General features: G+C 39.8%; 2 protein-coding genes, 1 long non-coding RNA gene and 1 other non-coding gene across 5 annotated transcripts; 1 reads left to right on the top strand and 3 right to left on the bottom strand.

Annotated features, from left to right (window-relative positions):
- Nucleotides 1-4,274: 4,274 nt before the first annotated feature.
- On the bottom strand, nt 4,275-23,602 carry stard5 (StAR-related lipid transfer (START) domain containing 5). The gene is made up of 6 exons (XM_059348739.1): nt 23,112-23,602; nt 20,386-20,435; nt 14,291-14,423; nt 13,143-13,260; nt 11,322-11,415; nt 4,275-11,064 (listed from the first exon to the last, which is right to left on the bottom strand). The coding sequence occupies exons 1-6, from the start codon at nt 23,199-23,201 to the stop codon at nt 10,914-10,916; spliced, it is 636 nt and encodes a 211-aa protein (XP_059204722.1). The 5' UTR covers nt 23,202-23,602; the 3' UTR covers nt 4,275-10,913.
- Nucleotides 23,603-23,654: 52 nt separating this feature from the next.
- On the bottom strand, nt 23,655-96,460 carry LOC131992957 (transmembrane channel-like protein 3). Its single transcript, XM_059358672.1, has 22 exons — nt 96,339-96,460; nt 88,515-88,661; nt 84,000-84,075; nt 81,990-82,071; nt 81,149-81,255; nt 78,354-78,452; nt 76,941-77,083; nt 75,071-75,218; nt 73,894-73,937; nt 73,523-73,670; nt 71,069-71,178; nt 70,675-70,753; nt 66,541-66,804; nt 64,780-64,908; nt 43,436-43,503; nt 42,911-43,039; nt 37,699-37,809; nt 36,026-36,151; nt 31,538-31,616; nt 29,332-29,374; nt 28,972-29,245; nt 23,655-25,279 (listed from the first exon to the last, which is right to left on the bottom strand). Exons 1-22 carry the CDS (start codon nt 96,458-96,460, stop codon nt 24,277-24,279), a joined length of 3,531 nt encoding a protein of 1,176 aa, XP_059214655.1. The 3' UTR covers nt 23,655-24,276.
- Nucleotides 46,091-46,275, bottom strand: LOC131961061 (U2 spliceosomal RNA). Its single transcript, XR_009389826.1, has one exon. It is a non-coding gene; the product is annotated as a U2 spliceosomal RNA (small nuclear RNA).
- Nucleotides 96,461-105,578: 9,118 nt separating the features above from the next.
- On the top strand, nt 105,579-108,858 carry LOC131993138 (uncharacterized). Of its 2 annotated transcripts, XR_009396283.1 has the most exons (4): nt 105,579-105,764; nt 107,228-107,254; nt 108,126-108,209; nt 108,663-108,858. It is a non-coding gene; the product is annotated as an uncharacterized LOC131993138 (long non-coding RNA). The 2 variants fall into 2 exon arrangements; XR_009396282.1 differs by lacking the exon at nt 105,579-105,764 and having other exon boundaries at nt 107,209-107,254.
- The last annotated feature ends 35,321 nt before the right edge of the window (nt 108,859-144,179 follow it).

A 144,179-nucleotide genomic window follows, 5' to 3' on the forward strand; every position in this document is an offset into this window, starting at 1 on the left:
AGTCGACCGAAAAACAACACAGAAGAATAACAATAAGCCCGGTGCATAACATATAGTGTGCTTTCTTAAGCACACTCAATAATAACAACTTAAACTGTGGCTATACTTGACCCGAAAGCAATGCAGGGACGCCAGTAGGGGAGTGATCCTCCTGGTACCATGTTTAAAATGAAGTGTCAATATATATCTCCATCAAAATGACACACAAAACCGCATGAAATCCAAGCTTCTCAGAAGGTTCAGAAGGTCCATGGTCAGTGGTGGAAGAAGTATTCAGATCCTTTACTTCAGTAAAAGTACTAATACCACACTGTGAAATGACTCCACTACAAGTAAAAGTCCTGCATTCAAAACTTACTGAAGTAAAAGTACAAAAATATCAGCATCAAAATGTACCTAAAGTATCAAAAGTAAAAGTACTTGTCATGCAGAATTGACCCACTCAGGTTGTTATTATTCAAAATATGTTATTGGATTATTATTTTTGATGCATTTATGTGAGCAATATTTGAATTTTCTCAAGGTAGGGCTCATTTTAACTACTTAATATACTCTTATGATGCTTCATTTTAAAAAAATGTCTAATTTTAAATTGATCATATTTTTATGTTAAATCTTTACCTGAAAAGTAACTAAAGCTGTCAGCTAAATGTAGTGGAGTGAAAAGTACAATATTTGCCTCAAAATGAAGTGAAGTAGAAGTATACTTTTTTTTAATTTAACCTTTAAATATCCCATTGAGATTAAGAACCTCTTTTTCAAGGGAGCCCTGGCCAAGAGGCAGCAAACAATAATAACTCTCAACTAAATAACTCTCAGTTTGGATTTAAAAGTGCTCAAAGAAATGAAATCAGTTAGTTTCCAGTCTTTCTGGAGCATATTCCAGCATAATGTGCAGAGCAAACAAATGCCCTTTACCCAACTCTGTATGAGCAGAAGGGACAGAAAGCAACAACTGATCTTGTGAATGAAGAGAATAAGATCCAGCATTTCTCACAGAAATTAAACCCTTAATAGGGCACTCATTGAAATTTCCAAATTTCAACCCTAGAGAATATTGGAGGATATTACATACAGCCAGAATGTGTAAAAAAAAACATACGGACCAGAGGGAGGGGAGTAATATTTTGAGAAAAAAGTTTACGAGATTAAAGTGGCAAATCTACGAAAAAAAAAAATGTGCAGATTTATGAGATTTAAAGTGGTGAATCTGCGAGAAAAAAGTTTTTTCCCACTTTTTTCTCGTAAATATGCGACTTTTTTCACACAGATTCACCACTTTAAATCTCTTAAATCTGCAACTTTTTTTTCTTGTAGATTTGCTACTGTAATCTAGTAAATTTGCAATTTTTTCTCAAAATATTACCCTCCCAGGTTTGTATTTTTATTTTTTTTCATACTTGGTCCTAATATGCCGTCATAGTCAAGTTCTCCTGGTACAAGTCATTGAAGAATAACTGTTTGTACGACTGTTTCTTGCAGATTTTTTTCTAATTTTTTTCATTTTTACATTGGAGGTCAAGGTCAATAAAGTTAATATTATTAAACTATGATCATAGTGATTGGTCAGATGTCATGGTGTCACTGTCTGTGACGTAGCCTGATCTTTGCTGATTAGCTGGAAGAAATCCATGTGGTTCTACGACCAAACAGAGAGACATGGGGACCCAGTTTAATATCCACTTAAGTTACCAAATATAGTTCTTCACCCGATAAAGGGTTAAGGTGCAAATGTATGAAGGCAGCAGTCCCAATATTGCCTTATAAATGAAAGTATACCAATGACTAGCCCTTGGAGTGGCCAGAGCAGGCCATCCTACCCCAGAGTATCATTCACAATGGTGAGTGGACATCTTACAGTTAGTAATGAAGCTCAAAGAAGTAAAATAAAGTTAGATAAAATGGAAATACTCAAGTAAAGTACAATAACCTCAAAATTGTACTTAAGTACATTAGTTGAGTAAATGTACTTAGTTACATTCCACCACTGTCCATGGTCTTCATACTGCCAATGTTCATTTTGCCTGTTTCAGGCTGCAAAGACTTCTATGTGCAGTTTACTGTCTGCAACACATGCTGGCCAGAAATACTGAAACAAAATCTAATCCAACTAAGTATGAAGTTGTACACACTGTATCTATTCTGCTTCAGTAACTTGCCACTGAGTGTTATTTGCAGATGAGATTGTCAGACAGATAATATGTGGATCTACTTCTTGACATGCCCTCAATATAAAGCTGAAATATAACAGGTTTACTGCCATGTGCAAGTTGTGCACACAAATGTCCTTTTAGAGAATGAAACAGTCATTTGTGTATTTTTATGAATTTTTGATTCAATGGTTTTCTTTTTTGCATGACACGGGCCACCTCAGTTGGCTTCTCAGGTCTCATTGGAAAACTGTTCTTTGCTTGTGTTCAAAATCTCTACAATAAAGTTAGGAATATACTATTTTCCTGAAATGATTTCCTTTTAATTTTGTATTAGCCAAAACTGTTTCTGAGAAAGAGGCAGGAAAACAGTTGTATTCGCACTATACATGTATACAATATACATGTGAGTCAGATAATGAAAAACTGCCATTCTAATGAGTGCTGAAGTCTGGACCCACAGATTACAATTGTGATGTTTGATGAGCATGTGTGCATCCTGGATGTTTAATAATGGAAGTCTATAATGGTATGAAAAACAAACAAACAAATGCAGTCACATGTAAAAGAAGAGAAGTATATATATATTATTGTCTATTTTTTTCAGAAGTTCTATATGTTTGTGGGATCAGACGATCAGTGTTCACACTTTACAGTTTTTCTCAGTGGCTTTGGTGCATTTCTCACATCACTATTAACATTTGCACAACAGTTAAAACATTTCTCAAAACAATTAGTACAAACTGCAAAACCTAGTTAATAACCTGTAAAAGCGTGTCACTTGCTCTAAATGGATCATAGCTCATTCCTCAAAAACAAGTATTCATGTCAATGAAAGTGTGATCAAGATGAAAAGTGCTGACACCATGTTTATGAACAAGATAGTCAAATGTCTCTGTCATGTTTTCATTATGACACTTTACTCTGGAAATGTTTTCAATGTAAAAAGGTCAGATCTTGGTGACGCTACCTGAAAATGCTCCAGACACTATATACTATTTACACAGCCATTTGAGAACTACAGTAAAGTTACACATTACTGTATTTAGTGAGGTAACTGAGTACAACACACTGAATATGTGTGTTTCATAGTTTTACTGCATATGCTCTTTGCGATTCTATTTTGTTTACAGCATTGTGCAAAAGGAAAAAACACCTTATTAACAACAAACATGGCGTCCCTTTGGGTCGAGCTGTGACAGTCCAGAGTCACAGTGTTTAGAAATGGTCCTCACTATGTCCTGCTGGTTCATATATGTTGTAAAGTGTTTCTGGGTTTATGGATTCAGCTCTGAGTGATTGTAGAGAAGTGGCTTATCACTGGTTCAACTAATGCTTCACACAGCCTTCTCATCAGTGAAAGCTGAGCTTCACCTGAGAGAAATTATTCAATTTAGGAGACATTTTCAGGAAAAAAAAGATTTAAAAAAAAATGTATTAAATTTGCTTGACAGATTTTGACAACTAGTTCAACATTTTTGTATATAATGACTCAAGCAATGAAATGAGGACTATTAGTTTTATATGGAATGACTATTCAGCATTCACAAGTATAGTTAATTTTGACTGACATGACATAAGTAAATGATAATGTTATAAAACAGCAGAGAGTTGTATGAAAGCACTTGATGACTGTCCAAAATCATTTGTAATGTGTTGTAAGGAGAAACTGCTACTATGATGAGCACAAATGACTCAATGTTGTGGAGGTTGAACTAACTGTTGTGCAAATGTTAATAGTGATGTGAGAAATGCACCAAAGACACTGAGAAAAACTGTAAATTACTCAAGGGCTGACCCGTCATCCATTGCAGATTTGGTCATTTTTCTTTGAGATTTATGCCTCTATCATAAGCATAAAAATGTTTTTTGGGACAGCCCTAGTTGGCTCAGTAGTTTTGAATTTGACACATTTTAGTTCTTTATCAAACCAAACTCAACTCAAATATACTAATTTACAAATGAAATGTTTATAGAGTTACTTACATATGCTGTAGGAGTTCTAAATAATGTGTATAAAACTGTCCAAAACTGAGCCACTGACTATGTGACGTTTCATTCTCCAAGTTTGTGAGTTTTGAAGTGTTATTTACTGCTAAAGGAAAAAAAGAGGACAACGAGATGTTCTTATTAATCATTTTAATGCTGGTGAAATACAAAACTAACAGGGTGCAGACCAGTACATGATAAACAGTTTCATGTGATTTGACTAGACATGTAAACTCATGTAAAAATATCAAGAGTAGCAGCAGTCGCTGTCAGTAAAAGGAATAAATTATAAACATCATTTTACATATATTCTGTTCTGACATTAAATTAACCAATACGGTGCATTCTCAGGACAACCTGCAACTAGTGTAACACAGGAGACGATGTCTGAACTGAAACAAAACCATGCACGATAGGAGACTTTGGATTGGTACCTGGATCTTAATCACAGAACACAAAATTTACTCTGGGTATTTGGTCTCATTAGTGATCAAAAAAGACCATCACAGTCACAATCTACAACTATCTAGAGTTTAACTGGGACTGGTTCTGTCATAGTATACATGCTCTTTGACCACCTCGTTGTTCTGGACACAGTGTGCTACTTGTTGGTTCACTGAGGTCAGAAAAATCAATGCTGAATCGCATGTTGCTGCACCAGTTAACAAATCACAAGCATGTTTAATGTTCACTGCTTCCAGTGTAACTGATTAGACACTTTATTTTGTAAAAATAAGTTGAAACTAGGGCCGGGACTTTAACGCGTTAATTAAGATGAATTGATTACATAAAAATTAACGTGTTAAAAAAATTGAGGCATTTTAAATGCACTTATTTTTGCACCGTGGAACGTTTCTCACTGGATGAGTTTCAGGCGGACCGATTATACTGGAGCACCAACTAGCGTTCATGAGTTCAGACAACAACAAACCACAGTGAACATGAAGGAAGAAGCTGATGAGAGCGCTTTGGTTGGCCCCGTGGATGATGGGACATTTTGTTACAAAAAACCAACGGATGGAAGCGTCGATAAGAGCATGGTTGTGTTGCTATGCAACAAGGAATTCACATATCACCGCAGCACATCCAGCCTCAAGTATCACCTCAATGCAAAACATATAGCAGCTAGCGGCTAGTGTGGTAGCTAGCATGGATTGTGTTTTACTTCAAAAACCAAAGCATTCTAGTTTACAGAAGGTCTACCTACCTACTAAGCCTCTAATTAATTCGATTATTTTTTTTAATCGAGTCCCGGCCAAGTTAAAATACAAGCAATAAACATTGAACATGCTTCCAATATACATATATATACAGTGGGTATAGACAGTATTCAGACCCCCTTCAATTTTCCACTCTTTGTTTCATTGCAGCCATTTGATAAAATCACTTAAGTTCATTTTTTTCTCAATAATGTACACTCAGCACCCCATATTGACAGAAAAAAACAGAAATTTAGAAATTTTTGCACATGTATTAAAAAAGAAAAAATGAAATATCACATGGTTATAAGTATTCAGACTGGAGCTGCAACAATTAATCGAACAATAATCGACTATTAAATTAATCGTCAACTATTTTGATAATCGAATAATTGGTTTGAGCAGTTTTTTAAAGACAATAAGTCCAAATTCTCTGATTTCAGCTTCTTCAATGTGAATATTTCTGGTTTCTTTGTGCCTTTATGACAATAAACTGAATATCTCTTTGGTTTGTGGACAAAACAAGAGATTTGAGGACGTCATCTTGTGGTTTGGGAAACACTCATTGATATGTTTCAACATTTTATTGACCAAACAGCTAATCGATTAATCGTTTAAATAATCGTTAGTTGCAGCCATTATTCAGACCCTTTGCTGTGACACTCGTATATTTAACTCTCATGCTGTCCATTTCTTCTGATACTCCTTGAGATGCTTCTACTCCTTCATTGGAGTCCAGCTGTGTTTAATTAAACTGATTGGACTTGATTAGGAAAGGCACACACCTGTCTATATAAGACCTTACAGCTCACAGTGCATGTCAGAGCAAAAGAGGCCACATTTATACATAGCAGGGTATTTAGAGAAACAAATATTTCCCCCCTCCGTTCTCAAAAAAGTTGTAATTTACATCAACCTGCATAAATACGCCTTAGAGCGCCATTATAACTATGCCAAACCTATGGGCGGCAGTGTAGGGAGAAGGATAAAGCCATGCAAGCCAATCAGAATCCTCAGAATCAACAACAACGAATAACACGAGCAACTTCCTGTTCCTTTCAAAACAACTATTTAGAATGAGCGTGAGATCCTAAAACCCCGTTTCTCCCAGTTGACACGACAACACATAACCGGAGTTTTCAAAATTCTCCACTTTGCCCGGAGTTTTTAGAAATAACCGTTTTCCGTGTTAAAACGGGGTTTTCGTGTAAATGAGAGGCCAAACCGCATGGAAATATCTGCGTGTTCCCTTCGTGTAAACGGGGCTTCAGACTCATGAGGTCGAAGGAACTGCCTGAAGAGCTCAGAGACAGAATTGTGGCAAGGTTACAGAATAATTTCTTCAGCACTCAATGTTCCTAAGAGCACAGTGGCCTCCATAATCCTTAAATGGAAGAAGTTTGGGGCGACCAGAATTATTTTGAAATTTAATTTTGTTTTTTTCTTTCTTTCTTTTTACTTTTGTCAATTCTTTATTTTATATAAAAAAAATCTACATTTGTTTTTTTCTGTCAAGATGGGGTGCTAAGTGTACATTAATGAGAAAAAAAAATGAACTTAAATGATTTTAGCAAATGGCTACAATGAAACAAAGAGTGAACAATTTAAGGGGGTCTGAATACTTTCTGTACCCACTGTATATATTTAGCCAACTTTTGAAGCAAAACATTTTCCCAATGATGATAAAAAGTTGTTACAAACTTAACATTCAGGTTCAGTTAACAGTAAACATGACTTGAGAATGGCTTAAAATGTGTTTCAAAGTTCAAAGTAATTTATTGTCAAATGCACAGTCAATCCCTATACAATTAAAATATTCCATTGCTGTCCACAATGAATGCCAAACAATAAGAGTATAGAATAGATAAAATAACAAACGTTTAGAAAGGGATAGAAATCTAATGAAAAAACTGTTGGTGATTCGGCAGCTTTTTGGTTGCGGTCCAACACATGTTCCCATGAAAAAAATGTTATCAGGTGGCTTTGATAACATTCCTACAGTATAAAAGATGTTTGCTCATTAGGTACGTGACCTGCAGATGCCTTTAGCTGTCTCAGTGTGTCACGTGAGCCTCGCCACTGGGGGAGCAGCAGTAACAAGTTGTAACAAAGACATGTGATCACCCCTGAGTAACTCCATACCAACTCACTAGACTTCACACTTTGAAAAAAATAAGTGAAAACTTCTATTTTTCTCTTTTGTTTGAAATTTTCATAATTTTTGTAAATGCAGAGGCCTGTCATTGGACGTCTCAGATACATGTTAATAGCTGGCAGAGACAGGGTCAAGACGTCAAAAAGGTTCTTCAGTGTTTATTTACTTTGAATACCAGAAATCTGCACTTTTCTGGTTTTCATTCACTTTGTATTCCTTGTTTCTTCTACTTTAGCAGCTACCTGTTTGTACATTGAGAAAAAAATCACATAAAAAAAGAAGTGCAGGCTCCATTTAAACAACACACACATGGAAATGCCTCCAGATGCACATGGAAGCAATAACATCATACAGCATGGTGCAGTTAAGAGGTCTTTCATTGAGATTACTGGCGACACTGTGAGGTAAAACGATGTTACAGGTAAAGCAACAAACCTGTTAAAAGGATTCTTGATACTCTTAAACAAAGACTAGTAAAACAATTTACCCTATTCAGCCAACCAACCTGATTCTCAGTCTATGAGCATTAAAATTAGTACAGTACTTTTGAGGAGTCTATTTTTAAAATACCTGAATAATAATGCTAATGCTAAATAACTTATATTTTGTATAATATCTATGTAAATATAATGCAGTAGCAACTTTTATACTGTCAAGTGTTTCTTCATTGCTGTAAGCTTTGACTTTAGTATGCAGGTTCAGAGAAGTGTCGGTGTGTCTAACCTGAAAATGACTCTTTACATGGAATAACAGGAAAACTTAGAAATAAATAAATGGACTTTTGTCCAGGTATTACATGTGTCTTAAAGGTCTAAATAGCGATTCAAAACTGCCCAGATTTGGAAAAGTGGAAATAGTGTCATTATGTACAATCCCACTACAGTTTCCACAAATACATTTCCCATTTCTTTTCCCAATACAGAACTACCATTGGCTACAATGTATAGACAGCAAGTGGGCCTTACCACAAACTGGACTTCACCTACATGTAAAGCAAAAGAAAAAAAGACAGTGTGACACATTTAAGCCTTTGATGCCCAACATGGGTCTTAAGTGAGTTTTTATGTTCTATATCTTTGCAATAAATTATTTTCATCATTCAGTATTCCAGGTTTACCTCAAATAGTTTGTTTTTGATCACCATACATCCTAATTTTATGTTTTCCTTGATTAATCTTTTAATTAAATCCCTTTTTGTGTCACTACTCTTCTAATGCACAACGTGGGGGAAAAATTACCCATATCCATTTTTTAGCTAAGCTAACTACTTAGCAAACTTCTTGTCTAAGTATTTAGCTAAGTAGCTTGCTAAGCTAAATACTTAGCTTACTTTTTGGCTAAGTAGCTTGCTAAGCTAACTACTTAGCTAACTTCTTGGCTAAATAGTTAGCTTAGCAAGCTACTTAGCTAAGTAGTTAGCTATGTAATAATACAAAAACTTTTTTCTTCATAAAGTATGAGAAGCAAAATGGAAATAATGATCTGTTGTTGTCAAAAACAAGATATTTAAAGAATAATTGGAATATTCAATCATAAATAAGTTAATATTAAAAGATAGAGCACAGAAACACACAGCCAGCATTAAATAACATGGGGAATGAATGCGGGTCATGTTTGATCCATGTTGTGCATTAGAAGGCGTGTCAATATGTTGTGCATCAAAGGGTTAACTGCCTTAACTGTACAGTCTTGTGCCTTTTCAAGTAGTTGACTTTCTTTCTGAAATTATTAAGAGAAACATTTAATGTGAAGCAACATTTTACCACTGTAGTCTGTTGAGGTGGAGCTAATTTTTGATCATTTTAAAAATGATACTCGTAGATTTATCTGCTTATTATTTTCACAATTGTTTGTTTTGTTTGTAAAAATCCAAACAAATTCTGAGAATCAAAATTACAGAAGCCAAAGTGAAACCTTCACAATGATTGTTTTTTTTTAACACACAAAAATGGATCAATTATTCGATATTCGATTAATAATTTCACCTCTGCTTGTATATATTATTGGTAGTTAATTTAAAACATAATCATTTAATAAGCTCTTCATATATTTCATATGCAGACATCTTAATTTGTAAAGTAACTAGCAACTTAAGTCATCAAATAAATTATTTCTGAACTGAGACAGAGCAACTCGTCCTCAAGTTATTGAAAATGTTTAAGGTTGAATTGAATGTATTATGCATATAATGCATTTTTGTTGACTATGGTGTGTATGGTGTGTATCCACACTTTGACTTTGTTTATGGCAGTCCATGTTGGACACAGGTTGCGGATGTCTGTAGTGACATTAGTTGGAGTTTAACATATCTATATTCATCTAGCATATCTATATATCATATTTAACATATATAGCTTACCCAGACTATTTTCTAGTCTTGATTCCTTGCATTGGATATATTTATGCATTCCCACAATTCATCATCTTCGTGATAGTAAATTACGTCATTCTAGTACTTAGTATTACAGTACATCAGTTACGGTATAAGCTACTGAAAATAACTGAACTGGAAAAGTGGCAGTGTGAGCCCAGTTGGTCACAAAAATCATTGAGAATCTAGCTTTTAAATTGCAGGCAGCTACTTTGAATGTAGACTTAAACCTGCATTAGGAATTCCAGGGACTATATATTAAGTAAAAGGAAGGGAAATGTACTTCAGAAACTGATACCATTAGAAAAAGGGGCAAAAAGACACATTTCTGCTCAATAGAGCAGCACAAAACATGTCCTATTCAAAAGGCATTCGTTCAGAAAGAAAAAAACTGCTTTTGTTTGAAAAGGCCACCTATGCAACCCCACCTGTGCTTCAGTGTAGCTGATTAAAGAGGCATATATTCATGTTCATGGTTTACAGGTGAGTTGGAGATAATCAAATAGCAGTACAAGTAGAACACAATCAACTAAATATGAGGTATGAGTCAGTTTTCCAAACCAACCTGATACCAGCAGGGTAAATAAGGTCCATGCAACATGCATGTTTACTATACACACTGAAGTATGAAATGTCTAGTGTCTCATCATAGTGGTAAAAAGTAAAGATGTTCTGTAGCACGGGTACAAATATAGATTCTACATCTACTACTAATTATTTAGACTGGAGAAAACTTATTGATCCCAAAGATGGGAATGGGTGAAGTTTGAGATGTAGGTTTTGTCAAATGCAAGCCCTCATTCTTATTTTAGAACTTCTCAATGGGTAAACTGCTTCAGATAAGTGGCTTGACTGTTGAACATTTACTGGATCCCTCCTGCAGTACCACAACAGTATAGGAATGTACATTAAGCATAAATTCATTTGGATGTATTTGAAATAAGCAATTGATAATCTCAGTGTGTTAACTGCTGTTAAATTTGGACTTATTAAAATGGAATGAACAATAGGCCTGACCAGTCAGTAGGCAGGTTTTTCAATTCTTGGTGTCAAAGGTCCTTAAGAGATTTGACAGCCTTGGCCAGGTTGCTGTAAAACTCAGCCATGCTGGAGGGGAAGAACGAGTCGACCACGGAGCGAGGGAGGAAGCCACCCAGGTCTGTCTGGAAGAAGCTGAAAACCTGGGTTTTGTTGGGCTCTCTGAAAGAAACACACAAGCGAAAATGTAATGCAAAAAAAGAGAAGTACAGTGAAAATGAAATTGAACTCTGGGCAGAATACCCTCAACAAACACACACTGAACTTGTTGAGTGTGTCTCTGTTGAACAACTTTATTGAGAAAAGAGACATGTTTCTAAAACATTAGTCTAGAATTACAAAAAAACATAGCAGACAGACCAAAGGGTATAAGAAAAAAAGAAAATGAAACTTAAATAAATGTGTGTTACTATACTCACCCTGAGATGGGAACACAGATGCAACCACACGGATGGTTGAATCCTCTCACATAGCCGGACTGGGGAGGACAGCTCGGGTGACTCATATTGGTGGCTGTTTGACAGAAAACACATGCTTGTTTGTCTACATTTTGGTCATGTGAGGGGTTGGCTCACAACCATGTTAAGAGTGTAGGTTTTCATTTCAATTAAAGGAATCATTTCTTTGCTTTGTTGCGGAGAATAAGATGAGAAGATCGATATCACTCTGATAGTCCAGTGGGAAAAGGCACATGAACAGTAAGAGGATTAATCACATTGTGAACAGGCCAGCAATGTATCCAGACTACTTAAACCACTGTCCTACCAGGGCAGGTAGTGTGATGGATGTTTACAAAAGGTTTGGTTCACCCTCCTCTCTCATCAGTGTAAAATTTATAAATGTATCCAATGAATACAGCTCAACAGGCGTGTACTGGAGATTCAGTCGACAGAGCAGAAAATATGACTCAGTATTAATAATTATCAACCTTTATGGGAAACCGTATGGGTGGACATTTGATATCACCTGATTTGCAGTAAGAACTATGTGAATTAGTTTGCAAGTGTCAAGTGTGGTTTTTTCTAGTTTTTTTTGCATTTATCTGTATATTTCCTTTATTTTTGTCCTTTGTACGTTCTGCATTACTGTGTTTACATTAAACAGAAAATGTTATTATAACATAGCACTTATGACCGAGCCAAATTGTAATATACTGAAATCATCCTTTAAGCTACATGAACAGGTTTGGCCAATAAAACCACACCAACAGCAAACAGTGGCAACCAGTTCTACACTGTCTGGCACTGAGGACACACCACATCTCTGTGCTTGGCCAGTTACAGCCATGATTTTACCAAAATCATTTTGGAGTAGCCCAAAAAGGCTCACCACACAATGTAACTAAACACTAGCGGCACTACCAACAAAGTGGACATGCACTGAACAGAGACTGACATCAAAAAGTTCCTGATCAGGAAATAAAGTACTAGGGTTTGTCATATTTAGTTATTTTGTAATGTTCGTTATTCTTTTCTCATATAAATATATATATTTCAGAAAAAGATTTTATTTCATAGGCCATTTTTATTGAAGATATTTTTTATTTAAATGTGCACTTTATGGAGCTTTGATTTAAAAAAAAAAAAAAAAAAAAAAAAAAAAGGTACTCCAGTTGTTACAGTATTTACGTTCACTTAAATAAACAGTTTTAATAAACTACTTGTGACATGTCATATTTGACTTTGACTGAACAGTTGCTCTCATTTTGGGATAAAAATATCAGGATATATATCGTATATCGATATTCAGCGTAAATATATCGGGATATGACTTTTGGTCCACATCGCCCAGCCCTAATATTTACAACCTCAATTATCAAAAACGGGCCTGACAAAGTGACAGCATTTGACAACTTGAGTCTAAGCACAGGCTGCACACTTTGCGTGCAGTTATTGGCCGGGGGTTACAGACCCGTGTCGGCCCAAAGGCTCTTTACTGAAACCCAGAAATGTTTCAAACATAACAACATAAGAAAAGAAAAGAAAAATAAGTTATTATTGAGAGGGATTGCTTTTGTATAAGTCTATAATTTGTTTTTTAGGAATATAATGCATATTATACCTTTAATGTGTGACATATTTTTTTTTGTCTGTAGGCAATCTGAAGCATCTCAGACAGCCTTGCATCCAAATCATTAAAAATAAACAGTCCAGGCGCCACTGGATGGCAGGATGAATCTTAGAATGTAAAAAAGAAACAAGCACAGGAAGTAGAGGAAACAAGAATGAATGGTTACGCACCATTTGATGAAATGGTGCCATCTTCGTATTGCTTAACTAAAATAACATCTACAAAGTCTCGTGGAGCTATGATACCCATAGCTGCTGACGGCGTGACTGTTCGGCAGACAGAGATGTCCTGTGCAAGAGTGGGAGACAAGGGAATGTACTCAAAGACTGGAGTCAAATAAAGTCAAAGCAAAAAGAAATATCACCTCTGGTATCACATGTATGCATTTAAAGCTGCAACAAGCAAGATTTTCTTTCTTTCTTTCTTTCTTTCTTTCAAGAAGGTGTGTTTTTGCTGACTGATCAAATTTAGTGGCTGGCAAAGCAAACTCAATAAGAGATAAATGAGAGAGACAGAGAGATAAGTCTATAAGATAAGTATAATAGTTTTGGATTGTTCATTAGTTTTAGTTTTAATTTAGTTGTCAATTTTTGTTTTCAAATTCAGTTCGTTTTAATGAGTTTTTAGAGTGAGTTTGATAGTTTTAGCTTAGTATTTATTTATTTTTAAATGCTTTAGTTTTTGTTTAGTTTTTATTAGTTATGGTTTCTTGTAATGGGGTATTTGTTGGGTGCCAGATTCAATAAGGTCGCAATAAATGTTGCCTTTATTTTCTTTTGTCTGATCCATCTCAGCTCCAATAAATTTATTAAGTCATAAAACCAGATAGATGAAATAGATTTCATATCAACCAAAAAGGTTTACGTATGAAAAAAGTTGACAAAGACGAAAATTAAAGACATTTTCACTATAATTTTAGTTAGTTTTAGTTAGTTTTGTAACCACAAAATACAGTTTCAGTTAGTTATTGTTTTTTTTTTATTTCAGTTAACATAAATGTTTTTTCAATTCTAGTTTTCCTTGTTTCGTTAGTTTTTGTTTACTATAATAACCTTGTGTGGTATAATGCTTAATGACCAGTTGGGATATTAAACCATGAGTCAGTTTACTGGTATGACCTAACTAGCATTTCACAGTTACAGATCCTAAACAGTTTTATTGCCATTTGAAGCCACTAATATGTTAAGTACCTGGTGCAGCTTTAAAATAAGTCAGGCTCTTTGATGGACATTGAAAGAAATGTGTTAACTGTATAGGGTGAACATTAATGACCATAACAAAACATCATTTACTATGAAGAGAAAAATTAGTCCCAAACCTCTGTGATTTGTTCCAAAAGCTCAAACTTTTTGACATTGTTGTCCCACTTGACTCGGAGCCCATTGGGTACTGGTTTCAGACACTCCCACACTTTCTCCGGGCTGCCACTGACAATCCCCTCCCCCTTATAACTGCAGAGGAAGTCAGATGACAGAATACATTCAGGAGAGCAGATTATTAAGGCATGACTCTGCTGGAAATGAGATTCATGCATTGGACAGGCAAATGATTTAACCCCTGTACACAGATAAAAAGGCAGTTTCTTCTTCTCTGCACATACTTGTGTTTCAAGCCTTGGAAAACCATAAAAAAAATGTAGACAATACCTTCCTTAAACATTACACACAACTTATTTCTAAAAAAAGATATTTAGATATAATGGGCCAGGAAATTAAAGTCTAAAAGTCCAGTTCTACTGTCATGGATTTATCTGTCCCTACTTGTCAGAAACTTGTTCTAAAACCATGTTAAGTACTTTGCATGGTTTCTGAAATTAACAAGTAATAACAATATTAAACATCATCATCATCATCATCATCCTTCGACTGTCGTCGAGATCCTAGATGACACGTCTTTCCATCGGGTCCTGTCGGCCATTGCTGCTCCCAGTTCCTGGATTGTAAGTCCGGTGTCCCTGGAGATTGTGTCAGGATATGTATGAGGCTTGGTACCTCTGGACGATTGGGGGAGCCGCCATAGCAGGATGTCGGATATTACTTGATCCTTGGCACGATAGCAGTGACCAGCAAAGATCACTCTTCGACGTGCTACAGTTGTTGTTATAGGCGGCAGTTCACCATAGATTTGCTCTTTGGTTGGATGAGTTTTCCAGGAGATGTTTCTGACACACACGAGGAGTCTTGTATATGTGCCATCAAGCCGGTCTTGTAGTTCCTTCTTCATAGTCCAGGTCTCAGCACCATATAGCAGGATGCTTTCAACACAGGCCCTGAAGAAAAAGACCTTGATCGAGGTTGAAATGCCGGACTGCCAGACTCCGGGGAGTTTGTAGCAGGCATTCCAGGCTTGTCCCTTTCTGGCTAGAAAGTCCTTTCTGCTGTCAGCCACATATGAACCAAGATATTTAAAGTCCTTGTCTTCCTTGATGTGTGATCCATCCTTTGATGTGATAGGGTGGATAGGGTCCTCATTCATCAGCATGCATTCTGTTTTCTTGGAATTTAGCTTGAGTCCTACTTTGGCAGCGACCTCTTCAAATGAGATGAGCAGAGTCTGGGCAGATGATGCGTGTTCTGCGGTCAGGGCGACATCATCCGCATAGTCGAGGTCGGTCAGACATTTCTCGCTCTGGCGACCAGATCTTCTTCCAACCATGAGGCCGTGGTCTTTGATGTTGTCCACTGATTGCCGCAGAGCATAGTCCACCACGATGACGAACAAGAAAGGTGCAAGCGTGTCACCTTGGAGAATTCCCGCTGTAGTTGGGAATTCTGTTGTTGGGCCATCGTGGCTCTGAACGAAGCTGGTGGGGTTTTCATACATTATGGCTATGGCTTTAACGATCCGCTCAGGGATTCCATAATTATGGAGGATGTGCATCATGGCTGCTCTGTTCACACTGCCAAAAGCCTTTGAGAAGTCTACAAAGATGATGGTGCCTCTCCTCTTTGAGACCTTTAGTTCCTCAATGATTCGCCTTATTGCTAGAATCTGTGGGAGGGTGGATCTTTTCTTCCGGAACCTGTTTTGGTTCCTTCGAAGAATCGGGTCAAGGTGAGGAGTTATCCTGTTCAGAAGAAGAGAGTTGTAGACTTTCGAGGCAATGGCAGATAAAGTGATGCCCCTGTAGTTGTTCGGTTGTTGGAGATCACCAGTCTTTGGTAGTGGTAAACATCATGATCGCCATGAATAGAAATGCATGGAAGCTTTAACATTATTCTGGAGGATAAGGGAAAACATTTGCTGGAGGGAGGAGGTCACCTTAACCCTTTGATGCACAACATGGGTCTTAAGTGAGTTTTTATGCTATATAGCCTATCTTTGCAAAAAATTATTTTCATCATTCAGTATTCCAGGTTTTCCTCAATTAGTTTGTTTTTGATCATCATACATCCTAATTTTATGTTTTCCTTTATTCATGTTTTAATAAAATCCCTTTTTGTGTCACTACTAACTTCTTGGCTAAGTTTTTAGCATAGCTTGCTAAGCTAACTTCTTGGCCAAGTACTTAGCTTAGCAAGCTACTTAGCCAAGAAGTTAGCAATGTAGTAATACAAAAACTTATTTTCTTCATAAAAGTATGAGAGGCAAAATGGAAATAATTATCTGTTGTTATCAAAAACAGTATATTTAAACAATACTTGGAATATTCAATCATAAAATAAGTTGATATCAAAAGATAGAGCACAGAAACATCATTTTTGCCCCATGTTGTGCATGAGAAGGGGTGTATGTTGTGCAGGGTTAAACAAAAAAAACATTGATCTGTTAAAGAGATCAAGGCTTATTGTTTCATTAATTGTTGATGCCTCAGAGAAAATATGGCTGGTTGCTTTTGCTTTTGCTTTTTCTGGTCGCTTACACGAAGCCAGCCAATAAACCAAATTTTAATCAACTAAAGATTGCATTGTTGTTGTGTTTGTATCAGTTGGACTCAGATTCAGCCAGATTAAACCCCAGTGCCAGGGGTCACGTAGGGTTTTTCAACCGTGAGCCGGAGCCTGGCCAGTGCTTGTGTGGTTAGAAGTTAGTTCAACTTGCGAACCTGCTCCGAACCTGTTTGCTTTTCCACAGGCTCTAGAGCCCTGTCATTGCGTCACTGCTAACGTCTGTATATGTCTCCGCCCTCTGGGCAACTATAATACCAATGGCAGACTACATGTCTCTACAACACATCTGTGCTGCTCATTTTGATCACTATGGAAAAATTTTACTGTAAAAAAATTTACAGTAAAATACTGGCAGCTGTGGTTGCCAGAATTTCACCGTAAAAGTTACAGTGAGTGGGTTTTTTCCACTGTAAATTTAAATGTAAATATTATCAAAAATTATAATTTTGACTGAATAATCCCTTTATTTTTAGGGTAATTGTGTCCAAGTGAAAATATGGCATTTCTCCTTTAATTTTACATGAAAGAAACTTTGTGTTTTCTAACAGTTTAAAAGTTTTCTACTATTCCTTGATTTATGGTTAATAAAAGCATCTACTACGGTGATATAAAATTTTTAATTTTATGTCTACGCTGTAAAAAAAAAATCTGTTTAATTTACGGTAAAACACCGGCAGCTGTGGTTGCCAGAACTTCACAGTAAAAATTACAGAGTGGGTTTTCTACTGTAAATGTATATGTGAATATCAGCAAAAACTGTAATTTAGACTGAGTAGTCCCTTTATTTTTAGGGTAAATGTGTCCTTGTGACAATATGGGATTTCTCCATTAATTTCACATAAAAAAAAATTATATTTTTACAGTAAAAGTGTGTTTTCAAAAGTTTTTTAAAAGTTTTGTACTATTCCTTGATTTACGGTAATTAAAAGTGTCTCTTATGGTGATATGCAATATTTTATTTTACACCCTATTTCTCATGCAATTTGATAGTGTTTTACTGTAATTTCTACAAATATTTTTTACAGTGTACATTCATATTAAGACTGAACGTAACATGTTAATGTTGGACTTTATTGTAAGCTATCGCTAGCGGGCTAGTGCTTGCCCGTTAGCTCCAGCGTTAGCTTGGTAGCCTGTATCAAGGACATTGCAGTTACACAAATCAAATAAATTAATGATACACGTTTTAGTTGGTCTCTTTCAACGGCACTGAGTTGGTCTTGTTGGTCAGATAGCCCCCAGCCCCTGAGGTGGCGGTCAAAATTTAAAAACAAAACCTTCAAAATAAAAGCAATGTTCCGGTTCACTTTACAAACTCCTTAAAAAAGGGCGTGTCATTTATGAAAACATGAATAAAGGCACACATGTATGTCCAAGAAAACAAGTAAAACGAAATTAATAATAAAGGGGGGGGGGGGGAATCAAGCTTTGAGACTCTTCTTGACACTAGTATTTCAACTGTGAATAGCCTAGTCAGAGTACATTTACAAAGGTCAATTTAAAAGTGAGTACACTTCCTCAGATTGTCAATTAAATTATTTTTAACTCTTATTAAAAGGACACATCTCTTTGCCAAATTCAGATTATAATTATATGCAAACCGTCCACAGTAAGATACTCATTCTACTTTAGGTGGACAGTGACTGGACATCTTCAGGGTGTCCCTCAGCTGATTGACATTCTGATGTATAATTTAAAAATTAAAGCATTCTGAAATCTCATATAATCCCTGAGATTCCTATTAATTTCAGATTACAATTATAGGCATGGTAATCATATATATATATATATATAACTTAATTATTTATTTTTACTTATTTATGCATTTTTATATACAAAACCCTCAACTCCAATTAAGTTGTGACATTGCGTAAAACATGAATAAAAACAGAATGCAATCATCTGCAAATCTCATAAACCCATATTTTATTCCTAATAGAACATAAACAACATATCAGAAGTTGAAGCGGACATTTTACCATTTCATGGAAAATATTATCTCACCTTGGTGGCAGAGGGCAAAAAGTTGGGACAGGGGCTTTAAAAGGCTGGAAAAGTAATTGGCACAAACCAAAAACAACTAGAGGAGCATTTGACAACTAATTATGTTAACTGACAGCAGGTCAGCACCATGACTGGGTATAACAGGAGCATTTCAGAGAGGCAGAGCCTTTCAGATGTAAAGATAAGCAAAGTTTCACCAATCTGCGACAAATTGCACCTAAAAATTGTGGAACAATTTCAGAAAAATGTTCCTCAACGTAAAACTGCAAAGACTTTGAAGATGCCACCATCTACAGTGTATAATATTATCAAAAGATTCTGCTCTGTGCGCAAGGGAGATGCTGGTGATCTTCCGGCCCCCTGGCAGCACTGCATTAAAAACAACCAGGATTCTCCACTGGAAATCCCTGCTAGGCTCAGGAACACTTCAGAGATCACGGTCTGTGATCTGCAGACACAAATGCAAGTTAAAGCTGGGTCATGCAAAGAAGAAGCCTAATTCATTTGCTCTTCCATGAAATGGTAAAATGACTAAATTTCAACATCTGATACATTGTTTATGTTCTATTGGGAATTGGGTTTATTAGATTTGCAAATCACTGTATTCTGTTTTTATTTACATTCATAATTCATTGTAGCCCCTTCACAGTGCCGTCCCGCAAATGTCCTATATTGCCGGAAAGATCTGTGCCGGCTTTTCACCTTAGGGTGTTCATAGTGATCCCGCAAAGGCGTGATATTCGTACCGTTTCATAATGCAGTCCGGCGTTGCGGAACAAGGTGGAGGATTGTAGGAGGAGACGAGAGTGGCATGCAAAAGAGCAGCAGCAGTACTAACAGGCTAACAGTTACCTCTGTAGCAGTACAGTATGTATGTGCTGCAGCAGGAGGTGTTCACTTAGCGATCTCTGTTTGTTTACAACAAGAACCGGACACTCTGTGCACAGTTAGCCATGCTGATTTGTTTACAATAAGCAGCAGGCGCTGTGCACAGTTAGCCATGCTGGTTTGTTTACAATAAGCGGCAGGTGCTGTGCACAGTTAGCATGCTGGTTTGTTTACAATAAGCGGCAGGCGCTGTGCACAGTTAGCATGCTGGTTTGTTTACAATAAGCGGCAGGCCCTGTGCACAGTTAGCATGCTGGTTTGTTTACAATAAGCAGCAGGCGCTGTGCCAAGTTAGCGACGGCGACCGCATTGAGCAGTGATTTGATGACTGTCGGACCAAGTGGGAGGTGTGTTATACATCACGCACAACGTCAAATATCCCGGGAATTGCCGGGATGGCCCATTCATAGTGGTCCCACTTCCAACAGCCAATTTTCGACCTCTGTGACTACCTCTGGAGGCAGAAAATTTGTGGTATCGCTTCATCTATTTCAACTCAGTGATGTAGTTGTACACCAGCCCTCGTGCCCTTAAACCAGGCTGACCCATCAGCAATTTTCCAAGTTCTCCCAATTAGCCACTCCAGGCCTGATCAAAACTATATGAGAAAGATAAGAAGATGATCTCTCACACATTCCCAGGGAACTCAGATGAGGGACGCCAAGACACAATCACGTCATTCTGTCAAAGAAAACAGGAAATTTACAGTCAGTAACATTTGCCTTAGTGCTAAGAATGGCCCTGTAACATGCTGTTCTATCTGACACACAGCATATTTCAAAACAACAAAATAAGTCATAACTTATGTCTTTGTGCACTCTTCCTAAAGTAACAAAGAGGTCACTATCAGTTGATACACCAGGCTGAGAGCCATTACTGAGCACCAGTGGCTGACCATTGTCCATAGCTTTTACAGTGTGTTCAGTATCGCTGGCACTACTTAGCCCTTAACTAGGACAACTAAAAATTCATGTTGCCACGCAGGTAATGTTTTTGAGTGACACAACACGCTGTTTGGCCATGGGTCCAGCCAATCAGTGTCCTGTTTGGAGCTACTGGCAGCTCCACATGTGTGACGACACAGAGACGACACAGAGAGGTGAATGTAACATATCAGTAATGAAGAGTATTTCTTCATTAAAAGAAAAGCAGAGAACAGCATTGTAGGCTTTTACTTTTCTCCAGAATGGTTTCAGCACAGAAGGTGTTTGACGTTGACAGACGGATGGTTCATCCAATCAACTAACAGGTATTATTTTTAAGTTTCTGGCTGCTCTTTTCAAAAAAGTTTCCAATCAGCTTCTCAGATGGTTCTGTGTGATAAAACCATCTGGCAGTGTGATGCTAGGTAAAAGTTAGCAGTGCATTCAAATTAAAATGGTTTTAAAGCTGTAAAAAAAAAAAAAAAAAAAACACCTCCCAATAATATTAATCTTTAATAACAATAAGGGTAAAATACACATGTGCATACTGTTTGCACAAATGTCTGTACCACGCATATTATATCAGCTCTCAAGGAAAAAAACATTTTTTATTACATATAACATGTTACACAAATTATCTAAACAAATCTAAAATTAGGCTACCTACTAGGGCTGGGCGATATGAACCAAAAGTTGCATCCCAATATGTTTAGGCTGAAGATCGATAAACGATATATATCCCGATATTTTTATCGGAAAGTGAGAGCAAATGTTCAGTCAAAGTCAAATATGACATGTCACAAGTAGTTTTATTGAAACCCTTTATTTAAGTGAACATAAATACTGTATAACAACAGGAGTGCCTTTTTTAAAAATCAAACCTCCATAAAGTGCACATTTAAATAAAAAAAATATCTTAAATAAAAATAGCCTATGAAATAAAATAGGGCAATCTTTTTCTGAAATAAATATATTTATATGAGAAAAGAAAAATGAACATTGCAAAATAATTAAATATGGCAAACCCTAGTAAGGGCAACATTTATATATAAAGAAAGACATTTTTTTTAACTTTATCGATATATTCGATATGGTCTGGATTTGAATCTGACTCGGAGCCCTTTCCCGCATGTCTTCCCCTCTGTCTCCCCCTTCACTCTGTCCTATCAATAAAGCCCAAAATATGTATATATATATATACACTATAACCTATATTGGCAATATGTCTTGTTTCTTCAAACTTCAATCATCCAATCTAAAAAACGCCAAACAAGAGTCAATGGCAAAGTAGCATTCTTTTATTGGCAGAGAAGATTTGGCACATTTTTCTTTGGTGCAACCTACACACTCAGCTCTGCTGCTAATCCCACAAATGGATGTTCCTTACACATGTGGTACCTTTTCAAAGGGGAGGCTTCAGGCTTTCCAACGGTATAAGATTTATTGCCAAAAAGCATTGTTACAACAACAAAATAATCTACCAAACACAAATTGCCTTACTTTTAGTGCGTAGTTATATATCTATATACATATATATATATATATATATCTATATACATATATATATATATATATATATATATATATATATACATATATATATATATATATATATATATATATATATATACACAATTTATTTATATTCATAGTTACTACATACTTTTTTTAAATTAACTTGTGAATTTTTAATATAGGTAGAGGCCCTATATAAGCCCTTTTGGGTTTCTTGTCGCTACCTTGCACCTTCCTTTTGTTGTTATTTCTTTATTTTTTTATTTTTGTCTTATTATTGTGCAAAATAAAAAACTTCATCATCAACTATTTCAGGATAAGATTGTGCCATTTTATTTCATCGGCTATTTCGATATTTTTTTACTTAAATGTACCCTTTACGGAGCTTTGATTTGAAAAAAAGTACTCCTGTTGGTGTACAGTATTTATGTTCACCTGTGACATGTCATATGTCATATTTGACTTTTACTGAACATTTGCTCTCACTTTGCGATAAAAATATCGGGATATATTTCGTATATCGATATTCAGCCTAAATATATCGAGCTATGACTTTTGGTCCATATCGCCCAGCCCCAGATGCAACGGTGCAAAAAGTGTGTATAATTGAATTAAAGTGGCAAATTTCAGTCAGTTGAGATCAACAACAACTGAAGAGTAATATAATTGTGCTCTTCTTCTGCATTTGCTTGGTGCATGGGCTGGAAAACAAAAAGGTGAAGTTGTGTAAAAGTTGCTCAGCCTGTCCTGCTGCCCTCACAGGTGAGCTAACATTACCTGCAAGGCCACATAAAGTCATATTTATCAATGAAGCTACCCGTCGGCTCATCATAATCATACCGGAGAACAGCATGTACCAGGGCCAAGTGGATAGATTGGTACAGTGTAATATCAGACAATAATAACAGCAAACATTTACCGATTTCTTGCAGACTTTCCAGCCGGACTCATCCCTCTTGTAGCTCAGCAGACAGTCACCTACTTCCTTCGCTTTATCTTTATAATCCATAATAGGTAGTCAAAGTTAACGCTAGGTTACCTTCCTACACTCGCGTATTTCACTTAGTAGACAAACAGAAGCTACACTAGCTAAATGGTTGACACACTGTAATGTTATCTCTCTACTGTAGCTGAGTTACTTAACGTTAGCAATCAGGACCACTGCTGCACAGCTAGCGTTAGCCAAAATGAATGAAACGTGCTATGTAATGCCAGCATCATTTACCAAACAGCCTCCAGCTGGCGAGTCAGAGGTTTGTGACAACTCTGCCAGTTATTGTTCACCGTCAGACCTCTACGGCCGTGCGACAGCCCACATCTGTCTTTGGCAGTGGGGTTAAATCTAATTTGTAAGAATTTGAATGGATAGCCTGAAATACACGGAGAACCGTAACCAGAGATGTCAAACCAGCCAGAAGAAATGTACATCCGGTTATAGCTTTCAAAGTAAAACCACTTTTCACAAATGTAAGCGTTTATTAACATGTAACAATGCGTTTAGTATATTTTCAATAACATTCAGTGTTTAGATTTCAATAATTCACCATTAGTTTGTACAAAGCAAGACATTTATAAAAGCGACATGTTCCATTTATCTTATTTTGAAGGGAATAGCGCCTGAATCTTTCTTGCAATCACTTGTCATCACGCACCTGCAGCTGGAGTCCTCGCTGGTTGCAGCGGAGCACGCTGGGAATTGTAGTCACTTAATTCCGTCTGAATTATTGCTCATTCAGTGTGTAGGATGGATCAATGCGAGGAGATTAACTATTTTATTGTAATTGTATGGGAAGCAATTATGTAAACTGTATTTGTGTTCATAGTCACTCATAGCTTCAATGTAATATGGAATGGTTACTATAAACATTGCTACAAAATAACCAATTTAATTGGTTACATAGCTTTTTCAAAATGATATAAGACCATACACATTGGAAAAAGAAATTACATTTATAATAATATACTTATTATGTGCTTTCAATGCAATGCAATGTATTAACCCCTAGGCCTATTAGTAGTTGCATACAGCTATCTATAGTATTTTGACAAACATTTTACCATGATACATAATTTTAGCAATGATGTCATACATTGGAGCAGACCAGGTCATTAGACTCAGTGACATTTGGATCAAAGCTGGTTTTGGACTTCTTTAAGGCCAGCTTTCCTTGCCTGGCATCAGATTTGAGATAGTGCTCCTTATTGTGGATGACCTGAATGTACTGGTCCGTGCTGCTGTTCTGCTGGTCACTGCTGGAGGCCAGGGAGGCCGAGTCTGACTCGGTCAGAGGAGTCTCCAGCTTTGGTCTCGTCTTGGGTTTCACATAAGACTCCATGTGCCTGGTCCTGGCTGGGGACTGACAGTGTCTCCCTGGGGATTGGATGTGGCGCCTGGTTCGCACAAGAACAGAGTCTGCTCCTCTCACATTGGCCTGGGACCTGGATTGTGACTCTAAATCTCCCCAGTCCATTTCTCCTTCACCATCCTCCTCATCATGCTCTTCTTGTGCTGTATATCCCCCTCGAGCAGTATGGTCATCTTTAGCCACGGACACGCGGCTCTTTACATGCTCACCGATGTAGAAGTGTGCTGGCTGGTGGAGGTCAGAGAGGGAACGGGGTCGATGAGCTTTCCCCAACAACATCCTTCTCCTGCCTTTTCCCTCTTCCTCTTCCTCCTCCTCTTCACTGAGATGCTGCTGTGATGGGTGGGACCGGTGAGGGTGTGGTTGGTGGTGTGCCGTGCGGGGTGTGTAGCGTTTGATGTTCCGTGGGTACAGCTCCAGGATCTCTGCAGGCTCCTCCATGAGGTAATGGCGTGGGATCCGAGTGGCTGAGCGCAGCAACTTCTTCCTGGGCTCGTGCTCATTGACAATCACATAGCGAGTGGTGTGACCGCGACGTCCTCCATAACTCTGTGCAGTGATGATCCCTGTGGCCTCGACTGGGTGTAAAGAGCGTATGGTCTTCCTGTACAGGGGGTCAGAGTGGATGTTGTCAGAATAGCGAGCTTGGGGATTGTACGCCATGTGGTGGTAGGACTTGGACCTGCAGGTACCACTAGGGCCACCAAGAAAGGGTGGGGGCCTGTTATGAGAAAAGACAAAACAGGAATGAGCTTATTTCATTATGTAATATTATTATTATTATCGTAATATTATTAATAAATGATATTGTTGGTATGTTATCATTGCAAAATGCTATTTAACCCTCTGAAGTCCATCTATTTATTGAAAATACATGTTTTATTTATAGTAATAACTTTATTTATGTATGATATGTAGACAAGCTGAGAAAGCCAGTTGAAAGTTCAATCATAGGAGCTTTCACAGTGTGCCATTTATGTTTCTAGACCATTTTTAAAATGTGAATTTTCTTTCTACAATGAAAACTATTACTATTTTTAATTTACATGCAAATAGACTGTTTTGTAGTTTTATTATTTATTATTTTTTCTGCTGTTTTTGTGTGTATAAATGGTAAAAAATAAATAAATAAATAAAAATTAAACGGTACATTTGTACACCTGTGTCTTTTGTCTGTATTTTGGGTTCCTGGCAGCTTTATACTTTAATTAAAATAAAATGACAAATCTGACTGATAGCCAAGTGAGAAAAAGGAGCCATGCATGTGATGTAAGGACAGACTGAAAGATGCTAAACAGAGACAGAAATTAATGCATAGGAAGTTGACAAATTTTAAACAAAATTTACTGGACTTCAGAGGTTTAAAAGCTGGATTTATATGAAATGTTTGCAGTGCATTGCCACATAGCAATCCCAAAATTTAAACAAAGCTAAAGAAGACATGACATTCACTGTAATGGATAATTAAACATGGTTCAAAGTAGTTGAAGTTTAAAAATAATTAAAACCAATGGCTGCATGGAAGGTTCAAAAAGGACAAATTAAAAAACAATAAAACTTTGGTATGATTTGTAAATTGGTCAGCAGTGATGTAGTGTATATGCTTTCTGTAAAAAAAAATTAAAAAAAGGTCGTAACATGCAAAATTACTGCACACTTTTTAAAGCCAATATTCAGCAAGAATCAATTTGACCGTGCCAAAAAACAGTCCCATAACTTACAATTCAGTGATGCCCACAGAATATTATTCTTCAGAATGGAAAAGAAACTAAGACAGCATTTAGAAAAGCTAGGTTAATACTAAAGAACAAATTCTGGCTGAACAATGGGTCTCTTTTTTATAGAAATCACAATTTGAAAGAATACTTTTTTTTTTTAAAGATTATTTTTGGATTATTTTTATTGGATAGTACAGCCGAAGATATAGACGTGAAAAGAGGAGATAAAATGGGGACAACATGTAGCAAAGGACCATGGGTCAGAGGGGTCAAGGACTCAGCCTTACTACATGGGGCACATGCTCCAACATCTGAGCTACTGGGGCGCCCTTAAAGACTGCAACTTTCGGAAAACTGGAGTCACGATTTCAATTATACCTTGGATTAACATTAAAAAGAATCTTAACAAGCTGAGAGAGTGAAAGTTTAAGTTTCAGTTTTTCAGTTATCTCCTTCTTGCCACAGCTTGTCTTGTTTTCGCCCTTTTGGATTCCTCGCAAGAGTGATTTTTCTTTGTAATTTATTAGTTAAGCGCAGTTCTTAATTTCATAGCTTTTTGAGTCAGCCGTTTTTTTTTCCTCCTTTGGAGTGACTTTTCTTTGTTAAATTTCTACTCAGAGTCAGGAGTTTCATAGCCCTTTTCTTTTACTCTGTGAGGTTTTCCTTGCTGCTTTTTTGAAAAAAGAGATTTTAAGTTCACCTGCTCTGCATCTGAGTCCTGACTTGAGCCCGGCCTGACATCGTTAGTATGTTTGTGTTACTATGTGACTTATGGTTCCACACATGGTATCCACAGCAGTATATTCTGTACTGTGACTGCACTTTCTTTTAGGCATTATCATTAACTCAGGTAGTGTGAGCACTCACAGCTTACTGAGGTAACCTTGATCAGGCTCAGTGAGCGTTTCCATTTTAAGTTTTCAGTGTTCATGAATTCAAGAAATGTATTGTTTAATCATTAAATGTATTTCATCACTGCTTTAATTTAGGTTTAACTCTTAATAGGGCACTCATTGAAATACTTGCAAATTCCAAATTTGAACCCTAGAGAATACTGGAAGATATTACATACTGCCAGAATGTGCAATGTGTAATGTGTAAAATAAACATATGGACCCGGGGAGGGGGGTAATATTTTGAGAAAAAGGTTTACAAGATTAATGTGGCAAATCTACAAGAAAAAAATGTGCAGATTTATGAGATTTAAAGTGGTGAATCTGCGAGAAAAAAGTTGCTTTTTCCCACTTTTTTCCTCTTAAATCTGCAACTTTTTTTCTTGTAGATTTGCCACTTTAATCTAGTAAATTTGCACATTTTTTCTCAAATAGAGTACGACTGTTTCTTGCAGATTTTTTTCCCAAATTTTTCATTTTTACATTGGAGGTCAAGGTCGATAATATTATTATATTATTATCATAGTGATTGGTCAGATGTCATGGTGTCACTGTCTGTGACGTAGCCTGATCTTTGCTGATTAGCTGGAAGAAATCCATGTGGTTCTACGACCAAACAGAGAGACATGGGGACCCAGTTTGATATCCACTGAAGTTACCAAATATAGTTCTTCGCCTGATAAAGGGTTAATATGAGCTAAAGAGTAAAACCCATCTCTAGCAGCAGCTAAATCAATTAAAGGGTTATGTTTCGGGTTAGTTCACCTTCTTTAACTGACTTCCACACAGGTACATAAATTCTAAAGTGCAGCAAGCTGAAAGCTGTTAGAGCTTTGATACAGAACAATTAAATAAATATAAAAAATGATTTTTGTTGTTTTAAAACAGCTTTGGGAAACATGCACATATTAAAAATATAACTTCTAAGATCAGTTGGTAAATAGTGCTGTACTCTTGTGTAAAACTTGTGTAGTTTAAGAAATCTCCATTGGCTCCGTTTATCATTTGTAAAAATACAATTGTAATTATTAAAATATTGCATATATCCATCATTTAAGAGGCTGTCTGTTGTCTTAGGTCAACCTGATTGGCTAAACCAGGGATTCCCAAAGTGTGGTGCGCGCACCCCCAGGGGTGCATGGGCTGCCAATAGGGGGTGCGCGAGATGAAAAATATAATGGTGGTCCCCCCCCACACACACACACACAATAAAGACGTGTAAATAAACTATCCTTTGTAAAATGTAAAATGAAAAACTGTAATATTGATTAATTGATAAATGCAGGCTATTCAAAATGCACTTCATCATAAAATGAAGCATAGAATAAGTTATCTTCTTCCATTTTTCCAACCTGTGTTATGATGAAGGGTTGTTTAGCTCCATGGTCATTTAAACTTGCTGCAATTTTTGTTCAACGCGGCTCAAAATATTATAACATTTTCCCCAACTTATGTGCTTTCTGCCTCTGATCCTGAGCCTGTCATCATCCTCTTTGCTCTTAAACGTGGAAGCTTGAGTATAACTTTGTTGCATTATATTAAAACTGTGTTTCAGATTAATTCAAATGCGAGAGCATATTGTTGTGATGGTGATTATTTTATTATATGTTTGTTCTGGTCATTTGAGCATGACTAAACATGCTGCTTTTAAAATGACAAATAAAAAGCTTATTGCATTTTTTTATTCAAGGTGTGGGGGATTTGGGGTGAACCGTCAACCAGGTTGGGACATAGAAGGGGGTGCACAGCTAAAAAAGTTTGGGAACCATTGGGCTAAACCAATACACCAATGTGTGTCAGACCTGTTCGGTATGTGCTCCACCCTGTGTTTGGGCAGTATGGTCACTGTTGGACTTCTGACAGATCCAGCCACACTTCCTCTGACCAGGTCCGCTCTAGATGCTGATTGCGTGATGGTCCGGATGCTGTTTCCACGATGAACAGGAGGATTACAGTTTTTGATGCTGCCGTTTCGTCGGGGAGATGGAGTGTGAGTAGAGGCCTCCTGGCTGGTGATGTCACTCTCCTGCTGATCCGGCTTTTTGTCTGCTGCAGCCTCTGGAGCCTGCAGTCTTGCTAAGGTTGGATTAAATGTTACAAAGTGAGAGTCACAACTCTACCAGAAATAATGGAACACACACAGTGGGTCTGAAAAAAGATACCTGCAGCCATCTGGAAGACTTTCTTCTTGTCGTCAGTTCGCTCCTAAAGAGATTAAAGGGACATTTTAAAAATAGTGAAATTTCTTATATTCACTTCTCAAAATTGTTGCCATTTAGTTAATTGACTCATCAAATAAATAAGTCTGTTTTGTCACCATTAGATAATTTGCCCAACTGAAAGCACTGGTTTATTTTTAAACTCTAAAATATCCTCCTAATGCAAATCAGTGATTTAGGGGCCAATGTCAAGGTATCCATCACAAAATATTTTCATCAAAAAAATATCTGTGGCTCTAAACCACATATACCTGTATCAGCATTAAAGAGCCACTACCGGGCAATACCTGGAATGAGGCGGGTCTCACTTGCCGAAACGCCCCTAATCTGAATACGAGCAGTCCGGAGCAGACTTTTGTCAGGACTTTTTTCGTCCCTGTGGAAGAGCAGAGTCTTTTTTCTCCCCTGAAAACAGCCTGGTTATTGATTGGATAGATCGCTAAGCGGGATGTGACATAGTACTCTACACGACAACAACACACGCCATTTGTAAAAGCCGACGAAGCAGTGTTCCCAACTTAGCAACTTTGTTGCTAAATTTAGCGACTTTTCAGACCCCCTTAGCGACTATTTTTCAAGAAAGCGACTGGAGACAAATCCAGCGACTCCTTCTTACTCTTCTTAAGGAACCGGAGGCCGGCTCCTTAAGAAGAGCCGCCGTTAGTGGCAGTTAGCTACAGTTAGCTCTGTAGCAGTACAGTGTGTATGTGCTGCTGCTGCAGGAGGTGTTCACTTAGCGATCTCTGTTTGTTTACAACAAGCACCGGACACTCTGTGCACAGTTAGAGATGCCGTTAATTCACAATCACTATGTTTATGATCAGCAGAGACTCTGTGCATAATTAGCCATGCTGCTTTCAGCTGCTGACGTTGTGCACAGTTAGCGACGGTGAAAACCATACGTCACCTCCAGAGTCTCTAAATCCCTCTGGGGGCTAACTTGTAATGGAGACACGCAGAGTGAGAGGACTTTTGAGAGGGTGTGGCCTGAGACTTTCCCGGTGGACACTTTTCCCCCCAGTCAAAACACGGCTTATATAGGCCACTGTATTGTAGTGTTTTGTACTCACAAAGATCTTGTCATTTTTGCATAGTTGTGAAGATGGTTCCCAGATTAATCACCTAACTGGACAAACTTTTCTGCTTACTTCCATACCATATTCCTCCTGTCACAAACCATGTTTCCATTCGATGTTGAATCCAATTTTGAAGCAACATTTTGAATGTCGCCTTTAACCCCTTAACGCCTGAATTTATATAGCTGTATATAAAAAATGTTTTATGTGTGTTTTTGCCTTTAAGTAGATGGTAAATAATGTTGAGATTATTAATTTAACTTTTGCACAAAAAATAAATAGAAATTTTGGTATGTTGCAAATTTGCGACAACAGGCATAATGGTCAATTTGGGGTCAATTTGGTATGTTGCAAATTTGCTACAGCAGGCATAATGGTCAATAATAGGATAACAATAACACAGTAATATAACAGTGAAAAAACAATGTTTTATTTATTCACCCTCGTTTATTTATATAAACCTGCAACAGCAGGTATTCAACCAGGCATTGGGGGAATGCAGACGCTATCTCGGCTGGTTGACTGAGTCAAACGGTTTGTCGCATATTTGCGACAGCAGGCGTTAAGGGGTTAAGAAAATGCAAATTAGGGAAGTTTTCATCAACTGCTTTAGAGCGAATAAACAAAGCTGCATAAATGTACTTTAGTCAGAAGTTGGCAGTGTAATGTATTGCTGTAGGCTAATCCACCAGTAAACAGTAGTAGAAGAAGATATTGTGCAGAGAGAAAACAGTACAAGAGATTGTGCAAACTTATAATTGTTCTTTCACCTCAGCTTATCTTGACCAGTCAGAACATATTTGCAATAAGGGTTTACATCTCCCATTTAGCACACTAACTGTTTTTCTAAAAAGACAAAAACCACCTCAAGTGAGCGTAAAAACTTTAATGCGTGTTTCCATCAAGCTTTTCTCATGAGAATCTTCAAAATGCGCATGGAAATGTATTGATGAAAACACGACTATAATGGCCAAAGCTGCTAAATACAAATGTGCAATGATTGAGTGGGATGTCGACATATTCTTATTCAGTCCAACAATATAAACTGTATGTGTTGACAATCAGAAACTCACAGTCTGGAGCTGCATCCTCAGCTGGTTGTTGGTGAATTTGAGGGATCTGGCAATGGCCTGGAGATAGTATATCAGCATACTGAAACACACAGAGACAGAAGTTAAGATGCGTGTGTGTGTGTGTGTGTGTGTGTGTGTGTGTGTGTGTCTGTATGTCTGTGTTCTTGTACTTCCTACATAGTGAGGACCAGAACATGTTTTTAACCAACAGAGTGAGGACATTTTTGCAAAGTGAGGACATTTCGGCCGGTCCTCACTTCTTTAAAGGCTTTTTTGAGATTTCAGACTTTGTTTTAAGGGTTAAAGGTTACATGATAATGATAATTAACTGAAACTGTATTGTGCGGTTACGAAACTAACTAAAACAAGCAGTACTGAATGGGCCCTCGCAGAGTGGAGCTGTCGGGGGAGGGCACGTCGGATGCAGCACTGTGGGCTCAGTCCCTATGCATACCAAATTGCGTGTCTCCTACCACTGTGCTTGTGGTAGGTGTAAAACTTACTTGCTGTTGCCAGCAGGGGGCGCTATGACTGTGTGTCAATATTGACATGTGGGTGTGTTTCGGGCTGGACCCTAATCACGTGTGTGAAATTTGGGACAGATTAGACAATGTATGGTCAAGTTATCCCGTCTGGTGTTAAGATGGCGAGACGCCATATTTTGCCGCGATGCCACGCCCACATAGTGTGACCGTCGGTAAAGGTTTATACAACTTTTGATTCCAAAGCCCTTGTGATGGTACTGACCAAGTTTGAAGTCCATGGGGTGAAATCTGTCGGAGGAGTTATGTAAAGTATGCAACGTGGTCATTTTATGAAAGGGGGCGTGGATAAAGCATAAGGGGCGGGGCTTTATGAAATATTGTTATTTAGAAGTGTTAAGGGCTGGACTCTGATGAAGCATGAGAAGTTTGGACCAGATCAGACAAAGAATGGAGTAGTTATAAGGATCTGATGTTTTATGGCGAGACGCCATATTTTGCCGCGATGCCACGCCCACATAGTGTGACCGTCGGTAAAGATTTATACAGCTTTTGATCCCAAAGGCCTTCTGATGCTACTGACCAAGTTTGAAGTTGATCGGGTAAAATCTGTAGGAGGAGTTCGTTAAAGTATGCGACGTGGAAAATGGGCCAAAACAGCAGGAAACGCTATTTTTGATCCAAGATGGCTGACTTCCTGTACGTTTTAGGGTATGGGTTCTTGAGACTTTTTGGTGCGTCTTCCCATGATCCATGTATCTACCAAATTTCGTGTCTCTACGACATTCCTGTGCGAGGGGCTGAATTTTCTTGACTTTCAAGGGGGCGCTGTTGAGTCATTTTGCCACGCCCATTCCCGGGACCATTAGAATACGTAAATTTCACCAGAGATTTATGTATATTCCAAAAATGGTGAGTTTTTGAATATGATAAAGCCCCCAAAAAGGCGATTTTAATTCCAGAAAAATAATAACTAGGACTGCGCGCAGTACTGAACGGGCCCTCGCAGAGTGGAGCCGTCGGGAAAGGGCACGTCGGACGCGGCGCTGTTGGCTCAGTCCCTATGTGTACCAAATTGCATGTCTCCTACCACTGTGCTCGGGGTTGGTGTATAACATGTTACTTCCTGTAGCCAGCAGGGGGCGCTATGACTGTGTGTCCCATTGCGTCCAATCAATATTGACACGTGGGTGTGTTCAGGGCTGGACCCTAATCACGTGTGTCAAATTTGGGACAGATTGGACAATGTATGGTCAAGTTATACAGTCTGATGTGTTATGTAGAAGTGTTAAGGGCTGGACTCTGATGAAGCATGAGAAGTTTGGACCAGATGGGACAAAGAATGGAGAAGTTATAACAATCTCGTGTTTTATGGCGAGACGCCATATTTTGCCGCCATGCCACGCCCACATAGTGTGACCGTCGGTAAAGCTTTATACAACTTTGATCCCAAAGTCGTTGTGATGGTACTGAGCAAGTCTGAAGTCAATTGGATAAAATCTGTAGGAGGAGTTCGTAAAAGTATGCGACCTGGAAATGGCGAAAAACGATGACAAGTGCAATATTCAATCCAAGATGGCCGACTTCCTGTACGTTTTCGGGTATGGGTTCTTGAGGCTTTTTGGTGCGTCTTCCCATGATACACATATGTACCAACTTTCGTGTGTCTACGTGAAAAAAACCTATATTGTGAGGATGTTTTTGAAAATTTTGAGGGGGCGCTAGTGAGTCATTTTGCAAGGTCCATTCCCGCGAATACCAGAATACATAAATTTCAAATCTTATTAATGTATATTCCAAATATGGCGAGTTTTTGAATATGATAAAGGCCTCAAATAAGCGATTTATTCCCCCTAAAAATAATAATAACTAGGACTGCGCGCAGTACTGAACGGGCCCTCGCAGAGTGGAGCCGTCGGGGGAGGCGCCGTCAGGGGAAGGCACATCGGACGCGGCGCTGTTGGCTCAGTCCCTGTGCGTACCAAATTGCGTGTCTCCTACCACTGTGCTTGTAGTAGGTGTAAAACATGTTACTTCCTGTAGCCAGCAGGGGGCGCTATGACTGTGTGTCACTATTGACCCGGGGGTGTGTTCCGGGCTGGACCCTAATCACGTGGTTGAAATTTGGGACAGATTGGACAATGTATGGTCAAGTTATACAGTCTCGTGTGTTATGGCGAGATGCCATATTTTGCCGCCATGCCACGCCCACATAGTGTGACAAGCGATAAAGATTTATACAACTTTTGATCCCAAAGGCCTTGTGATGCTACTGACCAAGTTTGAAGTCAATTGGATGAAATCTGTAGGAGGAGTTCGTTAAAGTATGCGACCTGGAAATGGCCAAAAATGATGACAAGTGCGATATTCAAACCAAGATGGCGGACTTCCTGTTGGGTTTGAGGTATGGGTCCAAGAGGCTTTTTGGTGCGTCTCCACATGATTCATGTGTGTACCAAATTTTGTGTCTCTATGTGAAACCTACTGCAAGGGCTAAGTATAAAACAAGTTACTTGCTGTTGCCAGCAGGGGGCGCTATGACTGTGTGTCAATATTGACACGTGGGTGTGTTCCGGGCTGGACCCTAATCATGTGTGTGAAATTTGGGACAGATTGGACAATGTATGGTGAAGTTATACAGTCTCGTGTGTTATGGCGAGACGCCATATTTTGCCGCCATGCCACGCCCACATAGTGTGACAGGCGGTAAAGCTTTCAATAACTTTTGATCCCAAAGCCCTTGTGATGGTACTGACCAAGTTTGAAGTCCATGGGGTGAAATCTGTCGGAGGAGTTTGTCAAAGTATGCAACGTGGCCATTTTATGAAAGGGGGCGTGGATAAAGCATAAGGGGCGGGGCTTTATGAAATATTGTTCTTTGGAAGTGTTAAGGGCTGGACTCTGATGAAGCATGAGAAGTTTGGATCAGATCAGACAAAGTATTGGAAAGTTATAACAATCTTGTGTTTTGTGGCGAGACGCCATATTTTGCCGCCATGCCACGCCCACATAGTGTGACCGTCGGTAAAGGTTTATACAACTTTTGATCCCAAAGGCCTTGTGATGCTACTGACCAAGTTTGAAGTTGATCGGGTCAAATCTGTAGGAGAAGTTCGTTAAAGTATGCAACGTGGAAATGGCGAAAATTCTATATAAAATCCAAGATGGCAGACTTCCTGTACATTTTAGGGTATGGCTTCTTGAGACTTTTTGGTGCGTCTTCCCAAGATACATGTATCTACCAAATTTCGTGTCTCTACAACAAACCTGTGTGAGGGGCTGAATTCTAGGGGGCGCTAGTAGGTCATTTTGCCACGCCCATTTCTGAAAGCAATGAAATATGTAAATTTTCGCCACAATTGAATTTTGTGCCAAGTTTGGGGAGTTTTTGAATATGATAAAGGCCTCCAAAAGGCGATTCATTTGTCGAAATAATAATAATAGACGGACCAATTACAATAGGGTCCTCGCACCGTTAGTGCTCGGTCCCTAATAAACGGACCAATTTCAATAGGGTCCTCGCACCGTTAGTGCTCGGTCCCTAATAATAGACGGACCAATTACAATAGGGTCCTCGCACCGTTAGTGCTCGGTCCCTAATTATAATGAAAATGTCCTTCATTTTCATCTTTTTCAACTTTTTTCATACATAATAAAGATGGATAAAGCAAAGGAAATAAAGGCAAAATTTACTGTGACGTCTTTTAATCTCCCACCCGACAAATACCACATTACAAAAAACTAAAACTAATAAAAACTAAACTAAAACTAAAGCATTTCAAAAAAATAAACACTAAACTAAAACTAGCAAACTCACTCTAAAAACTAATTAAAACTAACTAAATTTGAAAAGAAAAATTCACAACAAAATTAAAACTAAAACTGATGAAAAATCCAAAACTATTACAACTTTGGCAGGGAATTAGCTATTCCAATATGAGGGCCCTCATAAAGATAGAAATACAAGAATATGTGTGTGTGTGTGTGTGTGTGTGTGCAGGCTTACAACAGCAGCAGCAGTGCTGGCAGTACCACAACGGGGCTAGTGACGTAACTCATCACTTTATTGAACCACAGTGGGAAGTCATTGGCCACTGTCTCAGAGATGATGTCATAAATCTTCTCTTGACCACTGAAACACATATTTAGTTAACATTTAAAAACAATACAAACACAACCACACCTAAGGATGCAGGTAGCAGCTTGTCTATCACATGCAACTGTCTGAAACTGATAATTTCACATGCACAGCAGAATCTAGCGAGTACTTTTTGCCCCCCTTGGCATCCCTGTCATCTGCAGCACTCTTACCTACAAATTGTGGACATAACCCAATGCCAAGTTCAAACAGACTGCATTCACATTGTTAAAATAATTTGTTACTCTGCGTCTCTGTTGTCTGTCTCTGTTGTCTGTCTCTGTGCGTGACGCAGGTCACTATCAAAGGTCACTATGTATGCGTTATCCACTAAACCTTGGTTGTATTATCTCTCTCTCTAAGCATTTATATATTAATCATGCAATATGATTTTGATACAATGATTATGTTTGTGTGCTAATATTGTTTTAAAAACTATGATTACTTTTAATACATATATTCCATTTCCTTAAACTGATTAAGATTCTATAATCACAAAGAATATTGTGTTTCATATTTTAGACTTTAGAATGCATGTAGACATTGAAAAATAAGTGGCTCCTATTATATCTCTGTAAGACATAACAAGACAGAATGTTTGTCCTAACAAGTTTGTTAGCAGGTCAGGACACGGACTTGTTGTACTGGGCAGTGAAGATCGTTGTGACATGACGGTGACATGACGGTGACATGACGGTGACATGACGTGTCCCTGTCTTGATTAAAACTGACGAATCGGCGGATCAAGGAGGCGGCACTTCCTGGAAGAAATCAACCTTCATGATTAGTAAACCATTGTTAGTATTTAATGGGTTCAGGGAAATTAGACGGGGTTCAGACTTCACGAACTGAAACCTGTCTGTGTGTATCAGGGACATGTAGAGTGAACCCAGGGATCTCTGTATTGTACATTTCTTGACGTATTGTAATAAAATTATGTTAAACTGAGAACTGGGACGTTTCCTGCTCATCATTCCCCATCAAACGATCGGCGCAGAGAAATAGGTGAGGATTTTGGTGTTGGAGTCAGATAATTTAATTTTAAGGTTTCCTCAAGCTATTTTTCTAACAACATCCAAGTTGAGAGAGCATCATCCATAGGACAACGTTTTGCTCTAATATTGGGTTAAACTCTGAAAGCAATTTCTTTATTGCTTTAGCTGTTAAAAGTTTGCACTCAATCCACGGCCACCTACAGTGGCAGAGTGGAAACAGAAGTTGAGGGAGGTGCTGCTTGTTACAGCCATAGACATATATATACACCTTTTTTCAGCAGCCTTTTAGATTGACAAAGTGTTCTCCTCCACTGTACCTAGACAGTGTATTCTATTGTCTGATAATAAAGAAAACTAAAAGGAACATCCACGTGCTCTTTGATTCATTTTCTCACTCAAGAGAGGTAGTAATTCCACTACAGCAGCCTTTACAGGAAGAGCTTCCCAGTGTGGAACATCCCTACATCAATATGGAATATACAATAAGTCACAACAGTTTCAATAAACAGCACACATCTATTGATACTATAGAAACTTTGTTTTTACCTGAAGGGTCCACAGTGCTGTGATGGTCTGTATCTCACTATGGCAAAGATAGTAGGCAGCATACAGAGAAACAACATGAAAAGCAGCATAGCCAGATAGAAGTTGTTAGATCTGGAAAAAGAAAATACAGAGAGCATATTAAAAAATATGTTACACTCCGGTAGACCTTTGCTCTAATGATACTTTTACAGTAACCTGAGCAATTTAACTAAAATGAAAGGAGTCTCTTTCTGTCAGGCCTTTGATTTTTTATTTTTATTTCAAGCATCAGCAATGTTTTATGAATTTTTGAAATATCTTTGAAATAGCCTGCTCTCAAATAGCTGTTAGACATGATGTGACATGTATAATCTACTGCAAGTGAATTCAGCTCTTTCGCAGCTGGTATATTGCTCAGGACCTATGAAAGCAAAGTGTTGAGTGTGTTTGGATCAAGCAGCAACCTCCGGGTCTGAGCAGTGAAGCAAACCAGGAAGTGCAAGCTGCATTCTACCGAAAATTCCAGCAGGGGGCACTGACAGCAGCTGCAAAAGCGTTTGGGTCGATTCTAGGGTTGGGCTAGCCTGGATATACCCATACTGCCTTGCGAACTCGATTTCATTTCGAACCTCCAGACAGTCTGGAATCTATGGCCATTTCTTAGCCCTGTTTTAGGGATCCAATCACAGAACGGGGAGGAACGGCAAGACGATGACGTGTACTACTCGACAGATGGAAGCTTGTAGTTTTGTAGTTTTCTTACGGATCCAACTTGGCTGCAGCAGACGCGAAACTCTATTCAGCTGTAGACGGTGTTTTAAATAGTTTAGAGCGAAAGTTGATTTTAAAAGAAAAACAACGTTTGACTTTACACTCCTGTTTCACCACCAAAAAGGATGTTTTAGCCTTGTGGCCTACAGTGTGGGGGGCTAGATGCCAAGCTGTAGATGAAGAAACAAACAGAGGGGAGGGTGTTTTCCACAACAGGACAAGTTAGCTCCCAGAGGGATTTAGAGACTCTGGAGGTGACATATGGTTTTTACCGTCGCTAACTATGCACAACGTCAGCAGCTGAAAGCAGCATGGTTAATTATGCACAGAGTCTCCGCTGATCTTAAACATAGTAATTGTGAATTAACCTGCATTGCTTATTGTGCACAGAGTGTCCGGTGCTTGTTGTAAACAAACAGAGATTGCTAAGTGAACACATACACACTGTACTGCTACAGAGCTAACTGTAGCTAACTGCCGCTAACGAGCCGGCCTTCGGTTCGTTAAGAATGGCTCTAAGAATGGTGTTATTATCGAATATTCGAATATTAGTCGATTTGTATCCCACGATTATCGAATAGTACTTTTGCCTGAAATGCACATCCCTAGTCCATTCATTTTAATCCAAAATGAGAATTTTTTTTTACTATGATCTCAATCGCGAGTAAAAATCTTCTTCAAGACAATTTCATGGTAATAGTTGTAATAATGGCCCCATTTAGAAGTAAATAGAAGATAAAGAATCATATGATTTGTGGCGTGGCTACCTTTGATTGACAATTAGTTATTATTGATTAGTAACGAGGTGAGCCATCACCAGAAGTAAAAGCAGAACAATGCGTATCCACGGCAACATGTCAATAATTCTCTCAGTCAGGTTGAGGTGTAGAGAGGCTGTAGTCAGTGATTAGATCCCTCTCCTCCTCCACAGTCCAGATATTGTCTGCTCCCCGTATTGGAAACAAGATGGCGACGCAAGATGGCGACGAGTGTAACGCTGAACTCGATGCTTCCAACGGGCCACAAACCAATGGGTGACGTCACGGAGACTACATCCATTATTTATATACAGTCTATGGTTTGGATAAACAGTTCTCATGAAAGCTGCAAGCAGCAATACTTGACTTTGAATCAGCAAAATGCAGCATAAATTGAGGTAAATGTGGGAATGTAGCCTAAGCTACTGCATTCTGTTATTGAATGACTGTAATAGTTCTTCCCTCAACAGCAAGTGAGTGTGATCTGCTGACAGCATTATTATGAGAACAGCGGCTGAAGCCAGGAAAGGGCACAGTATACTTGTATTTGCACTAGGGTTACATTTTACTTTAATTATCTTTTGATAATATATCTGAGATTGTATGTCATGGCAAGACATCTCACCATGGTGTCTTGTGTTTTTTTTTTTTTATATTTCACTGATTATCTTTTTTATCTCAACAATGGGTCAAATGAAAGACATTACTTTAGTGTTGAAACCCCACACAAAGTATTGGATGGAGCCAGGTTAGCTGCCTCCAATCGTAACAATAATCATGTCGTGTTTGTGGCTCCATGTTCAACACACAAATGTTTTTGGGAAAAACACATGTTTTGCTGTGCATGTTAAACATTTTTAAATGAATGCATCCCTTTTTTAGCCAGCTGTCAGTTACTCACAAAGCAATGCACATGAATTAAGCTCCAGCTCTTTTCATAGCGCTTTTCTATTTTCACTTAGATGGGGACAATTCATTTATTTCATTTCCACAGTAATATAAACACTGTCATGTTTGGTTTGGTGCACTATATGTTATGAACATTTAAAAGAGGATTCAACTTGGAAAATACAATATCACCTATAAGGGCCGACTGGCAAACAATTCTGTCATTGTAGTTGCTGCATTTCTTGTTCGAGGCCAGAAACAATTGGCTAAGACAAAATCCATATTATGACCAACAGCTATACTGTATTACACACTTACACATAAGCCTTTTCTGCTATCAGTAATGTGTCAGGATCAATCTCTCTTTTCTCCAACACAACTGCATTTATTGGCTCCCATTAAATGTTCTATCCTGTGTACGGTGGACTGCTTCTGTGTGTGTGTGTGTGTGTGTGTGTGTGTGTGTGCGTGTGTGTGTGTGTGTGTGTGTGTGTGTGTGTGTGTGTGTGTGTGTGTGTGGATTTTCCACCACATCTGAAAGTGACTGATAAGGACTGAAAGAGGCAATGACATCCTTGTTACATAAATCAGAGTGGGCTGTGCGCCTTAGGCCTGTCTATGTGTGTGTGTGTGTGTGTGTGTGTGTGTGTGTGTGTGTGTGTGTGTGTGTGTGTGTGTGTGTGTAGGATACATATAATGCATACACTGTGCTGTAGGACTACACAGTGATTTGTCACCACCACAGCAGACCAGAAAAAGGGAAAGGGACGAGAAAAAAATGAATATACCCAAATTTGCAATATTTTGCCCATTGGTTTAAACATATTGTTTTAGGTCATCTACATCCCTAATATGGTGTCCCTGATCCTTGATAAGCTGACAAACAGCTCTCTAATGTTTTAGTACCATTATAACCAGATGTTCTGTCCAGATCCATTACTTCATGTAAAAATTTGCCATAAAAGCATTCTGATTCATTCATCATGACTATAAACCTGCCTAAAACATTGCTGATCAAGGAATGACATATAATCTGGTAAACGTGTCTAGAAATGATGCCATGATGCATGCAGGACACAGCAATACTCAACACAGCCATTATCCTTAGGTTTCTTTTGTTCAGACAAAAACATGTCAGGTAAAAAACATCTCCTACTTTCCTTTGTCTGAACAAAAGAAACCTAAGGATAATATTCAGAAGTAGACAAAATGAACTTGCTAGAAGTGTCAACACAGCCATATTTCAAATAATATTACCAAAATAGACTTCCACAAGTCCCAAAAGATATGTTATGCATCGTTGTTATCATGCTTCAAATCAGCTATATTTCAGTTAAATGTTTGTCTAATTAAATGCATGTAGCAAAGTCAATCAAGCTTCAAAGTCACTAATGATTTGTTATCCTAGCTAAAAGGCTTCTTACTGTAACTGAGTTCATATTACTTAGATTGAAATGATTGTTCTTTTTAGGGATTCCCCAAAATTTAGACTTATACTGTTTTTACTGCTTTATTTATCTGCAAAGCTGCTATCTGCTATGCCAGTGGTTCCCAGCTCTGTCTGCAGGTTAATAAATGTTATTAATAAATTTTCAAGCATGCTGGCTCCCTTCTATAGGTCCCATCCCCCATTTTGGGAACTACTGTGCCATGCCATCTGCTATACAGGACATGCAGTTTTGGACAAATGTTCCGTAATTTGGATAATCTTGTTGCTCTTCATGATTGTATGTCAGGGTCACATTAACCCTTTGATGCACAACATGGATCCAAAGTGACCCGGCTAAGTTTTATATTCTATATATTTGCAATAAATTAATTTAATCATTCAGTATTGCAGGTTTTCCTCAAATAACTTGCTTTTGATCATCATACATCCTAATTTAATTTCTTCCTTTTTTTTTAATACATTTTTTTTTTTATCACTACGCTTCTAATGCACAAAGTCATTTTCGACCCATGTTGTGCATTAGAAGGTGTTTATATGTTCTGCATCAAAGGTTCACCAATTCACCAATCACCAATTTAAAACCTGACAAAGACGACAAAAATATTAAATGGTAAATGGACCTGCACTTATATGGCACTTTTCTAGTTGCTTCGCTTTGCACTTTACACTACAGACTGCGCTCATTCACCTGTTCACACACACATTCATACTGGTGGCAGCGGCTACCCTAAACGGTGCCACCTGCCACCATTGGGAATTCATTCTCACACCGATGAACGCAGCATCGGGAGCAATGTGGGGTTCAGTATCTTGCTCAAGGATACTTCGACATGTAGGCTGCCATGGTCAGGGATTGAACCACCAACCCTCCGATCAGTGGACAACCTGCTCTACCAACCGAGCCACAGCCACCCCCGATTTTTTTTTTTTTATTAACTATCCCATTTTGTTAAATTGCTGTTTTTCCAATGGAAATTATTATTTGGTGGCTCAAATGTTAAAATATGTGATTTTCCAATGTAATCTGGTGCGTCTTACAACTCTTTTAAAGATAAACCTTAAAAATAAGACAAACAAAGTTACACATATACTCAAATTGTTAATTCAGTGTATCACTTTTTGTATCACTTTTTGTATCACTACGCTTCTAATGCACAAGGTCATTTTTGACCCATGTGTGTAAACTTGATGTAATAATACAAAAACTATTTTTCTTCATAAAGTATGAAAGTAAAAATGGATATAATGATCTGTTGTAATTAAAAAAAGATAATCAAACACACAGCCAGCATGAAATAACATGGAAAATGAATGCGGGCCATTATGTTGTGCATCAAAGGGTTAACAACAACCCATGTATAACCACCTGGAGGCTCGGAACACCTGCTGATGTGGAACATTACAGGTGAGGACTGCCCAGCTCCTTAGATACATCAGACCAATCAGCTTTAATACGTTGAAGGCAGGAAGGCAGGGAGAGAAAAATGCTCCCATCCTGGAGGAGCGGAAGAGAAAAGTCAGACAGACACACACACACACACACACACACACACACGTATAGACAGTGGGGTCACACCCCATATAAAAGACATTACATCCATTGGCTCATGGTTTCACTTCATTATGTTCATTGCTGCAAGGCGACGTTTCTGAAATGAGCTGAGGAAATACAGTCAAGCCAGCCACAGAGGTGTAATAGAGTAATCATAGAGGGCCACAGTCCTTTAAACAGGGTCACTGAAACCGGTGAGCACCGGACAGACTCTTAAACTGTGAATTACATCTTCTATTACACACAGAGTGGTGAGGCCAAGGTGATACAGTGGGATTACCAATATATCTTCCATATTGTATTTATTGTCAATTAGTTTGGATACATTTTCAGACTTACCAGATCATCCCCTGGTTGTAGATCAGATGCAAAACATTCTCTGCTATTTTGAATTCTCCATATTCAGGCTGAGAAAAGACAGAAAAAAACATTAATCTGGTCTCATATTGTGTTCGGTTTTGTTTCTCTATTACTTTATAGCACTGGATGGTGCACATATTCTTTTTACTACCATTTATTGACCAATTACACACCAATTTCATCTGAATTTCTCTCCACTGTCTTGAGTCATCTGACTGCTTTTATAATACATTTCAAGGCATTGGACTAGTCATCAACAGTTCCTAATGCAAAAGAAAATCCAATCCACAATCACATGGGAGAAATGTGGTAAAAATGGCAACATATGATGCTATGGACTCCAGACTTGTGCAGCATTATAAGCCACAAGCTGCCTTGAAAACGACTTGTCTACCACTGACTATTTTATTCTTCCTGTAAGTCACTTTGGATAAAAGAGTCTGCTAAATTACTAAATGTAAATGTAAATGACTAAATAACTTATTTGAACTTCAAATGGTCTCACATTCACACATGTTTTGTGAATATGAGAGGTAAAATTGTTTATGTGAGAGGTAAAATTGTAAAATTGTGAGTGTGAGAGGTATTTTTTGTGTATGTGAGAGGGAAGTATATGTATTTTACAAATACATGCGTCTTGCCTTTACAAAAACTTAAAGGATATTAAAGATTAAATAAAGTTAAATAAGTTAAATAAAGTTTTGTCTATTTTCTAATGCAGTGAGCTCCACAAATTGAAATTAATTCAACTTTGAGTCCTGGGTGAGAAGCAAAATCTCATAAGCTCTGCAAAACCAAACACATAGTGAATTGATTCTTTACATTAGCCATGATAAACCACCCACATAATAAAAGTACCCTGTAGAGGTTTTTACTTGTAGCAATGCTTCGAAGAAGGCAGGGGTTTTATGAGTGAGTCTCAATTGTTGTAAATGTATTTTTCTCTCAAGGATAACAATGTGTTTAGTGAGTAACACTGGAGTGCTTACAAGAAAAGTCCACAAGGTACCTATAAAGGACTTAGTTTGATATTTTGGGGAAATATGCTTGTTCATTTCCAGATGTAGAGGGTGAGAAGATCACCTCCCTTTTATCTGATTATTTTAACATAAGGCTGCATTTCAAATAGCAATTAGCTAACTCGGTCCACCTATTTAAGAAAGTTTACGGTGTATAAGGGCTTAAAACATTATGATATGAGTATATGGAGGCTACATGTCTCATCCATTCTTACACCAATTTTTGGGTTGATACCATTTGTTACACTATTTTGTGCTTACTTTTTTAAATTTATTTTTCTTTTTTTTACCATTTTTGACCACTAAAGAAGATAAAAATGGTCAAAACCCTTCAAAGTAAAGCCCAAGGCTAAAGACCTTTAGGAACACAGTAGAAAACCCATACTCCAATCATCCATCCATTTTCCTCCACTTACTCAGGGCCAGGTCACAGAACCCATACTATGATTTTTAAATAAAAACTGTGGACATTAACAGAACTTTTAAGAGAACTATAATTTTTTTCACCAACCTTCAGTTGCACACCAGTTCGCCTCCAGAGAATGTTCCCTAATAACATCTCCAACCTTTGTTATGAATGTTATATACACAAAGGTATATTTATCCACTTGTTTTGGTCATGTGACTGTATCCAGACTTTGTGGAAGGGGGTCACTCTGTAATCCAGGAGGTCACTAGTAAACAGTTTTTGTTGACTCCTTCTGTCTATCTACTTAATCATGCTTCAGACAATTTCTCGGGCTCGGACACCATCTCAATCTCTGTTGATAAATCTTTTGTTTTTGGCTAGAAAATGTATGTTGCTGTGGTGGTCAACTCCCCAGATCCCTCCAGTCGACATGTGGATATGACAGATTTCCGCACTGTGTCATAGGCTGTGTCCCAATGTCAAGGAAGGATGCTCAAACGGCTGGATTTGAAGGATGCCACATCATCGACATCCGCCGAAGGACTGTCCCAATGTCGAGGATGCTCCGGAGGACAGAGTCCTTCTTCTGCCCAAATTCCAAGGGTGCATGTGTGTATCCTCCGTGCGCTCCCATTACCCATAAAGCATTGCGCACACCGGTCTACCGGGAGATTTAAAAATGGCGAGCGTAGAAACAGCGACGCTAGCGGCGCAGTATGCATTTAAATAAGTAGGCTATTTACAGTTTACACTGAATGTTGTCACATAACTTACAAAACGTGTGTTCAAAGTCAAGCAAAAACATAAACATAAACAAATGCCAGAATATTTGTCTTAAGATAATAAACGTCATCTTGATACATTGCCGGTTAAGTTAATTAATGCCGTCTCAGTCGCTAAAGTTATTGTTAATTAATTTATATGCGTCCGATGATGATGTACTATGTGCAACTATGCCATTCAGAAAGTTATACATCTCTTTATTGTGTTTACAGGGACCGAAAGTCCGCTATTATCCGTTATTGTTATTTATAAATAACTGTTATTGTACTGTACTGTAAAATAAAAAATAAAAAATCACAGAAAATATTTCCATGATGAATTATGCGCCGCTGCATTCATGACACTAAGTAGCGGCCGAATTCAGCCAGGATCAGTTAAATATTCAGGTTTAATCCACTTTATGGTTTTTACTTGATAAATCGTGGAGATTCAACCTTAAAGCATCTTCTTCCATTTTCACAAATATGTGTCAGAGTGCTGATGCCAGAGACACATTCATGTCGTGAACTGATTTTGAAATTGCGGCGCTGAATTTATTTATTTATTTTTTATTAAACTGATAAGAACAGATACTACACTTGATCTTAGCCAAAGGTCGCGAGAGCGGCGCTGAAGTTAAGCAGGACGTCCAATTACGCAATGACGCACAGCTGCACACTCCGAAGGCTGTCCCATTTGTGCATTACACCAGTCAAAGGAAGGACTCTTGCCTTGCCTTCGGAGGACCCGACTCTGAAGGAAGGATCCTACCAAGGAAGGATCCTTGACATTGGGACACAGCTATAGTCTGCTCCAGCCTTTCCCCATGGACTCAGTAATTTTCCACTGCTCTACTCTCACCACACCCATTGACTGATCACACACCTGCTCACACTCACTAATCACACACCTGCCCTCACTCACCAATCAGCCCCTCCTGCCTGCTCAGTATATATTCTCCAGCCTCACACTCACTCATTGCCAGATTGTTCTTTGCCATGCGAGACTTTCCAGCGTTCATCTGCCTGTCTTCCCGGTTCCGACCCTGCCTGACTTCGACCTGCCTGTTCTGCCTGCCGCCTGGTAAATTACCTCTACCCTTTGTTCCTGACTACGAGCTCTGCCTGCCCCCCTTCGGATTGTTCGCCTGGACTGCCTGCCTTCTGGTTTACGAACTTTTGCCTGTCCTGACCAAGCCACCTGCCAAGCCATTGAACTGTGTTTGCCAGATTACAGTTAATAAAACCATTAACTGACCTTCATTTCTGGGCCTTGTTTGTACTGCGTTTGGGTTCGCACAATACCCATTACACACTGATTCCTCTGGAGAAGTTGACTCATGACCTTAATCACAAATCGGACAAGTTCTGGAGGATCTGGGAACCATTGCAGTCCTTTTTGCAGAAGCTAGAACTCTTCATATCTTATGCATGTCTCCTGTCGTCTTTTTATTTACTTATTTATTTTATGTATAAACAGAAATATATAGCGAATCGCTCACTGTTACTTTGCGGGATGGGACTTGTTTTGTTTTGTGCCTTGTCTGAATTGTTTTTGGTTTTTCTAAAGTTTGTGCTTATAAAAATGAAAAACCAATGAAAAGAGTATTTTTTTTTTTTAAACTGTGGACATTTTGGAGAGCTCTACAAGAAATGCCTTTGGCAATTGGATTGAGCACTAGTTGAGAAACTGCAGAGAAAGCCCCTTTGTCTATATACCTAGAAAAGCTCTACATGAATGGTCACAAAAGTTAATTTTATAGTGAGGTCAAGTTTAAAAAAAAAAAAAAAAAAAAAAAAAAGCTCTCACTGCAGTGAAAGGGTTATTATGGGGACTAACATCATCACACAATAAAGTTGGGCTAATTTAATTCACCAGTTATACCAATTTATGCAATTCCAAGACTGTTTAGGGACCCCAGTTTGCAAATGTAATACTCTGATAAATATTTCATTATTTTTTTGGTGAAGTTTAAAATTTCCATAAATAACTGTTTCATATAAATAAGGTATTAAAATGTATAAATACTGTTTGTTTAAAATTAATAACTTTAAAAATATCATCTAATGGGGTGTGAATGTTTAAAAAGAAGTTAAAAGTAATTCTTAAGGTTACATTATGTACGTGAGTTCATGCGTAAGTTCATGACCTGAATGTTTAGACTTCCGGGGGAGGATCCGAGGGAAAAAGAGAAGAAGGAGCAACGTGTTAATGCCGAACCGCAGATACTCAGGGACTGTGTGCGGTGTCAATGTGAATTTTATCCGTGAGTGACAGAGACTTTGAACTGTAGTTGAGCGACGTGCTCAGAGTTTGTGAGTCGGACTCTCCATCGCCGCTTGTGTGTTGGTGAACGAGTCCAGGTGGTTAGCTAGCAGGAGCTAGGCTAACACCACCGTCCTCGCTGAGGGGAACCGCCGCCTGCACGGACGGTGCGGAGCGTTGTTGAGTCGTCTCGGGAGAGAGTCGCCGACGGAGGTCGCTTCGCCGTTGCTGAGGGGGACGGAGGTCGCTTCGCCGTTGCTGAGGGGGACGGAGGTCGCTTCGCCGTTGCTGAGGGGGACGGAGGTCGCTTCGCCGTTGCCGAGGGAAAACGGAGGGCTGCCGCTGCGAGCTGCTGCGGGCGGAGACGGTCGTTACCGCAACGAGCGAGTGATTCATCAGCTACGGCTACAGTTACACTAACACACGGGAGTACAGGTATCAAAGGTTTCCTTCATGAGCTCCAACAAAGCGCGCCAACGAAAGTAGAAAAAGAGTGCACTCAAAATAAAATAAGACAGTTTAACATAAGGCAAACACTTTATACCCCGGGGTTCTATTTTCTTATTTTCTATATCTCTCTTTCAATGCAAAATGTTTGGATGTGTGTTCTCCTAAACTTTAATACATTTCCTGAAACTGCGATCATTGTGTGGGTTTATTGATTTGTGTTTATTATTTAAGTATTAAGGTATATACAAGTAAGCATTCCCTACAGTCTCCATCATTTACAAGTGAGAATTATACAGGACCCTAGACTGAAATGTATTATTCGAGATGTGCCTTTTGCCATAAATCATTTGCATAAGAGTTAAAGCTTCATCTTTATAATATAAAGTGGGTTTTACTACACGAGCCGGTGGTAAAAGGGGTTACATTTTTGGGGGCTCGTCCGGGATGTATTTTTGTCAAAACTGACCTGTTTTTCTTTATTCAAAAAAAAAAAAAAAAGAGAGAAATTTTTTTTTCTGAGACTGCTCAATGTAATTATCTTCATTGCTTATAACGGGGAATTATCAAGTGTGTTTACATTTGTTGTAAAGTGTTTTGCTGTCTTGAGAAAAAAATGGAAGCAATTGAAATTGAAGCTTGGTGCAAAAGGCAGCAGTTAGCTTATGAAAATGCAGTTGTTTTGAGTGATGTTGACCCAGATGTCACAGATGAAGTTCTGCTAACAGCTTTAAGTCAAGTTAAAGTGTTTGGGAAGTCTGAGATAGCTGATCGTTGTTTTGATGTAGCTTCTAAAACACATCTTGTACTGATTAAGACTTCCACTGACTTGATTAATGGAACCCTACCTGACGTTGTTGGAATTCCTGGTGAGGCTGGTCCATGGCCTACTCATGTGCTCACTGCTCCTGCAGAAAATGAAGAGTTTCAAGCTAAACTAATGTCGTTTCTGAAGACTGAAGGTAAAACTCTCACTGATGTTAGTGGCTTACTCCAACCTTCATCCCTTGACATGAACACTGCCCTGATACACGCCATCAGCTCCCTAGTGGATAAATGTAACACCACATCTGCTGATTCTCAGAGTTATCGCAAGCTGCGCATGTTCTCTGGTGTGAACCCTACACCCAGTGGGGAGGAAGAGTATGATGCCTGGGCAGAGCAGACAACACATTTGCTAGAAGAGTGGCAGTGCAGTGACAATACAAAGAAGCAGAGGATAGTGGAAAGCTTGAATGGTCCAGCTGCTGACATCGTGAGGTTCCTGAGAGTGCAGAAGCCCACTGCAACTTCATATGACTACATGCAAGCTTTGGAGACAGCTTTTGGAACAACTGAGAGTACATCTGATCTCCTGGTGAAATTCAGACACACATACCAAAATGTTGGTGAAAAACTGTCCACTTACCTGTTGAGGCTGGATAAACTGCTGCACTGTATTTACAGGAAAGGAGGTGTGATGCTGTCTGACATGAATCTATTACGGATGGAGCAGGTTGTGAGAGGAGCACTGCAACAAGACATGATTGCTCTTCGTCTCCGCATGACCCACAAGCTGCGAGAACCTCCTTCTTTCAGTGAGTTGCTAAAAGAGGTAAGGGAGGAAGAGGATATGCTCCAAAGCAGAAACAATGTCGAGAATCCAGTAATGTCACAGTCTGTGACTCCTGTTTCCAAGCCTGCACCTGAGCCGGAAGCTGATCCTGAAGTTGTAAAGCTGAAAAAAGAGATCAGTGTCATGAAAGCTGAAATGATTAGTCTTAAAGCTGCTACAGTTTCATCACATCCAGACACACAGAGTCCACAACGTGAAATCCCTGCCAAGACAACATACAAAAAAAATGCTACCCCACAAAGGTCTGGCTATCAAGAGGATAAACCTGGGATATTTTGCTATAGATGTGGGGAGGATGGACATTTCATGAGAGAATGTGAAGGTGAAGAAAACCTACTCAAAGTCAACAAGCGCCTCATTAAACTGACAAAGAAATCGGGAAACTACCGCGGGGTCCAGTAAAGGAACGGCCTGGCATCCCGGTGGTTGCAACACGTTCCACAAAGTGTAAAAACTCAGAGAGAAAAGTGAATGACACTGTACCTGAAGGCTTAGTGGGCCCTAGCTCTGTTGTGACAGTACAGATTGAAGGCATCTACTCTAAAGCCATACTCGATTCTGGTTCTCAAGTAACTCTGTTGTACAGATCCTTCTACGACAGATATCTGACACACCTGCCATTGACGTCTATCAGCACTTTGCAGATATGGGGTCTTAGTTCTGCTGAGTACCCTTATGATGGCTATTTGTCACTTAGGCTGGAGTTTTTGGAAGCGGACGTCGGAGTGAGTGAAACCATTGATGCACTTGTGTTGGTATGTCCCGACCCAGTTGTGAGAGGTGAAGCTTCCATGCTTGTAGGCACCAACACACCCACTGTGAGACGACTGTTTAGCCACTGTAAAGAAAAGGGAGGAGAAAACTTTGTGAGAACCATGCACATTCACCCAAGTTTCAGAAAAGTTTTCAATGAGATTTCACTTCTGCCACCTGACACTGACAACAACAAAAGAGGAACTGTGTGGTTCACTCAAACCAACCCTGTCACCTTAGGGCCTGGGGGAGTCGCCAGACTGACTGGTGCAGCAAAGTTTCAGGGAGCGCCAAGCACTCAGACCATCCTCGTGGACTCACCTGATGACCCTGCGAATGAGTCACGGTTTCCAGATCAACTCCTGGTGAGACCAGAGTTACAGACATCCACTGGTGTGATGGCTAAGAAAATCACTGTTCTAGTCAGAAACATGTCAGCACGAGAAATTACCTTGACCAGAGGAATGCCGATAGCTCATCTGTTTCCAGTCGACGTCATGTCATCTCCACCTGAAAAGAGAGAGTCTAATGTTGAGTCACCTGGAAAGTTGACGCCCTCTTCTTTCAACTTTGGAGACTCACCAGTTCCTAAGGAGTGGAAAGAAAGATTGGTGACAAAAATGATGGAACGGAGCGAGGCTTTCTCTCTGCACGAGTTTGATGTAGGATGCAGTAAAAGCACTCAGCACATTATCAAAACCACAGACGACAAACCATTTCGTGAGAGGTCTCGTCGGCTGCCGCCTGCAGAAGTGGAGGCATTGAGGGAGCATCTGTCGCAGCTAAAAAACGCTGGTGTTATTACAGAGTCACGTAGTCCTTATGCCTCGCCCATTGTGGTCGTGAGGAAGAAGAACGGGAAAATAAGGATGTGTGTGGATTTCAGGACTCTAAACCGTCGCACTGTCCCAGACCAATACACAGTGCCAAGAATTGAAGATGCTTTGGCCTGTCTCAGTGGAAGTAAGTGGTTTAGTGTGCTCGACCTTCGGAGTGGATACTATCAAGTACCTATGGCAGACTCTGACAAAGACAAGACAGCTTTCATCTGCCCGGCTGGATTCTTCCAATTTGAAAGAATGCCACAGGGAGTGACAGGGGCTCCCGCTACGTTTCAGCGGATAATGGAACAGACTGTCGGGGACATGAATCTGCTTGAGGTATTGGTTTATCTCGATGATCTCATTGTGTTTGGAGCAACGCTCGAGGAGCATGAGACCAGATTACTGAAGGTGCTTGACCGTTTGAGAGATGAGGGACTGAAGTTGTCACTGGATAAATGCCAATTCTGTCAACCATCGGTAACCTACGTTGGACACATTATATCTCAAGATGGGGTCTCTACTGATCCAAAGAAGACCGAAGCTGTAACCACATGGCCGAGACCCAACACTGTGACTGCTTTACGGTCGTTTCTTGGATTCTGTGGGTACTACAGGCGCTTCGTGAAGGATTATTCCAAAGTAGCTCACCCGTTGAACCAACTGTTGTCCGGTTACCCACCAGCTGCAAAGAAATTCAAAGGTAAACAGGACAGTACATACCTTAACCCCTTGGAGCCTTTTGATCATCGGTGGGATGGAAAATGTGAAGCAGCCTTCGAGGAGTTGAAGCGACGGCTCACTCAAGCTCCTGTGTTAGCCTTTGCAAATTCTCAGCTACCTTATGTGCTGCATGTCGACGCTAGCCGAGAAGGGCTAGGAGGAGTGTTGTACCAGGATCAGGGTGAAGGATTGAGACCCGTGGCTTTCGTCAGTCGAAGCTTGACTCCTTCAGAAAAGAATTACCCAGCCCATAAATTGGAATTTTTGGCGCTGAAGTGGGCGGTAGTGGACAAGCTGCATGACTATCTGTACGGGACTAAGTTTGAGGTGAGGACAGACAACAACCCTCTGACATACGTGTTAACGTCTGCCAAGCTGGACGCGACAGGTCACCGTTGGCTTGCTGCCCTATCTACGTATGACTTCAGTCTCAAGTACAGATCTGGTGTCCAAAACATTGATGCCGACGCTCTCTCTCGTCGCCCACATCCCAGTTCAATACAAAAAACAGAGTGGGAAAACATTCCTGCAGCAGGTGTGAGAGCCATGTGCCAGATGTCTGCGGTGACAGCACACAGAAACACACAGTCTGAAAGAGCCATTGACCTTTTGGGGATTTCTCCACAAGCTATCCCACACGTTTATTGTAATGTGGCTTCTTTGAGTGTCAAAAATATGCCTGTCGTGAGTCTCACCGAGTTGTCAACAGCTCAGCAGGAAGATCCTGGCATAGGACAAGTGTGGTCGGCTCTGAATAATGGCAATATCAACCAAGTTGACAAGACAAAACATCGAGCTTGCTCTTTGCTGTTGAGAGAGTGGGACAGGTTAAAGATGAAGAAAGGAGCAATGTATCGCATTGTAACTCCACCAGGAAAACCACGCTGTTCTCAGTTGGTGCTACCAGAAAAGTACAGAAACACAGTAATGAAATCACTGCATGATGACTCAGGTCATTTGGGCCTCGACAAGACCTATGGCCTGATTAAAGATCGGTTCTACTGGCCTCGGATGAAGTCAGAGATCGAAGAGTATTGCAAGTCTTGTGTGAGGTGCATAAAAAGAAAGACTTTACCCAAGAGAGTTGCACCTTTGTCTCATCTGCAAAGTGATGGACCATTTGACCTCGTTTGTATGGACTTTCTGTCCATTGAGCCCGATTCGAGCAACACAGAAAACGTCTTAGTCATTACTGATCACTACACTCGCTACGCCCAAGCCTTTCCGACAAAGGACCAAAAGGCCTCCACAGTGGCAAAAGTGTTACTGGAGAAATATTTTGTCCATTACGGATTGCCCAAAAGGGTGCACAGTGATCAGGGTAGAGATTTCGAAAGTCGCCTTGTCCACGAAGTGTTGAGTTCACTCGGAGTTGAAAAATCAAGAACAACGCCCTATCATCCTCAAGGAGACCCCCAACCCGAGAGGTTTAATAGGACATTGTTGGACATGTTAGGGACTCTGGAACCAAACATGAAGAGAAAATGGAGTCAGCACGTTGTACATTTGGTTCATGCTTATAATTGTACTCCGAATGAAGCCACAGGGTTTTCTCCCTATTTTCTTATGTTTGGGCGGGAAGCCAGATTACCTGTGGATCTATGTTTTGAGACCTCCAGTGACGGCACCAAACAGAAAACTTACCTCAAGTACGTCTCTGACATGAGGAAGGAGTTGAAGGCTGCTTATGAACTAGCAGAGTCCATCGCTGCCAAGCAGAATGATAACAATAAACAGAGGTATGACAAGAGAATCAGATTTTCACAGTTGTTACCTGGAGACAGAGTCTTGCTACGGAACCTTGGATTACAAGGGAAGCATAAACTGGCAGATCGCTGGGCATCAAAACCATATGTCGTGGAAAGCAAGATGCCGAACTTACCAGTGTTCCGGTTGAAACCTGAAGATGGTGATGGACCAATCAAAATCCTCCATCGAAATCACCTCCTGCCTCTCGGGAAGAGGATATGTCCAGATCCTGTATCTAATACAGATGTTACACCTACAAGGAGAGTTCTTCGACGGAGAAAACAGAAAGAACACATAGACAAGCCTGAAAAGGAAAAGACACAATCACAGAAAATGCTAGATAAAGACTCTGACAAAAGAGAGGACAGACCCAGTGATCCTGTTGGAAAAGAGTACACAGACTCAGAGGATGAGGACTATGGACTGTGGTATGATTCCACTATTGAACCTCTCATGAACAACATGGATGAGGATACTCTGGAACCATTCAGTCTGGATTCAGATATCTCCTTGAGTGACTTGCCTGGACAATCAAAAGCAGTTGAGCCAGCAGAAACACAGGAATGTGTGGAGGAAACTGGAATGGACAGTGGAAATGAACTCGAGTCAACTGAGACAACAGAACCTGAACTACAAGAAGAAGACATTGAACTTGACTCTGAGACTGATACTGACTTTGACATCAAGACCAGACCTCAGAGACTAAAGAGGGCTCCTTTAAGGTTAACTTATGACACCCCAGGTCATCCTAGTGTCATAGCAGCCCCTACAGTGAAGTTTGTTTCTTGTATTTACAAGTGGATAGGTACACCTATCATTGCTTAATTGTGTGTTCTACTCACCAGATGTGCCATGATTGTTTTATGTTCTCAAGGTACAAAGTCATGAGGGCATGCCTTTATTTTGGTGGGGGGAGAGTGTAATACTCTGATAAATATTTCATTATTTTTTTGGTGAAGTTTAAAATTTCCATAAATAACTGTTTCATATAAATAAGGTATTAAAATGTATAAATACTGTTTGTTTAAAATTAATAACTTTAAAAATATCATCTAATGGGGTGTGAATGTTTAAAAAGAAGTTAAAAGTAATTCTTAAGGTTACATTATGTACGTGAGTTCATGCGTAAGTTCATGACCTGAATGTTTAGACTTCCGGGGGAGGATCCGAGGGAAAAAGAGAAGAAGGAGCAACGTGTTAATGCCGAACCGCAGATACTCAGGGACTGTGTGCGGTGTCAATGTGAATTTTATCCGTGAGTGACAGAGACTTTGAACTGTAGTTGAGCGACGTGCTCAGAGTTTGTGAGTCGGACTCTCCATCGCCGCTTGTGTGTTGGTGAACGAGTCCAGGTGGTTAGCTAGCAGGAGCTAGGCTAACACCACCGTCCTCGCTGAGGGGAACCGCCGCCTGCACGGACGGTGCGGAGCGTTGTTGAGTCGTCTCGGGAGAGAGTCGCCGACGGAGGTCGCTTCGCCGTTGCTGAGGGGGACGGAGGTCGCTTCGCCGTTGCTGAGGGGGACGGAGGTCGCTTCGCCGTTGCTGAGGGGGACGGAGGTCGCTTCGCCGTTGCCGAGGGAAAACGGAGGGCTGCCGCTGCGAGCTGCTGCGGGCGGAGACGGTCGTTACCGCAACGAGCGAGTGATTCATCAGCTACGGCTACAGTTACACTAACACACGGGAGTACAGGTATCAAAGGTTTCCTTCATGAGCTCCAACAAAGCGCGCCAACGAAAGTAGAAAAAGAGTGCACTCAAAATAAAATAAGACAGTTTAACATAAGGCAAACACTTTATACCCCGGGGTTCTATTTTCTTATTTTCTATATCTCTCTTTCAATGCAAAATGTTTGGATGTGTGTTCTCCTAAACTTTAATACATTTCCTGAAACTGCGATCATTGTGTGGGTTTATTGATTTGTGTTTATTATTTAAGTATTAAGGTATATACAAGTAAGCATTCCCTACAGTCTCCATCATTTACAAGTGAGAATTATACAGGACCCTAGACTGAAATGTATTATTCGAGATGTGCCTTTTGCCATAAATCATTTGCATAAGAGTTAAAGCTTCATCTTTATAATATAAAGTGGGTTTTACTACACGAGCCGGTGGTAAAAGGGGTTACATTTTTGGGGGCTCGTCCGGGATGTATTTTTGTCAAAACTGACCTGTTTTTCTTTATTCAAAAAAAAAAAAAAAAGAGAGAAATTTTTTTTTCTGAGACTGCTCAATGTAATTATCTTCATTGCTTATAACGGGGAATTATCAAGTGTGTTTACATTTGTTGTAAAGTGTTTTGCTGTCTTGAGAAAAAAATGGAAGCAATTGAAATTGAAGCTTGGTGCAAAAGGCAGCAGTTAGCTTATGAAAATGCAGTTGTTTTGAGTGATGTTGACCCAGATGTCACAGATGAAGTTCTGCTAACAGCTTTAAGTCAAGTTAAAGTGTTTGGGAAGTCTGAGATAGCTGATCGTTGTTTTGATGTAGCTTCTAAAACACATCTTGTACTGATTAAGACTTCCACTGACTTGATTAATGGAACCCTACCTGACGTTGTTGGAATTCCTGGTGAGGCTGGTCCATGGCCTACTCATGTGCTCACTGCTCCTGCAGAAAATGAAGAGTTTCAAGCTAAACTAATGTCGTTTCTGAAGACTGAAGGTAAAACTCTCACTGATGTTAGTGGCTTACTCCAACCTTCATCCCTTGACATGAACACTGCCCTGATACACGCCATCAGCTCCCTAGTGGATAAATGTAACACCACATCTGCTGATTCTCAGAGTTATCGCAAGCTGCGCATGTTCTCTGGTGTGAACCCTACACCCAGTGGGGAGGAAGAGTATGATGCCTGGGCAGAGCAGACAACACATTTGCTAGAAGAGTGGCAGTGCAGTGACAATACAAAGAAGCAGAGGATAGTGGAAAGCTTGAATGGTCCAGCTGCTGACATCGTGAGGTTCCTGAGAGTGCAGAAGCCCACTGCAACTTCATATGACTACATGCAAGCTTTGGAGACAGCTTTTGGAACAACTGAGAGTACATCTGATCTCCTGGTGAAATTCAGACACACATACCAAAATGTTGGTGAAAAACTGTCCACTTACCTGTTGAGGCTGGATAAACTGCTGCACTGTATTTACAGGAAAGGAGGTGTGATGCTGTCTGACATGAATCTATTACGGATGGAGCAGGTTGTGAGAGGAGCACTGCAACAAGACATGATTGCTCTTCGTCTCCGCATGACCCACAAGCTGCGAGAACCTCCTTCTTTCAGTGAGTTGCTAAAAGAGGTAAGGGAGGAAGAGGATATGCTCCAAAGCAGAAACAATGTCGAGAATCCAGTAATGTCACAGTCTGTGACTCCTGTTTCCAAGCCTGCACCTGAGCCGGAAGCTGATCCTGAAGTTGTAAAGCTGAAAAAAGAGATCAGTGTCATGAAAGCTGAAATGATTAGTCTTAAAGCTGCTACAGTTTCATCACATCCAGACACACAGAGTCCACAACGTGAAATCCCTGCCAAGACAACATACAAAAAAAATGCTACCCCACAAAGGTCTGGCTATCAAGAGGATAAACCTGGGATATTTTGCTATAGATGTGGGGAGGATGGACATTTCATGAGAGAATGTGAAGGTGAAGAAAACCTACTCAAAGTCAACAAGCGCCTCATTAAACTGACAAAGAAATCGGGAAACTACCGCGGGGTCCAGTAAAGGAACGGCCTGGCATCCCGGTGGTTGCAACACGTTCCACAAAGTGTAAAAACTCAGAGAGAAAAGTGAATGACACTGTACCTGAAGGCTTAGTGGGCCCTAGCTCTGTTGTGACAGTACAGATTGAAGGCATCTACTCTAAAGCCATACTCGATTCTGGTTCTCAAGTAACTCTGTTGTACAGATCCTTCTACGACAGATATCTGACACACCTGCCATTGACGTCTATCAGCACTTTGCAGATATGGGGTCTTAGTTCTGCTGAGTACCCTTATGATGGCTATTTGTCACTTAGGCTGGAGTTTTTGGAAGCGGACGTCGGAGTGAGTGAAACCATTGATGCACTTGTGTTGGTATGTCCCGACCCAGTTGTGAGAGGTGAAGCTTCCATGCTTGTAGGCACCAACACACCCACTGTGAGACGACTGTTTAGCCACTGTAAAGAAAAGGGAGGAGAAAACTTTGTGAGAACCATGCACATTCACCCAAGTTTCAGAAAAGTTTTCAATGAGATTTCACTTCTGCCACCTGACACTGACAACAACAAAAGAGGAACTGTGTGGTTCACTCAAACCAACCCTGTCACCTTAGGGCCTGGGGGAGTCGCCAGACTGACTGGTGCAGCAAAGTTTCAGGGAGCGCCAAGCACTCAGACCATCCTCGTGGACTCACCTGATGACCCTGCGAATGAGTCACGGTTTCCAGATCAACTCCTGGTGAGACCAGAGTTACAGACATCCACTGGTGTGATGGCTAAGAAAATCACTGTTCTAGTCAGAAACATGTCAGCACGAGAAATTACCTTGACCAGAGGAATGCCGATAGCTCATCTGTTTCCAGTCGACGTCATGTCATCTCCACCTGAAAAGAGAGAGTCTAATGTTGAGTCACCTGGAAAGTTGACGCCCTCTTCTTTCAACTTTGGAGACTCACCAGTTCCTAAGGAGTGGAAAGAAAGATTGGTGACAAAAATGATGGAACGGAGCGAGGCTTTCTCTCTGCACGAGTTTGATGTAGGATGCAGTAAAAGCACTCAGCACATTATCAAAACCACAGACGACAAACCATTTCGTGAGAGGTCTCGTCGGCTGCCGCCTGCAGAAGTGGAGGCATTGAGGGAGCATCTGTCGCAGCTAAAAAACGCTGGTGTTATTACAGAGTCACGTAGTCCTTATGCCTCGCCCATTGTGGTCGTGAGGAAGAAGAACGGGAAAATAAGGATGTGTGTGGATTTCAGGACTCTAAACCGTCGCACTGTCCCAGACCAATACACAGTGCCAAGAATTGAAGATGCTTTGGCCTGTCTCAGTGGAAGTAAGTGGTTTAGTGTGCTCGACCTTCGGAGTGGATACTATCAAGTACCTATGGCAGACTCTGACAAAGACAAGACAGCTTTCATCTGCCCGGCTGGATTCTTCCAATTTGAAAGAATGCCACAGGGAGTGACAGGGGCTCCCGCTACGTTTCAGCGGATAATGGAACAGACTGTCGGGGACATGAATCTGCTTGAGGTATTGGTTTATCTCGATGATCTCATTGTGTTTGGAGCAACGCTCGAGGAGCATGAGACCAGATTACTGAAGGTGCTTGACCGTTTGAGAGATGAGGGACTGAAGTTGTCACTGGATAAATGCCAATTCTGTCAACCATCGGTAACCTACGTTGGACACATTATATCTCAAGATGGGGTCTCTACTGATCCAAAGAAGACCGAAGCTGTAACCACATGGCCGAGACCCAACACTGTGACTGCTTTACGGTCGTTTCTTGGATTCTGTGGGTACTACAGGCGCTTCGTGAAGGATTATTCCAAAGTAGCTCACCCGTTGAACCAACTGTTGTCCGGTTACCCACCAGCTGCAAAGAAATTCAAAGGTAAACAGGACAGTACATACCTTAACCCCTTGGAGCCTTTTGATCATCGGTGGGATGGAAAATGTGAAGCAGCCTTCGAGGAGTTGAAGCGACGGCTCACTCAAGCTCCTGTGTTAGCCTTTGCAAATTCTCAGCTACCTTATGTGCTGCATGTCGACGCTAGCCGAGAAGGGCTAGGAGGAGTGTTGTACCAGGATCAGGGTGAAGGATTGAGACCCGTGGCTTTCGTCAGTCGAAGCTTGACTCCTTCAGAAAAGAATTACCCAGCCCATAAATTGGAATTTTTGGCGCTGAAGTGGGCGGTAGTGGACAAGCTGCATGACTATCTGTACGGGACTAAGTTTGAGGTGAGGACAGACAACAACCCTCTGACATACGTGTTAACGTCTGCCAAGCTGGACGCGACAGGTCACCGTTGGCTTGCTGCCCTATCTACGTATGACTTCAGTCTCAAGTACAGATCTGGTGTCCAAAACATTGATGCCGACGCTCTCTCTCGTCGCCCACATCCCAGTTCAATACAAAAAACAGAGTGGGAAAACATTCCTGCAGCAGGTGTGAGAGCCATGTGCCAGATGTCTGCGGTGACAGCACACAGAAACACACAGTCTGAAAGAGCCATTGACCTTTTGGGGATTTCTCCACAAGCTATCCCACACGTTTATTGTAATGTGGCTTCTTTGAGTGTCAAAAATATGCCTGTCGTGAGTCTCACCGAGTTGTCAACAGCTCAGCAGGAAGATCCTGGCATAGGACAAGTGTGGTCGGCTCTGAATAATGGCAATATCAACCAAGTTGACAAGACAAAACATCGAGCTTGCTCTTTGCTGTTGAGAGAGTGGGACAGGTTAAAGATGAAGAAAGGAGCAATGTATCGCATTGTAACTCCACCAGGAAAACCACGCTGTTCTCAGTTGGTGCTACCAGAAAAGTACAGAAACACAGTAATGAAATCACTGCATGATGACTCAGGTCATTTGGGCCTCGACAAGACCTATGGCCTGATTAAAGATCGGTTCTACTGGCCTCGGATGAAGTCAGAGATCGAAGAGTATTGCAAGTCTTGTGTGAGGTGCATAAAAAGAAAGACTTTACCCAAGAGAGTTGCACCTTTGTCTCATCTGCAAAGTGATGGACCATTTGACCTCGTTTGTATGGACTTTCTGTCCATTGAGCCCGATTCGAGCAACACAGAAAACGTCTTAGTCATTACTGATCACTACACTCGCTACGCCCAAGCCTTTCCGACAAAGGACCAAAAGGCCTCCACAGTGGCAAAAGTGTTACTGGAGAAATATTTTGTCCATTACGGATTGCCCAAAAGGGTGCACAGTGATCAGGGTAGAGATTTCGAAAGTCGCCTTGTCCACGAAGTGTTGAGTTCACTCGGAGTTGAAAAATCAAGAACAACGCCCTATCATCCTCAAGGAGACCCCCAACCCGAGAGGTTTAATAGGACATTGTTGGACATGTTAGGGACTCTGGAACCAAACATGAAGAGAAAATGGAGTCAGCACGTTGTACATTTGGTTCATGCTTATAATTGTACTCCGAATGAAGCCACAGGGTTTTCTCCCTATTTTCTTATGTTTGGGCGGGAAGCCAGATTACCTGTGGATCTATGTTTTGAGACCTCCAGTGACGGCACCCAACAGAAAACTTACCTCAAGTACGTCTCTGACATGAGGAAGGAGTTGAAGGCTGCTTATGAACTAGCAGAGTCCATCGCTGCCAAGCAGAATGATAACAATAAACAGAGGTATGACAAGAGAATCAGATTTTCACAGTTGTTACCTGGAGACAGAGTCTTGCTACGGAACCTTGGATTACAAGGGAAGCATAAACTGGCAGATCGCTGGGCATCAAAACCATATGTCGTGGAAAGCAAGATGCCGAACTTACCAGTGTTCCGGTTGAAACCTGAAGATGGTGATGGACCAATCAAAATCCTCCATCGAAATCACCTCCTGCCTCTCGGGAAGAGGATATGTCCAGATCCTGTATCTAATACAGATGTTACACCTACAAGGAGAGTTCTTCGACGGAGAAAACAGAAAGAACACATAGACAAGCCTGAAAAGGAAAAGACACAATCACAGAAAATGCTAGATAAAGACTCTGACAAAAGAGAGGACAGACCCAGTGATCCTGTTGGAAAAGAGTACACAGACTCAGAGGATGAGGACTATGGACTGTGGTATGATTCCACTATTGAACCTCTCATGAACAACATGGATGAGGATACTCTGGAACCATTCAGTCTGGATTCAGATATCTCCTTGAGTGACTTGCCTGGACAATCAAAAGCAGTTGAGCCAGCAGAAACACAGGAATGTGTGGAGGAAACTGGAATGGACAGTGGAAATGAACTCGAGTCAACTGAGACAACAGAACCTGAACTACAAGAAGAAGACATTGAACTTGACTCTGAGACTGATACTGACTTTGACATCAAGACCAGACCTCAGAGACTAAAGAGGGCTCCTTTAAGGTTAACTTATGACACCCCAGGTCATCCTAGTGTCATAGCAGCCCCTACAGTGAAGTTTGTTTCTTGTATTTACAAGTGGATAGGTACACCTATCATTGCTTAATTGTGTGTTCTACTCACCAGATGTGCCATGATTGTTTTATGTTCTCAAGGTACAAAGTCATGAGGGCATGCCTTTATTTTGGTGGGGGGAGAGTGTAATACTCTGATAAATATTTCATTATTTTTTTGGTGAAGTTTAAAATTTCCATAAATAACTGTTTCATATAAATAAGGTATTAAAATGTATAAATACTGTTTGTTTAAAATTAATAACTTTAAAAATATCATCTAATGGGGTGTGAATGTTTAAAAAGAAGTTAAAAGTAATTCTTAAGGTTACATTATGTACGTGAGTTCATGCGTAAGTTCATGACCTGAATGTTTAGACTTCCGGGGGAGGATCCGAGGGAAAAAGAGAAGAAGGAGCAACGTGTTAATGCCGAACCGCAGATACTCAGGGACTGTGTGCGGTGTCAATGTGAATTTTATCCGTGAGTGACAGAGACTTTGAACTGTAGTTGAGCGACGTGCTCAGAGTTTGTGAGTCGGACTCTCCATCGCCGCTTGTGTGTTGGTGAACGAGTCCAGGTGGTTAGCTAGCAGGAGCTAGGCTAACACCACCGTCCTCGCTGAGGGGAACCGCCGCCTGCACGGACGGTGCGGAGCGTTGTTGAGTCGTCTCGGGAGAGAGTCGCCGACGGAGGTCGCTTCGCCGTTGCTGAGGGGGACGGAGGTCGCTTCGCCGTTGCTGAGGGGGACGGAGGTCGCTTCGCCGTTGCTGAGGGGGACGGAGGTCGCTTCGCCGTTGCCGAGGGAAAACGGAGGGCTGCCGCTGCGAGCTGCTGCGGGCGGAGACGGTCGTTACCGCAACGAGCGAGTGATTCATCAGCTACGGCTACAGTTACACTAACACACGGGAGTACAGGTATCAAAGGTTTCCTTCATGAGCTCCAACAAAGCGCGCCAACGAAAGTAGAAAAAGAGTGCACTCAAAATAAAATAAGACAGTTTAACATAAGGCAAACACTTTATACCCCGGGGTTCTATTTTCTTATTTTCTATATCTCTCTTTCAATGCAAAATGTTTGGATGTGTGTTCTCCTAAACTTTAATACATTTCCTGAAACTGCGATCATTGTGTGGGTTTATTGATTTGTGTTTATTATTTAAGTATTAAGGTATATACAAGTAAGCATTCCCTACAGTCTCCATCATTTACAAGTGAGAATTATACAGGACCCTAGACTGAAATGTATTATTCGAGATGTGCCTTTTGCCATAAATCATTTGCATAAGAGTTAAAGCTTCATCTTTATAATATAAAGTGGGTTTTACTACACGAGCCGGTGGTAAAAGGGGTTACACAAAAATATTGAAATACAGTAGGGAATAATTATACGTTTTATTTTGTATGAGAAAAACACATGGTATTTGCCCCAAGCTGGATGGGATTATCATAAGGTTGGTTTTTCTGTAAAGAGGATATATAGAAAAAATATTTATTTTATTTATATCTTGAAGTCAGAGCCCCTTTGAAAATGACCATGTCTATTTTTCCTTGCCATTATAGAACCTAAATTTGGAGCATCTTTAGCCTCTTTCCTGGCAAGATATCATGATGGTCTGTACCGATGATTCCTTAGGTCTTTTTAGTTTCATATAATATAGTATTTTCATAGTAACATAAAAAACACCTTTCAACAGGGGGCAAGAGCGAGCCTGTCCCTGTCTAAATTACCTGCCTATCTGCACCTCTAGAGCTCATCAATCATTATGTTGTACTGTCTTGTTTTCTTGATCAATACAATTTGCTGTTTGACAGGATGAATTGTGATGAGTTGGACTTTTTCTTGGCTGTGGACAGTAGCCTTCTTGAGTGTTTGCTGGATGCATGGCAAATAATACTCCTATTTATTATAAATCTGTCACACCGTGGTGAGGTGGAGTTTTATTTTGTGTTCTGGTCTTGTTATTTCCTGTTTTATTTTGAAATAGTAACTCTCCTCTCGTTTCAGGTCACTTGCCCTTCCCCGTGTGTCATCTGTCTGATTGTCTCCCCTAATTACTGATTGTGTTCACCTGGTGCTCCCTTCCCTCCATGTGCTCCAATAATCTGTGTTCACCTGGTTTTTCTTTGTAATTCATTAGTTAAGCGCAGTTCTTAGTTTCATAGAGTCAGCCGTTTTGTTTTTCCTCCTTTTGGAGTGATTTTGTGTTCTTTATTATTTTTCCCCCTTTTGTCCTGATCCAGTTTTTCATAGTATTTTTGTAGTATCTTTTATCAGGTTTTGTACCTCCCTTTTGGAGCGCTTTTAGTTTGTAGGACTTTTAATTTTATTGTTTTATGAGTTTTCCCATTATCTTAGATTCCAATATTTATTTAGTTATTTAGTGTATATAGCTTTCTGTGTTTTTCCTCCTTTGGAGCGACTTTTCTTTGTTAGATTTCTACTCAGAGTCAGGAGTTTCATGGCCCTTTTCTTTCACTCTGTGAGGACTTACCCTGCTGCTTTTTTTTGAATAAAGAGATTTTAAGTTCACCTGCTCTGCATCTGAGTCCTGACTTGAGCCGAGACAAAATCCAAATGCTGTTAAGTTTGTATTACACAAAAGCTCAACATGTGTGCAACTTACAAACTTGCTCTCTAAATCCCAGCAGCAGCAATCACTCAGGTAGCGAACCACCAAACCTCTGATGAAGTCAATGAGCAGGATGCTGGCCACTGTGAAGATCATGTCAATGATGGACAACTTCAGCATCTCCTGGAGACACAGTATACACATACACAAACATATGCAGGTTATTTAGTCATTCATCACTCAACCCAGCCCCTTAAACCTTCTCATTAGCCACTAATGAATGAATGCTTAATGGTGTGTACAACAACAGCCATCATGTGCTGTATTTTAACTGGTCAGTTAATTGGCCATTTTAGCCTGGCCTGAAATGTCTCAACGAATAACCAATGGATTGGCAAGACATATTATGTTTACTGCAAATTAGCAAATGTATGTGTCTTTTATACTGTTTAACCCTTTATCGGGCGAAGAACCGTATTTGGTAACTTCAGCGGATATCTAAATGAGGTCTCTCTGTGAGGTCATAGAACCACATGGATTTCTTCCAGCTAATCAGCAAAGATCAGGCTACGTCACATACAGTGACACCATGACATCTGACCAATCAGTATGATAAAAATATAATAACTTTATTGACCTTGACCTCCAATGTAAAAATTAAAAATAAAATAAAAATCAGCAAGAAACAGTCATGTTATTCTTCAATGACTTGACTATGACGGCATATTAGGGCCAAGTAGGGCTAATATTTTGAGAAAAAAGTTGCAAATTTACTAGATTAAAGTGGCAAATCTACGAGAAAAAAAGTTGCAGATTTAAATGAATTAAAGTGGCAAATCTGTGCGAAAAAAGTTGCAGATTTATGAGAAAAAAGTGGGGGAAAAAACAACTTTTTTTCTCGCAGATTCACCACTTTAAATCTCATAAATCCCCCCCCCCCCCCCCCCCCCCCCCATAGAATGACATCTACAGCATATATTGTGCTGGTATTTTATATTTACCGTATTTCCTCAAATAGTAGCCGGGGCTTCTATGAATAAAAAATCAGTTTGTGACCCGGCTAATAATAGGGGCAGGCTATTATTTGAAGGAGGCTTTTATTAAAAAAAGAAAATCAGAGCAGCTCTGACCGGCACTTTTTAGAGTGTTTTACACAGCGCATTGTAGCCAGTTACCCGGATGTCGACCATATTGGAAGTACTTGGATGTAAACAAACAATGAACAGCACGCTGAATGTTCATTTTAAGCAGGATTTAAAATGTCTAAACTACTAAAAAGCCCAGAAGAACGTGCGTAAACGGCTGGACTTTACAGAGAATGACTAGGACAGCGGGAGAAACAACCATATTTACCTACAGTACTAACTCGTGTGGCCAAACTTCAAAATACAGGTGTTGTGATGAAATCTGTTGCCGTCAAATGATGTTTCCTGAATGGTTTTCTCCATAGCATCACCTCCGTGGTTGGAGTTAGGATTTAAGTTTAAGGTTAGGCCTTGTAGAGAGAACTGTTTGGGGTTAAGGTAAACTTGGGCTCATGTTAACAACTTAAAGGAGGACTGGTTGGGGTCAGGGGTCAGGTTGGTGCAGGTTAAGGTAAGGGGGACACATATCGACGGGGGAACAGACTTTGACATACATAACACCGGTAAGACACCCGGCTTATAAAAGAGGCCGGCTTTTATTTACTAAAAATTGTTTTTACACCCGGTTACTAAATGAGGCCGGTCATTAATAGGGGCCCGGCTTTAAATAGAGGAAATACGGTATGAGAAATACGCCATAAGTGTAGTGTACAGAAATCAGAGGAGAGACCTGTCCAACGTAGGTCTCCCAGCACTGGTCCTGCTGAGAGCGAGTGTTCTTCTCAAACAGGGCTGTCTGGTTGGAGATGCTTCCTGAGCTGCTTGTGCTGGTGTTTGTAGCGTCTATCACAGTAGCAATGGTTGCTATGGTGCTGTTGCGCTGCTCAGTGACAGAGATCTGAGAAACCAGGGTGGCGAGGCCTTCAACTTCAGGCTGAGAGATAGTGGCCATGAAAGAGCTAGGGTCAGACCAGTTACCTGGACTCACTGGGACCTGAAAGACACATGGTAGAATCCATCACCAGTTAGATGCTAAGCCATTCCTATACTGGCAACTAATGGTGTAATAGTTACTTTGGGTTGTGAAAGGGATAGTTAAACAAGATTACTGCCCTACAAAGTCTAACTGCATTAACTACATGTTTGGTCAAAATTGAGTTATAACTAAAAATGAACTCCTTGATGTCTGTTTTATCTTGTGACAAAGTTTTAGATTTCAATTTTGCTTCATTTCAGAGAAATAATTATATAGAAACCACATAATCCAAATCAAAACCAAGCAGTAATTGCACTTACCACTTGCCACTTACTTATTTGATAGGGAAATCAATATCTAGATAGTGATGAAGTAAAAAAGTGACATAAAATTATATGAAGACTAAAATATAACATTTCTTTCACATCTTTGAATAGAGTTGTTTAACACTTTTAATACACTGATAGCAATATATTTGTCTTCACTGAAAACAAAATATAAATGCTAAAATAAATCAACAACATTGTAGTTACTGCACTCTTTTTTTGCTTTACTATTAGTTACTGCACTCAGCAAAACCAGAGTGCAGTAACTATGTTTTGGGGGTCAAAGGTCAAATAAATCATCATTATTTTTTAGCATAAAAAATTTTAAAGCAGTTTTTCTCAGTTTTACCTTTTGTGTAGTTACTGACTTTGTAGGGTAAATTAACCTGTCGAAGTGTCTGGCTCACACTATCGCATTAACCAATATATCAAATGTGTGTAGTTTTAGGGGGTCTAACATGCTGGAATTATTTCTTGGAAAACAACAGGGCACAGACTTGATAAGATAAGACCAGTGGCTCTGTGCTTCCAGTCTTTATGCTAAGCTAAGCGAACACAAACTGGTTCTAGTTCTGTACTAAACCCACTGATATGACATCGATATTGATCTTCTTCTCATTTTTCTCTCAGAAAAAGGTCAATAAGCATATTCTGCTAATTGTGCTATTCTATTTGTTTACATGGAAAATAGCGAAATACCTTACCTTTTTTTCATTTATCCTTTATTTATTTCTCGAGGAATCATTGATCATTTACAATGATGTCGAGAGTACAGAGAACACACGATGAAGAACAAACAGCACAGACAAAACACATAAAAACATTTAAAACAGTTACAGTGAAAGGCAGAGTTATTGGTTATCATAGTTGTAAACTGGCCCATAGTTATAACTGTGTTGAGTTTGAGTGAATGTTGTAAGATGTTCCAGGCAGATTCAGTATTAGTCCGGGGAACATTGAGCTTTAACTCTATGTAGTCTTGGGCTATTTTGTCCATTTCTGAATCCTTTTCATCCTGCCTGTATACACCACTTAAAATGTTAAATGCCATGTTGGTATTTATTTCAGCATAACCTCACCTATATGACCTAATAATAATCGATTTTTTATTCTGACTTACTGGATCGACATTTTGAACCAAAAAGAAACAAAGAAAAACCAATAAATGTGATCTTGTGATTGTGTGTGATCCTGTCATCCATTTTTTTCTTGTAGTGTAACTGTATTTTTTTTGTGTCTTGTGTGTTTAGCGTAACAATTTTGGTCATTTTATGTCTTTTTAGTGTCTTTTTTGGTCATATTGTGTCTTTTCTTGTGTCTTTTTTAGTTATTTTGAGTCTTTTTTGTCAATTCTGTGTCTTTTGTTGTGTCTTTTTTTGTTATTTTGAGTCTTTTTTAGTTATTTTGTGTCTTTTTTTTGGTCATTTTGTGTCTTCTGTGACTTTTTTGGTCATTTTGTCTTCTCATTTTGTGTCTTTTTTGGTCATTTTGTGTCTTTTGTTGTGTCTTTTTTAATTATTTTGAGTCTTTTTTTGGTCATTTTGTGTCTTTTGTTGTGTCTTTTTTAGTTATTTTGAGTCTTTTTTAGTTATTTTGTGTCTTTTTTTGGTCATTTTGTGTCTTCTGTGACTTTTTGGGTAATTTTGTCTTCTCATTTTGTCTTTTTTGGTCATTTTGTGTCTTTTTTGGTCATTTTGTTTCTTTTTTGGTTATTTTGTGTCTTATTGTGTCTTTTTTTTTGGCCATTTTGAGTCTTTTTTAGTCGTTTAGTCCAACATAAAATGTTATTTTGAATCTTTTTTTTTACTTTCAAAACACTATCATACTCAATAAAGAATTGTAAATGTTTGAGCTTGTCTCCAGTTTTACTTGGTATATCATCATCAAACTGAAACTGGCCTCATGGAGTTTACAGCCAGAACTTTAGAGGTAAATTTACAGTAGGGCTCCACGCTGCTTTGTTTTCTAGTCTGGATGATGAAGAAGTCATGATTTGGTGCTTTTGGAGACTCCAGAGGGTTAAGCAATTCTAGAGTGTGTTGGATAATTACTGTAACTGTCACCAGCGATGAATGGGAATGCAGAGTGATAAACAGAGTCCAGTGAGGTGAGAGTGGAGGCAGAAGCATGTCTATAGATAACATCAGAATAATCCAGAACTGATAAAAAGACAGCCTGAATGATCCGTTTCCTACAGTACAGGGGGAAGTTTGCTTTGTTTCTCTATAAGTATCCCATTTTTTGTTTTAATTTACTTGTAAGTAAGTCAATATGAAATTTGAATGTGAGTTTTTGATCTGACCAGACACCCAGATATTTGTATTGTGAAACCCTTTCAATGCTGTGACCTGTTAAAGTGGTGATATGTAGACCATCTTCAGCAATATGTCTGGCTCTTGAGAATATCATGTATTTGGTTTTGTCTGAATTGAGAACTAATTTTAGATTGAGGGGACAATGTTGTAGTTTGTCGAAGGCTTGCTGGATAGTTTCAATGGCTGAACGTGCAGTGTTAGACACAGAACAAACACTTCTGTAAACTACCACGCTATTCCGTGGTGAGGACAGCATTACAACTTTCTCTCATGAGTGAAGAAGACTTTCCTTCCCATCAAGTAAGATAAATGTGAAATTGGTGGTACTGATATTGCTGTTACGCTGTCTAATGCTCCCTATACATCAAATGACTTTGAGAAAATTTGGAAAAGACTCCTGAGAACTATCAGCTCACATCTAAAGACAAGTGTTTAGAGTTTTTAGTCTCACACTGAGATTTTAGACAGGCTGTGAATCTTTCAGGGTCACTATTTACAAGACTACAACTAGATTCTTTTAGCAGTTTTTTCCTACCATGCAATTATTTCCCATCATGCTCTTAGTAAAAACTTAGGTAACACTTAGGTAAGCACAGGAGATCAGATGTCATTATCAATCTAATAATATGGTCATATTTCTGAAGACAGCTTCCCCTAAGCAGTGCAAAAGTAGGTAACACTTTACAATAACCAACTAAGTGATGTTTATAGATGGTTTATAAACCAGTAATTAACCATTTACAAAGTGCTATACATGTTTAATCTTTAAATATTTTCAACCAATTTCTTAAAGGTATATAAATAATTTCAAAATCATCAAAGAACTTTACTTTACTTATTACTTGAGATAATATCAAACACGTTTGATATGATCCAAACCCAAGACTAGGAAAAGACTGATATGAAACAGAGCAGATTACTACCTTAAACGTAACCATGGAGATGACGGGAGCGCCGTGACTCCAGTAAAACTCCTAGATTTACTAAAGACTTTCACTTTTTACTCTGGGACTGTAGAAGCCATTTGGTGTAAACCCAGCATAATGTGCTAATTAACGCCTGCTCATACAAAGCTTAACAGTTGGTCCAGAACAACACTATTCAAATCGCTAGTACGAGACTTAAAATGGATTATGTCTGTAGGGATGTGAGCGATGTCTGCTTTTTGTGTTGTAATATGTGCTTTTTATTTATAAAAGTGACTGAAAAAACAGAAGCTTTTATTTTGCTATAGTTTCTATACTCACAGCAGAGCTCATACTGTTGACCTTATCAAGGAGGGCAATAATGAGGCTGTAGAGATTCCCCAGGTATAAAACAAGGACTCTGTAAACACACAAACACATGACTAATGTATTCTATGTTGAGTAATTATCCAATCCAATCCAATCCACTTTATTTATATAGCACAATTTTAGCAAACACAAGGTTTCCAAAGTGCTGCACAAACAATAAATACATAACACAATACAAAGAGATGTAGTAAACAATAGATCAGTAAGATGCAATAAATTAAAAATGGGATAAAAATAAATAAAATAAAATATAAAATGTACTGCCCGCACAAAATAAAATATGCATGAATACAATAAAAAACAATTAGTGCTGCATTAGGCAAAAGTTGTTTGAGTGAAGGAGTACCTAGCCAGCTGGAATCGCAGCGAGGTCCGTGGGTGATACATCTCAAGCTGAGCCACCAGCTCAAAGGCAGACGGAGCAATCATAGTGATGAGAGAAACCACCACACTCACCTGGAGAGAGGAGGAACATACAATAACATTACAATTACACAAGACATCTTCAATATTTTCATTTGGTGGATTCACGTACCCATAAAAAATAATCTTGTTTGCTGATGATACTAGTCTGTTTAACTCTCACTCAGATCCAAAAACTCTAATGAAAGTTGTTAGTGAGGGATTGGAAAAAAATTGCAAAATGGTTCAAAATAAATAAATTGTCATTAAACATTAAGAAAACACATTTTATTCTGTTTGGTCAAAATCATAAAAATAATCCTATAAATATATCTGTGCTGATTGATAATGTTTCAATAACTTAAGTAAAATCAACTCGTTTTCTTGGTGTACTTATAGATGAAAACATATCCTGGAAACCTCACATCTCACTCATTATTGGATCATCATTGGAATAATTGGAAAAATGGGTTATCTTTTAAATACAACAGTCTCACTCAATCTTTATTATTCAATGGTTTATCCTTTCATTAGTTACACTGAAAAAAGTATAACCTTGCTCAAACTAAAAAAAAATGATGTCCGGATATCACATCTAAAATATTTGACTTCATACAATCTAAATTGAGTAACTTCTTTGATGTTGATGTAAACAATAATACTGCACTTGACTCAAGATTGATTATTTGCCTTGATCCAAATTATTTTCTTAACATTTTAGTTATTGAACCAAACTAATAAATTTAAATTGAACCAACCTAATATATTCACTTTTAACTGAATTAATGTTTGCATTGACACCAGTTAATATATTTACCTATACCCAAACTATAACAGACAACAGATTACATTTAATGTATTTATTTATTAAAACTTGAGGGAAAACAAAAACTTTGTTTTGGGTCCTTAGGACGTATATTTAGTTCAGTATAAATCAAACTTGATGTCTCTAAATGCAAAAAGAATGAGTTTTACAACCAAGTCAATAATTGTATCCTCTTTTAAATGGCAGTTATTAGTTTGAATGAACAACTACATGTTACAATTTTTTCAGTGTATTGTAATATTGCTTGGGCCAGCACTCATCATACTAAACTGCAACCAATACTAGAATCATTTCACCTCAGCTGTAAGAAGCCATACATTACCTTTATGCAACTTGGAAGCTGTTGATCTGATAAATGCTTAGAAAACAATTTGTATTTTGTTCATTAAACAAAACACTTCCCCCTGTTTTTAATAATCTCTTCATAACCAATAATCAGCTTCACAATTACCCTACAAGTAAAGCTTTACAACTTTGGCCTCCCAAATCACAAACCACCTTATCACAGTTTAGTATTACATATAGAGGATCCAGGATATGGAACTCACTTCCTCCTTACTTAGTCAACCTTTCTCGTTTATCATTTAAAAATCTATAATAACCTATTATAATCCTTGTTTCTTTGTTATGTTGTGCCTTTGTTTTGTTTTTCTAGTTTCTTGTTCTGTATGATTCTATGTTCCTTGTTCTTTTTTAATGTTATATTAGGGAATCCCACTATTCAAGCCCCATGAGGGTTTTTTTGGGCTTCCCTGGCATGTCTTTTTTTTAATTCAAATATATATTTTTTGGAATTTATCATTTGTATTATTGTTGTTATTACGTTCTTCCTTTCTTTCTTTTAGACCTGTGCCAAATAAATCAAATCAAATCATAAAAACATGTCAGTTTGAGTGTTCCACATGTAATTATCATATAACTTCAATGTTCTATACAAAGAACAACCAAAATATATACACTATATTATTTAAGTCTACAGGGAGAGTTAAATCTAAAGAGGAGGGATAAAGAGTGCCTGAGTGCACTATGCAGACACAGGAAGTAATTTGAACTCATTCAGCATGCAGTCCTTACATTTATATTCATCTTTATACATCATACTCTCATCACATCACTTGATAAATTGACTTAAGTTAATTTAAGAGCTTTAGTTACCATTGTTGTGTTGATTTGATGGCCAATAATCACTTAAATAAGACAGTTTCCGATTATTGTGATCATGTATGGAAATATGATGATAACATGAAGAGTAAATTAGTTGGTTAAAAACCCATACAATGACTGATGACTACATGAAGGTATATTGCCATATCAAGTATAATATTACAATTGAATAATATTTAAAGATTTATTTACAGACTCAAAAGTTATCTATAAACGTTATTTTCATCCAGATCTTAAGGCTGATCTGATGACCTGATCATGGATCATTAGGTTAATAGGTAGCAGCCTGTCTGAGCTGAATGAAATGATGAGCACTGCACTTTCATCGATTCCTAGGAACTGTATTGCATGTTGGATAATCTAATCAAACTAATGATGATGAGGATGGTGTCTACTCTGCTCTGCTACCTCATTTTTCTCCCACAGCGTCAGCTCCGGCTTCTCCTGCTCTAGTTTCTGAGAACGGTCCACCACAAAGTAGATGATGTAGATGCTGCCAGCTAGAGACAGCAGCACCAGGATGTTGGCTAAGATACGCAGACTGATCAGAACAGCCCTGAAGAAACACACAAATACACAGAAATTCATTGATCAGTGACAGAGCACAAATTTAATATTTGAAAATTTGGAAAATGTTGTACACGTATTTAAAGTGGGGGAAATTACACATCTGACAGGCTGACAGGCTGACAGGGCCACCGTAGGAAAGAACCCAGAAGAAGAAGGAACATATGCCGACAATACGCAAAAACAAGAAACAGAGAAAAAAAGACACCTACAGACTGGTATCCTTCTTCTTTTCCTGTTCCTCAACAATGGCTTCCTGCGCAGAAAAACATTAGTATTATGTTGTGGCAACCCCTGTTGTCATTGCCATTGACAAGCAATGTTGTTGTTAGTTTGAGGATAAAACACAGTCAGTCACAGTTTCTGATTCATAGTGTTCAGTGCTTGAAAATCCAATCCAATCCAATCCAATCCAATCCACTTTATTTGTATAGTACATTTAAACAACAAAAACGTCTCCAAAGTGCTATACATACAATTAATAAAAACAATGAAACAAGCATTTCCATATAACAATCAAGAATAAATAATCAAATAAGTGCATACATCTAGAATGATTCTATAAATCACTAATAAACAATAAAATCAAATTCAAAAGCTTTAAAAACAAACAATAAAATCTTAAAATCAATATGAAAATTAACAGGGAGTCAGCGCAAAGACGCAAGGATTTGGGTAATGTGTTCCCGATTTTTGGCCCCTGTTAAAAGTCGTGGGCTGGCATTCTGCAGACTAACTGCAGACGAGAGAGGGCTTTGTGGCTGAAACACCTGAGTAAAGTTTGTTGCAGTAGTCCAGTCGACTCGAACTAAAGGCGTGCATGATCTGTTCAAAGAGGTTAAAAGACAAAAATGGTTTCACTTTTGATAAAAGACGCAGATGATAAAAACACGATTTTAAAACACTGTTAATCTGTTTATCAAATTTAAAATAGCTGTCTATGATAATGCCAAGGCTGGTGACTTTTTTTATACTCTGTGAGAGGTCCTAGGTCGATGAGGGCACTGCCAAACACCATAACCTATGTTTTTTCCCCGTTGAGTTTAAAAAAATTCTGGGCTAACCAAGCCTTGACATCACATTGAGTCAAATAGGTCAAAGTCAAATAGGGGTGTTAGGGGGCAGTGGCGGTCCTTAGAGATTGGCATGTAAATCTGGCAGTCGTCGGCAGAGAGATGATAGGACATGCCATGTCTCTGAAAAATCTCTCCAAGTTGGAGGAGATAAGATGCAAAAAGGATAGGTCCCTGGATAGATCCCTGGGGGACCCCTCAATGAAAAGTGAATGATAAACATTCATGCAGAAATACAAAAGGGGGAAAGGGACCTCCTCACTGGAGAAAAAACCCCACTATTTGTGCACTTTATGTGTCCATGTGTGTTTCTCACCCTGATGTTGTTGACGATGGCAGCTCCTTTGCTCTCTGCCGCCTCTGGGTTTCCTATCAGGTAATCCCAGGCACAGAAAACTCTCCAGCAGAACGTGAAGTTTTCATCAGAGGCACTGGCCAGGCTCAGACGAGAGTTCTTGGCCATTCTGCAGGATAATTATTATTATTTAGAGCAGGCATTCCCAAACTATTCTACAAAGGGCCGTGTGGCTGCAGGTTTTCATTCCAACCAAGCCGCAGCACACCAGACTTGACTCAGTCAATCAACTGATCTCTGTCTTCAGACAGTTGATTGGTCAAACTGTGTGCTTTTGCTTGGTTAAAACGAAAACCTGCAGCCACACGGCCCTTTGTGGAATAGTTTGGACATGCCTGATTTAGAGCATATTAACAAATCATACAATAGATTATCAAAGCAATAGTTTTGGGATAGTGACGCCAGTCAGATGATCAACACGTCAGTCAACCAACACTTTTGGTCTTCCTCTTTATCTTTCCTCTGACACCACCATCAAGATAAATTTACACTTGTGGCTCACAAAAAAATTATCATTGCCTTAAATACCCTAATATAATTCAAGACAATCTACTCCTACTCTTAAGGGTCTGTAGCACCCTATAATGTAATAATTTCCTGATAATGTAATCACGCCTGAAAATGTAATAACATTTGTACTTAACTCGATCGAAAAATGTAATAAAACATAATTAAGTAATAACTTCACCAATAATGTAATGAAATATCCTGACTGATAGAATTCCAGCTCAGATAAGCTTCTGAGCAGCACTGGAGACCCCAGGTAACTTTTTCCTAAACGTACCTCTTCACAGTTTTCCATCAAATCACTACCTCATGAAAACAACCACAAACTAACAAAACAACTTCCTGAAAATTTAATAAATTCCCACTAATGCAATAAGGTATTACATTATCGGTAAACATGTTATTACAATATCAGTCAGGATATTTTATTACATTATAGGTGACGTTATAACAATATTGGGTTTTATTACATTTTCAATTGAGTTAAGTGCAAATTTTATTAAATTTTCAGGTGTCATTACATTATCAGAAAATTATTACATTATAGAGTGCTGGAGGGTCAAAGAATGATCAAATTGTGAATTTATCATTCGGTAACACTTTAGATTGTAATGTCAATCATTACTCTACAAAGTGGGTCACTGGTAGAATAACATTGGCGCAAAGTGACCCACTTTGTAGAGTAATGATTGACATTACAATTGACCAATCCTCATCCAATTATCCAAAAGGAGCCACCAGTCACGTCAAAGGTCTGGAGAAGGTGGCTGTTTGCCGTTTCCATGGTTTCCTTCACCGCTATGTAGAGACTTATAAAGTCCATATTATAAAGCATATCAAGATCATAACTCATGTACAACAACTTTCTTACTTACTCCTAATAAGCAATAATTCTGAGGTTATTGAGGGAAAACTCTTAGTTAATGTCTTACTGGTTGTATAATAAGGCAATGCAGAATAAGGCATTAATAACTACCTAATAATGACTAATTAGGAGCCAATATTTTACTTATTTGCATGCTAATAAGCAACTAATTAATGTTGATTATGTGTTCCCTAATATAAAGTGTTACCTATCATTTTTTTAAATGTTGGCAGTCTTGTCCAGATTGAAATGAGTTGATTTCCCTACTTCATTTTGTAGTTTTGTAATCAGGTCATTTTAATGAGCAACATATTTGTATGACTTGACACACTGAATTATAGTAAAAAAAAAAAAAAAAAACAGGCTTGATCTGAAAACCTGATAAACACACTCCCAGGCATCACATTATTATCAAATCATCATCTCATCAGTGTGAGTTGTAAAGAGCATAATGATTACTTTCTCAACAGAATGATGAAACTGTAGGCAAAGACAGCCATCCCAACCAGGAAGTAGGCAAGGGGCAAGCGGTACCCTGCACTGCCAATTTTCCTCAGTCTGCCATAGTAACCATAGAATAACACAGAGTACTGTAGGTAGCCCTGTGGAGAATAAACACACACAAAACATATGTTCACAACAAACAAAATGAGGTACAGTATGGTGAACATAAAGTTGATGCAATCTAACACATCTTAAATATCACTGGAGCATCATGACTGATACATTTGAAAATGCATTCTGATGTATAATTTGTGACTCTCTGACCTTTCCTCCAACACCACTATCACATGTTAAAATTATTAACATGACCCATATATGAATATATAAGCAGATTGTAATGGATTATCACCTTCAAAAATCCCTCCAAAATACAACATTAAAACACCAGGACCACCATAGAAAACCCATGCTTTGGTATCACAAACTTTCAGTTTTTTTGAGCTGTTCAGTGAGGTGAAGTTATTAAAAATGGATTGAAATGCTACTAATGGGGCTAACATAACCACATAGGAATACAGTTGGATTCATTGAGTCTCAGCCTTCCAGTCATTATATGCAATAACATAATAAATAAAATACAACAGGTGGAAATAACACATGTGTTGAGTCCCACAACAAGGTAATTCAACATCTACATTTAAGCCATCCTGTCAGTCCAGGTGCTGACTGACGACTTGGCTCCCTTCAAGACAAGATATTATAGTAAAATATCCTGGTCATCTGATTATATTTGCTACCAGTATTTTCACAGTATCACTAAAACTTAATCCTCTACAGTCTCTGAAAACAGAAAGTCAGCGAGACTGATTTAATTTTCTTTGTGCATAATAAGAGGAAATTTGAGATATATCTATTACTGTTACTATTTATTCTAATAAGGCAACAATCAATTCAGACATATGCTGAAATGTTATGAGATCTGACCTAGTAACATTGCCACCTTTTCTCAGGAGCAATTAAGATACTATGTAATATTATGTATATCATGTAAAAATAAATGACAACAAATTAGGTATTTCTATTCAAAGTATGTCTATGACATAATGCTTTATAGGACAAAACTCTACTGGAATCCAGAGTAGGAAAGCTTTTTAGGCTTGGTAGCTCTTTCAAAAGGGGGGTTCATCGCAGCTGCTAATACACAGTAAAACTTTCATTCATTATTGTCCTTAGATGGTATGTATATGTCGATCTTTAACAATGGTCTTTACAAGTCCAGTAAATTATTCTAACTCTAACTTCTGTGGAAGCTGGGGGTGGCCTTGGAGTAGAGGTCAGAGTTGCAGTAAAGTAATGTCTGAATAATGACCCATTGTATCCGTTAGTAATGTGCTATTAACAGAACAGTAAAAGGAAAGAAAGGCCTACCCCAAGAGACCAGATGGTGTCCAGGTCCTGGGCAGAAGCCAGATGCTCCTTTGGGATAGTTTTACTCCTTTCTGTTCCAAATGGAGCTCCAACCAGCAGCTAGTACAAACAAACACAGACCCAGTCTATTGGTTATTATAATAATACATCAAAGACCTTTTATTAACTGTATATAAAAGAGAGAAACACAAAGAGAGGAAAAGCTCATGGTTACATGGAAGTAAGTTTTTTTTTTAAAATGTGTACCTTGTGGTTTTGTTATTGTAGAAAAATTAAAGCTAGCAGCGTAGAACTAATATTCTTTACAGGTCATTGTAGTTAATAGACACAATTGCTGTCTATTACCACCAGTAGCTAAATTGCAGTTAATAGAAGTGTTCAACATTTTGTTTACTTTCTAAAACAGAGATGAGGGGATCAATGTACCTGTGTGTAAAGTAAAAAGCTGGAGTAAGGACGTGGTTAGCATAGCTTAGCATAAAGACCGAAGGCACTAACTGACTGTATCCAGCCACATTCAGTCATACTGAATTTCCCCTCATGGGGATGAATAAAGAATAAATGTCTTATCTTATAATTTCGTAATTATAACCACAGTACTCTCCCAAAACCAATTAACTGGATTTTTTCTTTTTTTCCTTTACTGTAGACTGTAGTCCCTGGGCATCTGTAGGTCTAAATAGACACATAAAAAATACAAAACAAGAACAGCAACACAAAGCACAATTATTTATAGCACAGGATGTTTTGAAACAGAGACAGCAATACATAAAAGCTCTTAACATTTTAATTTTAAGCTTAATATAGGCTATTAGACTCCATGCGCTCTCAATGACTTCCATTTATAATTCCATTTTCACTTGACAGCTGCACACTCTAGTTTACACTGATGCAGCAGCTTTAAACTAGATTAATAGTATAGATTAATATTGAAATATTAAAAACCCCTTTATCATTCTGTCTCCTTTTATTATTGAAAGGAAGAAGAGCAGAGAGCAGCAGAAGCAGGACAGCGAAGGTGGGAAGCGAAGAGCTACGCAGTGGAGGTTGGATGCCGGGGGTCCATTTTTTTGCCTTAAACTGCATCATCATAAATGCATGTATGTTAAAAGGAGACTTGTGGCTACCCATAGTGCCCATTTTCATTTCAATATCTTGAACCAATGACAGCCTCTGAAGGGAAAAATCTGATGTCACGCTGATGGGCCATCAGATTTAACTTTGACGTGTCATTTCACCCCCAACATAACATGGTTAAATGGATTCCTCAGATATTCTAGTTTTCGAGAATATGAGGGTGCATGTCCAGAGAACAACAACAATAACAACAAACTTATTCAGAGGGTCAGTCAGAGAAACAACCTCACAAATAAAATAAAACAGAATTCTTACTCAGTTTTTCTGCATCGCCTGAATGCATGCTACAACATTAGGTAATAATTCAGACGACCCTCCATTCTGTCCTTGGTCACAGAATTAACAGTCCTAAACAAGCACAGATAAAAAAATCTGACAGAACATCCATGATGTTTGATATTAGATGACATTACTCACTAGAAGTGAAATAAGGGAAGGATGTGTGAGAGGACACAGTGGTAGGTTAGTCCAAATACGGGGATGTGGAAGAGATAAATGGGGGAATAAGATTAGACACTTAGAAAGATAGGATGAGGAATGTTTGGGGAAATTGCTTGTGTCTGCATGTCAGTGAAAAACATAAATCCTGCAGCATTTTCCCTGTCTTCTGTTTACTGTTTGTACTTCAACAGGCTGCTGCCTAAAGGATCATCTGATCTGAACTTAAGAATATAATAATAAAGAACTCAACAAAAACTCTAAGGATAAAATTAACATTACAAGATGAATAATGATGATGATAATGAAGATAGTACCAGAAAATTCTGCATTTAAGAGAAATGATTTGTGATTTAACTGGAGTGTATTTTTTCAGTTGAGTGAAAAGTTGAAAAGTGACACTAAGCATATTTTCCCCTAAATTTTCTTAGAAATCTGAAATAAAGTGACAGTACTAGAGCTTATTATATAGTTATTTTGCATGGGGCACTTAATTTCTTAATCCGTCCGTCCATAGGTCAAAACTGCCTCCTGACCGGGTTCCACAAAGGTTTTCACCAACTCAGACTCAACTCAGACCCCCAATTATACAAGAATACTCTTGGGAAAAATATTTTGAGCATGACTTTATCAAACAATCTGATTTTATCTGTATGCAAATTAGCGCATATTTGAGGAGATATTGCCTCATTTGCATATGTAAACATTAAAATACAAAAAACATGCAATACATTTTTTTCTCATCTTAACATAAGTAATCAACTGAAAAAGTTTCATGGTGATATCTATTATTTATTTATTTTTTTACCCTATTCACCTGTGGTGTCTTGACTTTATTGGCTTATTATGCTAATTATGCAAATTGCCCAAAGTGCGACTTTTAGCAACCAAGTAAAATTCCATCCATTAGGCCTATAGATGACATTTCTGCAATAAAACTTTAGGGTACTCAACATTTCTGTGTTCAAGAAATTACAACTAGACTATTAACTAGAGCACCTTTTAAAATGTTTTCCCATATCTCAATAATGTTTGAAAAATATTTGTGCTATGTGTTATATAATAATTTGCCATACAAATTGTGAATAGAGTTGTACCTACTCAATCATGTCAAGGAGAGGATCCAAAGGAAATTACATTTTCACACTAAATCATAAATCACTGGAAAGTCTATGGTTCATGTATGATATGCAGTAGTATAGTGTGGAAGACTTGCTGACCTCTGGTAGGACGATGAAGGCTCCAGTCATGATGGTGAGAACAATGTTGATCCCAAACAACCAGCGGAGGAAGATAAAGTAGGAGGCCACGCCCGACCCAAAGTGACCTCAATGAGAAAGAACAAACAAGACAGAGACAGTGCTATTGTGATACACAACCCACATTAACAGATATTAATTAAAAATATCAAAACAAACTAACTCTAATTTATCTTTCCATGTCCTGACCAAGGTTATAATAGTTTTGGATTGTTCATTAGTTTTAGTTTTAATTTCGTTGTCAATTTTTGTTTTCAAATTCAGTTAGTTTTAATTTGTTTTTAGTGTCAGTTTGCTAGTTTTAATTAGTTTTTATTTTTGGGGGGGAAGTGCTTACTTTTAGTTTAGTTTTTATTAGTTTTAGTGTTAGTTTTAGTTTTTTAAGTCATAAAACCAGATAGATTAAATAGATTTTAATGTCAACCAAAAAGGTTTATGTATGAAACAAGTCACTATAATTTTAGTCAGTATTAGTTAGTTTTGTAACCGCACAATACAGTTTCAGTTAGTTATCGTTTTCATTTTTATTTCAGTTAATGAAAATGTTTTTTCAATTCTAGTTTTCCTTATTTTTTTAGTTTCCGTTAACCTTGGTCCTGACAGGGTCTTTCCTTATATGAGTGAAACCCAACAATATGACCACACTGATGGATAAAGTGCTAAAATGGTCCATCAACTACCACTACATTCCTGTATATGACATAACGTTACAGATATCAAGCTAAAGAAATGATAGCATTTTGGCATTTTGGACTTAAATGAATCACTGAAATTAATTTTATGGAGCAAAAAGCTGACTCACTTTCGATTTTCTTGATCCTCACTTCCCAGGGAATGAACAGAACCACAACGTTGTAAAGCACACGTGAAAGTTTCTTCAGTAGCTGCAAAAGGATAAACTTAAGACTTATTGTAACCTCTGACTAAAACACAACTACACTTCATCATAACAGTCATTGCTTGTAATAAATTCCCGATAATGTAGTAAAAATCTGCACTTGAGCCCATTGAAAATGTAATAAAACCTGATAATGTAATAACTTCCCGATAATGTAATAAAGTGCATTTCCCAATAATGTAATACACTTTTTACCAATAATGTAATAAAGTATAACATTAATGGGAGGTTATTACATTATCAGGTTAGCCTTCATTTCCCAAGTCCTGCTAATGTAATAATTCCCCAATATTGTAATAATTTAACAGCAGACCACCCATTACTTGGGTTCAAGTGGTGATACTGTGTAGGCAACTCTAGCTCAAGAGCTCTAGCGCCACCAACAGGTCAAAGTTGAATGTTTATTAACTTTTGACCCGTTCATTCGTTTTTCACAAACGAGGTATCCATGACACACGAATGCATTCAACAGCTTCTTGAAATCTAAAGGTGCTTGGTGTTATACTTTATTACATTATTGGAAAAAAAGTGTATTACATTATTGGGAAATGCACTTTATAACATTATTGGGAAGTTATTACATTATCAGGTTTTATTACATTTTTTAAGGACTCAAGTGCAGATTTTTATTACATTGTCAGGGTTATTACATTATCGGGAATTTATTACATTATCAGGTTCTACACTTCTCAATCTGGAACTAGGTGATTAAAAACCTAGAACCCAAAACTGAATACAAGAGCAAAACTGAGACAAACATAAAATAATATCTTTTCTGTGAATCATAGCAATATGTGCATGCAGCAATGCTGAGGTGATCAAAGTCCTCCATCCTAACATAACGTTAAAATACAGAATTTGTCATCACCTTTCAAAATAACAGCATTCTCTGATCTGGTGCTCCTAGAATTTATGTGACCGTTTTAAGAATTAGAGGTCTTTGTCAAGTAAATGTCATCATTGGTGTTCCAAGGTTTTGAGCTTTAACACAAAGCTGGGTCTTTGGTCTACAATCCTAATAGCTGTCTCAAATGAATAACATTAGTTTAGCCTTATGTTACTACATTGCTGTAAAATGTACTCACAATATGATTTTGTATCACATATCCATGTTGTCCACATTACACCCGATGTGACTCTTTGAAGCTCTCACGTCTAATTTTTCATATGATAAAAAATAAAATCGAAGATGATGATTATTAATCATGATAAGGTCAGCTGGACCAATAATTCTGATTTTCAATTAACTCTGAGCCAAACTGTAGAATTAATAAGTCATCATCAGACTGCTCACTAAAAGTCAATTTATTCTAATGGGGCCTGAGCAGCCTGAACATTTTAATTAAACTGAGCTATAACAACAGGCTATAAATTCCCTCATGCTGCTGCATTACAGCTGCAGAGCTCTCTTCCTCTTCGTAGGAGTGCATGAAGTACACACAGATAAAGTAGATAAAATTATCTACAGCATTTGCATGTTCAGCTCCGAGTCAACAAAAGCTTTGTGAAAGTCAGAACTCAGCACAAAGGAAATCCAACATGTTTTATTAATCTGGCTCTGATCGTCAAGTTAGTGCAGTGCAGTGAAATAACACAAAGGAGCTCTTCTCCTTTGGGGATGTCAAGTCAGCCAGAGCAGAGTCATCTTTGTTGTTTTTAATTTTATATTTCACATTTTCAATGGACTCAAGTACAGATTTTTATTACATTATCGGGGTTATTACATTATCGGGAATTTATTACATTATCAGGTTCTACAATCCTCTTTAGTTTCAGCATATAAAAAGAACACAGGTGAACACAGGTTACAGGTGAAAACTCTAATAGTGAACTACAAAAGTTTTTTTCATTCCCTCCAAAGCTGCATGTAAAGCTGGGACCAGTGTTACTACATGTGTGTGTGTGTATACGTACATCAGCTCCTGCGGTCTGGTATCCTCTGGTTCTGGTGAGTCGGCCTTCATACTTCAGAACAATCTCTCTTGCCTGCCTGGGACACAGTGGGAGCTCTTAGTCATTTATTCACATACTGGTAAATGTACACTTCTACTAAAACTCCACTAGAGTTTTGAAGGAAATATTGTACTATTTGTTCCAATCCACTCTTCTGAGCAATGTCAATATTGATAACAACATTATTTTAAAATAAATGAAGTGGTGGTCACAGTATGTATGTATATTGCATGTTTCCTGGTCAAGATGATAATGGTTGGGCTGGAGTTCAAATTAGTTGTTTTTCAATAGAGCTGGGCATATGATGATACACTGTCAAAGTGCAATATCAAATTAACTTTTTTTACATTGTTTCTGTGGTATTGTCAAAAACCAGCAGCCATATTTACATCATTTTCAAGGAGGTTTAAATTCTGATCCCTGAGAAACTAGACGGAGAGATTTTAATTCTTCAAGTATTTAATTCACAGAGGAGTGCATAAAAATGTGGTAATTTCAGATAGAATAGACTGTCTGTCAATGTTTTAAGAAAGGCTGAAGTTTCTCTGAATTTAGGGTACAAACACTGACCTAGGTTTAGGACAAAAAACTTCCTGGTGAGACTTTATAAAAGCCGGTTTAAACAGTAAATAAATGAAAGTAAATGTCGGAAGTTAAGTATTTAAGAGGGTGGCGTGAGCCATAGAAGTTACTTAAAAAACGTAAGTTACATACAAAAAACTAAATTCACAAACCATGAGCCAGGGTAATTACGTTTAAAAAAAGTTACGCACAAAACGTAAGTTATGTAAAAAGACATTTACTATTGTTTTCACACGAGACACAAACCCTGTTCTCCCCTTCATCCCACGTGTGTGGGATGTGATATTTGCCATTTAAATTATGCATCGCTGCCAATCGTTACTAATATTTTTGCAAGATGGCGTCGAAGCAAGGGTAAAATAGTTTTGGATTTTTCATTAGTTTTAGTTTTAATTTCGTTGTGAATTTTGTTTTCAAATTCAGTTAGTTTAGTTTTTAGAGTGAGTTTGCTAGTTTTAGTTTAGTTTTTATTAGTTTTAGTGTTAGTTGTAGTTTTTTTGTAATGGGCTATGTGTTGGGTGCCAGATTCTAAGAGGTCATAATAAATTTTGCCTTTATTTCCTTTGGTTTATCCATCTCAGCCACAATAAGGTTATTAACTCTTACAGTTCTGGGTGTTTTGAATTTTGTTTGGAGTGTAGACATCCCAGTCTCAGTAAACATATTTACCATGTGTTCCTGCGTGTTCAATAGCAGCTGTTTAGTTGGAGCTAAATAAATACATTTCATATCACCGAAGAAGGATTATGCAGTGTTTCCCCTATGTATTCTGCAGCCGCTGCTGGATTTTCAGCGCTGCCCCATAAAAAATGTGATTTGTAATATTATGGCCGAATTGAAGACTTTTTGCACACAGTGAAAGCACAACATCCAAAGTTTATAGCCCACAAAGCAGAATACACACACACTCAGTGGTGGAGAAATAGAAACACTGGATGATGTATGAAAAAAGTTGACGAAAGACGAAAACAAAGTACATTTCCACTATATTTTTAGTTAGTTTTAGTCAGTTTTGTAACCACACAATACAGTTTCAGTTGCTTATCATTTATTTAAAAACTCGTTTTTATTTTTATTTCAGTTAACAAAAACATTTTTTCAATTTTAGTTTTCGTTATTTCGTTCATTTACTATAATAACCTTGCGGTGGAGGTCAGTATACATAAATGTGAGTCTTATTTTGCTTCCTGTACAGCGCCTTATATTAACGTTTTGGAGGGAAGACCAGTCCCCTATGTAATTTCCAAAAAAACATGCTATCCTAGATCTATATTATTATCACAGTATGACATGGCCTGTTTGGGAACAGAAGATTTTTCCCCTATCACTCAGCCCTATTCTTAAATATGTACCCATTGATCCATGCTGAATACTATGGCCTTAACATTTTAAAATCATAATGTATTAAAATACTCATAATCCTAGAAACCAGTCCCAGCAGACTGCTACCATTAAATTAACTGTCTGAAGTGATTCTGTAGCTTTACAGTCCATAAGATAGTGAAACCAGCTCATCTGTCTCAGCTCTGGGGACAGTTCACAGCTTTATGAGCCATGGATTAATCAATGATGCACTTCACACACTCTCTAATGGAGACCAACTGCAGTTTTTACATTTGTAAAATACATATGGTCTTATTTTGTCATGTTATATTGTCATTATGTTATAAAACATAAATTATACAACATTGTGAAGGTGAGGGACAAAGTTAGAGTCAAAAGTCAGACTGACCCATGTAAAATTTGTCAGGAAACCTCGGTGAGAAATAATCCGTTATCAGTTTTGATGTGAAATACGAGCTGTTATTGCATTGGGAGTAATCGCAGACATTCAGCCTGAGATTAAGGAGGGTGTAAAACGCAGACTTGCATCCCATGCTGATGACGGTAATAAAACCTCTGCGGTAATAACAAACTGCCCATATAAAACCTGTTATCCATGGCACATACTCAGCACATCTTAGGAGCTCTCTATCTACTCAAGCTTCTCTTGCTCAGCCTGTTCTTCCTCTGCTGGTCTAATTCCATTCAGTCCAGTGGTAGAACACAGCCTTCACAGTTTAGTGTCTGATCACAACACTGAGTGATGAGCTTCCATAGAAATGTGGACATTCACAAGGTCAATGTGGGATGTGGACACCTTACAGAATGTTACATTTCACACATGTTGAATCATTTTTAACAGATGTCTCCGGTGGTAAAAGGTAACAAGGTAAATGGTAGTAAATGGGCATGTAGTATCGATAATCAAAGTATATTTAAAATAATATTCTGAAAAATATATATATAGTAAAGTTAAGTTCAAATCCTGCTGTGCAACATTTTAAAAAAGCCCTTCAAAAAAATGTATCTACCCTTTATAATACATGCACATCAAGAATGTAAGTGGGAGTAAGTTAAACAGGAGGAACAAATGAATGAATCATTATGTACACAATCATTATCAATGTGCCTTTGATTTGTGGGTAGGGTATGAGTGGGTTGCAGCTGTGGAGAGCCCTGTCTCCTCAAAGCTACATTCATGTACAACCTATCTGCAGCAGCAAATAGGTTTTGAAAGACTTGTAATGCAGGCTAAATTAAATTTTCTATACTGCAAAAAAGGTGTGTCTAAAAACAAGATAAAAACACTAAATCTGAGGGAAATTATATTGCTGCATGGACAGATAATTTCACTTGACAAGATTTCTTAAATTAAGATTATTAATATGGCCGGGACTTTAACGCGTTAATTAAGATTAATTAATTACACAAAAATTAACGCGTTAAAAATTTTTACGCATTTTAATCACACTTATTTTTGCACCCCGGAACGTTTCTCACTGGATGAGTTTCAGGCGGACCGATTATACTGGAGCACCAACTAGCGTTCATGAGTTCAGACAACAACAAACCACAGTGAACATGAAGGAAGAAGCTGATGAGACGCTTTGGTTGGCCCCATGGATGATGCAACAAGGAATTCACATATCACCGCAGCACATCCAGCCTCAAGTATCACCTCAATGCTAAACATATAGCAGCTAGCGGCTAGTGTGGTAGCTAGTGTGGATTGTGTTTTACTTAAAAAACCAAAGTATTATAGTTTACAGATGGTCTACCTGAATTTCTGAAATGTACTATATTTCTAAATATGCTAGCTAAATAATGCTATTGCTACACTTAATGGCAAAAATTGCACTGGTCTGTTGGACTTGAACAAAAATAAACAATATTTTATGCATTTATATGCGATTAAAATGCGATTAATTGCGATTGATTAATTACAAAGCATCTAATTAATTAGATTATTTTTTTTTAATCGAGTCCCGGCCCTAATTATTAAATCTAGAAATAAGCATGTTGAACGCTCAAAATAAGAAATTAACTCTTAAAACAAGATAAATTAAAGATGCAAGCAGCGATGAACTGGCTCGAACAAAATGCATTGACAATTATTTGTTTCTTACCAAAATGTAAAAAAACCTTTTGATTTAGAAATGTTAGATAATTTATCTATCTATCTTTAGGAGTGCTGTAGAAGTAAGAGATGTTGTCTTGTCCCACTCATTCCCATATGCGGTGAAATCATATGAAAGAGATGAGTTGGATAGATTGGCTGTTAGTTTCATGTGTTTAAAGGACTTTGTTTATCTAGTCATGTATTTCAGTAATTTAGCAGGATACACAGTTATCATGTATTTCTCAGGAGGTTTGGTGGGTGAGCTGCTGTAGCAAACTCGCTGTAAATTCAGTGACATATATATCCAGAGCCCTTTCTTTAACAAAAGTAGCCTTTCTCAGATATAAAGAGTGTGTGTTTGTGTATGATTGTGTGTGTGTTTAAGAGCAGGAGGATAGGAGGAGTAAACAATCACTCGACAGATACACAGGGACAATCACACTTAAGGGTACTTTAGGACTTTGAGCTTGCGTCTCATTGGCCAGGGTCTGGTCCGGATGTTTGCGATGATCTCCTTCTGGTACTGGATGTTCTGGAACATCTCCTCTGGATCATTGCTGTCCACTCGTTCATCCTCTTTATCTTCATCGTCTGAGGAGCTGCAGGAGAAAAGGACACGAGCAAACGATGAAAAAGGACCAAAAATAAATGAAAAAATTAAAGCATGGGGGTAGCCTGGCTCATGCCAGACTAATCACAAATGAGATTAGTCTGGAAACCAGCCATTCATTTTTCCGTAGAGGAGGCATGGTTTACAATCCTCCAGAGCCGTTTATTGGGCGCTATGAATGTCTATCAAAAGCGTCTGTAGGTAGCTCTTAGCCAATCGAATCAGTTATACCAGATGACGTATGTAGAGCGACAGAAATTGATGTTTACATAGCCAGACTAGCCCATCTCTACTTTGAGACTAAAATGCTCAGTTGTGCTTCTGCAACGTTTTTCTGCAGCATGTTCTGACTCTGGCTGCTCACAGTCTACCAGCAGTGTTGGTGTGTGTGTGTGACTGTGTGTGTGTGTGTGTGTGTGTTGCTTGCTGCTTTGCTTCTCCAGTTCTCGCTTTCTGCAGGATTATTTATTTTTTACGCCTTATTCCCCCTAATGTCATTCAGCCACACACATCCACTGATTTTATGGTCAATAGACGAGCTGCTGCGGGTTTCTGGGTGGCTCCGCTGTCCCCCGGCTCGTAGCGAGATCACCGGCGTTACAGCAGTGAGCGGTAGCGGGGCTAGTTGGTAGATTAGGCTTTTGCCAAATCCTGTCGGAAGCAAGGCTAAAACAACCTTTTTTCGCGCTGAAACAAAAGTGTGAAGTCAATAGTTGTTATTCTTTTAAAATAAACTTTTGCTCTAAACTATTTAAAACGCGGTCTACAGTTAGATCGAAAGACAGCTTCGTGTCTGCTGCAGCCATGTTGGATTTGTAAGAAAACTACAAAACTACAAGCTTCCATCTGTCCAGTAGTACGCGTCATCGTCTTGCCGTCCCTCCCCCTTCTGTGATTGGATCCCTAAAACGGCTAAGAAACGGCCGTAGTTGCCAGACCCTTTTGTAGTTCAAAATGAAATCGAGCAAGACAGTATAGGTATACCCAGGCTAGCGTGGGGGTGGGGTGGGGAGTTGATCAGGGGTCAGCAACCTTTATGGGCAAAAGAGCCACTGTTGGCCAAAAAAAGAGAAAAAATATCGTACTGGAGCCTTATTTTCAGCCTTACAATGAAGATAAAACGGCCTACTTAGTCTAAATTAGCCTACCAGCCTCACAAATAGGTCATAATGAATAGGATTTTTTCATAATGCAGCAACTCAAAACTAGACTTGAAGTTGGCAATATTTAGAGTGTAAAGCGCTGAGCCGAAGACTTTCGTAAGCATTTTAGTTGACTTAAATTTAAAAACGTTTTTATAATATCATATACAGGTGCATCTCAATAAATTAGAATATCATAGAAAAGTTTATTTACGTCTCCCTGTGGGGTGGACATGGAGGTGGTGCCAAGTTATTAGTATCTACACTGAAAAAAGTGTAACATGCAGTTGTTCATTCAAACTAATAACTGCCATTTAAAAGAGGATAAAATTATTGATTTGATTGTAAAACTAATTTGTTTTGCATTTAGAGACATCAAGTTTGATTTATACTGAACTAGATATACGTCCTAAGGACCCAAAACAAAGTTTTTGATTTCTCTCAAGTTTTTTTTCTTCTTCATGACCTGCAGGAAATATTTTTAGCTTGAGTCGAAAGCACTGCACACTGCACAGTCAGACCGTGTATGTAATATGTTGCATATAGTTCATATGTTAAAGATTTATAAATACATTTAATGTAATCTGTTGGCCAAGGGTCTTTTTATAGAGTTTATAAGGTGGGAAACAAAAATTAGTTAAGTCAAATAAAATGGGAAAAATATAGTTTGGGTTTATGTCAATGCAAACATTAATTCAGTTAAAAGTGAATATCTGAGATTGGTTCAATTTAAATGTATTAGTTTGGTTCAATAACTAAAATGTTAAGAAAATAATTTGGATCAAGGCAAAGAATTAAGGTTGAGTCAAGTGCAGTATTATTGTTTACATCAACATAAAAATAATCAGGTCATAAGAAGTTACTCAATTTAGATTCTATGAAGTCAAATATTTTAGATGTGATATCTGGACATCATTTTTTTTAGTTTGAGCAAGGTTATACTTTTTTCAGTGTAGGTGTATACCTGGATAATAAGTTGGACTGGTCCCTAAACACTGACGCTCTCTACAAAAAGGGGCAGAGCCGCCTCTTTTTCTTCTTCACTGCAAAAAAAGAAAAGTTGGGTGAACTCAAAATTTCAAGGCAACAAACTTTGATAAAATTTTAAGTTGGACAATTAAACTAAATATTTTAAGTTTTGTTTTTGAGTTTGCTCAACTCTGAATTTCTCTGGCACGATTGTAACGCCGCTGTGAATGTCAGCTAATGTTGTGACCACAATTTTTTTGTTAGCATTGATAAGCTAATGGCTACTCTTGTAGCTGTAACAAGCAGCGCCGCTAGCATCAGTTAGCCGCTAGCATCAGTTAGCCGCTAGCATTCGTTAATGAACGAATTTCACAACAAAGAAATAAGAGTTAGCAGAACTACTGTCCCTTGTTTTGAACCTCAACGTAAAGATATAAGTAACAACAACTCACAAACTTGTTTTTGAGCAGACAACTGGCCTGCTTTGTTGTGCTAACTTACATTATTGCCCTAAATGTCAGTAATTATTTCCAAGTTTTACCAACTTAAATCACTGTTTTAGGCCAAAAAATACAAGTTGGCTTTTTTGCAGTGTTGAAGCTCAGATCTCTGGACACGTGTAGTGCGATGCTGCAGATGTTTTATCAGTCTGTGGTGGTAGTGTGTTGTTTTATGCTGCAGTCTGCTGGGGAGGCAGCATCACACACAGAGATGAAGGCGGTTGGACAGACTGGTCTAAAGAGCTGGTTCTGTGGTTGGAGCCAGGTTGGACACACTGGAGGAGGTGGTGGAGAGATGACCTGTCAACATGTTCCAGGCCATCCTGAAATACCCAGATCATCTGCTACACAAAACCTTTATGGACCAAAAAAACAGCAGACGGCTCCTCTCTCTCTGTTGCAGGACGGAGAGATTCAAAAGATCCTTCTCTCCTACAGCCATCAGGCTGTCTCATTCTAACAGAGATTCTACCAGACTAACTGGATTTACCCTCGGGGAGAAATAAAGTAATTTTGATTTGATTGATTGATTTGTAATTCAATTCAAAGAGTGCAAATAACACATTATGTAGATCCATTACACACAGAATGAAACATTTCATATCTTAATGTATTTCATTTCTTCTAATTATAGTGATTATGGTTTACATAGACCTAAAAATCAATGTCTCAAAAAAAAATAATATTACAAAAGACCAACTTTAAAAAGTATGTTTAATATGGAAATGTTGGCCTCTGAAAAGTATGTCCATCTATATGACTCAATACTTGAGGCTGTTGAGGCTGTTTGTTTTGAACTACTGGAAATTAACTTTTCCATCATATTCTAATTTATTGAGATGCACCTGTATAAGTGACACATTTTTACAACTGAGGAATACAAATTGCTTTGGGCCTACATCAATGATAAATGAACATTAAAATGTAAAGAAATAACTGTTTTATTTTGCATCATTTTGTTGTCAAAGCCACAGGGAGCCACTGCAGACGGCCTGAAGAGCCATATGTGGCTCCGGAGCCGCAGGTTGCCTACCCCTGGGTTAGGTCTATTTCGTTTAAATTAAAATAAGTAAATAAATAAATAAAAATATTATTCATTTACATTCCTACCAATAGTTCTGTCCACTTCTTCCTGATAGTAAAAATAAATCTACAACTGTATCAGATCAGATGATGTTGGAGCACAGGAGATCAGATGTCATTATCAATCTAATAATATGGTCATATTTCTGAAGACAGCTTCCCCTAAGCAGTGCAAAAGTAGGTAACACTTTACAATAACCAACTAAGAGATGTTTATAGATGGTTTATAAACCAGTAATTAACCATTTACAAAGTGCTATACATATTTAATCTTTAAATGTTTTCAACCAATTTCTTAAAGGTATATGAATCATTTCAAAATTATTAACATACTTAATATGGTGTTAAAAATGTTATAATGAGTGCAACTAAAACTATTAATAAACTATTAATTACAATTTAATTGTTTGTTAATGGTAAAGTAACTATAAACTCACATTAATAGACCATCTATTTGCCATTTATAAATGATGACATTAATATATTATGTATTTACCATTCTAAATGGCCTATATACGGTTTATAAATGATGATTAAACATTAATAAACTATCTGCTTACCATTTAGAAATTATGGTTATTGTAAAGTGTTACCCAAATGTAAATATTACAAGTTCTGTCTGTTGATGGTTAAAACCCAGTGTACACTCTATGGTAAGTTACCAGTAAATAATACGTATTTCGTTAAATTCATTGTCAGCATATAATGCTAAACTGAATTATGTGTCATACTAACTTTAAATTCAATTAATTATACTGTTGTTCTGCTTTTAACTTAACGATGCGCATTCATCAAATACTGTTGGATTTATTTGTTGTTACATCCCAGTGGCTGATTTTCATCCTGTCAAAATTGGTGAAAAGATGCGCCAATTGCTGGCAAATCAGCTAATCTCTGGTGATTGGTAATATATTCCTTACTCCCAATAGTGCTGATCAATACTGTATTCATTTCATCATGGGAATTCCAACTATTCTATCTAGTAGATTCCAATGAACAAAGTAAAATATTTAGACACACAAATGATGCATGCACAAGGTTAAAATATGAACAAATTAATCCCAAAATGAGGTTAGAAAACATGAGCACAAAACATTTTTTACTTTTTACAAGACCAACAAAAATTATATTTCACAACCGCTGATCTTGTGTATCATCTCTGGGTACTGTATATTATCCTGTGCAGCATCTTAGGTGACTTCAGTCATAAATTACTTTAACAGTCGGCCCACTGCACCGCCTCAATTGCATGGCCTGTAGTTTGTGATGTATTACTAAAAAATGCAGTGTCAATTTAAAAAAAAAAACAGTAAAAGAAGACAGCTGTTTTAGTGACCTCTGAGTAGAGTTAGTCTGGAAAAATATTTAAATAAATGAGAAGAGGGAAGGAAAATCATATTTCATAAATGATAAAAAAAATCTTTTTAACCCTTTGATGCACAACATGGGTCTAAAGTGACCCGACTGAGTTTTCATTTTCTATATCTTTGCAATAAATGAATTTCATCATTCAGTATTCCAGGTTTTCCTCAATCTACTTGTTTTTGATCCTCATGAATCCTAATTTTTTGTTTTCATTTCTTAATTTTTGAAAAAAAACCCTTTTTGTGTCATTACGCTTCAAATGCACAACATGGGTCAAAAATGTACAGTGGCCCTGAAGTGCAAATCACAACGGCAAATCACAAAACACAACGGCAAATCACAAAACACAACGACAAATCAGAAATGACAACGACATTAACCAAACCACAAAAGGTAGGTACCCTCAGGCGACATGAGTCGTCACTGAATGGACTGGTGACTATGGACCACCAGTCCAATCAGTGACGATGATTTGTAGTTGTGTTTTCTGATTTGTCGTTGTGTTTTCTGATTTGTTGTTGTGTTTTTTGATTTGTCGTTGTGTTTTCTGATTTGTTGTTGTGTTTTTTGATTTGTCGTTGTGTTTTCTGATTTGTTGTTGTGTTTTTTTGATTTGTCGTTGTGTTTTCTGATTTGTTGTTGTGTTTTTTTGATTTGTCGTTGTGTTTTTTGATTTGTTGTTGTGATTTGCACTTCAGGGCCACCGTATCCATTTTCAATGTTATTTCATGTATGGCTGAGTGTTTCTATTATACATCTTTGAAATAAATGTATTTTATAATTTATTAATCCAAGTATTTAGTATAAGTACAGTACAAATTATTATTATTGTAGTATAAGGTCATTTAATTTTAAATCAAATTTGGATGAATGAGTCATTTTTGACCCTTGTATGTAAACTTGATGTAATAATACAAAAACTATTTTTCTTCATAAAATATGAAAGGAAAAAAGATGATGGATATAATGATCAGTTGTAATAAAAAAAGATATTCAAATAATACTAATAATTTAATAATTTAAAAAGAGCAAAGAAACACACAGCCAGCATTGAATAACATGAAAAATGAATGCAGGTCATTATTGACCCATGTTGTGGATTAGAAGGGGTGTCAATATGTTGCGCATCAAAGGGTTAAATAAAATGACATACCTCTGTTACCTTTGTAGCATGCCATAATTCAAACGTATCAAATAGAGAAATAGTTATCTTTGATAACCACTTATGATTCGTGAGCTCAGGTAAATTCATAAAGATGACCAATATAATGTCCCATGATGGCAGTAAATGAAAACACAACACAGAGGAAACTCCATGTGGTTTTGCCTGATGATTAAATTTAGTAAATGACCCCTACATGATGTCATTTAGGGCTCAGAGAGATGCTGGCCATAAAGAGTGAGAAAAGAGTGAGAGACAGAGGCAGACAGAGCAATACAGAAAGGCTTCTAAGAAATCCTAAAAAGACAAAAGTTAGTGACGAAACCAATAAATGTACACATAACTTGAAAGGATTAAATTACATACAATTTGACAATGCACATGTTCATTTGTGCAATGTTCATTTTCAATTCAATTTTGTTTACATAGCCCAGAATCACAATTCACAGATTTGCCTCAAAACACTCAGAATAATAATACTGCATATTACTTAATTCAATCAATGCAACATTTTTACACTTAAAAATATCGAGTTGATTTGAAAGCTCTCAAATCGGTTAAACAAAACATACAAAACAAAACAAACAGTAATGAGTAAATTTAAGTAATATTTTCAAGTATGTCTGAATGAATTGACTTGGTTCAATTACCACATAAATTGAGTAAATGTAACTGAAATATTATGTTAACCATATGGAAAACTGAGTAGAAATCACTAAACAAACTGAGTAAATATAATTGAAAACATTTGTAGGATATAACTGCAAATTTGCTTATGATTTACTTTAAAAACATGTGTTGTGCTGACTGATTTTACACTTATTGTACAAATATTATTTCAAATATTTAAACCATGTGGTCTGTGAGTCACATATTAATTTATTTTGAAGAAGTAAACTTAATTTATACATGGATATTTTACAAGATTCCTGCTGGAGTTCTACGAATGAATTTTGATGGTCTCTACTCAAATACACTGTAAAAAAAAAGATAAACAATAGCTACTCAATAAAATTGAGGCAACAGATTGCACGCAATATTATTAATTAAATCTAACTACGTTACAAGTTGAGTTAATAACAACTTAACAGGAAGTGCCTGTCAATTCTATTGTGTTGGATTCATTCAAAATTCTCTTGATTTAGAATTACATACACATAAAGATTATATTTAATGTGATCAAAATAAGTAGATTCTATCTCAAACATTTTTATATTAAAGTTACTTAAACAACTGCCTCAAAATCAAGGACACATTTATATTTAATATATTTTATCAAATATATTAAGTAAAATGAAATGACTACAGAATCATTTATTACAGTGTACTTATCAGAGAGATGCTGGCCATAAAAAGTGAGAAAAGAGTGAGACAGACAGAGGCAGATAGAGCAATACAGAAAGGCTTCTAAGAAATCCTAAAAAGACAAAAGTTAGTGGACTCACCCCTGCTGATGGTCCTGGTAGGCTGAATAAATCCTTCTGGAGTTCTTCCTGATACTTTTGTGTCTTTTGGCTACAGACAGAGACCTGCTGCTGCCAACCAAAGGCTCAGACACTGTACTCATGCTGTCTCAGAGGGAGTGAGCATGGCTAAGGTCATGAAATCAGTGTATGAGCAGACACTGTAGGCTGCTAAGCTTGACTGAAGTGGAGAGTGTGTAGTGGGGGGAGCTACCTGCTGCTCTGGAGCCCCACTGGAGTATCACACTACAGCAGCAGAGACTGGACCACACTCACTCATCAGCCCAATCACAGCCATACTGACTGCTTAAAGGGAAAGCACCCAACAGGCCACATTTCTTTCATCTATACATTTAACTACAACGTATAAATAAATTCTCTAGATGTTGAATTCTTTGATTTGATTTGATTCAAGTTTATTTCGAATACGAAAACAAAATTTAAAAAAAAGAGTAAGACAAAACATTTGACATGAGATATAGAATACATATATGAAATAATACGAAATATAATAATAATAATACGAAAAGGAGTAAGAAGAAGTAAAAATTATAAACTCCCACCCCCTCTCCTTAAGTACGACTAGTTAAAGTCCTTGTCTAAACATGTCTTGTATTACAAAAACATTAATATAATTTACCTATACACATGCATACATACACAAACACACGCACATATACAGCGAAAGGAAAAGGAACAACAAATGATAACCAGTATAAAAAACATAAAAATAAAAAGCACCCAACACGCCACATTTCTTTCATCTATACATTTAACTACAATGTATAAATAAATTCTTAATAATCACATCGTTGTGGCCCCTCTGGTGGGTTACGGAAAGAATTTGAGAAAAACTCCAGGCCTTTCGAAATGCATTTTAGAAACAAACCCTTGCATCTGAACAAAGCAGTATGCAGTATTAATCCAGTTTTTAGATAACTTAATTTGCACTAATAATTAAAAAATGTATATTGATATTATTGCTTTTGCCTCGCTCATAGCCAGCAGATGTATTCTATTACATTAGAAAAGCCCAAACGCTCCCCCTGCCTCTTCATGGATGACTGATTTAATGTCTTTTCTCTCTTTGGAAAAAATTAAATATTTCTTGAGAGGCTCAGCAGCCATTTTTTTGAATAAAAGATGGCAACCTCTCATTACATATGTGAATTTATTTTATCAAGGTTTTTTTTAATGAGCACACTTGTATTTCAATTGACATTGTATTGTTGTGCGCTAGGGAGGTAAAAAAAAAGATTTTAATCCAATGTAAAACATGTAATAAAAAATAATTTGGAGATACATTTTTTTAAATAATATTTTTTATTGGAAATCAGCATTCCTAAGCATCAATACAAGACGTAAGTTATTCCACAGCTGTTTTCCACATTTTTGTTTTTTAAATGGTACATTAGAATACAATAAAATACATAGCATTATAAAAATATAAAGGGAGGCAAAAGAGCAGAGAATCAGAAACATTAACAATTATACTAACAATAGCAGTACATAAATAAACACAAGATGCCAAGTGTGCTCATTAAAAAAAAAAACCTTGATAAAATAAATGAAATTTGGATGCATCAAATGGACTCAATTGGGGTCCAGAGAGGTGAGGCATTCACATATGTAATGAGAGGTTGACATCTTTTATTTAAAAAAATGGCTGCTGAGCCTCTCAAGGAATATTTAATTCCAAAGAGAGAAAAGACATTAAATCAGTCATCCATGAAGAGGCAGGGGGAGCGTTTGGGCTTTTCTAATGTAATAGAATACATCTGCTATGAGCAAGGTAAAAGCAATAATATCAGAAGATACATTTTTTAATTATTAGTGCAAATTAAGTTATCTAAAAACTGGAGTAATACTGCATACTGCTTTGTTCACATGCAAGGGTTTGTTTCTAAAATGCATTTCGAAAGACCTGGAATTTTTCTAAAATTCTATCCGGAACCCACCAGAGGGGCCACAACGATGTGATTATTAAGAATTTATTTGTTTTTATGTTTTTTTATACTGGTTATCATTTGTTGTTCCTTTTCCTTTCGTTTGTATATGTGCGTGTGTTTGTGTATGTATGCATATGTGGGCATGTGTGTGTGTGTGTGTGTAATTACTGTGTATAGGTAAATTATATTAATGTTTTTGTAATACAAGACATGTTTAGACAAGGACTTTAACTAGTCGTACTTAAGGAGAGGGGGTGGGAGTTTATAATTTTTACTTCTTCTTACTCCTTTTCGAATATGTATTCTATATCTCATGTCAAATGTTTTGTCTTACTCTTTTTTTTATTATTTTGTTTTCGTATCCGAAATAAACTTGAATCAAATCAAATCAAATCAAAGAATTCATAATCTAGACCTATTAGTTGCCCTGAAATGGACCAATATTTTTTTCCCAGCATCAGTGTGCTATGGGTGTTGCTAGAGGAAGTAAATTATATAAAAATGGTTCAACCTCTGGACATCATGAATGTGATTATCAAACTGAAATCCAATATGCATGTTGTATTATCGTGCTGTCAGTAATGTTATAAGATTATGATGGTTGTGATTGAGTAATACTCATAAAGTGTTCAAATTCAATAGGCTTCTTCCAGTCATCATTCTATGCTTTCCATTTCTCATATGTATGAATGTATGTAAAGACATTCATAAACAGAAACGTCTACCTTGGTTCTCAGGCATACTCTCTTCTTTTCCTGTATTTTTAACAAAAATAATTTCTCTATTTAGTTATGGGTGTCATTGTAAATGGATGGATGGGTGCAATGAACATTATAGGCCTTTTCTGCAAGAGTAATAGTGTGTTGAGCCTTATGTTCACTTGGATCCGACTCTGTTCAGCTATCATTGAAGCTGAGGAGCAGAGGTATCATAGAGCCAAATGAAAGCCTAACAGATGTCTCTTGTTTAATGGGAAGCTGTTTGACTCTACTCAGAGGAGTACTTCTGACCAATGTGTCTTTGACCATGGGGACTAGTCACAACTTATAATTTCAGATGGAAAACTTTGATGTTCAATTCAGTCTTACACCTTGAAAGATTCAGCAGAGCTTAGGCAGAAACGCCTGATGGATCTCAAAACCTGCAGAATATATAAATAATAATCATATAAAGTAAGAATTGATTTGGGGTCCTGCCTTTTACTGCTGTTTTTACATAATTGTTAGGACATGTGGCTCTGAAAATGTTATCTTCTTATTTTTCAACAACATCCTTATCCTTTGCAGGTTTACAATCGTTGGATCAGCACACATTGGCCCTCATTTATCAAACAAGTGTAAAGTGGGCGTACGATCATTTCTACTCAAGGCTCGGCATTTATCAATGTGGACGTGAGCGGAGGATACGATCAGATCTCAGTCTGCTCTCAGCTCGTGTACGCAGGTTTGAGTCAGCGTGAAGTCCACATGTCTGAGTCTGAGAATTGATCTTAGACTATTGTATCGATGCCTGGAGCTGATTCAAACTCTGTGGGGTTTTTTAATGGTGAGAAAGCAAAACCAGTTTGTTGTGTTGCAGCTGTTGGACGACAGCGTTTCACTTTCTGACTCTGAGAAATTCCTCTTCTTTTGGGATTAAAACTTACTTTAAAACATAGTTTACCTCCTTCAACCAAAAAGCTGTGAAAACGTTTAAGTCTGTGCTCCAAATGTAAAATATTCAGTGAACTTGTTTTAGTTCATAACGATAACTACTTTTATTTCATAAACCTCCGTCGCTGTTTATTTCTGTAAAATGTGTATTTCGATCCTGTTGTTATTTGTAACGGTGCACTTTGCTAATAAAGATGACTTTAGCGGGGAAAAATCTTCTTTTTGGTCGTATTGCATCCTTCGGTGTGGTAAACTCTCGAGGCGAGCCTTCTGAATCGGGTATATATTAGGCCAAAGCTAAAAACAGTTGCAGACAGTTGTGAGAAAGAAAGAAAAATTCAAGCTACGAAATTGAAAAAATGTTAAGGATGTATTGATCCTTAGTGAGAGTTGAGGATCATTCCAGGTTGCGGGGCATTAAAACAAAAGGCTGACTATCCAAGTTCAGTCAGCACGTGGGGAACTGTGAGAGTAAACCAATTATGTGATCGTGTCATATGGTGTCCATGATGCAATCAAGTAGTCTTGTTAAGTATGGAGGTTGAATTTAATAAAATACATTGAATGTTCAAAATGGGAAACTTTTGTTTTTTTGTTAAAAATGAAGTCATTTTGATGTAGCTGCTAACTGTAGCAGCCAGAGGTTAGCTAACTCAGCCATGGGGTGTCAGTAGCCAAACGTGGCAAGAAAAACAGCTCTGTACAGTATTCCCTGTTGTCATAATTGTGCTTACGGGTCTGCCCTTTGTGCTATGTGAGCTATTAATTGGGCTTGTGTGCTCTTTTGATTTTTTCAACCTACCAGTGACTATAGTTGAACGTCTAAATCTGACACATGGACTTGGTAAGTCCATGGTAATACATGTGCAATGCAATTTTAAAAAATAAAATAAACTGCTGTGTTGAATTTCCAGAAACAGACAGATCACCTATAAATCAAACCGCTGTATGATTCAGTTTGCTTTGCTTGATTGTCTGTCAGAGTTATAGTCCTGAACCACACATATAAGATGAGGCTGTCAGTAGAGATGACCACATATGTCTTTTAGCTCTGAGGACAGGCCAACGGAGACTAACATCTTTGACCTTGCTGAGAAGTAAAGATTGTCAAACCAATCATACTCAGCTGTAAATCACATTAACTTTGCTTATTATTGTGTGCCACAGTCTGCACTTCTTCGATTTATACAAGGATATCACCTGTCCCTATTATTGAATGTGATATTTGTTTTTCCATCATCGAGGTCTACGTTTACAGTTAAAATTTTTTTTTTTTTTTCCACATTTACTGTAAATCACACAGCGTCATGGAACAACACCTGTCCTCCATCCCCCTGAGACAGGACAATCACTTCAAAGTGCATTTTGTCTGTGAAAGTGATATGATTAGAGGGTTCTCTGAGCTCTCTCAGTGCTGTTTGAGGCTGTTAGTCCTCTCTAAAATAGAATGGCGACCAGTGGAAACAAGATTGTGTCTGCTTTTCATGTTCATGCTTCTCATGTTGTATCATCTGTAAGGGCACGTAACCAATAAATGTAACTTGAAAGGATTAAATTACATACAATTTGACAATGCACATGTTCATTTTTGCAATGTTCATTTTCAATTCAATTTTGTTTACATAGCCCAGAATCACAATTCACAGATTTGCCTCAATACACTCAGAAAAATAATACTGCATATTACTTAATTCAATCAATGCAACATTTTTACACTTAAAAATATTGAGTTGATTTGAAAGCTCTCAAATCGGTTAAACAAAACATGAGTAATGAGTAAATGTAAGTAATATTTTCAAGTATGTCTGAATGAATTGACTTGGTTCAATTACCACATAAATTGAGTAAATGTAACTGAAATATTATGTTAACCATATGGAAAACTGAGTAGAAATCACGAAACAAACTGAGTAAATATAATTGATAACATTTGTAGGATTTAACTACAAATTTGCTTATGATTTACATTTAAAAAAATGTGTTGTACTGACTGATTTTACACTTATTGTACAAATATTATTTCAAATATTTAAACCATGTGATCTGTGAGTCAAATATTAATTTATTTTGAACAATTAAACTTAATTTATATATGGATATTTTACACAAAGATTGCTGTTGGAGTTCTACTAATGAATTTTGATGGAGTCAACTCAAACATTCATCATGATGATATTCAGCATTTTTATTTAGTATGCATACATTTATAATACTGTCACATTTACAGGCTCCTTGAGTCATTTCTTAGAGTGTAGGCTTTACAGACTGTACATCCTCTGTCCTTTGACCCTCAAAACAGACAAGGAAAAATTCCTCAAAAACCCCTTTAACAGGGAAAAAGGGAAGAAGAATCCTCAGGGATAGAGGGGGAGAGAGTGAAAGAAGAACAAGATGAACAACGACAGCAGTAATGGCACTAACCCTGCAGTCAAGTCTGTGACTAATAAAGGTAGATGTGGTGCTGGTAGATAAAGTAAAATGATGGCAGTAGTAATAGTAACTACAAAATTTTCTCTGGGGAAATTTTGAAAGGGCCACGGGGGCTACTGCCGGTGTGTGTGTGTGTGTGTGTGTGCGTGCACATGTGTGTTCGTGCGTGCGTGCGCGTGCGTGTTTGAAGCATGTGTATGCATGTGTGAGGAATGTGCGTGCTTATGCGCGTGTGTGTGTGTATCTGTAACTGTAATCACATCAAAGATCAAAGGCAATCAGATCAAAGCAATCAACAAAAATTCGTATTCTGTAGAGAAAAGTAATAGCACGCCGATCCCGATCAAACCGCACGTTTTGATATATAATTTGTCCTGCAACTCTTCAAGTTGTAGGACTAGTAGCGGGACGAAATTGCGTCTAGAAGAGGAAGAAGAAACTAGAACATTTCTAAAGAAATTTTGATTGTGTGCTTGCCTCTGGCCCTTGATTCTCGTTGATTAAATCAGCAGTTAAACAGGGACTCTGTTCACAGACACCTCATACAAGTTTCTAGGACAAACGGTTCATTAGTTAGTAAAATGGGCCATGGCTAATGAAAAGGGGCGGGGTAATCAACCACCAATTAAACAGGAACTCTATGCCAAGTAATCTGACACCTTATACAAGTTTCTAGGACAGTTTATTAGTTATGAAAGAGGGCGTGGCTAATCAAAAAGGGCGGGAATTTATTAAATATTGTTATGTAGAACTGGTCAGTGATGAACCATCATCATGCATGACAAGTTTGAGGCAGATTGGACAATGTATGGTCAAGTTATAAGGTCTCATGCTTTTTGAAAAAACACCATGTCCGTTAAGTTAGAATGTCTGTCTTGGAGGAGCAACCATAGACATATATACATAGACTCCGCATTGAGTTCTGAAGCGTACGTTGACGTCGCCGCCATCTTGGATGTGGCAAAGTGGAGAAGCGGAGACAGCGAGAAGATGCCTCATTCATGTGCTGCATGGAAATGTACCAACAGATTTACAGTACAAACCCGATCGCATGGCCTTACCTTTCACAGGTAAGAATCAAAAAACACTTTTGATTGTATCTGGCTATTATAACGTCATTTTAGGAACAGAATTAGCTGATTTTGGCTAATACTATGAAGTCCCGCGCATAATACTAATAAGATAGATTACTTTATTCATCCCCGAAGGGAAATTCAGTTGTCACAGCAGTTCGGTATTCAAGTACAATAAAATACAATAGAATAAAATAAAATACTGAGGTAGCATAAATAAAAACAACAATAGAAAAAACACAGAATAGAACAAGGACACTTAAGAAGTTAAAAAAGCAGGTCAGTTGGTAGGTTGGCAAGATGATGGTAATTATAATTATACTGATGATATGATGGCAGCAATGCTATAGTGACTAGACGGTATATAATTATAATAATAGTACAGTATATAATATAAAATATATGTAATAATAAATAGTAACAATATAAAATTAAAATAAAATAATTATAAATAAAATAGTATGATATATAATATATAGTATGATATATAATATATAAATATATAATAATAGTACAGGAAATAGTAATAATAATAATAAATAAGGCCGGTATAATAATAATAATAGTAGTATATTACAGTATATAGTAATAATAATAATAATAATGTCAGCAACAGTACATATAATAATAATAATAAATAAAATAATAATAATAATAATAGTAACTTAATAGTAACTTGCACACACACACACACACACAGACTGCAATTGTATAGCTGTATCGATATGTATTCTCATCGATGCCCCCTGTGTAGATATACTGTATATATGTTCATCACTGTGAATATAAAAACACTTAATCGAACCAGTTAAATGTAAACGTTAGTGCTCTTTAAACCCTCATGTCACATCTACATTTCAGGATCTGGTTATTATAGACACAGATTAAATGTTAAATTTCAATATTTATCATTACAGTAACAGTGTTACACACATTAGTAGCTGAAAACACTCAGAGCATTAGAAAAGTACATACATTGGTTTGGTGCTAACTTATATCCTAAACATAAGGAGTAAACATTTATAATCATCACTTTAAAAGTTACATACTTTGTTTTTGGTGCCTATTTGTTTCCCAGATATATTAGTGTGTGTGTGAATGGGTGAATAAGAGGCATTAACTTAAAGCACTTTGTAGAAAGGCGCTTTATGAAGTTCAGTCCGTTTCCTTTTATTAGTTTACAGGCAGATCTGCCACAGCCAATATGGCGGACGCGCTGACGTATTGCAGCAACGGACCAACCTGCTCAATGCCGTCTATGGGAGCAACCAGGTGGCCAGGTGGAGTTGACCAATCAGAGCAAAGCAATCAAGCCGACGACCGCCATCCTCTGCTTCAGAACAGACAGCATGCACCGCTGGACTGCAAGGTCTCTGCTCCGTGTCACGGCAAACCCATTTAGAAACAAGAAATATGGCGTCATATTTGAGTAAAAAGCTATGGTCAAAAGTCGCGCAAGCGATAACACATCTGCATGCGCATTTATTTCGTGTCACGCAGGCAGATTTCAACTGCCGCGCGCACTTGTTTGATCTACGCACATATTCAGCAACTGAGTGACTGACTTTTGACACATTGGGGGCGGGGCCAAGGCTGACCCCGGGCCTCTTATGATTGGTCATTTTCCAGCCCTCCACGTGGGTGCCTTTTCAGTTTACTGCTTACAGCTGGGAGCGGCGGCATCATCTAAAGAACAACAACGGTTGTTTCATGACTTTCACGACTACAACTCTACGCTTCATCACTGGTAATAAAAAGGTTAAAAAATGCTGTTACTTTATGGCGTCATAATTGAGTCAAAAGTCGTGCGAGCGATAACACATCTCCATGCGCATTTATTTCGTGTCACGCGCGCAGATTTCAACTGCCGCGCGCACTTGTTTGATCTTCGCGCACATATTCAGCAACTGAGTGAAGCAGATTCTCCCCCGTGCTCGCTCGCGGTGGAGCTCTATTCGCGGCATCATCTAAAGAACAACAACGGTTGTTTGATGAACATTGGAAGACTTTCTGATCGGAGACTGGAGCGGCGGTCCGGAGAGAGGAGGATGTGGAGCAGGAGCGGGGGCGGAGCGGGTCGGCAGCACCTGGTGTCGGTGTGTCCTGAGTCTATCTGCTGTCAGGAGGCTGACCTGGACCATGCCATGTGTGGTGAAGCATGTTTAACATGTTCGCACACTTGTGTGCCGCGGAACAGCGGCTGGGAATCACTGGATTGGAGCACAGTTATGGGGCGAATCTGTTTTGGCTTGATGTAAATCCTGTCCGCTGGTGGGACTCGGCCTCTCTGGCTTTTCGTCTGAGGTAAGAAGACATGTTTTTATTTGCTGTATATTTCGCTAGCATACTACTGTTACAATTGTGCCTTTATAATGTTAGCATTTTCGTATTTGAACTTTTAAACTACTGTCGAAAATTTTGTGAAATGTAGTTGCAAGTTATTTGAGGTTTTTTTGGACGATGTTTGTCATTTTATTTTGCTAATTTATTCGCGGTTACTGGTCTTAGGTCTGAGCTAGCGCTCTCTAGCGAGCTAGCTTTAGCATCATGTCGAAGCAATTTAGAAATGGTCCGTCGAGGCAGAATATCTTCACAGTTACTCCATGTTACAGTTACCATGATGCTAACAGTTGTTATAACAGTAGATGTGTCTGGTGTTAGCAAACACTATTGATTCTAAATGTGCATTGCATGGTTTGACTGATTTGATGCTACTGACAGACAGCCTATAATGCATTGTGGGTTGATCATCTAGGCCACAAAAGTTTATGATTGCTGTGTTTTGTCTTGTGTCTATCTGGGAAGGGGTCATTATGTTAATAATAATATAATAATGCTAAAAAATTGCTAGCTTATGCTATTTTCCTTGATTAATGTTGTCCAAATGCCATTTTTAATGTAGGGTTTGTGTACAATGTTGGCCTGACTAATTTGTGTTTAACTGTGATATGTAGCTAATTGTATGTGGATTTTGATGGTAGCTTCTTGATAATGTAGTCCTGTTTTTTGTGAGGATGTTTTGGTATTCTTATGTAATAAGGTGTAATAGTAATACCAATGTCATACTCATCAATGGCTAAATTTGAACATTTGGTGTATTTGGATAATATTAAACTGAAACTCATGTCACTTGGTAATGAGAGGTTAAAAAGAAAAGATAATCATGGGGATATACATTTAACCATGGAGTCAGGGCTGTAAAAATGTACTGTAATGATGAACTGGTAGTTTACTTCACCATTTAAAATTTACATTGTGTCAATGTCAATGTTACTCACTACTGTTAGCAGACTATTACCAAAACTATTACCATTTCTTTTTTCCAATTTGTCATGTCAACTGGTACCTGAAGTATGTGTTCCTATGACTAATATTAATGTACTCTGTGTGTGTGTGTGTGTGTGTGTGTGTGTGTGTGTGTGTGTGTGTGTGTGTGTGGCCTCAAGTGGTGCTGTGAAGCATTTTCGTTGTAGGCTTTCATCCTGTTTTCTTCTGATATTACTGCAGTACTATTTTGATAATAGAGGTTATTATGTAATAAGGTGTATTTGTAATACCAGAGACATAGCCATTAATGGCTTAAATTTAGTATAGGGTGCATTTGGGTACTATTACACTGAAAGCCTTTGAAAGTATTCACCACTATTATCAGATTATTACCTAACTATTACCATGGTGTTACTGAGCTGTGGTGTCAATAGAATTATCAACCTATCCATTCATATTCATCTTCTTAGCAAGCTTTAATCCTGTTTTTCACCTCACAGATTTACAGCTTGACCATTTATTTACTGGTGAGTGTTTGTCAAAGACTGTTATTAACATAAACTACTTTCATAAATGATGCATTATTTTTATTTTTTTTAACCCTTGTGTGGTGTCCCGTCGACTATATACCCATGGTCCTCAGGGGTCAAAAAGGATCCCATGACACAAGACTGTTTTTAGGACACGTAGAAAAAAAATATTACCAACTTTTTTTTAATTTTATCATTTAAGGCAACTCATGCCCCAGAAATTGATTGATTGATATATAATTTTCATATTTTTTTCTTTATTATTGGTCAATTTTAGTCAAATATTCAAAATTAGGCCTCCATTTCAAGAGAGAAAAAAGTTTTAAAAAACCTGGATACTTTTTTCAATAGTAATAGTGGAAAAAAATAATTCTTGATTGGAATGCACAGAGTAGGTCATGTCAACTTTTAGTGAAACGTATGTTTTGATATTTGTATATTTGAATAAAATTGACCAATAATAATGAAAAAAAAAAGAAAATATATAATTTTTTTTGGTCATGAGTTACCTTAAAAGGTGAAAAAAAAAGGTTGGTAATATTTTTTTCTACATTTCCTAAAACCAGTCTAATGTCATGAGGTCCTTTTGGACCCCTGAGGACCATGGGTGCTATAAAAATGTATAAAACACGTAAAAAATGTATGAAGAAACTTAAGATTTATATTATCTATAAAGGATGCAGAGGGGCACATATGCTGAAATTTTTGCTATGTTTCTAGAGGTGCTATGTGTATTTAATCCAAATTATTATATTCAGCTTCATACAGATTTTTATGAATAAGTGATACATTAATTCAGTTATTTAAAACATTAATAACACATTATTGTTACATTGCTGCAATGCTCACGGTTGTCATCCTGTTCTAGATAAACACTACTTCACCTAAGAGACTTGAGTATCCAGTTCTTCATTGACCTTCAGCATTCAGTTGTTTGTCTTCACCTTTTCAGGTAAGCAATTTAAAAAAAATGCTTCTGTAATGTTGAGAAACACTGAAATTATTATTCATAAAGAACTTTCAACCACTGTTCTGTGATGTCATGTATAGTGATATACAAATATAGTTGAAGGAACGGTGTATTTGGGATAATCAATATTATTAGTATTATTTGTGTATTTATTTATTTTTAAATCAGAGAATGGGGGGAAAATAGATTCTTAGTACAAAAACTAGTACAAACTAGTAAAAAAAAATTGGTAACAATAATGTTCATTCATTAATTGACGCTTGGTCAAACTCTCATCTAATTAAGTATTGCTGTCTCATTAACATGTTGTATTTATTTATTTTGTAGGCTAAAACCAGAGAAGCCATCACCATGTTGTTGTTTGTTGTCATTATGCAGATTTTTCAGCATGTGGTCCTCATATATAGAAGTCACTGCATTTTCTGACTTTTCCAGGTTTCCTGTGTCCAGCATCTTCAAGACAGACTAAGCTAACTTTTGATATTTTTTGCACATTTATATTTAGGTTAGGAATAGGTTAGGTTTATAGTAGAGTATTTAGTTTGTATAGTTTAGCTTTTTATGCTGGTCTAGGGACAGTTAAGTTAGCAAATTAATTTAGTTAAGATCACTTACAATTGCATATTATTGTTACAATTGTGTTATTTTGTGAGTTATTGTTGTACAGGCTATTGTATATTGCAGAACCAAGTGAGACGAGGAAGACCACTGCTTCCAAGATGCTGCTCAGAAAGTGCGTTGGACAAGTCTCGACCTTGCAGATCCTGCCCCACTTAGCCCAACCACTTCTGACCATGGGGTACCTCAAAGACCTCCGTCAACCAGCCGGCTGTGGATAATGGATAACGGACCCACAACTCCTTCTCCAGTCTACAAGGTATGGGTTTGTTTTTTTCCCCATCACAGTGGACACCGACATGGCCTGATAATACAATCTGCTGTCTTAACTACTTCCTTTGAATAATAAAATATTAATTCACAATTGAGTATTTATAATGTATGAATACATTTGGTATTGTGTGTCATCGGGTTCTGAAAATACAGACACCCCCACAGTCCAAGAACAGCTGGATGACCTCTGGACCCACTTGCCCCCATTCACCAGTTGAAAAGATAAGCTTTTTAAAAAATTCTTCAATTGTTAATTCTGCACAAAGTGATACACAAAACATTGTCTGTATTCCATTTCAACAAACACAAACATGAAATGTATATTTAAATACATGACTTAATGCAAGTCAATCATACTAAACATCATCTTTTTTTTTTTTTTAAACCAACCATTGCACACACTTCCATCCAAGGAGAGGTTACATCTTGATGGTAACTTTTTAGATTAACAAAACTTTTGTGATATTTGTAATTGTTGTTGCTGGGGAGGGGGCGGAAAGAGTTAGTCTAAACATTGCATGCAAGAGACCAACATCGGCGTCTCAAGGGAAAGCTATCTGTATACATAACTATGTATATGGTTGCTTCAAAATTGTACGATAGTTTTGCAAATCCTGACCCAGAGAGAAGCACATCAAACAGACAAAAAAAGCAATGGTAGATTTTCAAGGCCTTTCAATGACATTAACATTATTTTCAATGATGAATGATTCATTTTGCAATTAACATTAGTTTTATCTTCTAAAACATAACTATAATGACATTCAAATGTAGATTACCACAAACACAATAGTAAACTTCAAGTCTCATTGGATAAAATGAAAAATTATTGACAGTCCTGATATTATGATATGATATTATTTATGATGGGTTAAATATCTTTAGTAAGCCCGCATTAATAATATATATTAATTTCAGGTGAAATATTAATTTTTTTACTTTAAATTCTAATCTCATTTAAAGAAATTGATACTATATAGCATTTTTCATATGAAATTATGTAAATTGTTCACATGGTCTCTCAGCGACAGAGTCACCGGTTCACATGGTCTCTCAGCAACACAGTCGCCGGTTCGCATGGTCTCCGTGGCAGTCACCGGTTCGCATGGTCTCAGTAGCAGTCGCAGGTTCGCATGGTCTCAGTGGCAGTTGCCGGTTCGCTTGGTCTTAGCGGCGGAGTTACTAGTTCGCATGGTCTCAGAGGCAGAGTTACTTGTTCACATGGTCTCAGCGACAGAGTTACTGGTTCACATGGTCTCAGCGGCAGAGTTACTGGTTCACATGGTCTCAGCGACAGAGTTACTGGTTCACATGGTCTCTCAGTGACACAGTCGCCGGTTCGCATGGTCTCGGTGGCAGTCGCCGGTTTGCATGGTCTTAGCGTCATAGTTAATGGTTTGAATCGTCTCAGAGGCAGTTACTGGTTCACATGGTCTCAGCGACAGAGTTACTGGTTCACATGGTCTCAGCGGCAGAGTCACCGGTTCACATGGTCTCTCAGCGACACAGTCGCCGGTTCGCATGGTCTCGGTGGCAGTCGCCGGTTCACATGGTCTCAGTAGCAGTCACCGGTTCACATGGTCTCAGTGGCAGTCGCCGGTTCGCATGGTCTTAGCGGCATAGTTACTGGTTTGAATCGTCTCAGAGGCAGTTACTGGTTCACATGGTCTCAGCGACTGAGTTACTGGTTCACATGGTCTCAGCGGCAGAGTCACCGGTTCACATGGTCTCTCAGCGACACAGTCGCCGGTTCGCATGGTCTCGGTGGCAGTCGCCGGTTCGCATGGTCTCAGTGGCAGTCGCCGGTTTGCATGGTCTTAGCGTCATAGTTAATGGTTTGAATCGTCTCAGAGGTAGTTACTGGTTCACATGGTCTCAGCGGCAGAGTTACTGGTTCACATGGTCTCAGCGGCAGAGTTACTGTTTCATATGGTCTCAGCGACAGAGTCACCGGTTCACATGGTCTCTCAGCGACACAGTCGCCGGTTCGCATGGTCTCGGTGGCAGTCGCCACTTCACATGGTCTCAGTAGCAGTCGCCGGTTCGCATGGTCTCAGTGGTAGTCGCCGGTTTGCATGGTCTTAGCGTCATAGTTACTGGTTGGAATCGTCTCAGAGGCAGTTACTGGTTCACATGGTCTCAGCGACAGAGTTATTGGTTCACATGGTCTCAGCGGCAGAGTCACCGGTTCACATGGTCTCTCAGCGACACAGTCGCCGGTTCGCATGGTCTCGGTGGCAGTCACCGGTTCACATGGTCTCAGTAGCAGTTGCCGGTTCACATGGTCTCAGTGGCAGTCGCCGGTTCGCATGGTCTTAGCGGCATGGTTACTGGTTTGAATCGTCTCAGAGGCAGTTACTGGTTCACATGGTCTCAGCGACAGAGTTACTGGTTCACATGGTCTCAGCGGCAGAGTCACCGGTTCACATGGTCTCTCAGCGACACAGTCGCCGGTTCGCATGGTCTCGGTGACAGTCGCCGGTTCACATGGTCTCAGTGGCAGTCGCCGGTTCGCATGGTCTCAGTGGCAGTCGCCGGTTCGCATGGTCTTAGCGGCATAGTTACTGGTTTGAATCTTCTCAGAGGCAGTTACTGGTTCACATGGTCTCAGCGGCAGAGTTACTGGTTCACATGGTCTCAGCGACAGAGTCACCGGTTCACATGGTCTCTCAGCGACACAGTCGCCGGTTCGCATGGTCTCGGTGGCAGTCGCCGGTTCACATGGTCTCAGTAGCAGTCGCCGGTTCGCATGGTCTCAGTGGCAGTTACCGGTTCGCATGGTCTTAGCGTCATAGTTACTGGTTTGAATCGTCTCAGAGGCAGTTACTGGTTCACATGGTCTCAGCGGCAGAGTTACTGGTTCACATGGTCTCAGCGGCAGAGTTACTGTTTCACATGGTCTCAGCGACAGAGTCGACGGTTCACATGGTCTCTCAGCGACACAGTCGCCGGTTCGCATGGTCTCGGTGGCAGTCGCCAGTTCACATGGTCTCAGTAGCAGTCGCCGGTTCGCATGGTCTCAGTGGTAGTCGCCGGTTTGCATGGTCTTAGCGTCATAGTTACTGGTTGGAATCGTCTCAGAGGCAGTTACTGGTTCACATGGTCTCAGCGACAGAGTTACTGGTTCACATGGTCTCAGCGGCAGAGTCACCGGTTCACATGGTCTCTCAGCGACACAGTCGCCGGTTCGCATGGTCTCGGTGGCAGTCGCCGGTTCACATGGTCTCAGTAGCAGTCACCGGTTCGCATGGTCTCAGTGGCAGTCGCCGGTTCGCATGGTCTTAGCGGCATAGTTACTGGTTTGAATCGTCTCAGAGGCAGTTACTGGTTCACATGGTCTCAGCGAATGAGTTACTGGTTCACATGGTCTCAGCGGCAGAGTCACCGGTTCACATGGTCTCTCAGCGACACAGTCGCCGGTTCGCATGGTCTCGGTGGCAGTCGCCGGTTCGCATGGTCTCAGTGGCAGTCGCCGGTTTGCATGGTCTTAGTGTCATAGTTAATAGTTTGAATCGTCTCAGAGGCAGTTACTGGTTCACATGGTCTCAGCGACAGAGTTACTGGTTCACATGGTCTCAGCGGCAGAGTCACCGGTTCACATGGTCTCTCAGCGACACAGTCGCCGGTTCGCATGGTCTCGGTGGCAGTCGCCGGTTCACATGGTCTCAGTAGCAGTCGCCGGTTCGCATGGTCTCAGTGGCAGTCGCCGGTTCGCATGGTCTTAGCGGCATAGTTACTGGTTTGAATCGTCTCAGAGGTAGTTACTGGTTCACATGGTCTCAGCGGCAGAGTTACTGGTTCACATGGTCTCAGCGGCAGAGTTACTGGTTCACATGGTCTCAGCGGCAGAGTTACTGTTTCACATGGTCGTAGCGACAGAGTCACCGGTTCACATGGTCTCTCAGCGACACAGTCGCCGGTTCGCATGGTCTCGGTGGCAGTCGCCAGTTCACATGGTCTCAGTAGCAGTCGCCGGTTCGCATGGTCTCAGTGGTAGTCGCCGGTTTGCATGGTCTTAGCGTCATAGTTACTGGTTGGAATCGTCTCAGAGGCAGTTACTGGTTCACATGGTCTCAGCGACAGAGTTACTGGTTCACATGGTCTCAGCGGCAGAGTCACCGGTTCACATGGTCTCTCAGCGACACAGTCGCCGGTTCGCATGGTCTCGGTGGCAGTCGCCGGTTCACATGGTCTCAGTAGCAGTTGCCGGTTCACATGGTCTCAGTGGCAGTCGCCGGTTCGCATGGTCTTAGCGGCATAGTTACTGGTTTGAATCGTCTCAGAGGCAGTTACTGGTTCACATGGTCTCAGCGACAGAGTTACTGGTTCACATGGTCTCAGCGGCAGAGTCACCGGTTCACATGGTCTCTCAGCGACACAGTCGCCGGTTCGCATGGTCTCGGTGGCAGTCGCCGGTTCACATGGTCTCAGTAGCAGTCGCCGGTTCGCATGGTCTCAGTGGCAGTTGCCGGTTCGCATGGTCTTAGCGTCATAGTTACTGGTTTGAATCGTCTCAGAGGCAGTTACTGGTTCACATGGTCTCAGCGGCAGAGTTACTGGTTCACATGGTCTCAGCGACAGAGTTACTGTTTCACATGGTCTCAGCGACAGAGTCACCGGTTCACATGGTCTCTCAGCGACACAGTCGCCGGTTCGCATGGTCTCGGTGGCAGTCGCCAGTTCACATGGTCTCAGTAGCAGTCGCCGGTTCGCATGGTCTCAGTGGTAGTCGCCGGTTTGCATGGTCTTAGCGTCATAGTTACTGGTTGGAATCGTATCAGAGGCAGTTACTGGTTCACATGGTCTCAGCGACAGAGTTACTGGTTCACATGGTCTCAGCGGCAGAGTCACCGGTTCACATGGTCTCTCAGCGACACAGTCGCCGGTTCGCATGGTCTCGGTGGCAGTCGCCGGTTCACATGGTCTCAGTAGCAGTCCCCGGTTCACATGGTCTCAGTGGCAGTTGCCGGTTCGCATGGTCTTAGCGGCATAGTTACTGGTTTGAATCGTCTCAGAGGCAGTTACTGGTTCACATGGTCTCAGCGACAGAGTTACTGGTTCACATGGTCTCAGCGGCAGAGTCACCGGTTCACATGGTCTCTCAGCGACACAGTCGCCGGTTCGCATGGTCTCGGTGACAGTCACCGGTTCACATGGTCTCAGTAGCAGTCGCCGGTTCGCATGGTCTCAGTGGCAGTCGCCGGTTCGCATGGTCTTAGCGGCATAGTTACTGGTTTGAATCGTCTCAGAGGCAGTTACTGGTTCACATGGTCTCAGCGGCAGAGTTACTGGTTCACATGGTCTCAGCGACAGAGTCACCGGTTCACATGGTCTCTCAGCGACACAGTCGCCGGTTCGCATGGTCTCGGTGGCAGTCGCCGGTTCGCATGGTCTCAGTGGCAGTCGCCGGTTTGCATGGTCTTAGCGTCATAGTTAATGGTTTGAATCGTCTCAGAGGTAGTTACTGGTTCACATGGTCTCAGCGGCAGAGTTACTGGTTCACATGGTCTCAGCGGCAGAGTTACTGTTTCATATGGTCTCAGCGACAGAGTCACCGGTTCACATGGTCTCTCAGCGACACAGTCGCCGGTTCGCATGGTCTCGGTGGCAGTCGCCACTTCACATGGTCTCAGTAGCAGTCGCCGGTTCGCATGGTCTCAGTGGTAGTCGCCGGTTTGCATGGTCTTAGCGTCATAGTTACTGGTTGGAATCGTCTCAGAGGCAGTTACTGGTTCACATGGTCTCAGCGACAGAGTTATTGGTTCACATGGTCTCAGCGGCAGAGTCACCGGTTCACATGGTCTCTCAGCGACACAGTCGCCGGTTCGCATGGTCTCGGTGGCAGTCACCGGTTCACATGGTCTCAGTAGCAGTTGCCGGTTCACATGGTCTCAGTGGCAGTCGCCGGTTCGCATGGTCTTAGCGGCATGGTTACTGGTTTGAATCGTCTCAGAGGCAGTTACTGGTTCACATGGTCTCAGCGACAGAGTTACTGGTTCACATGGTCTCAGCGGCAGAGTCACCGGTTCACATGGTCTCTCAGCGACACAGTCGCCGGTTCGCATGGTCTCGGTGACAGTCGCCGGTTCACATGGTCTCAGTGGCAGTCGCCGGTTCGCATGGTCTCAGTGGCAGTCGCCGGTTCGCATGGTCTTAGCGGCATAGTTACTGGTTTGAATCTTCTCAGAGGCAGTTACTGGTTCACATGGTCTCAGCGGCAGAGTTACTGGTTCACATGGTCTCAGCGACAGAGTCACCGGTTCACATGGTCTCTCAGCGACACAGTCGCCGGTTCGCATGGTCTCGGTGGCAGTCGCCGGTTCACATGGTCTCAGTAGCAGTCGCCGGTTCGCATGGTCTCAGTGGCAGTTACCGGTTCGCATGGTCTTAGCGTCATAGTTACTGGTTTGAATCGTCTCAGAGGCAGTTACTGGTTCACATGGTCTCAGCGGCAGAGTTACTGGTTCACATGGTCTCAGCGGCAGAGTTACTGTTTCACATGGTCTCAGCGACAGAGTCGACGGTTCACATGGTCTCTCAGCGACACAGTCGCCGGTTCGCATGGTCTCGGTGGCAGTCGCCAGTTCACATGGTCTCAGTAGCAGTCGCCGGTTCGCATGGTCTCAGTGGTAGTCGCCGGTTTGCATGGTCTTAGCGTCATAGTTACTGGTTGGAATCGTCTCAGAGGCAGTTACTGGTTCACATGGTCTCAGCGACAGAGTTACTGGTTCACATGGTCTCAGCGGCAGAGTCACCGGTTCACATGGTCTCTCAGCGACACAGTCGCCGGTTCGCATGGTCTCGGTGGCAGTCGCCGGTTCACATGGTCTCAGTAGCAGTCACCGGTTCGCATGGTCTCAGTGGCAGTCGCCGGTTCGCATGGTCTTAGCGGCATAGTTACTGGTTTGAATCGTCTCAGAGGCAGTTACTGGTTCACATGGTCTCAGCGACTGAGTTACTGGTTCACATGGTCTCAGCGGCAGAGTCACCGGTTCACATGGTCTCTCAGCGACACAGTCGCCGGTTCGCATGGTCTCGGTGGCAGTCGCCGGTTCGCATGGTCTCAGTGGCAGTCGCCGGTTTGCATGGTCTTAGTGTCATAGTTAATAGTTTGAATCGTCTCAGAGGCAGTTACTGGTTCACATGGTCTCAGCGACAGAGTTACTGGTTCACATGGTCTCAGCGGCAGAGTCACCGGTTCACATGGTCTCTCAGCGACACAGTCGCCGGTTCGCATGGTCTCGGTGGCAGTCGCCGGTTCACATGGTCTCAGTAGCAGTCGCCGGTTCGCATGGTCTCAGTGGCAGTCGCCGGTTCGCATGGTCTTAGCGGCATAGTTACTGGTTTGAATCGTCTCAGAGGTAGTTACTGGTTCACATGGTCTCAGCGGCAGAGTTACTGGTTCACATGGTCTCAGCGGCAGAGTTACTGGTTCACATGGTCTCAGCGGCAGAGTTACTGTTTCACATGGTCGTAGCGACAGAGTCACCGGTTCACATGGTCTCTCAGCGACACAGTCGCCGGTTCGCATGGTCTCGGTGGCAGTCGCCAGTTCACATGGTCTCAGTAGCAGTCGCCGGTTCGCATGGTCTCAGTGGTAGTCGCCGGTTTGCATGGTCTTAGCGTCATAGTTACTGGTTGGAATCGTCTCAGAGGCAGTTACTGGTTCACATGGTCTCAGCGACAGAGTTACTGGTTCACATGGTCTCAGCGGCAGAGTCACCGGTTCACATGGTCTCTCAGCGACACAGTCGCCGGTTCGCATGGTCTCGGTGGCAGTCGCCGGTTCACATGGTCTCAGTAGCAGTTGCCGGTTCACATGGTCTCAGTGGCAGTCGCCGGTTCGCATGGTCTTAGCGGCATAGTTACTGGTTTGAATCGTCTCAGAGGCAGTTACTGGTTCACATGGTCTCAGCGACAGAGTTACTGGTTCACATGGTCTCAGCGGCAGAGTCACCGGTTCACATGGTCTCTCAGCGACACAGTCGCCGGTTCGCATGGTCTCGGTGGCAGTCGCCGGTTCACATGGTCTCAGTAGCAGTCGCCGGTTCGCATGGTCTCAGTGGCAGTTGCCGGTTCGCATGGTCTTAGCGTCATAGTTACTGGTTTGAATCGTCTCAGAGGCAGTTACTGGTTCACATGGTCTCAGCGGCAGAGTTACTGGTTCACATGGTCTCAGCGACAGAGTTACTGTTTCACATGGTCTCAGCGACAGAGTCACCGGTTCACATGGTCTCTCAGCGACACAGTCGCCGGTTCGCATGGTCTCGGTGGCAGTCGCCAGTTCACATGGTCTCAGTAGCAGTCGCCGGTTCGCATGGTCTCAGTGGTAGTCGCCGGTTTGCATGGTCTTAGCGTCATAGTTACTGGTTGGAATCGTATCAGAGGCAGTTACTGGTTCACATGGTCTCAGCGACAGAGTTACTGGTTCACATGGTCTCAGCGGCAGAGTCACCGGTTCACATGGTCTCTCAGCGACACAGTCGCCGGTTCGCATGGTCTCGGTGGCAGTCGCCGGTTCACATGGTCTCAGTAGCAGTCCCCGGTTCACATGGTCTCAGTGGCAGTTGCCGGTTCGCATGGTCTTAGCGGCATAGTTACTGGTTTGAATCGTCTCAGAGGCAGTTACTGGTTCACATGGTCTCAGCGACAGAGTTACTGGTTCACATGGTCTCAGCGGCAGAGTCACCGGTTCACATGGTCTCTCAGCGACACAGTCGCCGGTTCGCATGGTCTCGGTGACAGTCGCCGGTTCACATGGTCTCAGTAGCAGTCGCCGGTTCGCATGGTCTCAGTGGCAGTCGCCGGTTCGCATGGTCTTAGCGGCATAGTTACTGGTTTGAATCGTCTCAGAGGCAGTTACTGGTTCACATGGTCTCAGCGGCAGAGTTACTGGTTCACATGGTCTCAGCGACAGAGTCACCGGTTCACATGGTCTCTCAGCGACACAGTCGCCGGTTCGCATGGTCTCGGTGGCAGTCGCCGGTTCACATGGTCTCAGTAGCAGTCACCGGTTCGCATGGTCTCAGTGGCAGTCGCCGGTTCGCATGGTCTTAGCGGCATAGTTACTGGTTTGAGTCGTCTCAGAGGTAGTTACTGGTTCACATGGTCTCAGCGGCAGAGTTACTGGTTCACATGGTCTCAGCGGCAGAGTTACTGTTTCACATGGTCTCAGCGACAGAGTCACCGGTTCACATGGTCTCTCAGCGACACAGTCGCCGGTTCGCATGGTCTCGGTGGCAGTCGCCAGTTCACATGGTCTCAGTAGCAGTCGCCGGTTCGCATGGTCTCAGTGGTAGTCGCCGGTTTGCATGGTCTTAGCGTCATAGTTACTGGTTGGAATCGTCTCAGAGGCAGTTACTGGTTCACATGGTCTCAGCGACAGAGTTATTGGTTCACATGGTCTCAGCGGCAGAGTCACCGGTTCACATGGTCTCTCAGCGACACAGTCGCCGGTTCGCATGGTCTCGGTGGCAGTCGCCGGTTCACATGGTCTCAGTAGCAGTTGCCGGTTCACATGGTCTCAGTGGCAGTCGCCGGTTCGCATGGTCTCAGTGGCAGTCGCCGGTTCGCATGGTCTTAGCGGCATAGTTACTGGTTTGAATCTTCTCAGAGGCAGTTACTGGTTCACATGGTCTCAGCGGCAGAGTTACTGGTTCACATGGTCTCAGCGACAGAGTCACCGGTTCACATGGTCTCTCAGCGACACAGTCGCCGGTTCGCATGGTCTCGGTGACAGTCGCCGGTTCACATGGTCTCAGTGGCAGTCGCCGGTTCGCATGGTCTCAGTGGCAGTCGCCGGTTCGCATGGTCTTAGCGGCATAGTTACTGGTTTGAATCTTCTCAGAGGCAGTTACTGGTTCACATGGTCTCAGCGGCAGAGTTACTGGTTCACATGGTCTCAGCGACAGAGTCACCGGTTCACATGGTCTCTCAGCGACACAGTCGCCGGTTCGCATGGTCTCGGTGACAGTCGCCGGTTCACATGGTCTCAGTGGCAGTCGCCGGTTCGCATGGTCTCAGTGGCAGTCGCTGGTTCGCATGGTCTCAGTGGCAGTCGCCGGTTCGCATGGTCTTAGCGGCATAGTTACTGGTTTGAATCTTCTCAGAGGCAGTTACTGGTTCACATGGTCTCAGCGGCAGAGTTACTGGTTCACATGGTCTCAGCGACAGAGTCACCGGTTCACATGGTCTCTCAGCGACACAGTCGCCGGTTCGCATGGTCTCGGTGACAGTCGCCGGTTCACATGGTCTCAGTGGCAGTCGCCGGTTCGCATGGTCTCAGTGGCAGTCGCCGGTTCGCATGGTCTTAGCGGCATAGTTACTGGTTTGAATCTTCTCAGAGGCAGTTACTGGTTCACATGGTCTCAGCGGCAGAGTTACTGGTTCACATGGTCTCAGCGACAGAGTCACCGGTTCACATGGTCTCTCAGCGACACAGTCGCCGGTTCGCATGGTCTCGGTGGCAGTCGCCGGTTCACATGGTCTCAGTAGCAGTCACCGGTTCGCATGGTCTCAGTGGCAGTTACCGGTTCGCATGGTCTTAGCGTCATAGTTACTGGTTTGAATCGTCTCAGAGGCAGTTACTGGTTCACATGGTCTCAGCGGCAGAGTTACTGGTTCACATGGTCTCAGCGGCAGAGTTACTGTTTCACATGGTCTCAGCGACAGAGTCACCGGTTCACATGGTCTCTCAGCGACACAGTCGCCGGTTCGCATGGTCTCGGTGGCAGTCGCCAGTTCACATGGTCTCAGTAGCAGTCGCCGGTTCGCATGGTCTCAGTGGTAGTCGCCGGTTTGCATGGTCTTAGCGTCATAGTTACTGGTTGGAATCGTCTCAGAGGCAGTTACTGGTTCACATGGTCTCAGCGACAGAGTTACTGGTTCACATGGTCTCAGCGGCAGAGTCACCGGTTCACATGGTCTCTCAGCGACACAGTCGCCGGTTCGCATGGTCTCGGTGGCAGTCGCCGGTTCACATGGTCTCAGTAGCAGTCACCGGTTCGCATGGTCTCAGTGGCAGTCGCCGGTTCGCATGGTCTCAGCGGCATAGTTACTGGTTTGAATCGTCTCAGAGGCAGTTACTGGTTCACATGGTCTCAGCGACTGAGTTACTGGTTCACATGGTCTCAGCGGCAGAGTCACCGGTTCACATGGTCTCTCAGCGACACAGTCGCCGGTTCGCATGGTCTCGGTGGCAGTCGCCGGTTCGCATGGTCTCAGTGGCAGTCGCCAGTTTGCATGGTCTTAGTGTCATAGTTAATGGTTTGAATCGTCTCAGAGGCAGTTACTGGTTCACATGGTCTCAGCGACAGAGTTACTGGTTCACATGGTCTCAGCGGCAGAGTCACCGGTTCACATGGTCTCTCAGCGACACAGTCGCCGGTTCGCATGGTCTCGGTGGCAGTCGCCGGTTCACATGGTCTCAGTAGCAGTCGCCGGTTCGCATGGTCTCAGTGGCAGTCGCCGGTTCGCATGGTCTTAGCGGCATAGTTACTGGTTTGAATCGTCTCAGAGGTAGTTACTGGTTCACATGGTCTCAGCGGCAGAGTTACTGGTTCACATGGTCTCAGCGGCAGAGTTACTGGTTCACATGGTCTCAGCGGCAGAGTTACTGTTTCACATGGTCGTAGCGACAGAGTCACCGGTTCACATGGTCTCTCAGCGACACAGTCGCCGGTTCGCATGGTCTCGGTGGCAGTCGCCAGTTCACATGGTCTCAGTAGCAGTCGCCGGTTCGCATGGTCTCAGTGGTAGTCGCCGGTTTGCATGGTCTTAGCGTCATAGTTACTGGTTGGAATCGTCTCAGAGGCAGTTACTGGTTCACATGGTCTCAGCGACAGAGTTACTGGTTCACATGGTCTCAGCGGCAGAGTCACCGGTTCACATGGTCTCTCAGCGACACAGTCGCCGGTTCGCATGGTCTCGGTGGCAGTCGCCGGTTCACATGGTCTCAGTAGCAGTTGCCGGTTCACATGGTCTCAGTGGCAGTCGCCGGTTCGCATGGTCTTAGCGGCATAGTTACTGGTTTGAATCGTCTCAGAGGCAGTTACTGGTTCACATGGTCTCAGCGACAGAGTTACTGGTTCACATGGTCTCAGCGGCAGAGTCACCGGTTCACATGGTCTCTCAGCGACACTGTCGCCGGTTCGCATGGTCTCGGTGGCAGTCGCCGGTTCACATGGTCTCAGTAGCAGTCGCCGGTTCGCATGGTCTCAGTGGCAGTTGCCGGTTCGCATGGTCTTAGCGTCATAGTTACTGGTTTGAATCGTCTCAGAGGCAGTTACTGGTTCACATGGTCTCAGCGGCAGAGTTACTGGTTCACATGGTCTCAGCGACAGAGTTACTGTTTCACATGGTCTCAGCGACAGAGTCACCGGTTCACATGGTCTCTCAGCGACACAGTCGCCGGTTCGCATGGTCTCGGTGGCAGTCGCCAGTTCACATGGTCTCAGTAGCAGTCGCCGGTTCGCATGGTCTCAGTGGTAGTCGCCGGTTTGCATGGTCTTAGCGTCATAGTTACTGGTTGGAATCGTATCAGAGGCAGTTACTGGTTCACATGGTCTCAGCGACAGAGTTACTGGTTCACATGGTCTCAGCGGCAGAGTCACCGGTTCACATGGTCTCTCAGCGACACAGTCGCCGGTTCGCATGGTCTCGGTGGCAGTCGCCGGTTCACATGGTCTCAGTAGCAGTTGCCGGTTCACATGGTCTCAGTGGCAGTTGCCGGTTCGCATGGTCTTAGCGGCATAGTTACTGGTTTGAATCGTCTCAGAGGCAGTTACTGGTTCACATGGTCTCAGCGACAGAGTTACTGGTTCACATGGTCTCAGCGGCAGAGTCACCGGTTCACATGGTCTCTCAGCGACACAGTCGCCGGTTCGCATGGTCTCGGTGACAGTCGCCGGTTCACATGGTCTCAGTAGCAGTCGCCGGTTCGCATGGTCTCATTGGCAGTCGCCGGTTCGCATGGTCTTAGCGGCATAGTTACTGGTTTGAGTCGTCTCAGAGGTAGTTACTGGTTCACATGGTCTCAGCGGCAGAGTTACTGGTTCACATGGTCTCAGCGGCAGAGTTACTGTTTCACATGGTCTCAGCGACAGAGTCACCGGTTCACATGGTCTCTCAGCGACACAGTCGCCGGTTCGCATGGTCTCGGTGGCAGTCGCCAGTTCACATGGTCTCAGTAGCAGTTGCCGGTTCGCATGGTCTCAGTGGTAGTCGCCGGTTTGCATGGTCTTAGCGTCATAGTTACTGGTTGGAATCGTCTCAGAGGCAGTTACTGGTTCACATGGTCTCAGCGACAGAGTTATTGGTTCACATGGTCTCAGCGGCAGAGTCACCGGTTCACATGGTCTCTCAGCGACACAGTCGCCGGTTCGCATGGTCTCGGTGGCAGTCGCCGGTTCACATGGTCTCAGTAGCAGTTGCCGGTTCACATGGTCTCAGTGGCAGTCGCCGGTTCGCATGGTCTTAGCGGCATGGTTACTGGTTTGAATCGTCTCAGAGGCAGTTACTGGTTCACATGGTCTCAGCGGCAGAGTCACCGGTTCACATGGTCTCTCAGCGACACAGTCGCCGGTTCGCATGGTCTCGGTGGCAGTCGCCGGTTCGCATGGTCTCAGTGGCAGTCGCCGGTTTGCATGGTCTTAGTGTCATAGTTAATGGTTTGAATCGTCTCAGAGGCAGTTACTGGTTCACATGGTCTCAGCGGCAGAGTCACCGGTTCACATGGTCTCTCAGCGACACAGTCGCCGGTTCGCATGGTCTCGGTGACAGTCGCCGGTTCACATGGTCTCAGTGGCAGTCGCCGGTTCGCATGGTCTCAGTGGCAGTCGCCGGTTCGCATGGTCTTAGCGGCATAGTTACTGGTTTGAATCTTCTCAGAGGCAGTTACTGGTTCACATGGTCTCAGCGGCAGAGTTACTGGTTCACATGGTCTCAGCGACAGAGTCACCGGTTCACATGGTCTCTCAGCGACACAGTTGCCGGTTCGCATGGTCTCGGTGGCAGTCGCCGGTTCACATGGTCTCAGTAGCAGTCGCCGGTTCGCATGGTCTCAGTGGCAGTTACCGGTTCGCATGGTCTTAGCGTCATAGTTACTGGTTTGAATCGTCTCAGAGGCAGTTACTGGTTCACATGGTCTCAGCGGCAGAGTTACTGGTTCACATGGTCTCAGCGGCAGAGTTACTGTTTCACATGGTCTCAGCGACAGAGTCACCGGTTCACATGGTCTCTCAGCGACACAGTCGCCGGTTCGCATGGTCTCGGTGGCAGTCGCCAGTTCACATGGTCTCAGTAGCAGTCGCCGGTTCGCATGGTCTCAGTGGTAGTCGCCGGTTTGCATGGTCTTAGCGTCATAGTTACTGGTTGGAATCGTCTCAGAGGCAGTTACTGGTTCACATGGTCTCAGCGACAGAGTTACTGGTTCACATGGTCTCAGCGGCAGAGTCACCGGTTCACATGGTCTCTCAGCGACACAGTCGCCGGTTCGCATGGTCTCGGTGGCAGTCACCGGTTCACATGGTCTCAGTAGCAGTCACCGGTTCGCATGGTCTCAGTGGCAGTCGCCGGTTTGCATGGTCTTAGTGTCATAGTTAATGGTTTGAATCGTCTCAGAGGCAGTTACTGGTTCACATGGTCTCAGCGACAGAGTTACTGGTTCACATGGTCTCAGCGGCAGAGTCACCGGTTCACATGGTCTCTCAGCGACACAGTCGCCGGTTCGCATGGTCTCGGTGGCAGTCGCCGGTTCACATGGTCTCAGTAGCAGTCGCCGGTTCACATGGTCTCAGTGGCAGTCGCCGGTTCGCATGGTCTTAGCGGCATAGTTACTGGTTTGAATCGTCTCAGAGGCAGTTACTGGTTCACATGGTCTCAGCGACAGAGTTACTGGTTCACATGGTCTCAGCGGCAGAGTCACCGGTTCACATGGTCTCTCAGCGACACAGTCGCCGGTTCGCATGGTCTCGGTGACAGTCGCCGGTTCACATGGTCTCAGTAGCAGTCGCCGGTTCGCATGGTCTCAGTGGCAGTCGCCGGTTCGCATGGTCTTAGCGGCATAGTTACTGGTTTGAATCGTCTCAGAGGCAGTTACTGGTTCACATGGTCTCAGCGACAGAGTTACTGGTTCACATGGTCTCAGCGGCAGAGTCACCGGTTCACATGGTCTCTCAGCGACACAGTCGCCGGTTCGCATGGTCTCGGTGACAGTCGCCGGTTCACATGGTCTCAGTAGCAGTCGCCGGTTCGCATGGTCTCAGTGGCAGTCGCCGGTTCGCATGGTCTTAGCGGCATAGTTACTGGTTTGAATCGTCTCAGAGGCAGTTACTGGTTCACATGGTCTCAGCGGCAGAGTTACTGGTTCACATGGTCTCAGCGGCAGAGTTACTGTTTCACATGGTCTCAGCGACAGAGTCACCGGTTCACATGGTCTCTCAGCGACACAGTCGCCGGTTCGCATGGTCTCGGTGACAGTCGCCGGTTCACATGGTCTCAGTGGCAGTCGCCGGTTCGCATGGTCTCAGTGGCAGTCGCCGGTTCGCATGGTCTTAGCGGCATAGTTACTGGTTTGAATCTTCTCAGAGGCAGTTACTGGTTCACATGGTCTCAGCGGCAGAGTTACTGGTTCACATGGTCTCAGCGACAGAGTCACCGGTTCACATGGTCTCTCAGCGACACAGTCGCCGGTTCGCATGGTCTCGGTGGCAGTCGCCGGTTCACATGGTCTCAGTAGCAGTCGCCGGTTCGCATGGTCTCAGTGGCAGTTACCGGTTCGCATGGTCTTAGCGTCATAGTTACTGGTTTGAATCGTCTCAGAGGCAGTTACTGGTTCACATGGTCTCAGCGGCAGAGTTACTGGTTCACATGGTCTCAGCGGCAGAGTTACTGTTTCACATGGTCTCAGCGACAGAGTCACTGGTTCACATGGTCTCTCAGCGACACAGTCGCCGGTTCGCATGGTCTCGGTGGCAGTCGCCAGTTCACATGGTCTCAGTAGCAGTCGCCGGTTCGCATGGTCTCAGTGGTAGTCGCCGGTTTGCATGGTCTTAGCGTCATAGTTACTGGTTGGAATCGTCTCAGAGGCAGTTACTGGTTCACATGGTCTCAGCGACAGAGTTACTGGTTCACATGGTCTCAGCGGCAGAGTCACCGGTTCACATGGTCTCTCAGCGACACAGTCGCCGGTTCGCATGGTCTCGGTGGCAGTCACCGGTTCACATGGTCTCAGTAGCAGTCACCGGTTCGCATGGTCTCAGTGGCAGTCGCCGGTTTGCATGGTCTTAGCGGCATAGTTACTGGTTTGAATCGTCTCAGAGGCAGTTACTGGTTCACATGGTCTCAGCGACTGAGTTACTGGTTCACATGGTCTCAGCGGCAGAGTCACCGGTTCACATGGTCTCTCAGCGACACAGTCGCCGGTTCGCATGGTCTCGGTGGCAGTCGCCGGTTCGCATGGTCTCAGTGGCAGTCGCCGGTTTGCATGGTCTTAGTGTCATAGTTAATGGTTTGAATCGTCTCAGAGGCAGTTACTGGTTCACATGGTCTCAGCGACAGAGTTACTGGTTCACATGGTCTCAGCGGCAGAGTCACCGGTTCACATGGTCTCTCAGCGACACAGTCGCCGGTTCGCATGGTCTCGGTGGCAGTCGCCGGTTCACATGGTCTCAGTAGCAGTCGCCGGTTCACATGGTCTCAGTGGCAGTCGCCGGTTCGCATGGTCTTAGCGGCATAGTTACTGGTTTGAATCGTCTCAGAGGCAGTTACTGGTTCACATGGTCTCAGCGACAGAGTTACTGGTTCACATGGTCTCAGCGGCAGAGTCACCGGTTCACATGGTCTCTCAGCGACACAGTCGCCGGTTCGCATGGTCTCGGTGACAGTCGCCGGTTCACATGGTCTCAGTAGCAGTCGCCGGTTCGCATGGTCTCAGTGGCAGTCGCCGGTTCGCATGGTCTTAGCGGCATAGTTACTGGTTTGAATCGTCTCAGAGGCAGTTACTGGTTCACATGGTCTCAGCGGCAGAGTTACTGGTTCACATGGTCTCAGCGGCAGAGTTACTGTTTCACATGGTCTCAGCGACAGAGTCACCGGTTCACATGGTCTCTCAGCGACACAGTCGCCGGTTCGCATGGTCTCGGTGGCAGTCGCCAGTTCACATGGTCTCAGTAGCAGTCGCCGGTTCGCATGGTCTCAGTGGTAGTCGCCGGTTTGCATGGTCTTAGCGTCATAGTTACTGGTTGGAATCGTCTCAGTGGCAGTTACTGGTTCACATATTCTCACAGACAAAGTTACTGGTTCACATGGTCTCTGCGGCAGAGTTACTGGTTCACATGGTCTCAGCGAAGTTATTTCTTCCTGCAGTCGGCGGATTATCTCAACCATTGGGGACAGAATCCAATGTATATCTTTAAGATTTTGAGTGATGCTGTTGTAGCCATTTCATAGTGTCTCTGAGCTGATCTCTAAGGTACTCTGTATTTTGGACCTTTGTATTCCGTTATCCATGTTCCTGACTGTCATTAATGTCATGTCTGATTTCCATCCGAGGTTGATTTAAATATGGTATATGTTCCTTTTTCATTTTCATGTCCCACACCATTTCTCTACTTTGTGAACTGAATGTTGCAATTCTTCCAAGGGACAGGAGGTTACAACTGAGCAGTTAGAGAGTCACCATCACACAAATAAATATCAATTAGAGCCATTGTGTTTGAGCGAACCTTTCATTCCCGGGGTCTGAAGAATTCAATATTTTCTTGTGGCTATCACCACAGGGAGCCTGTTGGCCAGGGCAGCTATTCTCAAACTTGGGGTCCCGACCCCAATTGGGGTTGCGAGATGATTTCTGGGGGTCGCCAAATAATTTTGGAAGTCAGCTCTGTCTCCACTGTGTTAAAGTGTTCATGTGTTTTAGTTGTGTTCTTTTAGTCATTTTGTGTCTTTTTTTGTGGTAATTTTGTGTCTTTTTTGGTAATTTTGTTTCTTTTTTGTGGTAATTATTTGAGTCCCTTTTTGCTTTATTTTATGTAATTTTTTGGTCATTTTATGTCTTTTTTTTTTTTTTATCATTTTGTGTCATTTTGAGGTCAATTTGATTCTTTTTTGGGTAATTTTGTGACAAATCCCAAAGTAGCAAGTTATTACTTTCCAAGGAGTCTCTGGCTTGAAGCTGACTGTTACACACAGGGGTCAGAATGGACCTTTAAACTTATAGCAAAGGACTTAGGTTAAAACTAACAATAAAATATAAAAATATATATATAAATGCACAGACAGAGAGATGTTTTAGTTGTTCTCTGCTTCATTATTTGTCCAAAATTTGTCGCATCAACAGCTGTGGATTTTGAACATTAAAATATAGACTCAAATAAAGCAGACAATTTTTATGGCAGATTGCCACACAACATGGGCTACTGCAAGCAAAAGTGGCCCAAATCTGTTTTTTTTTTTTTTGCTTATATGTATCTGTTTTTGTTTTGTTTTGTACAGTATGCAGCACAGATCACATGGAATCAAATTTTTTTTCAAATCAGAACCGAGTCTCTTTGTGATCCTAAATCGGATATAGATCTGATGTTTTCCAATGCGACCTCAGGCTGAACAGTGATGTTGCATTTCACAGTGGTCACAATTCAGGACTGTAAGTTCACAAGCACTCTGATATGAACCACATTTATAAAACAATTTGAACACGGATGTGAACGGCTGGCAGCTCAATCTTAAACAGTACAAGTTAACACTGGCGTGAGACAACAGAAAGTCTAAAGGCCGGTGTTGTGTCCTTACTGGTTTCCACACTAACTGGTTGCCGTAGGCTAGGATCTGCGCATTTTCAGTTACGCATGAGCTGTCCGTGGTACTGAAACCACTTGCTGTTAATGTTACAGTTCTGTCTGATGCAGGCCTATGTTATGCTGTGCATTGACACCTTATCTACCGTTTAATACTGTAAGAAATAAAGCATGAAAATCATAAAAATCTAAGTGCAATCAGCACTTGTAGGAAGGTGGGTGACACTGCATTTCTGTGTCATGTGCTATAGTTGAGCCGCAAATATAACGACCACCCATGTCCGACTGGTCCCTCCTCCGCCCTACATCATCATAAACAACACAACGCAGAGTTCCAGGGTGTGGAGAGGCTCATCCCACATGGGCTGGGTTACAAATACAATTATACATTTATTTCCTTTCTTACATACATGTTTATATTTTTTTTGTAACAAAATATGTTTTTATCATACTTGGCTGGGTGAGCCAGTGAGTAAAATGGGCGGGCCCTTTGCTGGCTACGTGTCTGGACTACCGATCTCCAGAAAATTATCTCATTATCTCGAGAAAACAAATGAAATTAACTTGTTATCATGAGAAAAAAATATATGAATGCATGGCCGTTCACCTAATAAGATAAGATATCTATCTACCCAGCCTAGAAGAAGCAGCAAAAACTATGTATGTATGCACCCTGGGGGTGCGCGAGCTGCCGCTAGGGGGTGTGCGAGATGAAAAATGTAATGGCGGTCTGATAATAACACATTTAAATTTTTTCCCCCCCACACAATAAAGAAGTGTAAATTAACATTTCCTTTGTAAAATGTAAAATCAAAAACTGTAATATTAATTAATAAATAAATGCAGGCTATTCTAAATGCACTTCATCTTCAAATGAAGTGTAGAAGAAGTTATCTTCTTCCATTTTTCCAACCTGTGTTATGATTGATGATTATGATGATGATACGATTATGACGTGTTCAGCTCCACGCTCATCTAAACTTGCTGCAATTTTTGTTCAACCCGGCTCAAAATATTATAACATTTTCCCCAACTTATGTGCTTTCTGCCTCTGATCCTGAGCCTGTCATCATCCTCTTTGCTCTTAAAAGTGTAAGCTTGCGCATAACTTTGTTGCATTATATTGAAACTGTGTTCAGGTTAATTCAAATGCGAGACCGCATTGTGATGGTGATTATTTTATTATATGTGTTCTCATTTAAGCATGATTAAACATGCCGCCTTTAATATGGCTATGAAAAAGCTTATTGCATTTTGTTTTTTTTGAAGGTGTGGGGGATTGGGGGTGCGTCAACACGGTTGGGACATAGCAGGGGATGCGCAGCTAAAAACGTTTGGGAACCGCTGAGTTAGAGTAAAGATGTCTGTGTTGGAGGGGGGGGGGGGGGGGGGGCTTTGGTAGTTAAGCAACCAGGTGGCCAGGTGGAGTCGACCAATCAGAGCAGAGCAATCAACTGAAATTAACTGACGGTGGAGACAGTTCCGCCACACTGAGCAGCCAGAGGTCGACAAACTGGAAATTCTGGCCTCGAACAGAAAGCATTTTTGGCAAAACCATAATACCTATCATTGATCCGACTTCACTTTGAGCGTCCTGAGTTCTTCCTGAACATCTACATATGTTTTTTTTTTAATGAAAGATGAAAAAATAGCTTTGTTAGAGCGATCTAAAAAAAACTGTTAGATCTCCTTTTTCAGAAATCTTCCTGCATTTTTATGAGGCAGTTGGTGCGTGTTGGTGGCGCTTTTGTGTGTCCTACGCCCAAACTATAACTCTGACAGCTTTACCAGAAGACTGTGAGTGAGAGGACACATTTTCCGACGTTTCTATGTATAAATTATTTCTGTAGAGTGAAATTTGCGGCCTGGAGCGCAGTTTTCAAATTTATTTTTGGACAAATCTTCCTCTCCCTCTACACTCTGCTTGATGACATCACCACTCTTGACTCTCCATAGTGCAGCTGTTCTCAACCTTGGGGTCCCGACCCCAATTGGGGTCGCGAGATGGTTTCTGGGGGTCGCCAAATCATTTTGGAAGTCAGCTCTGTCTCCACTGTGTTCATGTGTTAATGTGTTTTAGTCTTTTTGGTCAATTTGTGTCTTTTTTGGTAATTGTGTGTCTTTTTTTGGTCATTTTGTTTCCTTTTTTTGGTCATTGTGTGTCTTTTTTGGTGATTTGTGTCTTTTTTGATCATTTGGTGGTCAATTTGTGCCTTTTTTGGTCATTTTGTGTCTTTTTTGGTCATTTTGTTTCTTTTTTTGGTCATTTTGTGTCTGTTTGGTCATTTTGTGTCTTTTTTGGTCATTTTGTTTCTTTTTGGTCAAAATGTGTCTTTTTTGTCATTTTGTGTCTGTTTTTTGGTCATTTTGTTTCCTTTTTCGTCATTTTGTGTCTTTTTTTATCATTTGGTGGTCAATTTGTGTCTTTTTTTGGTCATTTTGTTTCCTTTTTTGGTCATTTTGTGTCTTTTTGGTCATTGTGTTTCCTTTTTTAGTCATTTTGTTTCTTTTTTGGTCTTTTTGGTCATTTTGTTTCCTTTTTTAGTCATTTTGTGTCTTCTTTGGTCATTTTGTTTCCTTTTTTTGTCATTTTGTGTCTTTTTGGTCATTTTGTTTCCTTTTTTAGTCTTTTTGTGTCTTTTTGGTCATTTTGTTTCCTTTTTTAGTCATTTAGTGTCTTCTTTGTAGGGCTGCACGATAAATCGTTAAAAAATCGCGATCTCGATTCGCACATACACATGATCTAATTTCTACACACGTCGATTCTGAAGCATTTCATATCTGGAGCTGCATCAGAAACAAATGCTCCTATTATCTCCCGGATTTTTTCAAGCGCCCCCAAACGCAGCACTGCCGCTGCCTCCTCCCTCAACCAATGGTAAAGCAGCTTTACGTTAACACGTGATTCAGTGGAGGACGCCCGCCTGCAGTTGAATGTTTTGGAAAGAGTGAGCTAAAGCGGAGGAAAGTCGCCGGTAAGGAGGGTTGAATCAATGGATGGCGAAGAAAACCCAAGCTGTAGTGGCGAGAGTCACTCACCGTCCCGAACCGACCTCGTGCCCAAAAAAGGTTCACATTCGGCGGTGTGGAAGTTTTTCGGATTTCAGCCAGACGATGACAAACAGTGTGAGGTGCATTGTAAAGTGTGTTTTGCCCTCGTTGCGGCGCCGCAAGGCAACACTACAAATCTCTACAATCACCTTAAACGTCACCACAAAGTACAGCATGATGAAGCCGTACAAGGCAAGAAACAACACAGACGTCAATAACCGGAACCTTGTACAATGCAACGGCATACCCACCAAACTCGAGTAGACACAAGGAGATCACAGCAGCTTTCACATATCACCTAGCCAAAGATATGGCCCCAATAAACACTGTACAACATACACTCTACGTTCTAAGGAAATCAGACTGTTTGATGTGCATATGATGATGGGGGGAAGTTGTTATCACCTGCATGTCTCAATTTTTATTTTTTATTTTTGTTAAAGTAATTTATCTTCCAATGACTTAACTACTACTATGCCCTTGCCAAAGCACTGTTTTTTTGTTTTGTCGAAGTTCATCAGTGCAATAAACATTTTGTGAAAAAAAAAAAATCGTGCCAGAGAATCGTGATCTCAATTCTAAGCAGAAAAATCGTGATTCACATTTTTTCCAGAATCGTGCAGCCCTACTTCTTTGTTCATTTTGTTTCCTTTTTTAGTCATTTTGTTTCCTTTTTAGTCATTTTGTTTCCTTTTTTGGTCATTTTGCTTCCTTTTTTGGTGATTTTGTGTCTTTTTATCATTTGGTGGTCAATTTGTCTTTTTTTGGTCATTTTGTTTCCTTTTTTTGGTCATTTTGTGTCTTTTTTGGTCATTTTGTGTCTTTTTTGGTCATTTTGTTTCTTTTTTTGGTCATTTTGTGTCTTTTTTTGGTCATTTTGTGTCTTTTTGTTTCCTTTTTTAGTTATTTTGTGTCTTCTTTGGTCATTTTGTTTCCTTTTTTAGTCATTTTGTTTCCTTTTTAGTCATTTTGTTTCCTTTTTTAGTCATTTTGTTTCCTTTTTTGGTCATTTTGTGTCTTTTTTGGTCATTTTGTTTCTTTTTTTGGTCATTTTGTTTCCTTTTTTGGTCATTTTGTGTCTTTTTTGGTCATTTTGTTTCTTTTTTTGGTCATTTCGTGTCTGTTTGGTCATTTTGTGTCTTTTTGATCATTTTGCTTCCTTTTTTGGTGATTTTGTGTCTTTTTATCATTTGGTGGTCAATTTGTCTTTTTTTGGTCATTTTGTTTCCTTTTTTTGGTCATTTTGTGTCTTTTTTGGTCATTTTTTCTTTTTTTGGTCATTTTGTGTCTTTTTTTGGTCATTTTGTGTCTTTTTGTTTCCTTTTTTAGTTATTTTGTGTCTTCTTTGGTCATTTTGTTTCTTTTTTTGGTCATTTTGTATCTTTTTTTGGTCATTTTGTGTCTTTTTGGTCAATTTGTGTCTTTTGGTCAATTTGTGTCTTTTGGTCAGTTTGTCTTTTTTGGTCACTTTGTGTCTTTTTGGTCAATATGTGTCTTTTTTTTGGTCATTTTGTGTCTGTTTTTTGGTCATTTTGTGTCTTTTTTTATCATTTGGTGGTCAATTTGTGTCTTTTTTGGTCATTTTGTTTCCTTTTTTCATCATTTTGTGTCTTTTTGGTCAATATGTGTCTTTTTTGGTCATTTTGTGTCTTGTTTATTCATTTTGTATCTTTTTTTGGTCAATTTGTGTCTTTTTTGGTCATTTTGTTTCCTTTTTTCGTCATTTTGTGTCTTTTTTTATCATTTGGTGGTCAATTTGTGTCTTTTTTTGGTCATTTTGTTTCCTTTTTTCGTCATTTTGTGTCTTTTTGGTCAATATGTGTCTTTTTTGGTCATTTTGTGTCTTGTTTATTCATTTTGTATCTTTTTTTGGTCATTTTGTCTTTTTTTGGTCATTTTGTGTCTTCTTTTGGTCAATTCGGTCTTTTTTGGTCATTTTGTTTTATTTTTTTGGTCATTTTGTTTCCTTTTTTTGGTCATTTTGTGTCTTTTTTGGTCATTTTGTTTCTTCTTTTTGGTCAATTTGTGTCTTTTTTTATCATTTGGTGGTCAATTTGTGTCTTTTTTTTGGTCATTTTGTTTCTTTTTTGGGTGATCTGAACTGTGCGTGTGAGATTGTGTTCAGTGAGGGGGGTCGCTGACAACATGCATGTTAAATTGGGGGTCGCGACTCAAAAAGGTTGAGAATACCTACCATAGGGTTACATTGGGGGAATTTTTTGACATGTTTTTGCCCAATAATTTGCAAACCGTTTGCCAAAACCCTTAGAAATTGAATTAGAAACCCTTAGTCTGTTTGGTGATTTTGTGTCTTTTTGGTCATTTTGCTTCCTTTTTTGGTGATTTTGTGTCTTTTTATCATTTGGTGGTCAATTTGTCTTTTTTTGGTCAATTTGTCTTTTTTTGGTCATTTTGTTTCCTTTTTTGGTCATTTTGTGTCTTTTTTGGTCATTTTGTTTCTTTTTTTGGTCATTTCGTGTCTGTTTGGTCATTTTGTGTCTTTTTGGTCATTTTGCTTCCTTTTTTGGTGATTTTGTGTCTTTTTATCATTTGGTGGTCAATTTGTCTTTTTTTGGTCATTTTGTTTCTTTTTTTTGGTCATTTTTTGTGTCTTTTTTTGGTCATTTTGTGTCTTTTTGTTTCCTTTTTTAGTTATTTTGTGTCTTCTTTGGTCATTTTGTTTCCTTTTTTAGTCATTTTGTTTCCTTTTTAGTCATTTTGTTTCCTTTTTTAGTCATTTTGTTTCCTTTTTTGGTCATTTTGTGTCTTTTTTGGTCATTTTGTTTCTTTTTTTGGTCATTTCGTGTCTGTTTGGTCATTTTGTGTCTTTTTGGTCATTTTGCTTCCTTTTTTGGTGATTTTGTGTCTTTTTATCATTTGGTGGTCAATTTGTCTTTTTTTGGTCATTTTGTTTCCTTTTTTTGGTCATTTTGTGTCTTTTTTGGTCATTTTGTTTCTTTTTTTTGGTCATTTTGTGTCTTTTTTGGTCATTTTGTGTCTTTTTGGTCATTTTGCTTCCTTTTTTGGTGATTTTGTGTCTTTTTATCATTTGGTGGTCAATTTGTCTTTTTTTGGTCATTTTGTTTCCTTTTTTTGGTCATTTTGTGTCTTCTTTGGTCATTTTGTTTCTTTTTTTGGTCATTTTGTTTCCTTTTTTGGTCATTTTGTGTCTTTTTTGGTCATTTTGTGTCTTTTTGGTCATTTTGTTTCCTTTTTTAGTCATTTTGTTTCCTTTTTAGTCATTTTGTTTCCTTTTTTGGTCATTTTGTTTCCTTTTTTGGTCATTTTGTTTCTTTTTTTGGTGATTTTGTGTCTTTTTTTATCATTTGGTGGTCAATTTGTCTTTTTTTGGTCATTTTGTTTCCTTTTTTTGGTCATTTTGTGTCTTTTTTGGTCATTTTGTTTCTTTTTTTGGTCATTTTGTTTCTTTTTTTGGTCATTTTGTGTCTTTTTTTGGTCATTTTGTGTCTTTTTGTTTCCTTTTTTAGTCATTTTGTGTCTTCTTTAGTCATTTTGTTTCCTTTTTTAGTCATTTTGTTTCCTTTTTTGGTCATTTTGTGTCTTTTTTGGTCATTTTGTTTCTTTTTTTGGTCATTTCGTGTCTGTTTGGTCATTTTGTGTCTTTTTGGTCCTTTTGCTTCCTTTTTTGGTGATTTTGTGTCTTTTTATCATTTGGTGGTCAATTTGTCTTTTTTTTGGTCATTTTGTTTCCTTTTTTAGTCATTTTGTGTCTTCTTTGGTCATTTTGTTTCCTTTTTTAGTCATTTTGTTTCCTTTTTAGTCATTTTGTTTCCTTTTTTGGTCATTTTGTTTCCTTTTTTGGTCATTTTGTTTCTTTTTTTGGTGATTTTGTGTCTTTTTTTATCATTTGGTGGTCAATTTGTCTTTTTTTGGTCATTTTGTTTCCTTTTTTTGGTCATTTTGTGTCTTTTTTGGTCATTTTGTTTCTTTTTTTGGTCATTTTGTTTCTTTTTTTGGTCATTTTGTTTCTTTTTTTGGTCATTTTGTGTCTTTTTGTTTCCTTTTTTAGTCATTTTGTGTCTTCTTTGGTCATTTTGTTTCTTTTTTTGGTCATTTTGTATCTTTTTTTGGTCATTTTGTGTCTTTTTGGTCAATTTTTGTCTTTTGGTCAGTTTGTCTTTTTTGGTCACTTTGTGTCTTTTTGGTCAACATGTGTCTTTTTTTTGGTCATTTTGTGTCTGTTTTTTGGTCATTTTGTTTCCTTTTTTCGTCATTTTGTGTCTTTTTTTTATCATTTGGTGGTCAATTTGTGTCTTTTTTTGGTCATTTTGTTTCCTTTTTTCGTCATTTTGTTTCTTTTTTTGGTCATTTTGTGTCTTTTTTGGTCATTTTGTTTCTTCTTTTTGGTCAATTTGTGTCTTTTTTGGTCAATTTGTGTCTTTTTTTATCATTTGGTGGTCAATTTGTGTCTTTTTTTGGTCATTTTGTTTCCTTTTTTTGGTCATTTTGTTTCTTTTTTGGGTGATCTGAACTGTGCGTGTGAGATTGTGTTCAGTGAGGGGGGTCGCTGACAACATGCATGTTAAATTGGGGGTCGCGACTCAAAAAGGTTGAGAATACCTACCATAGGGTTACATTGGGGGAATTTTTTGACATGTTTTTGCCCAATAATTTGCAAACCGTTTGCCAAAACCCTTAGAAAAGCCATAGCACACTTGTCATGGGTGAGCCGGTCGATTTGATACCTTTTTTGTGTATGTGCGGCCAAAACTCTGGGAGGAGTCGACCGGAAAATGACACGGAAGAAACGGAAGAATAATAAAAAGAAGAATAAGCCCGGTGAATAGTAGTTAGTGTGCTTTTGCAAGCAAGCACACAAAAAAATCCACAGTATAACAGTAGTGCTCGGGGCTTGGTCCCTACAGCTATTGCTGTATGGGACCAGTGCTCGTTGCGAGGCCCTAATAATAGAAGGAATAGGACTATTGATAGTGGTCATAGTAGCAGTAAAATTAAAATGACAGCAGAAGTGTCTGTCGTCACTAAAAGTCATTTTACACTGGTCATTTTTCCCCAGTAATAATATATGCAATTCCAAGAGGCGAAAATAACACATTCATATTGCATGCAATAACTGCATGGAATAATATGGTGGGGTTTTTTGGACATACTATACTCAAACTACTCTATGACTGTTTTTTGACATTTTTTGATATTATGTACTATTACCATGATCAACATACAGTTTTATGGTGGATGGGATTTTCTGCATTTTTCTGACATACTATAGATCAATTTAGAGTTGACATCACGGCAACGTCATTGGCAGCTGCGTGTGCAGACTGGTGGCAAAAAACTCAGATGAAAGATTTGCAATCTATAAAAACAATAAGGAAACAGAGGAAAACACATGAGTTTCAAGCGTAACGATGCTGTGCCATTGGATGTCAGAACAGAAAAAGTAACAAAAATAACAAAAGTTCATTCATATCCATTACTCTCATCAAAGGCCCTTTGAAGCTAGACAGAGACGTTTACAGACTGGACAGGTCAGGTTTAGCTTACTCATGTAAAATAATCTGTTATTTGATAATAAATCATGAAAATAATCAGGGAAAACATCTGGAAGATTCACTTTCTGCTAGCAGTTTGGCTCTGCCCACAAAATACGTCATCATTGTTAGGAAACAGTAAATTGGTCTATAGTTTGTCGATTTTTGTTTAAATTTTAAAGTTCTAAAATACCAAAAATGCTAGAAATGGATCTATTATAGTCAGTTGATACATGTAGTAGTACAGTTTGTCCAAAAATAATGTGAAAAAACCATAGATTATATATGGAAAAAACACCATAAGGCATGTCCAAAAATTACCCCCTCAATGGACTGGACTGAATCATCCAAAATTTTCCGATATATATAAAGTTATTAAATAATTGCATATGTGACTATCTAGAGCAGTGTTTCTCAAATTGGGGTACGCAAAAATAATTATTTAATGAATATTTTAGGAAAATAGAAGTATAAGTTCACAAAATTAATTTTACATTCAGTAGAAAAACCCAGAGTGTCCCCCATACCAGGATGGTTGGACCCAATCTGTCATATGCCACCTGGCATCACCTGTCAATCACTGTAAAACTCAAAGATGGAGTCGTGGTTGAAGCGTAGCGGTTATAGTTTTAAATGGTTATATGCTCACTGTTACTGTCACTGTTTTTTCAATCAAAAATGCTTTGACCTGGTTAGGGGGTACTTGGCTGAAAAAATATTTCACAGGCGTACATCACTGAAAAAAGGTTGAGAACCACTGCTCTAGAGCTATTGTTGACTTCAAATTCCTGCTCTAATGTAGCTGATCATCACAGGTTGCAGCCACTCTGCTTTTAAATGTTGAGCATTAGGTTTCGGCGGTTCCAGTCCGTGCGTTTAATGGCTTGCAACCATAAACGTCTCTATCCAGCTTCAAAGGGAGTCTTTGTTAAAGTAATCGATAAGAAAACGTTTCCCTCAGAGTTTCTGTCGACTTAAAGTAAAATTTCCATACATAGTAGCAGTAAATCTTGATGTTCAACCACGCAAACTTTGGCCATTTAATGCTATTTTACGTCCTTTACCATCCTGACAGGGAATACGGGTCAGGAAATCTCACAGGAGATTTATACTTACTTTATATTTACATATTATTTGACAACTTCACAACACTGCTGGGACGAGCAGCTAACGTTCACTTCCTGCCACCAGTTAGGCTCCACCCACAAAATGCGATATCAGTGTTAATAAACAGTAAATTGGTCTATATGGGTTTCAGAATATGAATAAATCAGTCTAGCATGCTTGAAAACATAAATTGACACAAAGATCAATTAAATTATTCGTCAATTGTCAACTTTATCATTTTTTATTTGGAAAATCGATTTTTGGATGCCTTTTTAGTGGCCATGTAGATAATGTAATAAATTCCCGTTAATGTAATAACCCCGTTAATGTAATAAAAATCTGCACTTGAGTCCAGTGAAAATGTAATAAAACCTGATCATGTAATAACTTCCCAATAATGTAATAAAGTGAATTTCCCAATAATGTAATACACTTTTAACCAATAATGTAATAAAGTATTACATTAATGGGAGGTTATTACATTATCAGGTTAGCCTTCATTTCGCAAGTCCTGATAATGTAATAACTTCCCGATAATGTAATAAAGTGCAGCAGACCACCCATTACTTGGGTTCAAGTGGTGATACTGTGTAGGCAACTCTAGCTCAAGAGCTCTAGCGCCACCAACAGGTCAAAGTTGAATGTTTATTAACTTTTGACCCGTTCATCCGTTTTTCACAAACGAGGTATCACTGGAACCCTTGGGCCAATCCGAACTCCTCAATGGGGGTTTTCGGTCATATTGGATTTTCCGCCATCTTTGATTTGATCAAAAACCTTTAAAATGCCTCTCTTATCACAAATTTTGTCTTATCTTCTCTAATCTTGCCCCAGATGATCTTCAGACCATGACACACAAATGCATTCAACATCTTCTTGAAATTCAAAGGCACTTGGCTGTGACAGCCAATCAAACTTGATGGTGAGGTCACCAAACAGGAAGTAAGCCCATTTCTCAGTAACCCTTTAGCATATCTTAACCAAACTTGGTACATATGACATCATCATATGACTCATGACGTCATCCTGGGGACACCCAAAACATCTGGTGACCTTTCACCTCTAGGGCGCCACATATTCTGTCCAACCTTCATGAAACTTGGCATATGATCTTCAGACCAAGTTGAACAAATGTGTCAAACAGCTTTTTCAAATTCAAAACCATTTGGCTCTCTGACAGCTATGATAATCTTGAGTGCAGTATCTCCAGAATGCATTGGTGCAAGTGCTTCAAATTTGGTATGAGTGTTTGTAGGGACTTAAAGATTAATTGATTTGATGATGAAGGTCAAAGGTCTCTCCTTATATTTCCTTGATGCACGTGTTTCAAATTAAGCAGCTAGCTCATTGAGCTCAGCAACATTTTAGCCAGTATATTGCATCCACTCTAGTTGTTTGTAGTTGTTATTATTATTACTATTATTATTGTCGAATTAATCATCTCCAGTAATATAGTATTACTACTAATACGAATAATCAAAAATATAGTATAACATTACAAGTATTGCATTACCTACATAGTTTTTCTAACTACATGCTGATACCAAAGGCTCATCGATAGCTGTCCAGTGTATAAAGTCCCTTGTTTTATTATAAATGTATTTTATATTCTATATTTACTTCAATTAGTCTATCTACTGAAACATGGAGGGCAAATGAGGCTTTGGTTAGTGAAGTTATTTCATATAATATTCACATTCAATAACAATAATACATTGTCTATTTGCTATTGGTTTATGGATTATACACCAGTTCAGTATATGGATGCCGAAAGAAAGTTCAAATCCATGTTCAAAATAGCCATGATGAAGACATCAACCATAAAGAAGTTCTAAAATGGTGGCTCTAAAATGAGGTTGCTTTTCTGGATAGGTTGCTTTTGTTGTGTGTTGAAATTAACTGAACAAATACAAAATTGTTGCATTTGGAGTCCACTGCCATTTGCCAGTGATATTTAAAAAGTTCAGAGCACTGTTGGTAACACTATACAGTACTGGCTTTTCTGGATATAGGTTACTTTTGTTGTGTGTTGAAATTAAATAAATAAACAAATACAAAATTGTTGCATTTGGAGTCCACTGCAATTTGCCAGTGATATTTAACGAGCTCAGAAAACAGTTGGTAACACTTTATTTTACAGGCTCCCTAATACAATGTATCCAACCTATGTACTTAGTAAAAAGTAAAGTGCTACTGCACTGTTTGAGCAGTGCTTTGTAGCCTAATATTGCTGTTGATTATGTGAAAATGTTCTGAAAGCACTAGGTAGGTAAGTAGTTACATATAGTTTGAAATACAAAATAATCCATTCCAAAAACGTATAAAAGCTGCAAGCAATGATGAAGGGACATGTATAGTGGATGGCACGAAGGCTGGTTGAGACCAGGTTTTTTTCCTAGGTTCTAAGCCGGTTTAATGTCAATAAGAGTTAAAGTTTAACACCAGGATGCTCAAAGATTAGAATGGCAGCCAAATTCTGATGTGCAAAATAGTTTTGGAGCTATTTGGAGAGGTCTGGCAATATCACCAGACATTGAAAAATAAGTTTGCAATCCACTTATGTGAAGATATAGGAGTTAAAACACATTTTCGATATTGCACCGCCCCCTAGATGTCAAAGTTCACCAAATTGTTTAGGTGTTCCCAGGATGATGTCATGACTCTATGTACCAAGTTTGGTTAAGATATGTTAAAGGGTTGCTGAGAAATAGGCTAACTTCCTGTTTGGCGACTTAGCCATTAAGTGTGATTGGTTGTCACAGCCAAGCACCTTTGGATTTCAAGAAGCTTTTGAATGCATTCGTGTGTCATGGATACCTCGTTTGTGAAAACGAATGAACGGGTCAAAAGTTAATAAACATTCAACTTTGACCTGTTGGTGGCGCTAGAGCTCTTGAGCTAGAGTTGCCTACACAGTATCACCACTTGAACCCAAGTAATGGGTGGTCTGCTGCACTTTATTACATTATCGGGAAGTTATTACATTATCAGGACTTGCGAAATGAAGGCTAACCTGATAATGTAATAATCTCCCATTAATGTAATACTTTATTACATTATTGGTTAAAAGTGTACTACATTATTGGGAAATGCACTTTATTACATTATTGGGAAGTTATTACATTATCAGGTTTTATTACATTTTCAATGGACTCAAGTGCAGATTTTTATTACATTAACGGGAATTTATTACATTATCAGGTTCTACAGGCCATCTTGAAAAATGGCTGCCATCTTGGATTTTTAAGTGGCCAATCGAGCAAATTTGACAAATAACCCATAAAGAATGAACATAGCAAGTTTCATGCTTTTTCTACCATTTGCATGATTTTTCCACTGTCCACTCTACTATGAAAAAGGAGCTGAGGTAGGGCTGGGCGATATGAACCAAAAATCAAATCCCGATATATTTAGGCTGAATATCGATATACGATATATATCCAGATATTTTTTATCGCAAAGTGAGAACAAATGTTCAGTCAAAGTCAAATATGACATGTCACAAGTAGTGTTATTGAAACTGTTTATTTAAGTGAACATAAATACTGTATAACAACAGGAGTAGCTTTTTTTTTTTTTAATCAAAGCTCCATAAAGTGCACATTTAAATGAAAAAATATCTTGAATAAAAATAGCCTATGAAATAAAATAATCAATCATTTTCTGAAATAAATATATTTATATGAGAAAAGAACATAGACTGTATATAAATAATGGACGTAGTCACCGTGACGTCACCCATTGGTTTGTGGACTGCCCGTTGGAAGCCTCGAGTTCAGCGTTACACTCGTCGCCATCTTGCGTCGCCATCATGTTTCCGATACGCGGAGCAGACCATAATTGGACTGTGGCGGAGCGCGAGGGATCTGACGACACTGACTACACGCCTCTCTACACCGGCAACCCGACTGAGAGAAGCTGCTGATAATTCATGTTAGCATTAACTGGAGCATTAACTGGGATGTTCGTTTTGGCTAGCAAAAAAACAAAAACAAAATGTATCTTTCTTACCTGAGAAAACTGAGCAGCGACTCCTTGGAGTGTCTGTTAGTCCAACCAAACACTGAACAAGACATTTTACTGAACAAAACGTTCAAATAAACTGTCATTAAGTGAAAATACAGTGTGAAAGGGTCAAAGTTATGAGACCAAACCGCTAAACGTCCTGTTTTCTATCTATATAACGTTATATATAACTTTATTGACACGTTGCCGTGGATACGCTCTGCTTCTCTCCTGGTGACGGCTCGCCTTGTCAGTGACCTGTCAATCAAAGCTAGAAACGCCCCAAATCATACGATTCTTTATCTTCTCTTTTCTTCTAAATGGGGCCATTATTAGAACTATTGACATCAAATTGTCTTGAAGAAGATTTTTTACTAGCGATTGAGACCATAGTGTTGTCCCTGAAAAATTTTTCTAAGGTAATAAATCAAGTGAGAAGTTTTCAAATTTAGCACTGAAATGAATGGGCAGATTTCTTTTGCAGCCAAACTTAGCACCCTCTACGGGAATTTTCGGTGAATTGCAGGCTTTATGCACTTCCTGGTGGCTTCCATGCTCAGGCACGGAGATTGCCGCCTGGAAAAGAATAACGGACATTACAAAAGAACTAAATATGACAAACCCTAGAAAGGGCAACATTTATATATAAAGAAAGGAAAAAAAGAGTTATATTGATATATGTGAAATGGTCTAATTCCATATCACATTAAAAAATATATTGATACATCTTTTATTTCGATATATTGCCCAGCCCTAAGCTGAGAACTTACCGGTCCATCTATTTTCAAACCCTTAATTATGCTAAGCTTTGGGTAGTTTGTTAGAGGTGGTCTGGGCACGTAAACCTGGTAGGAGGTCCCAGGGAAGATCCAGAACAAGGTGGAGGAATTATATCTCTCTCGCCTACAAATTCTGAAGCTGGCTCTTAATGATAGTCTGCACAATGTTTAATATATTTAAATGGGGCCATTTTACCTACATATCTTGTATTTTGAGGACACAGCAGAATTTCTGACAAAGATGCTGACTGCACAATCATGTGTCAGTAAAATCATGAAGAAATAATACAATAGCAGATACTTGGAAACTATTTGAATCCAGACGCGTTAAAAACAAAACTAATGTGATTATTCATTAGCTTTACACTATGCCAATGCATCATTTATGTATAAGGCAAACCTGCTGCATTTAAAGGAGAGACCTGAATCTAAATGAAGCCCAGATGGGAAATGATTGGTGGCACATTATGGCTGAGCTGTAAAAGGCATCTGTGAAAACACATCAGGTAGTAAAAACAAATACCAATGAAAAGGGTGAACATTCTTTGTTCATGTCATTTTCATTTTAAATTATTCAGTTAGTCATTAAAGCATTAGAGTGCTGCCTCCTGTTTATGATAACAGAAACTCGATACCATCTGCCTGTGGGCCCTGTGCACACACTAAACCAGAATGCATCTCACCATGGTGATGATCTTACATGATAACATGTAATGCAGCTTAATGGCACACTCTGGTGGCCCTCCACTGGCTTAACAAGTGTGAATACCTTTTGGACAGATAAGCTGCAGTTCCAATGGATAGAAAAATGTTTTTAGGCTCCAGTTAGATAAAATGCAACTCTGCCCTCAAGGAGACATCATTTAGAAAAACAGAATCATTCTTCATATGAATTACATGGAAATGGACAAGATAAATGGCAAATGGACTGCACTTATAGAGCGCTAGTATTTGCGACTACTCAGAGCACTTTACGTTACAGACTGCGCTCATTCAGTCATTCACACACACATTACTGGTGCAGAGGCTATCCTAAACGGTGCCACCTGCCAACAGCTGACGGCATCTTGCTTTACACCTGTTGCCATCTTTGTTTTTTGAAACCTGGAGAGACTATATTTTACGGTGGCCCTGAAGTGCAAACCAAACCAGCAAATCACATCACACGCCAGCAATTCGCCACAACGCGCCAGCAATTCGCCACAACACGCCAGCAAATACGCCACAGCACGCCAGCAATTCGCCACAGCACGCCAGCAATTCGCCACAACAAGCCAGCAATTCGCCACAACAAGCTAGCAATTCACACAACACTCCAGCAATTTGCCACAACACGCCAGCAATTCGCCACAACGCGCCAACATTTTACCACAACGCGCCAGCAATTCATCAAAACGGAAAGAGTAGGTACATATTGGACAGTGATCCTCCTCCTGATTGGTTCCTGCCTTCATTCACTTCTCCCTAGTCAAACCAGCCACACATATGTAGTGCACCCGTATTGTGATATTTATGGTAAATTCATTGAGCCTGTTCAGAGCAAGCTGACATGAAGGATAAACACTTTACTGTCATTCTTTCTCACTTTGCAGTATAAAACTTTTACCAGCAGAGAGGAGATGAAGTGTTAACTTCACATGGACACTCCACGTGACATAATCAAATTGTGTCGTGAAAATGTATTTGTTGTGTCGGCGAAATTCATAATAAAACCCACTTTGTAGAGTAATGATTGACATTACAATCTACCAATCCTCATCCAATCATCCAAAAGTAGCCACCAGTCACGTCAAAGGTCTGGAGAAGGAGGCT

The sequence above is a fragment of the Centropristis striata genome, chromosome 2 (genome assembly GCF_030273125.1).
Source record: "Centropristis striata isolate RG_2023a ecotype Rhode Island chromosome 2, C.striata_1.0, whole genome shotgun sequence".
Lineage (NCBI taxonomy): Eukaryota > Metazoa > Chordata > Actinopteri > Perciformes > Serranidae > Centropristis > Centropristis striata.

Excerpts from the sequence above, each read along its gene's own strand:
- stard5 (XM_059348739.1), bottom strand. The coding sequence starts at position 23,201 with ATGGATTATAAAGATAAAGCGAAGGAAGTAGGTGACTGTCTGCTGAGC. Across the intron at positions 20,436-23,111 it reads GGAAAGTCTGCAAGAAATCG|AATGACGTGATTGTGTCTTG; the intron begins GTAAATGTTTGC and ends TTTCTTTGACAG. Across the intron at positions 11,065-11,321 it reads ATCTGTGTTCCCATCTCAGG|AGAGCCCAACAAAACCCAGG; the intron begins GTGAGTATAGTA and ends TGTTTCTTTCAG.
- LOC131992957 (XM_059358672.1), bottom strand. The coding sequence starts at position 96,460 with ATGAGTACAGTGTCTGAGCCTTTGGTTGGCAGCAGCAGGTCTCTGTCT. Across the intron at positions 78,453-81,148 it reads CCTTCATCGTCCTACCAGAG|CTGCTGGTTGGAGCTCCATT; the intron begins GTCAGCAAGTCT and ends TGTTTGTACTAG. Across the intron at positions 71,179-73,522 it reads CGCTGTGGGAGAAAAATGAG|GTGAGTGTGGTGGTTTCTCT; the intron begins GTAGCAGAGCAG and ends TCCTCTCTCCAG.